At 41.3% G+C, this 142,635-nt stretch overlaps 8 protein-coding genes and 1 long non-coding RNA gene across 14 annotated transcripts; 5 read left to right on the forward strand and 4 right to left on the reverse strand.

Moving 5' to 3' along the window:
• Positions 1-28,175: 28,175 nt before the first annotated feature.
• adra2b (adrenoceptor alpha 2B) lies at positions 28,176-33,768 on the reverse strand. The gene is made up of 2 exons (XM_030738194.1): positions 32,959-33,768; positions 28,176-32,765 (listed from the first exon to the last, which is right to left on the reverse strand). Exon 2 carries the CDS (start codon positions 32,740-32,742, stop codon positions 31,165-31,167), a length of 1,578 nt encoding a protein of 525 aa, XP_030594054.1. The 5' UTR covers positions 32,743-32,765; positions 32,959-33,768; the 3' UTR covers positions 28,176-31,164.
• A 5,785-nt stretch (positions 33,769-39,553) lies between these two features.
• Positions 39,554-42,353, reverse strand: dusp2 (dual specificity phosphatase 2). Of its 2 annotated transcripts, XM_030738448.1 has the most exons (5): positions 42,133-42,146; positions 41,772-41,992; positions 41,347-41,465; positions 41,018-41,237; positions 39,554-40,487 (listed from the first exon to the last, which is right to left on the reverse strand). In XM_030738448.1, exons 2-5 carry the CDS (start codon positions 41,986-41,988, stop codon positions 40,270-40,272), a joined length of 774 nt encoding a protein of 257 aa, XP_030594308.1. In that variant the 5' UTR covers positions 41,989-41,992; positions 42,133-42,146; the 3' UTR covers positions 39,554-40,269. The 2 variants fall into 2 exon arrangements, with proteins under 2 accessions (XP_030594308.1, XP_030594307.1); XM_030738447.1 differs by having other exon boundaries at positions 41,772-42,353.
• Positions 42,354-45,005: 2,652 nt separating this feature from the next.
• Positions 45,006-57,390, reverse strand: izumo1 (izumo sperm-oocyte fusion 1). 4 transcript variants are annotated; one of them, XM_030736986.1, is made up of 12 exons: positions 56,991-57,390; positions 55,830-55,907; positions 55,195-55,280; positions 53,208-53,482; positions 52,949-53,023; positions 52,714-52,797; positions 52,579-52,599; positions 51,148-51,237; positions 50,771-50,898; positions 50,402-50,552; positions 49,241-49,409; positions 45,006-48,803 (listed from the first exon to the last, which is right to left on the reverse strand). In XM_030736986.1, the coding sequence occupies exons 4-12, from the start codon at positions 53,407-53,409 to the stop codon at positions 48,728-48,730; spliced, it is 996 nt and encodes a 331-aa protein (XP_030592846.1). In that variant the 5' UTR covers positions 53,410-53,482; positions 55,195-55,280; positions 55,830-55,907; positions 56,991-57,390; the 3' UTR covers positions 45,006-48,727. The 4 variants fall into 4 exon arrangements, with proteins under 4 accessions (XP_030592846.1, XP_030592847.1, XP_030592845.1 ...); XM_030736987.1 differs by lacking the exon at positions 55,195-55,280 and having other exon boundaries at positions 53,208-53,479; XM_030736985.1 differs by lacking the exon at positions 55,195-55,280.
• Positions 57,391-61,297: 3,907 nt separating this feature from the next.
• LOC115786038 (myogenesis-regulating glycosidase-like) lies at positions 61,298-74,228 on the forward strand. The gene is made up of 7 exons (XM_030738046.1): positions 61,298-61,596; positions 61,796-61,849; positions 62,001-62,279; positions 63,951-64,491; positions 66,876-67,680; positions 67,806-67,915; positions 70,155-74,228. Exons 1-7 carry the CDS (start codon positions 61,496-61,498, stop codon positions 70,500-70,502), a joined length of 2,238 nt encoding a protein of 745 aa, XP_030593906.1. The 5' UTR covers positions 61,298-61,495; the 3' UTR covers positions 70,503-74,228.
• Positions 74,229-74,239: 11 nt separating this feature from the next.
• LOC115786039 (lymphocyte antigen 6G-like) lies at positions 74,240-75,049 on the reverse strand. The gene is made up of 3 exons (XM_030738047.1): positions 74,948-75,049; positions 74,569-74,676; positions 74,240-74,449 (listed from the first exon to the last, which is right to left on the reverse strand). The coding sequence occupies exons 1-3, from the start codon at positions 74,991-74,993 to the stop codon at positions 74,301-74,303; spliced, it is 303 nt and encodes a 100-aa protein (XP_030593907.1). The 5' UTR covers positions 74,994-75,049; the 3' UTR covers positions 74,240-74,300.
• A 2,904-nt stretch (positions 75,050-77,953) lies between these two features.
• On the forward strand, positions 77,954-84,437 carry LOC115786188 (lymphocyte antigen 6G-like). 2 transcript variants are annotated; one of them, XM_030738240.1, is made up of 3 exons: positions 77,954-78,092; positions 78,440-78,547; positions 78,654-78,913. In XM_030738240.1, exons 1-3 carry the CDS (start codon positions 78,044-78,046, stop codon positions 78,806-78,808), a joined length of 312 nt encoding a protein of 103 aa, XP_030594100.1. In that variant the 5' UTR covers positions 77,954-78,043; the 3' UTR covers positions 78,809-78,913. The 2 variants fall into 2 exon arrangements, with proteins under 2 accessions (XP_030594100.1, XP_030594099.1); XM_030738239.1 differs by lacking the exons at positions 78,440-78,547; positions 78,654-78,913 and adding exons at positions 83,728-83,835; positions 83,962-84,437 and having other exon boundaries at positions 77,988-78,092.
• An 8,483-nt stretch (positions 84,438-92,920) lies between these two features.
• On the forward strand, positions 92,921-94,686 carry LOC115786218 (prostate stem cell antigen-like). Its single transcript, XM_030738273.1, has 4 exons — positions 92,921-92,964; positions 93,513-93,582; positions 93,884-93,997; positions 94,107-94,686. The coding sequence occupies exons 2-4, from the start codon at positions 93,534-93,536 to the stop codon at positions 94,259-94,261; spliced, it is 318 nt and encodes a 105-aa protein (XP_030594133.1). The 5' UTR covers positions 92,921-92,964; positions 93,513-93,533; the 3' UTR covers positions 94,262-94,686.
• Positions 94,687-97,961: 3,275 nt separating this feature from the next.
• On the forward strand, positions 97,962-98,867 carry LOC115786220 (uncharacterized). The gene is made up of 3 exons (XR_004020403.1): positions 97,962-98,108; positions 98,429-98,529; positions 98,638-98,867. It is a non-coding gene; the product is annotated as an uncharacterized LOC115786220 (long non-coding RNA).
• Positions 98,868-115,173: 16,306 nt separating this feature from the next.
• Positions 115,174-116,110, forward strand: LOC115786000 (lymphocyte antigen 6G-like). Its single transcript, XM_030737986.1, has 3 exons — positions 115,174-115,313; positions 115,641-115,754; positions 115,868-116,110. The coding sequence occupies exons 1-3, from the start codon at positions 115,265-115,267 to the stop codon at positions 116,020-116,022; spliced, it is 318 nt and encodes a 105-aa protein (XP_030593846.1). The 5' UTR covers positions 115,174-115,264; the 3' UTR covers positions 116,023-116,110.
• The last annotated feature ends 26,525 nt before the right edge of the window (positions 116,111-142,635 follow it).

Here is a 142,635-nt window from a genome sequence, read left to right on the forward strand (position 1 = left end):
CCCTCTGTCTCCTGGCAAGCAAAAGTGTGACACGATGTGCAGTTAAGGGAGAGAATACCAGCTTTGTCTGAGAGCATATGCTTCAGGAGAACACAAAACAAGGACAAAAGTGAGAAGAGATGAACACTATTCAGAGGCTCCCTCAAGCCTGTTCTTGTGGTTAAGCAGCTAATGACATCTTAGGAGAAGGAAGAGAAAGAGAGTATAAGGGTAGTTTATCAGTTGACTGTAGACAAAAATGGACAGAGGTACAATAAGCTCGCTAAGAATATTTAGACTAAGGGTTACTGAGGCTGAAGAGCCAGGGACTCGAGATTTAATCATTTTTAAATAAGAAAAGTTGGGACTTATGTATTACTGCAGAAGCATCCATCCATCCATCCATCTTCTTCTGCTTCTCCAGGGCTGGGTTGCAGGGGCAGCAGCCTAAGCAGAGAAGCCCCAACCTCCCTCTCCCCAGTCACCTCCTCCCACTCACTCGGGGAAACACAGAGGCATTCCCAGGCCAGCCGAGAGATATTATCTCTCTAGCCGAACCAATATGGATCTCAGGGATGTCAGCCAATAATTGTTTGTATGCTGATATGTGATTTCATAAAAAATGAGATAAAAATTCTTAGACCAATAAGGATACTTTTGTAAACAAGAGACCTGTCAGCTTATAGAGCTCCACTGTCAAATGTTTTACTTGTACCATATGTGATACAGCGGAACAGAAAATAATTTGGCTGTAGGTCAACCTTCACTGAGCTGATACTTTTTTTTAAAATTTAAAATAAAAAAATGTGTCTGAAATATTTTGTAAAGCTAAAGCATACGTTGTAATTAGCATTCATTTTAAGCTTGTTCTGTGATGTGTACAACATACCAGTACTGTACAACAGTGTGCAGTATGTGGCGGTATCTTTCTTTCTGTATCTTTCTTCCTGTCATTGTTTGTATTGACAACATATAGGCATATAGGGAATGATATATGGGGAGTTTAAATATCATGAAATAACACAAAACTACTACCTTTTAAGAGGTAATATACAGCTTGGAATTAACTTGTAGATGGTGAAAGGAAGGCTTAGGTCAAAATGAGTTTTCTACATAGACTGGCTGAACTCACCCTTAAGGGCAGGATCTCAGGGGGTGCTCAGCGAACAATCACTGCTCCTTCAAAGGGTCAGCTGAGTTTATACAGGCATTTAATCAGGATGGCTCTTAGGCACATTCATCACAGACCTTTTGGGCCCGCCGCAAATGGAAAGAGGCTCTACGGTACAAACACTAGAAGTTAGACATTTTGGTTGTCTGATGGAGGCTTTAAGGAGTTGGAAAACAATCCTAAGAGGGACATCTGCACTAATTTGCTACTATGACATGCTGCAAAAAGCAGACCAGAATGGATAGATGGGTTGAGTTTCATAGCACTTGTACAAACCAAATGCAAATCAAATAGGCTATATCCTAACCAGGGTGTCCTGTCTTTGTATTGCTCCCGTGCCAGTGATTCAGAGCAGACACAGATATTTAAAAAGTCTCTTCCCAACACCTTCCCCATGTTTATCATTCCGATCATTTACTTTACTTACTCGACATCTTTTTTATGTCCTTGTGTTACAAATGATCAGAGGTGGGAAGTAACGAAGTACAAATACTTCGTTACTGTACTTAAGTAGATTTTTCAGGTATCTGTACTTTACTTAAGTATTTATTTTTCTGACTACTTTTTACTTTTACTCCCTACATTTTTACACAAGTATCTGTACTTTCTACTTCTTACATTTTCAAACAGACTCGTTACTTTTTAACGTCAGAGAGAAGTTTGCATTTCCGGTCAGTGCGCCTTCAAACATAAAACGATCTGAGCCTAAATGGAGGAATAATAAAACATAAGAGACAATCGTACTGCGTATCCTCCATCACCGGGGCTTATCTCGTACAAAGGGATTAAATACGCAAACCCATGTAATTAATGTATCATTTATAGCGCTATAATCGGGCCGGACCGAGTCCGTAAGTTGCGCTGCGGCACATAAACAGCTTAGCTAACGCTACTGAAGAGGAGCGAGCATGAAGGGAGTAACGTGTGGCAGGTAAATGCAACGTTTCTAAATGCTCAACAAATATCAGCAAACACACAAAGTGTGTGCAGTTTGTCACACAGTGTGTCTGCTAGCTAAAAGAAGAGCTGCTGTATTTCAGGGAGAGCAAAGAGAGAGAAGTTCACTCAGAGATGGAGAAAGAGGACAGGAGAGGAAGAAGAGAGGTTAGAATTAAAGGTAAGGACTGGAAAATAAACTGAAGTATGCTGACTTTGTGTAATTCAAAGATTCTATGAAAATGCTGCAATTTAGTGTTTAATAAATAGGTTAGCTTGTTGTACTGTATTTACAGTAAAGCTCTGTGTTGGACTGGAGCACAGTGTGTTCATGGTCAGAGTTACAGGTTACATCAGTGCAGCAGAGATGAGTTTGAATCAAAGCTGCTGATGCTGAGATTCATTCACTGAATCCAACATTTCTGCAGCCTGTATGCTGTCAGTGTAGGGGATGGAGATCAGCTCAGAGAGCTGTGAAATACTGGGTTACATCTTTGTGAGTTCACTTCATCCACACAGAGCAGTAAACCTCAGAGCAGCAGCAGCAGCAGGTCAGCTGATCACAGCCTGCACACCAACATCATTTACTGCAGCTCACAATAGAAAGCTGTGATTCTTCTCCCCATGCAGAGCCACTACAGCTGATCTTAGGGTTCCTCCACCTTCTGAATCCCACTGTAACCCCTGAGTATCCTCATGTTGGTGTTTAGGTGGAGACACAGTCACCCTCTACTATGGAGGACACAGAGAACAGAGCTGTGTTTAAATTCCCTTTAACAGTTTGTGTCCTACATAACAGATTCAAGCTGAGTGCATTCATTAGAATTAAAATTTAGATTGGAATAACATTTGTATTCTCATGTAATATTATTTTATGTTATTACAATAATATATAATGAGGTTCGGTTTGTTTTACACAAAAATAGCAGGTAGAAACGTCCTCCAAAGAATTACTTTTACTTTCTTACTTTGAGTACATTTCAGAGCCTGTACTTTTTTACTTTTACTTAAGTAGAGAAGTTGAACCAGTACTTCGACTTTTACTAAAGTATTTTTTAACATAAGTACTTGTACTTCTACTTAAGTAGAGAATGTCAGTACTTTTGCCACCTCTGCGAATGATTGATCCCAGACTAAACAAACACAGTTTAGCACACTCAGCCACAACACTTCCAAAAATAAAGCATTAAAAATAAAAATATAATAAAAATCCATCCATCAATCTTTTTAACTGCCTATCCAGTTCAGGGTCACGGAGTGGTGTAGTCTATTCTAGAGGCGAAGTACACCCTGGACCGCAAACACTGAAAGACCGACAACCATTCACACACACATTCACACCCATAGGGAAGTTTATTCCCCAATTAAGCTAACATGTATGTGTTTTGACTGTGGGAGGAAGCCAGAGTACCCAGAAAGAACCCACACAGGAACAGGGAGAACATGCAAACTCTACAGAGAAAGGCCCCAGCCAGCTCTTGGATTCGACACCAAGACCTTCTTGCTGAGCAAACCACTGCACCTCTGTAGTGCCCAGAGCATTAAAAACACAAACAGAAATAAAACTTGTAGTTTATATGCTTCACACACACACACAAAGATATATTTTTTTCTCCACATACTCTGTTGTAGCACTGCTGCTATAATAGGAGTAGACAGGAACAGGCTTTGAGATGCAAAAAGAAATTGTGGATGTACCATATTGTTCACCAAGTATGCCTGGCCAATTTTGTTTTGATATAAAATTTGCATGAGCAGTGTGAAAAAGTTGCAAAACTTTCTTTTTACAAAGACAAATTTTTTGCATATGAACTTATTTTTCATCAGAAGACCATCGTTCATTTCAAATTTCTCTCAAATAAAACTACATTCAAACATCAAAGGATGGGTTTTTTTTGCCTCTGATAACAAAAATACTCCTTGTGATGAGAGATGACAGCTTCCTGTTGCTATGGTCCCTTTTAACATGAGAACTAAGTTGCTTATTCAGAACATTTCCTGTGAAATAGTCGCAGATCACTGACCCTAAAGACAGCAGATCCTCCACAGCATCCACTGGAGGTGACTTAAAAACAGTGGACTCACACATGCCAACAGATACATCCATAAATCTATGTTGGCAAAGACAGAGTAAGAGCAGGCTCATTCTGCATTTTGATGTGTACGGTCAGCAGTAAGTAGACACAAGTTTGCCCTACCTTAAGATGAAGCAGCGACGGGGTTTGTCTGATGAAGACTGAAGGATGGATGCTAACCACCGTTTTGAGAGAATCAAAAGATTCATTAGGAGCATTAGGAAAGATGAGTTCAAATTTAAGAAACAACCCAACAAGTATGACAGGGCCTTGGTATTAGCAACATTATTGCTACAAAATAAGTTTTCAGAGGGGCATGAGACAGAAGAAAAAGCTTTAAATTTGCCCATGAATAAGTGACATAAAGACTGAGTTAGTGATGAGATGGAGTTGAAATTAATTTTCTAGAATTAATTACCCTTCTACTTCAGAATACAGGGTTCTAGCCAGTGGTTGATCGCCCGGCTCTGCGCCGGGCTGAGAATTTCACCGGTTTGCTATCAGAACTCTACGTTATCACTGTAATTAGACAGCGGGTGTGCACACCGCTCCGTCGCTGAAACCAGACTGATTTGTTTGCTGCACTATAATATTATTTCACCGCAATTTTCAATCTGCCAGCGGGGACAGCTAGTTTCATTCACAATGTGCATGTGTGATCTCACGATAGCCCTGTTCATGCTTGCGTGGAAGTGAGAGAGAAGAAGTGGAAAAGGGAAACACAAATGACAATTTCGAGCTTCCTATTAAACATTAATTCCCAGGAGCTCAGTGTTGCCAACTTAGCAACTTTGTCGCTAGGTTTAGCGACTTTTCAGACCCCCATAGCGACTCTTTTTCCCCCAAAAAGTGACAAATTTAGCCACTTTTTCCCGGTGTCTTCGGCGGCTTTTGGAGAGAGCTGAATCCTCCGCAGACTCCGTGATTTGTGTACACACAGTGCTCGTACCGTATCCCTTTGTATGCTTCAGCATCGCCCAGACCTTGCTTCGGACAACCCCCTTGCTGATGCTAATTAGCATCAGCAAGCTAATTAGTATTAGCCCCCCCACACACACGCAGTGGGCATATTTTTTTTTTGACTAGAACCCTGGAATATTTTAATTTTTCCATAGAATAGTTGTGCACTGCTGACTAAGACCTTCATGTCAACTCCAAAGACACCCCCAAAACTACCTACACGACTACACACCACACTGCCCTTGCATGCATAAAGAAATCCCTTAACCTCACACTTTAAACACTATATGCATGCACATGCCCATCTGTGTGTAGGAAGGTGTGCAAAGAAGGTCATGCCACACACAGGCTTCTTTTATGGCAGTGTAAACTGAATGTGGCACATTGTCCCTTCCAGTAAGGAATAGTTGTCACCCCAACGATGAAATGAGAGCAAAGGAGAAAGCCTTCAAGGAATAAAAGCGTGACATCTTCAGTGTGATTAGGTATTCACAAACAGACAAGTCAAATCAGTGGTAATAGGAAGACATCAATGCAGCAAGCGATGACAAATGAGGGGAGAGGGATGAGATGTGAGGGGGAGAAAAACCTCTAAGAATTCAATTGATTGCAGTGAACAAACTCTATATTCTTTGTACCACATTACACATTGTCTGCACACTATATGACACTCTTTCTGCAAACCAGTAAAAATGGACATTACTGTTTTAATGAAGTCAATCCAATTCATTGCACAGCCCTATACACATTCAGCAACCCGAAATGTGGATTAGCTCATGTAAGATGACACACATCCAGGCTTCCCTCATGTACAGGTAGTCCCAGTTGGAGGGTGAAATGGCATACCTTTAAAACTGTCACATTTTTTTTACCAGTTGTTAATTTTTACCCCACCCCAATATGCATTAGCAATAAGGCTCCAAGTAGCAGTCTAGTAAAATAAACATATAAAAGATTTTATGCTTATCTGGCTATTCAAGCAGAAATCATTTATCATTTCATTTCTAAATGACTAAATCTATTCAAATGCTCATGATAAACCAGACAGCTACAGATGCATCTGACAGTTCATTTAATAATGTAAAATTATTAAAGATGTTAGATCAAAAGGACTCAGACATTTTATACAAATCAAAATGAATCTGCTGAATAATCCACATTCGATCTAAATGTGCATTTTATAGTTTGTGCTAAAGTATGACATTAAACTGTCCAACTCTGATCACAAATTCCTATGACATCCTATGAGCCAAGCTGCATCCTAACATATTTCTGTTTGTCAATCTGATGTAGACAACTTTTAATGATCATTGACTTTTATTTTTAAAAAGGTACAGTGAGTAATTTGAGGTTATTTAATAGAGAAAAGGATATCGTACTCATAAATATGCATTGATTTGTCTGCAATTACATCTTTCAACAAAGTGACGCATTCTTATAAATTTATAATTAATGCATTAAAAATACATAGGAGGTGGTGCCGGTTTTGTGGAAGCCGCCATGTTCCCGCACCGTATTTCAATGCAGTGGAAGGACAGCTGCCTTCCGACTAATTGCATTTTATGTATCTGGCTAGAGAGAGGCCACATATATAGCATGCCAAAGGCAGAGGAGACTCGGAGGCTTTATGTAGGGACATTTAAATTTATGCCTGCACCTTCAGACTCAAGATATGAAGGATAATACTGATGCTTTATTGTCATGGGGTCCCCTTCTCTAAAGAAGCAAAAACGCAAAGGAAAGAGACAACACCAGCATCTCAATAAAGTGTCATCCTCTTTGTCCTCACCTCAAGCCTCATCTCCTGAACTTAAGGGCTCTAATACACAAAAATGTGCACAAATGGGCTTATCCATTTCCAGTATTGTCACAATTACTTATTGTCACCTGATTAGACATGCGACCCTTCCGTCTCTGGACAGCTGACAACGCGCTGGCTAAACAACAACAGCTGGTTATAAACTAATATTATGCCAGTTAATGTTAGGCTCAAACAACTGAGTGCTACAGAGTTTAAATGATGCATCAAAGCAAAAATTTTGTGGAGGTTTTTTTTTATAATAAAGTTATTATGGAGCTCTTCAGATTTAGATTCTGTCTTCAATGGTGAGTAAAACTGAAGATTTTTATTGAACAAGTCTGGAACAACTGGTACAACTATTACTTATATAACGTAGTGCAAGAGGGATTTTTCTTGTTGTCAGACAACTGGTGGAACTACAAGTTCACATTCACTGATTGCTACTGACATGCTAATATAGTGCTCTCACTACAGTTGTGATATCAATATGTCTGCCCGTTTGTGCTCATCCCACAAAATCTTATTTAAAACCAGAAATAAGATGAATGGTTAGAAAGCTTTCCTGTAAGTATTTTATTTCTGAGGCTAATATTTCGTTAAGTCTGGTAATACCACTGTACCCTGTCATGTGTCAGCATTTTTGAAAAACAATCTCCTTAAAAAAGCAGCAGCACAGGCCATCAGGGAGGAGGCTTATCGCAAGGATTTATGCTCCCAGTAATTCTGCACACACGGAGTAAATGTATATGTACAGATTTATGGGAGTTCTGCAGGACTCTCCTGCCAGAAAGGACTCTCTCTCCACTAAACAAATAAAATGTAAAAAAAATCCATGAAAGAAACTAAATTCTATGTGCTACAAATATAATTTCACATATTATATCATAATTAGAATAATTTTCACTCTTATTTTATGTTAGTAGTAACTACATAAGAGGTACACTGTGTTTCCAGAGCAAGCTATTTTTTTCCTCTTTTTTTTTTTTTTTTTTTTAAAGTATTTTCAAAGCTCTGTACACCCACATATATGTAGGTGTGCTCAGTTACTTTGCTCAACCTCAGCTGGGTCTCAAATGCAAGTACTGCTTTGACTGCCTAGATACCCGACTTGGACAGAGGAGGCTGTGATAGGTCCCTGTATAATGATACTGAATTTAGTCCAGTTTATAATAATTAAGTTGCTCTAGAAGTACAACTAATGTCTGGTATTTATCAGCTGATTGGTGCTCTGATCATTAAACTCCTACTTAACGAGACACCTTAGTCTTTAAGCTTGACCCTGTATTTGTGTGTCCCTCTTAATGAATTTGATCAGTTTTGTGTGCTAGTTTGTTGTTGGAAGTTTAACTAACTGTAAAGTTTGAATCTGCACTGTTTATTCATTGTATGTCTCCATGTGTGTAGTAGTAGTAGGAGTAGTAGTAGTAGTAGATTAGGGAACGAGTCAACATACTGTACACTATATTGCTAAAAGTATTCACCCCTCCAAATAATTGAATTCAGGTGTTCCAATCACTTCCATGGCACAAGCGTACTGTATATAATCAACCACCAAGGCAAGAAGACTGTTTATACAAACGCTTGTGAAAGAATGGGTCGCTCTCAAGAGCTCAGTGAATTCCAGCGCGGTACCGTGATAGGATGCCACCAGTCGTAAACTTTCCTCACTACTAAATATTCCACAGACACCTGGATTATAACAAAGTGGATGTGATTGGGAATGACAGCAACTCGGCCATGAAGTGGTAAGCCACGTAAAATCACCAAGCACAAGCGTCGGCTGCAGCGGCATAAAGCATGCTACCACTGGACTCTAGAAAATAATGACCTGCCAGGAACATCACCGTGTGATCTTTGGGAAGCAGGAAAGGCAATAATGTGGAGCAAAATAATAGCTTACCACTCACATAAGAAAAATAAAGAAAAAACATTTGTGTTAGAATTAAAACAAAAAAATTAAATCTTTAGAAGCTGCTTCACCACAAGAACATATATTAGCAACTGGAGTGACAAAACATGCTTCAATGCCTGGCAATTCGATGGATGATTCTGGGTTTGGTAGTCCCCAGTTGTGCCAATTATAAAGTTTGGTGGAGGAGGGATTATGATGTGGGGTTGTTTTTTAGGAGTTGGGCTCAAACATTTTGGACAATTTCATGCTCCCAACTTTGTGGGAACAGTTTGGGGATGGCCCCTTACTGTTCCAACACGACTGCACACGAGTGCACAAAGCAACGTCCGTAAAGACATGGATGAGCTAACCTGGTGTGAAGAACATGAGTCCTGACCTTAACCTTATGGAACACCTCTGGGATGCAGAGACTGCGGGCCAGGCCTTCTTGTCCAACATCAGTGTCTGACCTCATAAATGCACTTCTGAAAGAATAGCCAAAAAATCCCATAAACACAATCATAAACCTTGTGGAAAGTCTTCATGAGATCATAACTAATTAAAGTTAGAATAATACTCGGCTCAACCAAACTGATTCTTCATGTAGCCTGGCTACAGAGCTGAAAAGAAACCTGGGGTTGTTCCTTTTTCCTCTGGCATCTAGTGCACTGAAAATGTTTGATGACTGAAGGCAACTTAAGTGCACTATAACAGAATTCTTTCCATGGTTAAAAATAAATAAAAAAATCACAATATTTAACCAAGTCTTGGCGGCACAGTAGCATGGTGGTTAGCACTGCTGCCTCACAGCTAGAAGAACAGCTAGAAGGTCTAGGTTTGAATCCACCTTGGCCCGGGCCTTTCCGTGTGGAGTTTGCATGTTCTCCCTGTGTCCGCGTGGGTTTCCTCCCACAGTCCAAAGACGTGCAGTTACTGGGGTTAAGTTAATTGGTGATTCTAAATTGCCCATAGGTGTGAATGTGAGTCTGTCTGTCTCTCTGTGTTGGCCCTGCGACAGGCTGGCGACCTGTACAGGGTGCACCCTGCCTTTCACCCTATGACAGCTGGGATAGGCTCCAGCCTCCCTGCAACCCTGAACAGGATAAGTGGAAGAGAATGAATGGATGGATTTAACCAAGTCAAGGACATTTTTCAAAGAGGTCAAGGTCTACAATTAAGAGACACCTTCATTAGAGACGTAATGATATAAAAGCCACAGTTCGAATAGACCACATGGTTACTGTACCGAAAACTAAAAAAAAAAAAAAAGGGATGTGAGTTCTGACTGTTTTAACCCTGTAACATTAGCTGGCATAATCTCTGGAGCTTGAAAAAGGCGACTGGACTTCTTTTTGTTTCTTGAACACAGACATATAGCTGGCATAATGTTAGCTTATAATCAGCTGTTGTAGATTAGCGAGCTCCTGTCAGCTGTCCTTAAATGGGAGGTCTGCAGGTCTAATCTGCTGAAAAATCAGTGATTTCAACAATACTGGGAATAAATAAGCATGAGGCAATAATAAGGTGATGTGTCATATGTGCAAATGAACCTAATTTCACCAAACTGTGGCTTCTGTACCAGTATGATGGGAAAAGAAACGCATGGAGAAGGAGAGAAACGGCTCATAATTTACATCTTAAAACATCATCTCTCAAACACAGTGGAGGAAATGTTATGGCATGTATGGCTGCCAGTGGAACTGGGCCACTGTTTATTGATGATCTGACTGCTGATAGAAGACACAGGATGATCTGTGAAGTGTACAGGGCTAGACTCTCTGCTCTGATTCAGCCAAATGCTGCAAAACTGATTGGACAGCGAGTCACAGTGCAAATGGAGAATGACCCGAAGCACACTGCAAAAGCAATCCAAGAGTTTCTCAAAGAAAAGAAATGGGAATTTTTCTCAGTGTTGCCAAGTCAGCCACCTGAACTCAAGCCAACAGAGCATGCTTTTCACTGAATACAAAGCTGAATGAGAAAAACCCACAACCAAGCTGCAGCTGAAAGTGGCTGCAGTGAAACACCTTGAAATAAAGTTGAAAATATGCACTTTAATCATATGTTGATTACTTGAATTAAAATCCACTGTAGTGTAAATCAGCAAATGACCACATCTTTGTACAACACATTATGAACATGCTGCAAAAACTATAGATTTTGTCCTGATCCTGGGTTTTTGTAAGGCATTTGTTTTCTTTTGGTCTATCTTCTCCACTCTGTGTTCACCTTTCTCTGTCATTGTGTTCAGTTTTATCTGTTTTTCAGTTAGGGCTTCAGCTCGAAAATATTTTCATTATTGATTAGTAGGTGGTATTGGTTCAATTTAACCTCACAGCCAGAGTCGTTTCCCACCTCTATTGATGGGTGCACTGCCATATTCTGCACATGCTGCGTCTATTTTGACACAAACATTGTTGAATCTGCAAAAACCCTAAAGGCAGTGAATTACAGCAGATAAGCTGCACAACACCTGGGGAAAATCTGGGGTTATCTGATTCAAAAATCACCACCATGTAAAGAGATGTGCAGTTCTTCTCTTCACATCAACAGATGAAAAATTTATATCTTTTATTTTTAAAAAGCATCAAGGACTGAAATTACCGAGCCAGAAATCTTGTACTAAAGCAGCAATTGTGCATTATGTGAAAAGGCCACACAGCTGGTGAAAAGCAGTAAATGGAAATTTTCTGAAGAAATGAACAGAAAGAAAGAAGAAAGAAAGAAGAAAAGAAGAAAGAAAGAAAGAAGAAGAAAGAAGAAGAAGAAAGAAGAAAGAAAGAAAGAAAGAAAGAAAGAAGCAATCTGTGACAAAACAGGCTGAAAGCTGAAGTATCTGTCACACCAACCCTCTGCATGTCCTCCTTCACTATATCCCTGAACTTCCTCTGAGGTCTTCCTCTTTCCCTCCTGCCTGGCAGCTCCACATTAAACATCCTTTGTCCAATATATCCACTATCCCTCCTCTGCACATCCAAACCATCTCAACCTTGCCTCTCTAACTTTGACTTCATACTCCTCAACCTGAGCTATCTCTCTGTACTCACTTCTAATCCTGTTCATCCCGGATCTTAACCAATGAAAATCTTGGCATCTTCAACTTCGCCACCTCCAGCTCAGCCTCCTATTTTTTGTCAGAACCACCGTCTCCATAACATACATCATCACAGGTTTCACTACCATGTTACTGTTGGAGTCTGTATTTCACAATTTTAATGTTAGATTAAATATTATATTTAGTGTCAAATCACACATTTGGGATGGTGAATTGTAAGATTACCAATTTAAATGCTTTTGGATTAAAATAAAAATTAAAGTGGTCTTAAATTGTTAGTTTTCCAATAACAATCATAGCATGCTTACCCCCCCCCCCCGCAAAAACAAACAAACAAACAAACAAACAAACAAACTGTACTGTCAGCAAAAAGCTTAAAACATAAATAAATAAATTTTAAAAAATCACAGTCGGCTTAACCAACAGGTGTAAATATTGCAAAGCAGACGTAAGTTGAGATAGGGCAAAAATGCTTCCCTTTAAAAAAAAAAAAAATTAACATTAATCAAAATGCTATCGCTGGATTTACAACAAAGGGCCTTTCGAAGCTGAGCAGATGTGTTAGCGGTTAGCTAACTTTGCCTTAAGATGGAGCACATTTTCCGAGCCAGCCTTAGCTCCCAACCAAATGCAGCAGCTACTGCAGAATGTGCGGTAGCATTGCCAACTGTTGATACATGACTGGGTTCATGACTCACCATAGGCTGCTAATATTTACCATCCAAAACAAACACAGCATCTGCATCTTTGCAGTTGCAGACCTAACGTGCCAATTAAATGAGCTGCGAACATATATCAAAGGTCCTGTGGGTCAGCTTAGTCCACAGTGGCATTAGAGTTTAGTTCTCCCTCTATGCTACTCTTTAAGTGTTTCCTCCTCATGCACCAAGTATCTCATGTTTAGTCCATTCATGTGTCTGTACTTTGTCCCCATTTATTTATCACACATACTGTTTTACTTTAGAGTTTGTGTTTATTGTGCATTGCTTCTAGTTTTGCTTCCTCTGTCTCATCATTATGATTTCATTCACCTGTTCCTCATTCACCCCAGCTGTCTCTAGTTCCCCTAATTACTCTTCTGTATGTATATATTGTCTCAGTCTCCCATTGTCAAAATATCTGTTTTTGTGCTTTCCTGTGCCCCTGTCTTAGTTAGTTGATGTCAGAGGAGACTGGCCAGACTACTTTTAACTGACAGGAAGGCAACAGTGACTCAATATAACCACTCATTACAACAGAAGGGCATCTCTGAATGCCTTGAAGCAGATGAGCTGCAGCAGAAGACCACACCAGGTTCCACTCCTGTCAGCTAGGAACAGGAAACTGAAGCTACAGGTGTACTAGGCTTGCCAAAATTGGGCATGATTTGAAAAACAATGCCTGGTGTAAACAACATGAAAGCGTGGATCTATATTGCCTTGTATCAGCAGTTCAGGCTGTTGCTGGTGGCGTAATTGTGTGGGGGGATATTTTCCTGGCACAATTTGAGCCCCTTAGTACCAATTTAGAATGGTTTAAATGCCACAGCCTGAGTACTGTTGCTGATCATGTTCATCCCTTTATGACCACAGTGTCCCCATCTTCTGATTGTTGCTTCCAGCAGGATATCGCGCCATGACACAAAGATCAAATCATCTCAGACTGTTTTCTTCAACATGACAGTGAGTTCACTGTACTCAGACGGCCTCCACAGTCACCAGACCTCAATCAAGAGTCTCATCAGCTCCCTGATGTGACACAGTTGTCAAGTCAACATGGACCAACTCCATTTTACCTCCAGTAAAATGGAGTCCAACTTACTACTAACAAGGCGTACCTAATGAAGTGACTGGAAAGTGTATATACCTGTAGGCATGTGAAAGACATTGAGTGTGTCGTCTGATTATAAAAGGTTTTACTATGCCCATTAACCACTGTCACTTTTAATCCTCAAAATATATTAGTCCAACTCCATCTGACTTGTGTTTGAACCTGATGCAATAAGCTACAGTCTTTTTTATTTTATTTTATTTTATTTAGGTTCTACAACCTCTCGTGATCTGGCTGCTTCAAAAAGGCAGGTTATCATTCCAGGGCAGACAGACTGTAGACTCTATAAAAGAGAGGCCAAAAGGAGGAAAGGTCAAGTCAGATAAGAAATTTTTAGTGTTGGCTTATCTCAAGTGGTGTCAAAACTAAGAAGACAAGCCAATACAAAACTAAAGAGCTGCCAATATGAAATGCAATAGACTTGGCTGAATGGTAATCATTGAGATTCTCTGCGAGTGCTGTAGTGTTTTACTGAGCCAGTTATAACAGATGGGGAAATGAAGAGCTGCGCACTTGATTGTGCATGTAACACCAAGCATTTAGTGCATCTCAAACCTCTTTTTGATCCATCTTTTGAGGAAATACAGAGATTTGGGGCAAGAATTTCTCTATTGTAGCTGGGCACAGAAGTAGTGATGAAGGACTGCCATTCTTCCAAGGTAATTTCACTGATTAGTTCACCTCTCCAGGTGAAGCCATGTTAATCAGTGAAATCACCTGGAGTGAGCCCCAAAGGTCCAAAGTCATGCCTATTTTGTATGTGACATGAAAACCAATGCTGGTAATAAAAGAAGAAATGCTCCGAGCTTCTCACAAAGACTCTTTCAGAGGAGGCACAGGTGTTTCCTTGAAGCTTCTCCAGTTTCAAATCAGAAAGCCACAATGGGACAGTACACAACATACCATATCCGTTACAAAACACAATTAAGCAAACACTGACAGAATGGATGCATCAGAGCATAATAAATCACAATATGTGGGATGAGTTTTTTTTTTTTTTTTCACTTAAAGTTTGTTGTTTGGCTCCTTTTTAAGCAGCCTTAATTAATTTTATGTTCTCTTGGGGGCAGCAGAATAACATATGGCACATTGTTATCTTATAAAGAAGTTAGGTGAAATGTGTGTTTACACAGCATTAGCATATATTTGGAGCTATGTCTCTTGTTATTTGATGAATAAAGCTCAATACTCCCATTTCTTTCAGCTTTGTTTTGAGCTCATTGTACTCATTGTACCATTCTTTTTATTAGTGCAGCGCAAGCCGTATCAAATGGACGCAGAGCTTTGTTCAAACCACCTGATTGCTGCTGCTAGAAACAAAGTTGGTGGAAAGAGGCAAGAAAAACAAAACTGAGCTGAAAGAGGTGAAAAACTCCAAGGAGCAGATGCACAATGCAGCGTTTGTCCAGAATTCTCCTTCAGGTTGGTCACTATAACTGAGCCCTTTTGCATTAAAGAGCCATTTGAGCCCTTCTTACATACTCTTAACTGTCACTTTAATAGGTGTACCTTACTAGCACCAGATTTGCCCTCTTTTATTTTTTTTTTGGCCTTCAGAACTGCTTTAATTATTCGTGGCACAGATTCAACAAGTTGCTAGAAACATTCCACAGATATTTTGGTCCATATTGACATGATAACGTCACAAAGGTGCTTCAGATTTGTCAGCTGCACATCCATGATGTAAATATCCTGTTCCACCACATTCCAAAGGTGCTCTGCTGGATTGAGATCTGGTGACTGTGGAATGCCACCATCTCCAAACCATTCATCACAGCAAGTCTCACTACCATCTTGTAAACTTTCCTTTTCAAACTTGATATCATTGTGTCACAAATCACCCCTGACACTCACAATCCACCCACTCTACCCTGCCTGCACTCTCTTATTCACCTCTCTTGTGCACCATCCATTGCTTTGGATGGTTGACCCCAGATATTTCATCTCTCTTCTTCTCCAGAACATACCTCCACCTTTCCATGCTCTCTTCCACCTGCTCCCTACTGCCACTACAGATCAATCCACAGAGACTCCTACCAGACCTCATCTGTCAACCTGTCCATCACCTCTGGAAACAAGAAGGTGTTCAGAGTCGAACCCTGATATAATCCCACCTCCACCTTCAACTCATCTGTCACTCCTACTGCACACCTCACCACTGTCTCACTGTCCTAATATATGTCCTGCACAAGCCACTTCTCTGACACTCCTGACTTCCTGCTGCAGTACCAGAGTTCCTGTCTTGGTGCCCTATCGTATGCTTTTTCTAGATCCACAAAGACACAGGGTGAGCAAACATCTGTGGTGCTCGTTCTTGGCATGAAGCCATACTGCTGCTCACTGATCATCACCTCTCTTCTTAACCTACCTTTAAACGCTCTTTTCCATGTCTACAGTTCTGCACATCACCCTTGTTCTTAAATACTGGTAACTGTATACTTCTCTATTCCTCAGGCATTCACTAACTCTCCAGGATTGAGTTAAACAAGGTGGTCAAAAAGTCCACTGTCCCCTCTCACTGATGTCTTATACCTCCATAACACAGGTACAGTATATCAATCGCCTTTCCACACTTCATCCTCTACACTTCTTGATTTACTAACTTTCCTTCATCTGTCCTCCTCTATTTCTCATTTTTGTCACTAATTACCTCATTAAAATACTCCTTCCACCTTCTCAGCACACTCTCTTCACTTGTTAGCACATTTCTATCTTTAACCTTAATCACCCAAACCTTCTGCACGTCCTTTCCAGCACGGTTTATCTTTCTAGCCAGTCAATACAAGCCCTTTTTTCCTCCATCAGTGTCCAGCCTCATCTTTGCCTTTGCCACCTCTCTTTTTGCCATATGTCCAGCCTCCCAGTACCCCCATCTCCCTGCCTATTCCACATTTTCTTTGCTAACCTCTTCATTTGAATACTTTTCTGTGCTTCCCCAGTCCACCACTAAATCTCATTGTCTTCTCTCCTCTGTCTAGAGGATAGACTAAATACCTTCTTGGCAGTTTCCCTCAGCACACTAGCTGCACTTTCCCAGTCATCTGGTAACTCTCCCCTGCCACCCAGAGCCTGTCTCAACTTCTTCCTCAACATTCTGCAACATTCTTCCTTATTTTATTTTATCATCTTGCTTTTTTTTATGTTACTACAATTCACAAAAATAGTCAATTTAAGGCAGTTTATATTGCAAAATATAGGCTCTACAATATTATTTGGTATCTTATGGTGTAAACATGCATGCTATGACCTCCACCTAACTTTCTCCTGTTTTCCACTAGTTCCTTCTCCTTGTCTTTACTTTGTGGAAGTAGCAATGATGAAAAGTCACCGCTTTTAATGAAACTACCTTCAAGCACAACTTGTCAAACGTATTGTTGCTAGGAATTGATCATTTCTAATAACATCTATAAACAGAAGTTAAGAAACATCCGTATGGTTTTGAGTTATTATATTCCTAATAACATATTCATTGCAGGTGTATAAACTTCTCAAGTCTTTTAAGCCAAGTGTTGTGTCTTTCAAGTATCTCCACATTGGAGACACTTCACCAACAGACTCTGACTCACCATAAATGTTTTGAATATCTTTAATGTGTATCTGTGGGGTGTGGGTGTTCATCTGCATCCCAAACATAGTGTCAATGAAGTATTTAGTGTACTTTCAGCCAGGGAGAATATTGAGATGATTAGGCATCCACCCACATATGGATCCTATTCAGATGGCAGACGTGTGCTATAGCCAGACTGGAACGTGAGGAGATGTTCCAAGACATCTCAGGATAAAGCACTGTGATAATTACTTCTGCCAAATTACACTTTTGCACAATTGTGTCACCGTAACTGATACAAGACTCACATGTGCACACAAATTTACCTTGATGACACATTATTAGACTCGGGCTTGTCTCTAGCTACGTCAAGAACTCAATTGTGAGCTTTGTATTCGCCAAAGCTCAGCTGATTTTGATCACTGCATGCAGCCTAAGGCTCACTGTGAGCTGCTGCTTTTGAAAGAGAACTTGCATAGTTAGTTTAGCCACAATAAAGTACTTAACATTTTTAATGTGACTGTGATTTTTTTTTTTTTTTTCCGTGTCCATGTATGACAGTCGCTAGCACACACAGTCAAGGGTAGATTGTGGGTGTAGAAGATGCTCATAGTGACCAGATTTTAATCAGCAGTAGATGCCAGTTTATGTTAGGCTGGTGTCATGATTCATTATCATTCATTCCAACGCTCACTTGTCGCAATACTTCATATTTTGAATTTTGCTGCTGTCAATCAATGACACCTATGCCAAACAAATTACCCTCTTTTCTCGTAGTTCACTCCAGTCTCTGATCACACAGTGGATTGTGTTTGTGATGTGGCGTACAGTGACATCCACGGGGGGAGATCTGCCTCTAACAATCATTGACTGCAAAACCTCCATCCTGGGAAATGTCTTCAAGGGGATTGTACATAAAAGTATGAGCACACGCATGCCAACTTTTGAATTATTGTGCCAAGTTGAGTATTTGGTTTAGGTTTTGCCTCTCTAAAACTATCAGCTATGCAGTCTGGTGTTATTGTCCTCAAATGGTAGAGAAGTGCAAACTGAAATGGTTTACTTTTTCATTTTTACTTGGATGCCTAGCTGCAAGTTTTAAAGTTCCTCTTTAAATATTTGTAAATCCATGGATTAAAAAAAATAAAAATAATGGCACTTCAGATGTTTTTTTAATGTTTATACGAGCATACTTTTTTTTTTTTTGCACAGTGAAAGTTCTCACATAGTACCCAGAAAATAAATTATTCTATTCCACCAAAAGCTGGGTTTCAAGCACTCTCTATTAACACTGTTACTCACGATTTGCATTAAAAGGCTGGTAGTTTTCCTGGCCTTGCCCGTTTCCTGATTCTCAGTTACTGTAAAGACCATCTGGTGGTTTAAAAATGTCATTTAGACCCAGAAAGGGTTGAATTAGTCACAGAATATCAGTAATTGTTCCTTTTATGATATCATATCAATGGGTACCAGCCATGTCTTTGCAGTGCTTAAAGTTTAGGGATTTTCATAGAGCATGAAGATGTGCTTCTTAGATTAATAATGTGTATCTGACAGGAATTTTCCATAAATCATTGAAATGCTTGGCTGTGTTAGCTCTAAAAATGACATGAAAGCTCCCAGGACTGATTGAGAAATTCCAAATCTCTAGCTATGGAAATATTTTTCATTTTAATATGTTATCTTATGCAAAATATCTCTCTTCCCGCTCAGGTGCAATGCAAACCTCAAGTTTCTTGCTAAAGTTGCTGTTTAGACCAGAACTGAACTCCAAGCGAGTCCTGAACTAGCCTTTCCACTTTCATGCAAAAATAATGCAAAATCTATTTTTATCTACAGGAAAAATCACATCAATGCTTTTCAGATCGGCGTTAACGTTTGACATCAGCATTATCAAATGATTGGCACGGGAACATTGCATGTGTATTTTAACATCCAGAGTGTTATCTACTTGACACAGTGAAGCTTACAGGAAATATTTATCTTAAAAATCTCAGATGAGTTGTCTCAAATTCATCTGCTTGCAATAGAAGGCAAACAATTGCTTTGTCTCTCTTCTTCTCTTTGCCTGAATGTTGTTGACTGACAGATATCAGGAACAAGCATTATATATGTCATAAAATGCTGCTACTGATGCCTAGCTCCTTTATCTTCCCTACATGCCCTAACCTTTCAGGTATAGTAATTGAAAATGTGATAACATAATATCCAGTGCTGTGAGCATGAAAGTACCCACACAAAAATAGGTGAATGTATGCGCCGTTTGAGAGCTTAATGAGTAACGAGACCTTTCAATATCATCAAAAAAGAAGCAAAGCAAAGAAGTATGTTGTGCTAACAGAGCACAGAGTTCTTACTGCCTTTGTCTGCTGGCCTCATTCTTAGTTTTCAAAAATTGACTAAAACATAGTGCTAAAAAAAATAAAATAAAATAAAACCTATACAAAACTCTGAAACCAAAAGCGAGTATTGATACAAAGACCTAAACAAGGACTGAATGTTGAGTTTGTGATAAGAAATAAATGCCTCTTTCTATTTGCTGTGCTGGATACTCTCCTCCTGTTAGTCACATGGAGCTCTTAAACCACACTAATGATGAAAGGCCAACCACTGAAATCAGTCTCTGTATTGGGCTTCAAAGCAGCGGGATGAAACTGTGGGATGATGCCAGGAAGCTAAGGTCAGCAGCTTCATTTAAAAAAAACAAACAAAAAAAACTGTCTTATGGATAAATTTCCTCATGTGTAATTATGTACAACCCCCCCCCCCAGCCAGACAGTTACTAGGCTTATAAAATGTAATTTCAAAAGCTCTACTATAATTATGAAAAGGAAAACAGTCAAGGCTTGGATGAATTAATGAATTTATTTCAGAGTGGGGCAAATAATTAATGTGTTACTGCTGCATACATTATCTGTTACAGAATTAATGATATAACCCAGTTACTTTGTGTTTAAATTAATGATTTGACATTCTGAGGAACATGCTCATTTTCATTTGTGCATAGAGCTAGAAAAAAGGCTCAGTATCAATCTTATAACTATGCAGAAATATGAAAGTATTAGCTGACCCGATGACTGATATAAATTGTAGGTTTGGGAGGGTGACTTTTTTGGCTTCTGAAGAGGGCATAGTGTCTCTTGCACTCTCTGCAGGATGAAGTGCCTCCTCAGACTCAGGAGTTAAAGTTCATGGCTGATTTCCTGCCTCTAGATACTATGAAGCTAATATAAAGGGAGTAAATCTAATCACCATCATTACCTTAAATATAAATTGATATCTACTACCACTGATATAACTCAGTAACACTACTCTAGATGTAACCAGTCCTACATAGTGCATCACTGTAAACTAGGGTTTAATATTTTTCCCGAAAATGACATGGATCAAATCCCGGGAAATGAAGAGCCATTTCCCGGGAATCCCGGGAAAAAGTTTATTTATTTTTTTATTTTAATTAGGCCTTCTGTAGCCTGTGTCGGCCTTAACCTATTGTGATATTGTAGAGGTAGCTTTCCAGCTATGTCCTGTTATGCCCAGTAGGGGGTAACGTCGGCTTGATTAACGCAATAAAACCTACATCTCGACATTCGAGTGCTCGAGCTATGCGGTGTTGTATCGTTCCTCAACACTCCCTTAACAAATATAATTCGAATATTCCTGCATTGTACATGGAATTATACCAAGATATTTTACAACTGCTGGTGCAAAACAATACGGTTCATCTCCACAGCATTGATAAAGGCTCAGCCACTTGCGCTGTCGTGGCGACATCTGTTGGGCTATATCTCCACCAGTGGAACGCTGTAATAGTCATTGAAAAGTTAACTACCGTACTACACTATAATATGGCATAACACAGGGCCTTGAGTAATGCACTACGACTTGGTCATTGCCATTCTGGCAACAGCAAATTTATAACACCGTGTCTGAGGGTTAAAGTAGGTTCGCTGTGAATCGTCTATTGAAAAACTGGCCAATCCTTATAGCCTAAAAAAATATACATTTTACTCAACTCCATTTTAAAAGCGAAATATGTTAAAGCAATCTATTTCATGATAATTTCTTCACACATTAGGCCCGTATCCTAATTCATGATTGTTAGTAAGCGGCTGCAAACGAGGAAAAGAAACACTCGAAGTTAAACAGATATTTCTTTATTGTTCAGGGCAGGCATATTTTATAGGCTATATAATGCAATATAACAATATATAATAATATAAAATTATATAATACAAAATACCTTAGGGTAAACACATTGCCTACGATTTCAACAAATTAAAGAGGAAAAAAGCACAACTGTGTAATACCTCTATTAAAACGCTTGAGATGAAGCTGAAGCCTTAAACGGAGGCTGAACATGCCTGAAATGAAGAGTAATGCTTTTCGCATTAAACGAACCCTTCTCTCAACATTTCCTTAAATTTAACATTCTGAAGCTTTCTTTTCTTTCTGAAAGTCAAATCGACGCGCGCGACTTTTTTCCCGGTTTCCCGTCTAACGTTTCCCGGGAAACGGGAAATGGTTCTGATCGCATTTCCCGGGAATCCCGGATCTCGGGATTAAACCCTACTGTAAACTTTGTCACAATACTGAACTGCCTGGTATTTTCATACAATCTTTGAATAACCACAATTAGTAGACTTCAGTTTATTTGCAAGATGTTTCACAAAAACATAATTCAGCAAAACACCATGTATAGATCCAGTATCTGATTTAAAAGCTCTAAAATAAATGAGGACATTAGTCCTCATGGGTTCAGCTGCCACACCTGTCTCCCGTCATCTCTTTACCGCTGTGGATTTAAGTACCAGGGTGGGGGGATAACTTAGCTTTAGTTTGCAATCCGTACGCCTTCCTGTGCCTCTCTCCTAGTTTCTCTCTGGTATGTGTGGTTACTGGAGTTTCTGGCTGTTTAGAAAAGAAGTCCTGTAGTAAGGATACTCACCTGCCCCTTACCTGTTCCCTCTCAGCTTTCCTGCTTGCCCACTCCCCACCAAAGGCTACTGGATTCAAGTTTGAAATCCTACCAGCTAGCTACATCCTCATCTGCAACAACAAGGACATTTGTCAGAAGGATTGCCATATCCCTCAGTTCTGGAATATAAAAGACAGTCATTTGTGTTACTAACCTGCCAGCCTCTCCTCTGACAACATCTGGAAATTCCTCTGACTGATTCCCCTGTAAATGTACCTGTACTTACCTGCTCCTAGACACATTCCCTGTTGGAGTGTCCCTCTCGAAGACTCCTCAGTCTGTAAAAACAAGATTTAAAATGCTAAGTAGTGCTCCAAGAATCATTCTTTGAGGTTCTTTGTTCTTCATAAAACTGCTAAAATTTGTGACTGTCTCTTAGTCTGTGTGAATCCATCAGCTCTGGTACTTATGACACAGACTGTATATAAAAGATGGATTTAGCAACATAATGTAATCAGTTGGTTTGTGATGCGTGTTCTCAGCATTGCAATCTGGATATGAGTGAGTGGTGCATGTTACTGGGAAACTGAAGGGCAGTGTGTATGGCAGTGACTGTCACAGTTGTCAGTCACAAGCAGGCAGACACGCTCCATTGTAACCTCCATTTCGACTCTTATGGGAGCAATAATTTACAAAAATAAACACCATGATGTATTCAGTAAGACTCAAAACTTTATGATAGAGAGGATGAGTTCATCAGGAAAGTGTTTAATGAGGTCACAGATCAAGCATGCTTAAGGGTCATTTTCCCATGGCCTTCAACATACTGGAGCTAAGTTATCAACCTCCCTGGAACCTCTCTGGAAAGAATGCAAGACTAAAAACACAGCTAGTCTGGCTCTGTGCAGTGGTCAAAAAGTGTCTGTTGATACCTATAACATCACACTATAGCTTATGTGCAACAATTTGGGACTTTATCTGGGTTTTATGGGCAGTCACCGATCCAGGAAGACACTGAATCTGGGTGATACAGACCAGCTCTTAACAGTCACTTAAAAAACAAGATATAAAATTTTAATTAGTGAGCACTGGAGTTGAGCCTGAGACAGAAGTATTTTAATTGTTTCTCTGTTCCCAGTCCTGGCCCTAATGACAACCTAAGTACTCATCTGAGGGCTGTAATCATCCTATTGAAAGGCAAAGTGGTAACTCTGAGCAAGAAGCAAACATGCAAATGTTGAACTGTTCCTTTAAGAAATAACAAACTGTACCATAAAGCACAGGCAGTTTTTTTTTTATCTTTAAATATTGGGATAATAAACGTTCGTTTTGTACACTTCATGAAACACTTTCAACACTTAACTGAAACAAAATGCAAAATTGTAGTTGGACACTGAGTCCCAGCATCAGCAAAAAAAAAAGATGCAACATGATGCTAAACCTAAACAGCTCAACTCCACCAGGTTGTCCCAGTTATTACCATAGGTTTTTAATGGCAGCATAATATACACTCCCCAGGCTACTGTACTTCTGTATATAGATTAGAAAGGACATGACACTATCACATCCAAACAGAACATCCTGTCCTCCTTCCTGTGCCAAAAATGACACACACATACACACATGTGGATTCATACTGTGTCAACAAACATCCTGCCTGTTAAATTCTAAACTTGCTTTCTCTTCTGTTGTTCTTTTAATCAACCACAAACTCAAAAGTGCATAGCCAGGCCACTCTGAAAATATTTAAGTGGAAAGTTCAAGGCAAGGCTGATATTCCACTGATTATTGTGGATCAATAATGAATGAATGAATTATGCAGCAGAGCACAGCTAAAAATGACAGGTCGTCCCAGAAAATCGATCATTTTGGATATATCTGGAAACTGTTTTTTTGCTGTGCATGCACCTGTGTGTGTGTGTGTGTGGGGGGGGGGGGGGGGGGGGGTGTATGTGGGTGTGTGTGTCCAGTATCTGTGTGTGCAGTTAAGTGTTAGTCACCTGTTTCTCTATTTTAGGCTTCAGTTTGTTTCTCTTTTGGTGTAATGTATGTGCGCATTTGTTGTTGTGAAACATGTGTGTGCATGTGTATGGGTATGTGCATGCATATCTGTGTTTCAAAATGAACTTTGTGACCTTTCCATAATGGCCGGGCTAAATAAAGACACAGCCTTCTTTCTCTACTCTTCATATTCGGCAACCTTGTGTGTGGAAGTCTCACGAAACCTTCACATGTCATCGCTTTTATTGTGTTCTTCCAACAAATCAACTGTGGGTTTTAAGGTCATTTCATGGTTTGTGCATGTACGTTTCAATTAAATGATTCAGTTCTGACTTGGATTCTCATTAGGGCTTTGTCAAGGCTTCAATTTTTTCAGAGAAACAAGCAGGATAGATTCATTACGGTGGAGCTTGATGGTGTACATGAAAAACATGAGAATAACAGCATTCAAAGCTGGGAAATCTTTATTTTCCTCAATGTGTCACACTTCCAACTCTCACTGCACAGCTAAAAAGTATTATTAGTATCTGTATTACTGGAGGGTCCTTACCTTACAATATAAAGCACCTTGAGACAACTGATGTTGTGATTTGGAGCTATATAAATGAACTGAACTGAACTTTCTCAGTTTTTTCTCATCCTCTGCCCCTGGTTTTTATGGTATCCCTCAGGGGTCCACGCTGGGACCAGTCCTCTTTTGTTTATATCTGCTTCCACTTGGTAATATTATTAGGAGATATAACATCTTGTATTTCCATGCTGATGTTTTACAGCTAAATCCTCTACTAAAATCTCAGCATTCCCTACAGCTTCAGCTATACTGTCCTGAAAATACTAAAGATTGAATGAATATTGACTTCATCCAATTAAACAGTGACAAAACTGACATTTTCATCTTTGGTCCCTCCAAATCTAAAAGCCCTTTTGCTGGCAATTTAGGTCACCTTTGTTATGGTCCTGGCAGAGTAGCATTTAGGTCTCCTTTTTTCCCCTTATCTTTTTCTCTTTAAGTCACAGGTGGAGTTGCTGGGATGGCTCTTCCTTACCGTCCTTCCCGTGGGTGCAGTCTTCTTGTTTTAACTGTTCTTTCCCCACCTGTTTCATACTGTGTAATCAAGCTCCTGCATTTAACAGCTGGATAGTGCACCTGTTCTGTGCTGGATAGTCCTTGTCATTTTCAGGCCCTCTTTGTTAGCTGCTAGTGCTTTTGCCTTTTGTTCTATAACCTTGTATGTCCATCTCCTTCCCAGTTCTCTGCTTGGAGCCCAACCATTCCATATCCTTTCAAAACCTGCCTGTCAATAAACCTTTTAAAACTGCCGAATGTTGTTTGAGTCTGCTCTTTGAGTCCGCTTTAAGCAAAAACATGACGATCTCACCCCGTATTTAAAGTCTCATGCTGGATGTTAACTTGGACTTGGAGCTTTACTTTAACAAGCAAATTTGATATTTTGTCAAAAATAGCTATAACAAGTTCATGATCTGCAAACTGTCCATGCCTTCATTATGCCTTCATGTGTGGATCACTGTAACTTCCTATACCTGAGGCTCTACATGTCTCTTTTTGACAGCTAAGATTCTCATGAAGTTACTGAAGCTGACCGTCCAGCAGCAGTGTTGGAAATTTAGCTCACTTAAGAGTAAACAGTAAAGAGTGTTGTTATCCTCCAAGTGAATACTTTGACACTATCTGTTATGTAATGGATAAAAATACATCCAGTCTTAATCATGTGCTTAACTTTAACTTAAGCCATAATGCAGTTTTTGTACTTGCTCAGACTTATTTGATTTAGTAGTTAAATAAGAAGCAAAATGAAAACAGTTTCTTTGAAAAAAAAAAGTTTTAACACACCACTTCAGTGTTAAAACAAAGAGGAAAAGCAGTGGCTTATTTTTGTGCTGACTATTAAAAAAATGTTAAAATGTAACCAGGCTTGCTCAACCTTAGGGTTAAGTTGTGTGTTTGGATTGTTTTCTTTGAGTTTAGGGGAACAGCATCATGTTGTGTATCAGTTAAGCCTTTCTCTTGGTACAATAAGAGCTGTTGTTGCCAAATTCAAGGGTGACTTTCCAAATGTGACAATTTATGTGGTCTCTGATTAGTTCCTTCCTGTTCTATTCTGCAGTTCTTGGTTTCCTCAGACTCTCGTCAGTGTCACTTTTTTGCCTTTGTAGTTTTCCCACAAGTTTTCTTCACGGCTGTTCCCAGTCAGTTACTCCTCTTAACACCTCCTGTGCAGCACTTACCATCATCCAGGTTGTAGTTTTTAGACAATCATTCCAGGGTTTCATTGTTTTCCCAACAGTCTTCCCTTCTCTTGCAGACTTGTTGTAATTCCCATCCATTGTTTGATTTTTCATAGTAGGAACGCTTAACAAACCTCACCTTTTTTACTTGTCTTGTCATCTATGTTGACGCCCACCCAGACAGACAATACATAAAAATAAGACATGTCTATTCTTGATCCCTGCCCTTTCCTTCTTCTGAGAAGTGTAAGAGTGCACACTCAAACAAACCCCTGTCAAGTACCACTCTGTTAAACAGTCACAGACTCCTTGAGTGATTTTAGTCATAATTGCCCATGCCCCCTAAAAATGACATTTTTTATCACGGGCTTCACGAAGCGAAAGCATTTTAATATCGCCACCTTCGATGGGTAGAGAGCTTGCCTCTGTTCTGTCTCTCATTTTTCATCCTGCCTCTTGGGTGTTTTCAACAGCCAAATTAGAGGGGGAAGAAATGTATCTGGCATTATATTGCGGATGAGATTGGAAAAGGAAAATTGTCAGAGCTAGAATGCCCTGTAAACACATACATATTCATACAGAGGAATGCTACATCCGTCATACATGTGTAAATTAATCTTAATGTGCACATGTGTTTCAGTATGGCTGGTGTGTATCCTTGCATGTTTCAGCTTTCCTTGTGTAGGAGTTTGTGTGCTGTCTTTTGTGAGTAAGAAGCTAATGTGTTGAGTGTCATGGTAGTTGGACTCTTTCCATTTTTGCTCTGGAGAGTCCACTGCTCCACTCAGGCCTGCTTTATATTCTACCTGAGGCCAGAGAATAAGTGACTTAGAGATACTGTGTTTGTGTGAATATACAGCATTGTAAACATACAACTCACTGCTCCCTGTGCTTGGCTGTGATACGTTATCTGTTCACATACAGTGTTGAAAAAGGAGATGAAACTGTGTGGAGCAAAAAATGGCCATCACTTTGGTGTTCTTTGAGTGGATGTGTGTGTGCGTGTGTGTGTGTGTGTGTGTGTGTGTGTGTGTGTGTGTGTGTGTGTGTGTGTGTTGTGTGTGTGTGTGTGTGTGTGAGAGAGAGAGAGAAGAAGAGAAGGCAAAGCAGGACAGAGAGACTCGATTCAGTGCAGGGAAATGGCCAAACAGCCGCCCATCAGCATAAATCAATTACAATTCACCATAGGCCCGATGACCTCAAATATAACAAGCTGTCACAACAAGTGTGTGCGCGTGCGTGTCCAACTCTGTGTGTGGACTGAACATGACTTTCATGACTTGAATACGTTATGAAACAGCTGACAAATTCATAGTGTGTGTGTGTGTGTGTGTGTGTGTGTGTGTGTGTGTGTGTGTGTGTGTGTGTGTGTGTGTGTGTGTGTGTGTGATATTTGGAAACATGTTTTAATTCCTCATAGACTTCCTCTGAGATCGCTGGCAGTAGGTGACATTATACTGTCTCTGCTACGGCCTACTTCTCATGTCCCACTGTGATAGGAGATTTTCCAGTGACATCTTGAACAGCCACAGTGTTATGGACTATTTCCCCAAGTTGTGTTGCCATTCAAGGCTATTTCATAATGGCTGGAAATTGCTTTGCATTGCACTTTGGTTCGACATGTATGCCAGGAAAGCATCACAGATTTGTGTAACAACTTATTGCTAATTTTCTGTCTGGAAATGATTTTTTTTCTTCTTCTTTGTATCATGTGAAGACATATAAAACAAACGAACCGGGGAATGACTTGTGCTTTTTCAAGCAGCTTTATTTCCAAACTGGAGGGAGATGATGACAGATGGGAGATAGAAGATTGCAAAGCTCAGACCAGGCAGTTTGGTCCAAACACAGTTGGGGAAGAGACAATTCAGGCGGTTTCTGGGAAAAGGATGGTGATCAACAGGCAGAATACTGCATCTGTCACCTTTCAGCTATAATTCTTACTTTTTAAAACAAACAAAGCAGCAGTCTCACCACATAAAGCCATGGATGGCAAGTTTGAGCAGCAATGCAACTCATATTTATTGGAAGCAGCCACGAATCCATGACCTCTGTGGCTATTTTTGTCATAATTGACTTGCTATAGCTGTTTGTATTACTGGAGAGAAAATAATCATTTTAAATGAGGACAGGGAACAGTTGTATAAGTGCACAGAGCGCTTGCTTGCAACCATTTGGTTTCATCAGTTATTCAAATCTCCCAGCAGCTTCGTGTGATATGGATTGTAGCATGAATGCACTGCAAATCATCCAAATGAAACTGGCTGTGGTTGCTATTGACATTTTCACTTTGGATTACTTTTTCAGGAGATGTCTGACAGCAGTAGCACTGGTGAGGAGACATTTTTTTCTGTTGCGGTATAGATTGTACATCAATGAATGTGCTTGTATCTCTGATTGAACATTTCACTGTACTATAACTAGATGAAACGATGATGATAAATGTCGCATTGTATGCATTTAACTCAAAGTTCACGTTCCTCTCAGTTCAACACAAATGCGTCCCCTCCCGAGCTTAAATATAACTCAGTCTGACAAAACAAGAGCTTGACGAGCAGAAGTCAATGTTGCTCTTATTCAAGATATTAAAACTCTGTACAGTCTTTTCAGTCTTTGATCGCTTCCAATTTGATTGATTTTTCAGAATAAAAGCACAGCAACTGAGCAATAAATAGGTAACAGAAAACACAAACAGGTTTGAAATAAATAATACAGTGTTTTCAATCTTTGCCTCCTGTCACATACACCAAATATAAACTGATATTTCATTACAGAAACATGGGGCCAGATATCACTGAGTCAGGCTGGTGTCCTGTGAGGCTCTTTGGTCCCTTGAGGGTGATCTTTAAAAAGCCGTGTACTTGATATCACAGATAAACACTCACTCTTAGTTCATTAAGACTGTCTCAGTGTGGCGACATACTACTGATCCATCCACCAAAATTCATCAGTAACATTACAGACAACCATGTGATGCCTGTGACAGGAAATCTGGTCTCTGTCATAATTACAGTAGATCTGTAGTACATAGCAGCCAGAGGAGGCACTGACACTTTTTATGGAAAAACAATAAAGTCAAACACACATGCACGCTCGCACACTCACTCACTCACATACACACACACATTCACACAAGTCAGCAGAATTAGACAATTACTAAATTGATGTGTTGCTGCTGACAGCCCTTGTCCCATTGAGTCAATAAGCATGTGTGCTGTTCACAGTTACAGACACGTTTTCTTTTTTTTTTTCTTCTTCTTCTTTTTTTTTTTTTTTGTCCAGGAAACTGACAAAGCTTTACTGTCTTGGTGAGAAAAATGAATGTACCATTCATCCTCTCTTGCCTCTCAGCAACGAGCCAAATGTGCCATGTAGAGGTCCACTGCAGAAGATGATGTGCCAGAGGCGTTGGTAAGGAGTGACTCAGACAAACAGTTCTCAGTATAACCCCTGCAAGCATAATTAGGGGTAACATCACACGTCCATAATGGCATTGTTCATCTCAGTGTTACAGTCAGTGTAAATGTTTACCTGGTAAATACTGCTGCGCCGAGCAGAGTTTGATTCTGGGCAATAATGTTTGCAAGTAAAATGATAAGAATCTGGTGTTTTTTTATTTTTAGTAGATGCACCTCCCATCTGATTCTGTGGAAACCCACTGAAGGAGTTTCAAAGTGCTCTAAATAGTTTTGATTTTAACTCGAATGTCCCAATATTGAGGCAGTTCACCAGAAGAGAAACTCAGGTGAGTCCATTCAAGTGATCGCACGGGTTAAGAAAAAAGAAAGAAAACTAAGCTTAGAATATGAGATGGGGTACATCATCATCACCTTCCTTCTATATCATTCATGGGGCTTTATATCAAGTCCATAAATCCACCACAGTTAATTTTATCCTGTATTCCATGAAAGGTGAAAGCCAAGAGTGTCATTATAAACAACCTGAGTGTCCACTATGACCAGTGAAGCCAAAATCAAGGTGCCACGGCTTCACATGAAGGCTTTCTGCACAAAATTCTGAGTTAAGTCTGAAAGGCTGTTCTTGTTTGTGCTATCACTTTTAAGACCATCAGCAACCTTCTCTTGTTGTTGCATTTTTAGATAAAAATCAAGGAACACATGTTTGCCCCGCAGCTTTGCAATTTGAGGATGCAGACGTAGGAAATCACCACTAATCTTGTGTGCTCCTTGTGCTGTCTATTGATAAATAAAGGGCCCTAGGCTCACAGGAATCTAAGGCCACTTGTCCTTCTTTGTACCTGTCTTCTTTAGTCCTAAAGTCTTTGATAACTACAAAATATGCATATAAAAAATAGCCTGTATTAATTCACAGAGTTAATTCCCATGTGTTTTCTGTTTTCTTAGAGACCTCCTATAGGTTTTATAGAGTGTATTTACATTTCTTCTGTCATGCTGCATCACTCTCTCTCTCAGCATTATCCATAATTCATTGTCATCTGAAGATAAAACTTTAGATTCAAAATCTTATCAGAAATACGAAAGTACTAAGCAGTATAATATTGTTCAGCCTCTTTTTCAGGCCCTGTTTCTCCACTCTGTAAAATTCTGTGTATGCCAGCTGCAAACTGAGATTTCACAGTCCAAGTTTTGTGTTTACACGCTGTGGCTGTAAAAGTGGCTCTCAATTTTACAGTTATACAAATTACATTTTTTTTTTTTTAAACAGCCCTTTAAGTGTTCTGGAAAGTGATTGTATTTTTATGCCTCAGAAATAGCAATTTTCATTTCTGCCTTCTACACAACAATTTTATGTGCTAAAAGAAAGTACCCTTGGTGCTTCTGCACAATATCTTTTTGAAGGCCTTTCTGAAGTCTTTGTTAAAGATGGTGTATATGACTGGGTTGAGTGATGAGTTGCAGTAACCAATCCAGAAGAAAAATGTAAAGAGCGGACCAGGGATGGTGCAGGTCTCTGGGCACACTGCCTGTAGCGAGTAGGAGAAGAAGAAGGGGAACCAACACACCACAAAGACACCGATGACCACTGCCAGGACGAAGGTGAAACGTTTCTCTCTGTTGACCATGGCTTTGCGCCTCGCTGCTCCAGGGTTGTTATCTGTTTTTGACTTTCTCCCTGGCACCAGGCGAGCCCCCTTTGAAGTGGCAATCATGTCGCGGTAGCGCTTGACTGATGCTGGGGAGTGGATCCCCCCTCCAGCAGGAGACCCTGGCATGCTGGTGCTGCCTCGACCTCCTCCGTGGCTGTGCTCCATATCGCTCTCTGTGCTTGAGCTGTCAGCATTGTTATTGTCAGCCTTTTTCCTTTGCAGGCGCTTGCCCTTCTTCCCCTCCGCTTTAGTCTTGGTGGCAGACTGAGGTGCAGAGGAGGGGGCGGAGGGGACTTGAGAAGCGGTATCAACCTCTGTGGCCGTGGACATGGCTGGAGAAGTGGGTGGAGGCTGCAGGAGATTATTGGGTGTGGGATTTGGTGAGGTTTGAGACTCTGCTGGGGTTGGAGAAGGTGTAATAGCAAGAGTGGGGGGTCTGGCATTAGAGGTTTTGTTGGATGAAGGAGGTGTGCTTTCTTCTTCATTCTTCCCGTTTGCTTGTACATGCCGCGGAGGTTGACTTGGTGTTGCACAGCCAGCCCCATCCTTCCTGGGCTCCCCTGGTGGGCAACGTGTTCTCTGCTTGGCTATTTGGTAAATTCTTATGTAGACCAGGATCATGATGAGACATGGAGCAAAGAAGGAACCAATGGTGGAGTAAAGGATGTACCAGCGCTCATCATTCAGCTGGCACTGAGGTCCTCTCTCAGTCCCCTGGTCGCCTACCTCACTCTTGTTCAAAGAGAGCAGGGGAGGGAAGGAGATAATGGCAGAGATGAGCCACACCACCACAATAGCGGCTTTGATGCGTCTGGGAGTCCGCTGACGTCCGTAAGTAACCCTGGAGATTGACAGGTAGCGGTCCAGTGAGATGGCGCACAGGTGCACAATGGAGGAGGTGCAGAACAGCACATCCAGCGCCAGGTAGATTTCACACCACAGAGACTTGAAGTACCAGTAGCCAAGTAGTTCGTTGGCCAGAGAAAAGGGGATGATGAGTGTAGCCACTAAAATGTCCGCAGCAGCCAGTGACACCAAGAACAGATTCTGTGGACCTCGGAGTGATCGGCTGGTCAGGACAGCGATGATCACCATGATGTTCCCGACGATGGTGAAGATGACCATTAAGGTTATGGCGGTGGCAAAGGCCGCCGTTGCTTCCGGGGAGTAGGGAGCAGGCTTGAGGACACTCTGGTTGCACGGCACGGAGGATCCGGAGCTGCTCACACTGCTGTTCCAGCCACTCAGCTCCATGGAGCAGCCGCTGTCCTGAACCGAGGCCATGCTGGGATTGTTTTTCCAGGAGTCTTTAGATGAAAAACAAACAAACAAACATGCAAAATCGTTTAACAAATGTATTCAGCTGTTAACCGTTTCATAACACTACAGTTAGATTATCATGCATTGTTTGCTCTCAATAAAAACAAAAAAACCCAAAAACACTATATATACATGAAAAATGTATTTTGTAATAAACTGATAATTCTGTGACATATTTACCGCAGCCGTTCTAGATTTGTCACTGTGTTGTTTGCAAATGATCACTCCCTTGCACCCTCCACGGCAGGTCTTCCAAATCCATTTTATGCACAACAAACAGTCCTGGGAAACGCGTCAAGACGCAGATCTTTTCAATCAAAACGCACAACCACTTTCTAAAACCGATCTTTCTCCACAAAAAATAAAAAATTAAACAAAAAAACAAAAAACTGCTGGGCGTCAGCCCGGACACAGCCCGAAGAACTAAAACTTGATCTTTTGCACAGATTGATCCTTTCTCTCAGTGGATCAGTTACTGTCTTGGAAACGGAAAGATTTAATTTACAGCAATCTAATTTGGGGGCATTTACAACAAGGCGTCATTGAATATCAAAGATCAGATGAGAGTAAATTGGTTTAATTTCCGTGCGTCCTCGTTTGGAGACGCGCACATACTCGACAATCTCATCCTAATACTGAAAGCAAAAAAGAAAAAGATTTAGACAGAGCGAAATAAAACCAATATAATGGGATATTTACAATGACTGCCTTTTGAAAGATTATGACTCTGTCTCTGCGAGGAATGTCAGCGTTTCCAATCAAGAGAGAACACAAAAAATAACCTCAAGCTCTCCAGCCCCGCGCACACTGCCACATACGCTGTCAAAACGCCTTCAGTAGTAAAAAGATCCCCGCAGAGGAGCTTAAGTCTGTGCGTCTCAGGAGTTGTTTTCTGGTCCCCGGCGCTTCAGAAGTTTACCGGGATGCCATGATTCAGCTGCTCCGCTGACGCGCCTCGCAGAAATCCTCACAGAGGGGCAGCAGCATCTTCACTTGTGAACAGGACCTTACAACGAAACCCAGTAAATGGGGTGCCTCCCATCTCCCTCTTCTTTTAGACCCGGTGATGTCACTGTGAAGCCAAGCGTCATGGGATGCTTGCTTCCTCCATCCCTGTACGCCCCCCCTTCCCCTCCCAATTTATATCTGTGCCCAAGCGTCCCAGCCAACGCTGTTATATTAGAAATGGCTTATTGGGTGGCACTGCTCCGGTCAATTAACTCCGCAGGACGCTGTGGTGTCCAGCTGGGAGTGCAGAGATGATGCCATCTGCTTTACTGAAAACATTTGTTTCGTTCCAAGGACTCCAGGGTAAACAGCACTGTCATCATCATCACTATCACCATTTTTTCTTCAATATGTGGTGATTTTACATTTATGTTTTTCAAGCAAAAAGCCTGCGTGACCTTTGTATCCTTTTTTTTTTTTTTTTTTTGCTTTTTACGCGATTTTTCATTCGATCCTCAATAACTCATTCAGTGCTGGAGGTCTAGATAAAGGCACAGTACAATATTAAAGAGGAACGGCACCCACGTTTTAGCCGTCCAGTCTGGTTAAAAGCTTTTTCTCATATTTTTTAATGAGATTAGGTAAGGTAAGCTCAGCGTCTAAGATTGCACAGAGTGAATAACACCTTAATATTTGAGGCAGCGTTTATGTGCACAGTGCAACGTGTATTGTGAGTGTCCAAATCAATACAGATTGCCAGCTCATAACCATAAAGGCAGGCTCAGTTTTACTTGCGAGAAAGTAGTCACACCTTTATAATGCAGTAAACCCACAAAAGTCCAAGAATTCTAATAAAACAAATCCCTCATTTTGAAAGATGAACCCCTTTGGAGATTTAAATTATTGATGCATTAGGGAGTGATTGGTCCACCCTCTGGATTGGTGTTCTGAAGCAATAAATCATACATTTTATGTAGTTACAGATTTTGCATATAAAACCCAGTTCATGGGAAATGACAACCATCATTTAAACGGTGCAGTAAAAGTGAATTATGTCCTTATGAAATCTGAAATCTCTCCCCTCCCTGGATAAATGCACCAGGTTACCTTCCACCTCTGCTCATTGCGCGAGGCGCAGGGTGAGAGAGTAAAGCACTCATTGTAATGTTCTGTGCTCATGCATTTACATCACTTGACTTGTATTTGAATCCCTCTGCAGTTATGCACCATGCAACACTTCCTATCCCTAGAAGAAGAGACATCCATCATCCCTCTGATTTGTTGCCTACCTGAGATCAAGGGCCCGAGCGTTCAATTACCCACTGAAACCTGCGTCATGCTGGCTGTTTAACTTGGCCATAAAACAAACAGCAGCAGAGTTTATCCTGTGCTGTTTGAAAGTAGGTAGGTGGCCTCTATGAAATAAAGGCGCACAAACAAACAATACACACATTTACCAGTCATACACACATGATCTTATGAATGGTGTGTGGGTAGAGGTCCTGTTTGCTTGTTTTTGTAGTGCGTCCCCCACACATTGCTGCTCTAATGAGGAAGAAGCCCAGCTAGCCACCCATGGAATTACAATTGGGTGGCCTGCTCTCTGATTCTGTGACCAGAAGCAGCAGTCAATAATGGTTGTACATTTCTCACTCCACGCTACAGAATCTAAATATAAAGGGAGAGAGAATAAAGCTTTTAGCAGGAGAGTGCACTCCAATCAAGTGTCTCTGTTTCCGTGGGTGAACCATGCTTTGTAACACGCTGAAAATGCATTCTGGGGGTGAGGGGTATGTCGGTGATGCTGAGGTTATAGAGTGAGCAGCACACAACATTCAGTGGTACAGTACACCGCTTTTGAAGTGCCTGTTGTGTAAGAGCATGTGATATACAAGCGTGTACACGCACTGGCAAATACAGTTCACAAGCCTGGAGGGAACTCTGCTGCCATGGATCACCCAAGTGGATAAGCAGTTTTTCTTTGATATCCACACACACTTGGTCTGGAAAGGACTCTCACTCTTAAAAATAAAAATAAAAAATAAAACCCAAAACAAAGAAACCTCTAGGTGTGTTCAAAAGAACTTCAAATTTCTTTTTTTTTTTTAATTCCTGAAGTCTTTAACAGTGTACTGGCTGGAAAAAATGAGATTACTGCAGGTCAGAATAATGCAGCACTAAGCTCAGGTGGGAGTCTGTGCACATTATGGTTTAGGTCCAAATCAATTATAGCAAAATACCTGCTCTTTGGAAGCTTTCAATTTGGACCGTTTTGAGTTATTGGCTCAAAAGGGCTTCCTGTTTTCTGTGTGTGGGTGTGCTCGCTTAGGTACTTATACCGTTATGAGTGTGAGTTTTCTAAACTTGAGAGAGAGCGTATGTGGGGATCAAGAAAACTTTGGCCAGGAAAGGTCGTTAAAGTTAAACTTTGGCTTAGGGTCAGTGAGCTTAGTCGTACTTTCACATGCAAGAAACCCCAAAAGAGAGTGATGTTCTCACCTCTTCGTCCTGTTTGCTTGAAATTTTTCAGAGGCCTCAGAAGGTAAACTGTTGCACTAAACACACAGTTTGTAGTAAATATCCATACATAGCAGAATATGTTATTATCTCTCTAATGTTGTTTCAGTTTCTATGACTGGAAAGAGGAACATGTTGTCCATTAGTCATGAGGTACAAATATGTTTATGTGTGTGTCTGTGTGCATGTGCGTGCATGTGTGTGTGTGTTTGTATGTGTGTGAGCCCAACCTGCAAACAATTACAGAGAGTGCTCCCAAACGGCCATGCAGTCATTTTCTCAAATAACTACAGCTCTGTGTGTATATGTGTGTGTGCACCCAGGCCAGTGTGTGTGTGTGTGTGTGTGTGTGTGTGTGTTATATGAACACATTGTAATTCTCCAGCTTACAGTATCAGTATCATATTCCTCGTCTATTAGTGGTTTGAGTGACACAGTCTTCAGCTGTGGATAACAAACACTGTGTAATGCCATGTCCAAAGGAAGTGTGATCCTCTCTGGTAATCCATAATCTCTCACACTCTTCCTTTTGTACATACAGTATGCTACACATGTACACCATTACGTGTTTCCAGAGCCTTATGTAATATGATTGGCCTAGTTTAATCTGGACACAGATGGGGCCTGCAGTTTGAGTCCGTTTTATTAAGGAGGCAGACTGACTGAGCAGGAACTGAATGCAACAAAGTTGCTGAGACCCACGTTCAAATAGAGGGGACACAATACAGCCTGTTTCCTGTATTAGTATTTAAAGCCAGATAAAATGTCTCCAGCAGTGATTTCAGTGTTTAAAATGCATGTAGGAAGTGTGTGTGTCTGTGTGTGTGAGTGTGAGAAAGGGAGATTTGTGCCTCTTGATTTTCTGCGCTATCTTTCCAAAACAAAGGGTTCCAGGGCTAATAAACAGTCTGCTGGCATCATCTGCTGGATACTTTTGAATCATTATTAATTTGAGGTCATTCCAACAATGGCCACGAGAGGGCACTGTTTCACTACGAACATGTCCAACGCTCTGTTTTGAAGATGACACAGGAAGCAACTTGTGCTATTTCCTTTTTTATCTGAAATCACCTGCAGCAGTGAAAGAAGCAGAAATGTAGTTGCTTAACTAAATATGGCAGCATGACAGTGTACAAATACCCCCGTTCCAAGTAAAAGCCTGCTTAATGTAGAAGTATTATCATTAAATTACTTCAAGTAGGTTATTAACAGTACTTGCACTGAAATGGTTTTGTGGCTGTTATGTTATTGTATATTACATCATTAGTTTATTCATTCTGATACATGAACATGTAAGTGGTATTTTGGAGCTGTATGTAGTTTATGTGTATAACACATCTTTTTAAATGGCATTAATCTCGCTTTACAAACTTAAATCTGGCTGCAGACCCCAAAGATCACATTTCGTTCTAGATTTTTAAACTTGTGTTTTTCTGATTTTTTTTTTAAGGTAAGTTTGTTGACAGTCATTTGATGAGTTTTGAGGGGAAATCTCTCTTAGGCAGAGCTAACACTGGTTTAATCATTAACAGCGAGTTCTAATTTATAGGTTAAACATCCATCCCTGGAGCCATAGGGCGAGAGGCAGGGTACACCCTGTACAGGTCGCCAGCCTGTCGCAGGGCTAACACAGAGAGACAAACAACCATTCACACTCACATTCACACCTATTTAGAATCACCAGTTAACCTAACCCCAGTAAGTGCATGTCTTTGGACTGTGGGAGGAAACCGGAGTACCTGGAGAAAACCCACACAAACAGGGGGAGAACATGCAAACTCTACACTGGAAGGTCCCAGCCAAGGTCCAGAAATAAATATAAAAATATAAAATGAATTTAAAATCTTAACTGGTAGCCACAGCAGTAGCAGTGGAGGAAAAAACAAAACGCACCGTATTGGAATAAAGTATCATAAAATGCAGAGATTCAGAGCTGTGGATGAGTATATGTACTCAGTTACTTCTTACTAATATTTGTACAGTTTTGACATGCTCCAAAAATCAACCTAATATTTGTTTATCTTCTGTTCTTTTTTCCTGTTTTCATTGAACTCATTCATCTAAAATGATTTACAAAGAAGGAGGATGGAAAAACAGGTCACCCTTTGACACTTTTAGAAGAGTGGAGAGTGTTTATTTTGGCCTGCGGTATAAAAATGAATATTGAACAGACTAGAAAATAAGGATGTTTATTTAAAATTAAATCTGAGCTCCAACCCCATCAACAAAAAAAGGAAAGATAAAAAAAAAAAACTACTTAAGCTTGATGAAAACATAAATAAAAATATTTTAGCTCATATGTGTGTACTTAAGATTATGTAAACTGAATTAACATTTAAATGGACTCACACTAGAATAAATGTAATTATTTTAGGGGTTTTTTATTTGAGGTGATCTCTCAGTTTTAACTACAGCCTGAAAACTCTGAGGGGCATTTCTCTGCCCTCTGCATGGAAATCTGTGGCTAATGGAAGGAAGAAGTCAAGCAGAACAGTTACGCTTGCTTACGTGTTCAGTAATGGATATTTGCACATGAGAGGAAGTGTGCTACTTTAGCAGTGGCCAATAGAGAAGTGTGGGTGGCTTAATTAGCATCAGGAGATGAGGCAATGGTGGTAGTGGTAGGTGGTCTTTTAGCAGTGATAGTAATAGTTTATTTAATTTGAACTGGCCGAGTATAGAACTGACTGTTTAATAAGGGGTAGAAATGTGACTTCTGCTGTGACACATAATACTGAAGCTGAAACAATAAAACAGCAATTTTGAAAAGTACGAAAAAACAAAACCATAAGCAATAAATTATATATCTGTGCCCATTTTAAACCGCTTTCATCAGATTAAAATGCTACAAACACAAATCAGTGTTATGGACTTTCCAAACTTCCCAGTTAAAAATAAAAGCCTTTTTCTCAAGTGTAAATTTTTGCCAAACTTCCCGTCATGCATCCGAAGCGTTTCGTGTTACTTGAATGAGTGGATATGAAATTCCTGTCAGTGGCTGTTGCGGTCAAAAGGGACTTCAGAATGTAAAACCCACTCGCCACAGGATAATCCACAAAAACACTCAACAGCACAATGGTTTTTAATGCTGTCTGATTCAGCAAGAGCAGCCCAAGTGCAGCAAGGTCAGCGTGTGAAATTATGTATCTGTAATGCGCTGTGAAAACACAGCAATATATTTGGCACTCGGTGGCCTAATTGGTTTTGTCTGCCTGGTGAGCCAGTACTTCCTCTATTGACTGCATCACAGAGTATGAGAAGTGGAGTGTGTTAGATGTAGATGTAAAACAGTTTAGACACACAGGCTCAATATGTTCCAGCATGTTTAATTTCAGTGGAAAAAAAACAGCAGAAATAAGCCAAAACTTGTAGGTATAAAGTGCAATAAGAGTTATTAATGTCAGTGACACTGTCATAAGAAATGTTGAAATAAATAAAATATTTACACGATTAAAAACAGCTCCTTCCAGTTTGAGTGTAGCAAGTGAGCGCCATCTCAGGATATAGAATGATACCAGCTGTGGTAAGTGCATTTCTAACCTTCTAAACATGAGATTAACTAAGTATTGCTATAAGTTAACACAGTGTTTCCTTATGAAATGAATCATGTCACGTCACAGTGGTTCTAATTGTATGAAAATAATTCAGCCCTTCCGAACAACCAGGCACAGAAGTCAAATGACACACACACACGCACGCACACACACACACAACTCCACGCAAGCATAACGTCAAGGAAATTATCTCATAGCTGCTCCAACTTGCTGGCTCAGAATCACAGTGGTTCATAATGTTGCCATGACACTTGTTTACATTGCCAAAATATGACATTGTCAAAGTACGACTCCAACCATGTGATGCCAGCAGCAGCACATTTAGCTTTTCTCTGAATGGACCAAATGAACCTTTCAATAGTCCCAACAATAAGTTTATGCATATGGTTTGAGTCCTGGTAGTGCTCCAAGTCCAACGCAATAAGCCAAGAGGCAGGAGAGTCAGTTAAATTTCACAGATGCATTTGTGCCTTCAGCCCTGACAGAGAACATCAGTCTCAAACTGCAGCAGCTGTCCCATAAAAGCCAGGTTGGGTGAGATGACGTGGCGCCGCTGCTTGACGAAGTCGAAGGCTTCGTCCAACCGGACACGCTGCGTGTGCATGAGGTAGGCCAGACAGATGGTGGCTGAGCGGGATATACCTGCCTGACAGTGCACCAGCACCCTTCCACCGCTCTGCTTCACCGAGTCTGTGTGGAAACGGAAGAGAGACAAAAACAGGAAGAGCAATCAGAACATTGTGCTTCACTTCACATCGGCGTTAATGGTTTACAAACAGAAAGCAGAGAAAGTTTGGCTGAACAAGCTGACACTCGGAAAATGAGCGCGCAGCCACTGATCACAGCTGTAATGGAAGTTCTTATAAATTAAAATTCCATCTTCCCCTGAACTGAACTCTACGAGGCAAGTTGGTCAAAATAAGCATATGAAAACAATAAAATGTTAAACTTTCCTCCAGCCTGAGCAGCATAATCCAGTTGTTTTGTAACCAGATCATTAATGATTACACTGTTGGTCCCCACTGAAAATGGATTATGGTGGTTAAGGTGCTTACATTTTTGTAGGTTTTAATAAAAACTACCAAAGCTGGCTTATTTAATATGATTTCATTTTGCCTAGTCTTCCATCTTTGGAGTTTGGACTGACATTTCAGTGAGCAAACACTGGCTGGACTTTCTTTAATAAAGGTTACACAAACACACAGTTTGGAGAGACTCACCAATGAAGGCGATGGCAGCAGAAAAGCATGCTCTGATGTCCGCAGCCAGTGTGTCCTCCACAGTGAGTCGCAGGTACTGAAACTCCCCTTCATAGAAGTTAGGACAGGTAGAGGACACGTTGAGCACAGCGGTGATGCCGGCTGCTGCCAGCGTCTCTCTGCGGGACGAGTGGATGGCACTGCCTAAAAACAAGAAGGGCAGCAGCTCCACGGGACCATCCTGCAATTTGATAACAAAAACAATCACTAAACTGTTTCCATCTCCAAAAGTGCTCTTTAAAAATTGCAGTATTCTGCCATTAAGTCTTGTTAAATAAATTTGAACTCACCTGATCATATGCGGGTGTCCTCCTGCCTGTCACTACTGGCTCTGGTTCCACTGCAGAGTGATTGCTGGTAGAAGTGTAACAAAGCTCTGGATAGGCCTCTGAAAACGCCACAAATCCACCTAAATGGAGGTCACATAGTATTAGGTAAGCTGTAAGCTTTCACCATGCCAGTAAACAGTAATGCTGGTGTAAACATGAATTATATTAAAAAACATAGAGAATGGATGGTTGATTTATTGTTTTAGGCATTGTTATGGGGACCATAACGATTAAAATAATTCATAATTGCATGAATGATAGTTAATACGAAAGTATTTCAAGAAAAAAAATTGAAAAAAACTTGGAAAAAAAAAAAAAAGTAATCGTCTTCAACAATAAATATTGGCGCATGTAGGTAGATTTAAATCGTGCTTGGGCATGTTTACCTTGCAGAAAGCAGATCTGCGTGTGAACTTCGCTTTGCAGGGCGGTGAGTAGCATCCGGGCCACGCTCTCCGCCTTCAGCTCGCTCAGGTAGCTGCTTCTCTCATCCACCACCACCACCGGGGAGAACTCCCCGCTCTGGAGCCGAGCCCTGAGCGTCTTGTCCGGAATGAGCCATTCCAGAGCCACCACTGAACTCTTGGATCTACGACGCATCATGGCGTTCCAGTTCACGTTTCGGGACTCACAGATGTGCGCCAAGGAAAAGTCGAGAAACGGTCTGCAGTCCAGCACCACACACCCGGCAGAGGTGTACTCATCCCGGGGGGTCCTGAGTATGTGAACCAGCTCGTTGCCAGTTATTTCCAAAGGCTCGTTGCTTGAAATCATGGTTGAAAAGTAGTTTAAAGTTAACTTAAAAATAATAAATGATAAAAATACTTATTTAGTATAGGTTAAAATTTTTTTTTAAATATGTTGTGTCAATTTTAGATGCAAAAAATATTTGCAAAGTAAATTAAAAAATTTCTTTAGAGAGTACTTGTACTCTCCTGCAGGCCGGTTAAAATCGGCTTTAGATTCATACTTTCACTTGTTCATTGATAACAGCTGCGAAGTGGGCGGGGCTAGCGCCGCCCCTCCTAATTTCCACAGAAAGAACAACGTCAGGGGGCGGAACGACCATATTTGGCATGGCCGACAGTCCTCATATGGACACTGACGTCAAGCCTGATTTTCCTACCGCGCACGTGGTCGGGGTGCGGGGTTATCCCGTGTTTTTGTGTTGAATGACGTTACTCTCAGAGTTAAAACCCTGCCCTCACTGCCCGGTCTCGAAACGGCTGCCTTCAGCGGAAAGAGTGAAGGCTGAGTGTTTTTATTTGGCTTACATTAATCCCTCAGTGTTTTCTGTTGTAGGCCTATGCTCCAAATAAAATGTCAGAACAGATTTTGTTTCTATTCTGCTGGTAAATGTAAAGCTGCACTATATATATATATATATATATATATATATATATATATATATATATATATATATATATATATATATATATATATATATATATATATATATATATATATAAACACAGACACAGCTGTTGTTTCATTTTAAGATTCAGGCATGTGCCAGTTAAAAATTACATTTCATAGATTTAATTTTGTAAGAGGGCAATGTGAAAATTAGGTTACACTTCTGAATACTGTGATATGCAGTGTGATTTACTTCAAGTATGAAACAAGAAGTAAATGTTTTTGAGCAATTCACAACTGCATTTTTAAAGGTCATGTAGTTTCCTCAAACTGAACATTTGCTGTAGATTATTTTTAGCTGTGGCTGTGGTGTGCTGCGAGGAGTATGTGGGGCTGACTCTAAATAAGCAGTAACTTTTTCATCATAAAATGGCTCAATGATGTATTTTTAATAGCTCCTGAATAATATATGTTCTTCTGAATATATATATATATGTAATATGTTAGACTTTAGCTACATTTTTTTTTTTTAACCAGGAAAATAGAAAATAGAAAATATGGTACCCTTATTCTTTATATTTTGCTTCCAGGGAGCCACAATTTCTTGTAATTTTTCAAAATGCTGTCTTGAGCAATAATTCTCCTGGCTTTCTGTAGGTATTTTAATTTTTTTTCTTTGGACTTTGGCTACTTTTTCACTCATTTTCCATCCAGTCTGTGTACCTGACCATTTTCAGCTGATTTTTTTGTTTGTTCAACAACTTAACACTGACCTATGAACCACTCAAACATAAAAGGCACTAAACTCAAGGGATGAACCAGTGTTGTGTCCAGACATAACAGAAACCTTAGCAATGAACCAATTTTAAATTGTATCTTTAGGAGCTTTTTTCTAGAAAATTTTGATTCATAATGTTGTCAGTACACTAAAACTTCTGCTTTCACATGACATCCCATTCCTAATCTATAGTGTTTAATGTTGGCCCACCCATTCTTCCAAAAGCACATTTGTGAGGTCAGACACTGATGTTGGATGAGAAGGCCTGGCTCAGAGTCTGCACACTCATTCAACCCAAAGGTGTTCTGTCAGGTTGAGGTCAGGACTCTGTGCAGGCCAGTCAAGTTCTTACACACCAAACTCGCTCATTCATGTCTTTATGGACCTTGTTTTGTGCACTGGTGTGCAGTCATGTTGGAACAGGAAGGGGGAATCCCCAAACTGTTTCCACAATGTTGGGAGTATGAAATTGTCCAAAATGTTCCTTTCACTGGAGCCAAGGGGCCGAGCCCAACTCCTGAAAAACAACCCCACACCATAATCCCCCCCCTCCACCAAACTTTACACTTGGCTAAATGCAGTCAGAGAAGTATCGTTCTCCTGGCAACCACCAAACCCAGTCTCATCCATCGAATTACCAGATTTACCAGATGGAGAAGTGTGATTTGTCCCACCAGAGAACACGTCTCCATTGCGACACACACCAGCGGCGACATGCTTTACCCCACTGCATCCAATGCTTTGCATTGTGATCGGCGATTTAAAGCTTGGATGCAGCTGCTGGGCCATGGAAACCCATTCCATGAAGCTCTTTATGCACTGTTCTTGAGTTAATCTGAAGGCCATGTTAAGTTTGGACGTTTGTGGCGATTAACTGCCGAAAATTGGTGACGTCTGCATACTATACGCCTGCATACATACTATACGCCTGGTTGAGCCTGGTCTGCCATTTTACATGGTCTACCACTGTGTGGCTGAGTTTCTGTCATTCCTAATCACTTCCACTTTGTTATAATACCACTAACAGCTGACTGTGGAAGCGAGAAAATTTCACAACTGGACTTGTTGCACAGGTGGCATCCTATCATGGTACCACACTGGAATTCACTGAGCTCCTGAGAGCGACCCATTCTTTCACAAATGTTTGTAGAAACAGTCTGCATGCCTAGGTGCTTGGTTTAAAACACCTGTGGCCATGGAAGGGATTGGAACACCTGAATTCAGTGATTTGGATGGATGAGTGAATACTTTTGGCAATACAGTGTATGTACGGATGAGGTCAGAGAGGGACTGGAGAACAGTGAGTATAAGCCATCTATCTGTGAAACACAGTAAAGAAGCCTGGAGAACTATTCCTGAAGACTACTTAAAGAAATTACAAACACAAAGAGTTCAGGGTGTGTTGAAGAATAAAGGTGTTCATAACAAATATTGACTTTTAAGCTTATTATAATGGTACAAACTCTGATTTTGCCTCATGAGCCATTCTATAATTGCAGGACATTTTCTGGTGTACCCAAGAATTTGAAAATCATCCATGCACAAAACATACATAAAACAAAATATATACATTTGTTGTGTAAATTACATCCGTCTTTCAAGAAAATGTAAACCTAGTTGTTAAAAAAAGCTGTTCCAATATATTGTTCAAAATTGAGAAACACCCCCAAAAGACATTTTTCTCTTGTCCCAACATCTTCATAACCAAATCGCATATCAAATATAACCATTAAAATACATTTAGAACCCATTTTGTTTGTTTATACATCTCTAATTCATTTAATCTCAGCATATTTCAAAGACCAATAATTACACACTGCAAATTGTGTCCCATAACATATGTGTAACCCTGTTACTGAAACCTATTTAGCCTGGCAGAGAAAGAGACCAGTGAGTGACATGACAAAAGGGAAGTAGCACGATCGATTCCTGCGCTAACAACGCGGGCAGACCAAAGTTCAGTCCTCTTTGACACATTCTGTACTTTTCCAGCCCTTTTCTGGCTGGACTGAGTGTGTCACTCTAACCAATACAACCCTGTTACCCATATCACCAAAAGAAGGCAAATGAAGTTTCCTTCCTTTATTTACAGAACTACATTTACCTTTGACTTTCACAGTCCAGTACATTCTACAGCTGCCATCTTTTTCTGAGAAAACACTAATGCTAGCACCAATTTGCAACCGTGTTGCTGTACATTATAAAAACAAACACTCCAAGCATATGCTAAAAACATACAGTATTATTAAAGAACATTTCTATGGTTTATTTATTTGTCACGTGTGTGTCACAGTCTACAAATAAAAGTAACATAATCATTTAACCCTGTTATCTCTGTTATCGTTCCTGATAAAATAATCAGAATCTGCTGCCTTTGAATTATTATAAGCATAGTTTATTTGCACAAAAATTTGAAAATAAACACTAAAATTACTAAAAAAACACAAGTTACCACTGAAAAGTTGGGCGAAGTAGATTTTAAAAGTTGCTTAAATATAAATTAAGCCTTATCTGAAATTGAGTGAATATTTAGTATGAAGGTAACTATATTTAACTTATTGCTGGCTTAATTGTGGCTGTGGCTCTGGTGGTACAGTGGTACAGGGGATTGACCTCTGACTCCTCCAGCCCACATGTCAAACTATTTTTGGGTAAGCTACTGAACTCCGAGTTTCACCCAACACATCAACGCATCAGTGAGCGTGCGTGTCTGAATGTTAGAAAATTGCTCAGGCATAGTTAAAAGTGCTGTGTGAATGAAAGTTGTAGTAAGAAAGCACTTCAAGTGCTCAACTGAGTAGAAGGGCATTGCAGAAGGACAGAACATGCACAGTACTGTATCTTTAAAAAAATATGACGTACTTTCAGACTAACAGTATCTTAAAAGCACAGTCCTCAACAAGAAAAGCCACAGATTAGATGGAAGTCAGGCTAGTGAAGAAAAAAAATGCCACGGCCCACTTTTAAATTTAACACAGTTAATTTTACCTTTTCATTAAATTTCAAAGATCAGTAATGAGCAGGAGATGGATGGCATGCATGCTCATTGGTTATAGTCAGGACACCATGTTGGTATTTCTCGGTGACCTCCAGGGATCTTTCCAGATGAGTGTTGGGGGACCTACGTGAACTTTGGAGTTTGTGTTAACAATTTCTGTATTTTCCTGTCATTATCTCAGCAGCTTGAAGTAGTTCAGGGGGCTCAGTGGTATGACTGGTAAGTGAATGTGTTAGCCACTATCAGTCAGATCTGATCACACCATACAAACACATTTGTTTCACGAGTGTTAATCTCTTAATGAACAATAGCTAGCTTATTATTCTAAGTATTTTACCTATTTAGTTGTGAATATTGAATTACTGACAAATACCTGAGCTCTAAAATCAACTTTTAGAGGCTCAAAGGTGGTCTTCTTAATGCTCTTATTCAAGTAGCTTTCAATAAAAGTTGTTATGGCAGTGAAGACAGCAGTCTGGAGGTCCTTCCCCTACTACACCACTCATGTGAAAATATATTGTGTGTAGTGTGGGTAGGTTTTCATCATGAGGCGTAATCTGACGTCTTTGTCCTCGTTTCCTCATGCCCCACATTAAAATAAGCCTGGCCTCCCACAGATCTCTCCCACTCAAACCTCTGACTCCACTTTCTTCTTGTTCTCACTTCCCTTCTCACCCTCCCCTTGCTCCTGCTGCCTGCTGTTCCTCCAGTAGTGCTCCCACTTTGTCATTCCCTCTCCCTGCTGAGGCTGCAATTTCAGTCCACAGCAGCAGGCACACACCAACACTCACACAACACAGTTCATCACGGCTGTCAGTGAAGTCGCTGAGCACGCATTTATACTAGCCTCAACCTGCACTTTAGGTTTAACACACGCGCGCGCGCACACACACACACACACACACACAAACCCGCAGAGTTGTAAGACTCTGACATGAGTGCATGAGGGTGTCTTATAGATTTTTGTTTTTTTCAGCATTCGCCCCCATGTCAGCGAGCCAGACAGGAAACAGCACCACACATACATCCTGTCACCATCCATGCAGACCACAGCCTCTCAGCCTCCACACACACACACACACACACACACACACCCTCACGCTGTCGCAACCTTTCTTACATATGTCTTTGCTCATAACCCAAACTAACATCCAAAGATAAAAAACCCACTCATCAGAAATCACCCTGAAAACCTGAGCAACGATTCACCGGTGACTTCCAAGTGGCGGTGACTCATTCATTATCAACTGTTTTCATTTTCTTTTTCAACGTTTCTTTATCTTTGTTAGCAGGTCATTACCCTCTTTGAATCTGTTTATGTTGGCGATGATTCCTTACCGCCTTTTCACAGGAAATTTGGCTTCACACTAACATCCCTCAGCATGCTGCTAGCACACACACAAAACAGAAACACAGCCATAAATAGATAAATGATACATGATAGACTTGCAGAATTGCCGTTGAGATCGTGACAAAACTTGCGTGAAGAGTAAACAGACTGTATTTAAATCCAAAGCAGCTGATATCATCAAGTCTGGCGATGGTGTTTTAAGAAAACAGAATGACTGAAACATGAGTAATAATGCAAAAAAAGAAAAAAAAAAAGCCCTTACTTTGTCTTTCTGAATGAATATATGAGTAACTAAACATTAGTAGAACCTTTGATGAAAACATCTGCTGCCTACTTTGACCCCCCCCCCCCCCCCACAAGGGGATTATCCAGGATTAATTGGATGTCTGAGGTTATTAATCTCTAAAAAACACTGTAATCCTGGAGATTTACCTCATCCCTGACTTCTCTCATAAACGCCCACGTGATAATGGCATCACTTCATTCAAGGGGGGGGCTTGCCGAGACAGATCAGTGTCTTCTAGTGAATTGCTGCTTAATGTTGAAGGGTTTCTGGGGAATTTTTGCATTTTGGCGTTCAGCTGGGAGTTTGTCTTGCACAGTCTGGTCTTATTACACCGTGAACATTTTGTTTTGTGACCGAGATCTCAGACATAAACAGCACACCTGTGCGATGTTTTGCCTCACTGACTCTTATTTGCATGTTGCCAAAATGTGTTCTCACTTCCATGTAATTTCTAGAAATGACACGGCACTTTCTGCTGGGAAATTCATTTCACCGCAAAACAAAACACAAAACGTGAAGTGAGGAAAAACCTTCCTGTTATAAAGCATGTTTTTACTGTACTGAGTTCAGTTATCACGCCGTGTTTTCTGTGCCGTTTCCCTTCTTGCTCCTCAGCTCTGTTGCTGCTCTCTGCCGAGTCATCATCATTCTACAAAAAAAAAAAAAAAAAGATCACACACACAAAACAATTCAACTTTTTTATTGTTGCTTTTTAAATTTTGTAAACACAAAATTAACCTTAACTGTGACTGAGGGCATGCTGTGGAAATCTAAGTTATCACCTGCTGCTAAGGAGCTGGCACCACTTCCTGGAAGAAGTGACGATGCTTTCAAAGAAAACAACTTATCGCCATAATTCGCTTCAACTGTAAACAATGACCTTATTTACATCTACATATCGCATATAGGTCAGCCTTACAAATTACAACTCAATCCTCAAACTGCACATGAGCGTGGCCAGTCCCTTTATCTGTCATTGTTCAGTTTGTTGTGCTCTGACTGTTCTGCGTTACCTCTTTCACCTCCACCCTTCCTTTAAACCTCTTGTCCCCTCTTTCTCCCCTCCACCCACTTGCTATGTCTCACCTCAGGACAACCGTGAGGCCTACGCTTGCTGTCAGACTGAGAGCAGTAACCACAGCAATGAGTGGCACGAGCAGGTCCTCTGTAGGCTGAAAAAGTGAGTAGCTGTCTCCATGAGACAGGGAGGGCAGACTGACTAAAGGCCGGGGAGTCTGGCGAGGCAAAGGTATGACTGTGAAGAAGGAAAAAAAGAAACACTGTGAGAAATTTCCCTGTGAAATTACAGTAAAGACAGCTGGATTTGCCAGCCTTTGACTGTTACTTTATGTGCCTAATATAATTTACACGAACAGCTTTACAGTGAAATACTTCAAGGTGTTTAATTGTTATAGGGTTTTTTAGAGTACTTAAACATTTACATCGCTGAGAGTCGTTACACTGCTGTATTATACTGTAATTACAGAATTCAAGTATATTCACAAATGGCGTTAAATTACTGTACCAATCATCCTGTGTTTTCATAAAAATTTGCTGTAGTGTATCAGAGGAAAACTTAAATTCTGTAAAGGTGCATAAAGAAGCATTTATGCAGTTTTTAAATTTCTCTCAGGAATATCTGAAGATTTGTTAGGTTAACATTTTGGAAGTACTGACATTAGGTACTGGTACTGAGATCAAAAACCACTTTTTTGAAGTAGTTTTTAGACAACCAGTCATGATTATCTAATATCTACAATATATACAGTAGTACATTTCAACAAAGGTAAATTCCCCATGTTTTTACAAAAATCCACAAGCAGAGACAAGGAAACAAGGAAGCAGTAAACTAAATATAAGTAAGTCCACAGATAACAAAGCCTAACAAAACTGATATTTTCAGTATCATTTTGAACATGCAGTAAATCCATTTCTTTCATAATTCACTTTCATATTTGTTGTCTTAAATTACCTTTAAGCTCATATTTATCAGCCCTCACATCAGAATTTAAAAAAAAAAAGGTTAAGGTATTTAGGTTAGTGTTGGCAGCCAACAACATTCTGTGTAAGTTATTAGGAGTTGATCTACTGTACATTCATTTAAGTGTGGCAACTCAGAATGTAATTAATGGTCAACCTTATTTAAGATGGTATGTCTGAATGCTGGGATAGGCTCCAGCAACCCCTGTGACCCTGAACTGGATAAGTGAAAGAAAATGGATGGATGGATGGACGGATGGATTGTACCAGTGAGTGGGAAAATGGCTTGATAGAAGATGGTTCCAATTTGGTCCTGCAGAGAGCAGCGATATGTTCCTTCTTCATCCAAACGCAGCTGATTCAAGACAACATGTGAGTCGTCTGTCACTACCAAGACCTTGAAGTCACTTTCATCCATCTGCGTGTAAAATTTAGGGAGTGACAGTTGCAAGTTAAGGGGTGTAAACCTGGCAGACAGTAAATATGTATAATACTGTACAGCTAAATATGGAAAAAAAAACCTAATACAGAGACAGTAGAAGAATGCAGATACCTCAAAATGTATATTTCTTTTGAGGTATTTAGGTTTATTTTAATATTTGTGATTTCATTTGTCATCAGCGATTGCAAAGAGACCTTTTCAGTTCCTGATGGTCCTGGCACCCAGGAGTAGTGGTACTCTGGTGTACCCAATAGAAGAGTGTGCCACGGAAGAAAACAGTTCAACACAGCCTGGCCTCCTTCCTCAGCCAGCACCGGATACTCTGGAGAAAGGTTGGGAGGAGGGAGAAAGCAGGATTCTCCCTTTGTCTGAATCAGGATTACTTGAATAATCTTTTTCATTAGCCTTGCACATGGACAGGCAGCAGCAGTCACTTACTTAAGAACACATTTACACACTCGTGACAACATATATCCATGCACTCTAAAGAACGGCGCACCACCAGCACATACGAATAACTCCCCCTAATCCACTCACCCACCCACAGGAGAACAAATAAATTAAAATATACCACCACAGTCCTGCTGGTCAGTCGGAGAAGGACAGACGTATACCTTGTAGCGGCAAGAGAGGCAATCCATTACTCTTCTCTGTAGAAGCCCTGAAAATGATACATAAACATGCACAGTCACACTCTAAAATAAATACTGTGCATTTAAAATGATGTACAGCAACACAAACAGAAGACGCACACAAGTTAACTGCTAGCAGTAATCAAAAGGGGCATTATAAATTACTTTACAACCAACACAATACACATAACATCAATAAAACTAAAGTGGATGATTTAAAACAGTAAATAAAAACAACAAAGATCAAATATAAAGTTTAAATACAGCCATGGAAGACTGAAGTTTAACATCAAGAATAAAATGCGAAGTTAAGAATAAAATAACCTCAAAATGAAAAGTAATTTTGTATAGCAACACAATCTATTAAAAAAAAAAAAGTATTTTAAATTGATTTAAAACAACATGTAGCAAATCAGAGTTCTACAACCAAGGAGAGCGAACAGCAGACACTCAGGTGAAGTTAGTCTGTGGACGGTCACAGACTGTCCATCCAGCTGCAGAGAGTGCCTTCTGTTGATGGGGGCAGCGTCAAAAATATGTGGTACTACCGGTCTGTGGGCCACTCTTTGCTTGTGCTGTTGCTGCTCCAACAACCAGCCGAGGAGAAGTGCGAAGTTATAACATACAAAGAGCTGAGGTGAAACTGAGTGTTAAAAACAATGAAGTGCCCATTGCAACCACTGTCTGTACTTCTCCCGCTTCTGATGAACTCTGCTGTCATTCCCTTCCTTACGCCTGAATTATGCTTCTAACCCTAAACCTAACCCTTTGCAGGGCATATGTACATAACTGGAAATCCCCTCTGAACCCTACGTGGTACCCTGATGTGCACCACTCGAGAAATGTAATTAGATGTTGGGTTGATTCAGTCCACAAGGATTGTGGGGTCAGAGGGGATTTACGGTTACGTACGTAGGCCTCGTAAAGACCTGACGCAGAAGCATAATTCAAGCCTTATTCTGTTCTACTTTTCAACCACTCGAAATGAATCCATCCATCCATCCATCCATCATCCATCCATCCATCTTCTTCCGCTTATCCAGTTGAGGCTCACGGGGATGGCTGGAGTCTATCCCAGCTGTCATGGGGAGGTACATCCTGGACAGAAACTGAGGACTTTCAGGAGACCACCTGAGTCTATATACTGAAAACTAAATTGGTCCTGGTATTGATCTATATGGGACTACACATCATTCTTAAAAGTAAGGAGATAAAAACACCCCCAAAAAAATCACTGGTTTGTCAAATGAGAGCAAAAGCACTTTAGAGTTGGCTCACGGCTCTCAATCAAAATTTTGTGGTCCACTGTGACTGGAACAGTCTGGATGAGTCACTATTAAAAGATCATTTGTCACAGTCTCAGTACTCACCACAGATGTTGGGGCATAATTCTGTGGGAGAAAAGATAATAAATGATCTGAAACGAATGCATGTTTTTCATAGCAGCAACTTACAAAAATGTGTTGCTTCACACTGTGAAGAACCCTGACTGTTATGCAAATTACCATTGGGGATAAAGGCATCCAGATGTTTCGCTAATATCTTCCTGCCTTTCTCCATGATCTGAATAGCTTCAAATGTTATAGATCCTTAAAAAAAAGGATTTAATATGTTAATACTTTTAGTGATGATCTAACCGAAAAATTAAAATGATCTTTTACTTCCTGGAGTTGCTACATTTACAACTGTCTTTTTCTTTATAGAAATAATAAGAATAACAGATTGTTTTTTGTTTCTCACCAGTGTGCTTGGCCTTCAGGAATCGATCAAATTCACTCTGGTACTCAGTTTTGGCTCTGTACAGTGTAGTGGGATCTGAGCAAAGGACAGTGTTATGTTGCTTATTTTGCTATTTTACCATTTGTGGATTACACTTCTGCTTTTAGCCAAAAGCTATAATAGTAAAGTTTCATTTGTGAGATCATAAAAAAAATAACTCTTTTTTGGCCTAACATTATTAGAAGAAAAGAGCTACGAGATAAATGTTTCTCGATCTCACCAATGACCCCCTTTCGTTCCTGACTGGTCTCTATGTAGGTCACATAGGCTTGATCGCAAATTTTTTTCAAGTCGATCTGGTCTTGCACAGTGGAAGCAGACAGTATGAAGTCCTCGTGCATCATCCTGATGCTGCGGTCACACTGCAGACAGGCCTTGGCTGCAGTGACACAGCAGAGCAGGGACACCAGCATCAGCAGCATCTCCCCTCTGCACCAGAGATTTCCTGCAGCAGAATGAGTCACTTTGGCTCTCGTGATTGACTCAGTGCAGCTTCTGAAACAGAGTTGCTAAATATCATTATCGCTGTCATCAAGTTGCTTTTATAGAAAACGGTACTTTTCAAATTACTGCTCTTGTCATGGTGTTACTCCTATCATGGTTTCTACTGTTACCATTTGACCACAATTTAGCATTGTGTTTTTGCCAGTCTGGTTATTTCTTTTACACAAAAATACAGAAAATGAAAAACAACCTTCAATATTGATCACCCAGTCAATTAAACACTAAGTAAAACTGTGAAAAAGCAACTTCAAACTTTTCTAAAGTCTAGGTGATATCTTCAGTTTGCCTTATTACCCTGACTAACAATCAAAGCCAAAGACATTCAGCATAATGTCATACACTAAGACATAGAAAATCACCATCTTCATGCAGCCATGTGAAAAAGAACATTTTCACAGGACTACATTGAGTCTGTGAAAACTCAATCTGGGTGAGGTGAGGTGTTCCGGGCATGTCCCACCGGGAGGAGGCCCCGTGGTAGACCCAGGACACGCTGGAGAGATTGTGTATCTCGGCTGGCCTGGGAACGCCTTGGGGTCCCTCCGGATGGGCTGGAGGAGGTGGCTGGGGAGAGGGAAGCTTGGGCTTCTCTGCTTAGGCTTCTGCCCCCGCGACCCGGCCCCGGATAAGCGGAAGAAAATGGATGGATGGATGGATACATTGAGTCTTGTGAAAAACTAAGTAAACTCCACGATTCAGTAGATTGTAGAACCACCTTTAGCAGCAATAACTTGAAGTAACTGTTTTCTGTGTGGCTTTTTCAGTCTCTCGCGTCATTGTAGAAGAATTTTGGCCCACTCTTCTTTACAAGGTTGCTTCAGTTCATTGAGGTTTGCAAGCATTTGTTTACACACAGCTCTCTTGAGGTCCCGCCTCAGCAGTTCAGTCGGGTTGAGGTCTGGACTTTGACGGGATCATTGCAACACCTTGATTCATTTCAGCCATTCTGTTGGATATTTGCTGCTGTGCTTGGGATCATTGTCCTGTTGTATGACCCAGTTCTGGCCAAGCTTTACCTGTTGGACAGATTTAATTCTAGAATACTTTGGTATACAGAGGAGTTCATTGCCCTTGGCACCTTGAATGACTTCAAGATGTTGATATGCTATATTTGGGTTTCACCAAATGTAGTGCTGTGTGCTTTATGGCCAAATGTCTCCATTTTGGTTGCATCCATCCAAAGAACACTGTTCCTGATGTCTTGTGGTTTATTCGGATGCAACTTTGCCAACCTAAACTGTGCTGACACGCTCTTTTTAGAGACAAGAGGCTTTCTCCTGGTAACCCTTCCAAACAAGCCATACTTGTTCAGTCTTTTTCTAACTGTACTGTCATGAACTTTAACATTTCACATACTATCCGAGGCCTGTAGAGTCTGAAACGTAGCTCTTGGGTTTTTTTTACTGTTTCTCTGAGCATTACTATCATGGTCCCTCTGTCCTCCTGTGCTGGTTCACCACTCTCTCTGTCTCTCATTGCTCTTTGTCTCCCTCTTCTCTATCTGTGTGAATGTGTTTTGTGTGATTCAGTTAACCTCACCCTTGTGTTTCAAGCATCCCGACCTTCAGTTCCTCTCACTTGGAGGTAATGAGCTTCTCCTGCTACTACGTAAAGTGGGGGAATGCCTTTAGTCTTCGCTGGATTGTTGAACTCACTACAATTAGTGAAGCTGGCTCCCTTGCTTTTTGTATTGCTGTGCTTACCTTCCATGAGTTACTTAACTTGTTGTCCCTTCTGCGCAGATTTTCTGGTGCTCAGAGAGAAGGAGACTTTTGCTTGTAGAGAGATTCTGTGAGGAAAAGGAACAGAAACCTTCACCTGAACTGTTGTCACCTTGCTGGCCCTACAAATACACTTCTTGAATCTTTTGTTGGAGTCCTGAGTTTGAGTCCAACCTGCCTGAGCGGCCCTAACAATTGCACAGTCTGACGTTTGGGTGAATTTGCTGAGATGTCCACTCCTGGGAAGATTGTGGTCTTGTGTTAACACACACCCGAATGCTCCAGACCAGCAAACTGCCCCGTCTTCTGCTTTTATAGAGGTCATCACACTTGCGGCTGATCAATTGAGCGCATTTGATTAGCAGTACTTGGCTGCTATTTACCCTCTTAATTCATATATAAGCAGTAAGGTTGCACTTAGTTTTTTCACAGGCATGCCTAGAGTCCTGTGACAAACTTTCTTTTTCACATGACTGTATAGCGTAAAATATACATTAAAGAATCAGTTGTAAAATAAATCATTTTACTTCTAATCACATCAGCTTGACCATAGCCTTACTAAAGTGTACATTGAAGTAGAAGCCACTTTTGAAGTCACTTTACTGCTAACCACCTACTGTAGGAAACAGGCTCCCGTTTAGAGTCTGTGGGCTGTTTTGAAGGTCATGCACTGGGATGACTCTCTCTGACTGGGTCTGGGGGAGCAGCAGAGGATACAAATTCATTATAAATAGACTGAAGAGAGCTGAGCACAGTCACCACAGACAATCATATGTACACCTGTCGAGTCCATGTCTTGGCCTAGCTTTTGAAAATAAAGCATGAAATTTTTATAAGAATATGAAATTGTGAAATAGACAAAGAAATCTTCATCATGAAAGCATATCTGAGCTGTTTTAATGCCTTTATCTTTGAACACTTGGCCAACTGATGTAACACAAGAGATAAATATCACCATTGCCACAGGTGAATCCTGACACATTTATTCATACAGGTGCATCTGTCCTTTAGATTTTTACAGCTTCTCCAGGGAATATCCAGGACATAAGGAATCGCTGATAGCATGCTGTAGAGTTAACAATTCTCCTACAAAACTTTAGTTACATAGAAAAAACAAAACAAAACAAAAAACAAAACAAAACAAAAACAAACAAACAAAAAAAATGCACACAGAAACTAATTATGCTTGGTTTGAGATATTTGATGGCTATTTTCCCCAAGTCATTTACTGTAATACTTTGTAATTTATGGGTCTCTACAGTGTTGTCATTTTTAACTTATTTGTGACTGTCTGCCTTCTTGTATTTTACCTGTACTTGCCAGATTGTTGTTCCTCTTTGAGCTCTTAGTAGTCAAACTTTCCAGTATTCAGTTATTCCCTTGTGTAAGAGCTTTATTCTGATTTTTGTGCCCCGCCTGCATAATTTTGACCTTGCTAAGTCATCACTGTCTGTGTCAATATGACCTCTGCCTGGAAATAAAGTTCTGGAGTGTCAGTTACAATTGGCACTTGGGGTGCTCCTTATAGTTTGAATTTCAGAGACAGATGTACACAGATGTACACGCAATTGAATGAGACAAATATTTTACTTTACAGTAGCTTACTAGTCTAATGACTCGTTAACTGAACATGAACATCTAAGACCCCAGGGATTTTAAAAATAAGACCGCGTCATGTCATTCAGCTGCTCTCCTGTTCATAGCTTGTTGCTGTCACCCAGTGGCAGAAAACCTGTTACAGTCACAATAACATTATTATTTGCTCTGGATGATCTCACCTCTATGCTCTGTTTTCGGGGAAGTTGAGCAATCAGTGTTGCTCCAGAGCCGAAGACGGTAAAGTGTTGTTATGCACGACCCACATGAAACCTGCCTGTTCGCGCTTGAGCCGTCTAACATCTGTCGCAGCGTTAAAATAAAAATCCGCACACATTCACTAACAGTTGAATGCAACGTTTTGAACTCTGCGAACTTGATATTTGAATCGTTTCCACGCGCTACGCTAGCGCCAAGGATTTGGTAAGGAAAAGGGTGATAATTTTATAAAATAACGTTAATAATAGTCAGCAATAGTTAATCCATTTTGTCTCATTTCTGTGAGTTTTGTAGCAAGAAACAAGCTCTTGTAGGTTCTCCTTTTGGGTCTTTGTTTTTTTTTTTTTTTTCTAAAGACGTTATAATAATACATTTCCCAGAATCCCAATCGCACACAAGAGAACATGAGTGACAGATCCATGGTCGAATCAGCTTTGCATTCGCTCCATTTTGGGCGGGACCAACGGCTCTGCGCTGCATAGTAGGCTGCTGCCAGTGTTGCCAAGTCCGCTTATTATAAGCAACTTTGGGCTTGTTTTTTTCTAAAGTCGCTTGCAAATCTCGTGAGTCGCGGGTTGCGGTTTTTTGGGCTTGTTTTTGAACGTGGAGTTGCTTATTTGGGCTTGAATTTCTCCAGTCGCATTTTCTGTATCTAACAGCTGTGCATATGAAATGATCAGTAACAGAGGAACGGCGCTGATTTGGCACCCCTGTGCTCCTTCACCTCCCCTCCTCCTGCCCCCCCCCCCCCCCCAAAAAAAAATATGTGTCCGCATACACCTCTGAAAGTAGCTGCGATCCTAATTGGAGACGTACCAAAGGCATTCCCCAGATTTTGCAAGTGTGAAATATGTGCTCAACATGCTGATTTAGTTCAACATGCTAATACAGAGAAGCGCACACACACACACACACACACACACACACACACACACACACACACACACACACACACACACACACACACACACACACACAAAACAAACTGTGCACCCTTCTCTTCTATGAGGCTAAGAAACATGGGTTTTACTGCTCCAAAACACAATGAGACAAAACAAAGAAGTGAGCTATACTACTACAGAGCTATACTGTTTAAAAGCGGCCTCAGTTCTTACACAATGTTGTGGGTTGCCAGTTGGGCTTCTTTTGGGCTTGTTTTCATAGAGCTGGTTGCTTGTTACTGTCGCGAGATCTGGCAACACTGGCTGCTGCGCGCTCACAGGCGTTGACCCTTGAGTGTGGTCCGACGTGGAGGTAAGGTGTATATGAGGTTTTATGGTCGCAGTATTGTTCGAGGCAGTTTAAATATTTTGTATACGGCATACAACTTATCTGCGTGTTATTGTCATGGCGAGCATTTTTTTTTTTTTAAATTGTGAGCACGGTGTTCAGAAACACAGTTCGTGAATACTGGTAGAGCCGGGGACTGTCACGGCAATATCCCGACTCGGCTTCAGCGGCCGAGTCGAAGAGTGAGTGTTTTTTGGGGGCATTCGGATTTTGTATCAGGTATTATAAATGTTTGATCAGTTGGTTATATACCAATTTGACACGGGTGTGGGAAATAACATGACCATACGCGTACTAAAGCACCGTTTGTGATCATTTCAGGAAAGCCAGCTGACGGCGTTTTTAATGTTTGTAGTAATTTACGTGTTTGACTTGAACAATTTGTAGTCACTGTGTAGGAAATGTGCATGTGTTTATGAGTTCACGCATAACCTGCAGTATGCAGCCTGCTGTACTGCACCGAGCCAAGTGGCCCATTTATATTGTTATACATTTAATCCCGAAAACCATTAAAATTGAAATGATTTCTGGCCACAGTTTGGAGAGTAATTGATATTGATTTGTGACAGGTGTCTTCAAAAGCATTGAGTGATTATCTCTAACATTTTAAGATATGACAACCTGATCTGTTAAGACAATTGTTTTCTGTGCCTTAACATAATAAACTGACATAAACTATAACAGGAGGGCTGCAGTATAGTTAAGATTAGCTTTAGAAATAAAATAATAAATATAGTTAAATGTGATCAGTTGTCTACAAGCTGATATAAAGAGGGAAATGTTTGCCTGTGTCTGCAATTCTTGCAAGATTTCACTTCCTCCCTGCTGCACAGGCATTAACTTGCATCATAATAAGAGTATGATATGGTGCTGGAGAATAGTAATAACCTGTGGGGAAGTTAAACACGGTTCTGCTGGTAATGACTGCATTGTGATCAATCTGAAAACTGTGGGCTTGCTGCACTACAGCTATTTGAAGGCTATTATTTACTCATCCCGAAGGTGCTCTTACCTGAGATAAATGTAATTGAATTCTGCTGACTTGGTGTCTGCGCTTTCTCCCATCACTGACTGTTTTTACAGTTTTACTGGCCCTCTTACCATTGGTGCCTGTGTGGATGCAGGGCCTGGATACCTGCCATTTACCTGATTAAAAGTCCTGTGCTCGTGCTTTCTCTGCTGGATGCTGCTGAGCTATGCTGCAATAATAAAAAGCAAGAGTACAGACAGTATGGCGACATGTAACACCCAGAATGCCACAGAAAAACAGTAGTCAGTGACAGACAAATTAAAGGTAAAACAGAAAATTTGTCATCTTCAGCCCAAACTTTCTCTGTGATCACCTTTATCCCTTTGAGAAAAATCTGATGGGAGTGTTTTTTTGTTTTTGTTTTTTTTTTCTGTGACGACAGTGTCCTCATCCACAGGACAAGATCGGGTCACTTCAAGCATTTTTAAGTGAACATGGAATGTGGGAAAAGTTTCAGTCAGGTTTTAGAATGCGTCACAGCACAGAGACGGCTCTTTTAAGAGTTTTTAACGATCTGCTTTTAACTGTGGACTCTGGTAGTCCTGCAGTTTTAGTACTTCTAGATCTGTCAGCTGCCTTTGACACTGTGGACCACGAGATCCTTCTATCCCGCCTAGAACATGAAATTGGCATTAAAGGCACGGTTCTGACTTGGTTCAGATCTTATCTTACTGATAGAAGTTTCTCTGTCCATCTAGGAAACTGTTTTTCTACCACAGCAAAGCTTTCTTGTGGAGTGCCTCAGGGGTCCATTCTGGGCCCAATTCTTTTCTCATTGTATATGTTGCCTCTAGGGTCGATTTTTAGGAAACATAATATTTGTTTCCACTGTTTTGCTGATGACATCCAGGTGTATATGCCCATCAAACTGAACAGCAGAGATCCATGGGAACCCCTGCTGAACTGTCTAAGTGACATCAAGTCCTGGATGAGAAACAATTTCCTAAATCTTAATGAAAGCAAAACCGAGGTCATATGCTTTGGTAAATTTGACCCCTCAAGCTACTCCTCTGGCACTCCGAGTCATTTGGCTCCTCACTGTCGTGATGCTGTGAAAAATCTGGGTGTCATTTTAGATAGTAGTTTTAAAATGGAGAAGCAAGTAAGTGCTGTTACCAAAATCAGTTTTTACCAACTCAGAGTCATTGCCAAGGTAAAACCTTATCTCCCGCAGCAGGACCTGGAAAAAGTTATTCATGCTTTTATTACTTCCCGCCTGGACTACTGTAATTCTCTGTACTTTGGCATAGATCAACCATCTGTGCGCCGCCTGCAGGTAGTCCAGAATGCGGCAGCTCGTCTTTTAACCGGTTTAAAAAAGCATGAACACATTACCCCAGTCCTGTCATCCCTTCACTGGCTCCCTGTCCGTTTTAGAATCGATTTTAAGATTTTATTGCTTACTTTTAAAGCCTTAAATGGACTGGCACCTTTGTATCTGTCTGAGCTGCTTCACTGTCACACCCCTGTAAGAGCTCTGAGGTCATCGAACCAGCTGCTCTTACAGAGGCCTAAAACTAGACTAAAACAGAGAGGTGATCGAGCTTTTGCAGCAGCAGCACCAAAGCTATGGAACGATCTACCTCTCCATATCCGCACAGCTCAGACGATACACACATTTAAATCTCTATTAAAAACACATTTCTTTTCCTTGGCATTTGGCTGCAGTGCTACCTCCTTTTAGATGATTGTTTTATGGTATTTTATGGTACTTGTTTTAAACGTTTTAATTTTTAATTTTCTTATGTTATTTATTGTTCTTAATGTTTTTATTTATTTATTTTTATTTTATTATTTTATTTATTTATTTATTTATTTATATATTTTTATTTTTATTTAGTATAGTCCTTGGGGTTACAGATCTTGTACAGCACTTTGGTCAACGTCGTTGTTTTAAATGTGCTTTATAAATAAACTTGACTTGACTTGACTAAGATGGTTTGATTGGTGTGAAAATTATCCCTTTCCAGTCACCAGATCTCATCCCACCTGAGCCTCCATTTTGGACTGACATGTTGGACATAATTAAAATACCATGAAGAAATATTTTTGAAGAACACATCATTAAGGCCCCTTTTTTTGGTTGTTTTTCCTATATTTTGTCACCTGTTTATATATCACCACCTGTATGTGCAGTCTTTAATCAGGATGGTGTGCTGTCTAAGCTATTTCTATTTCATGGAACCACAAGTAGTGACTTGTAACTGCATTGTCAGTGTGATGGGGTGTACAATAGACTGGATGAATATGTATGTCCTGTACCAATCATTTAACTTTTATTATTTTGGTGCTTTAACTTGAATTTCTTGTCATTATTTGATGTTTTGGTTGATTTGAGCATAAAATCTTGGTTGCATGATGATGGTAACTGTGGTGGTTTATTTCTTTTTCTTGACTCCTCCTGTGGTTTAAACTGAATGCTGACATCTCTCTGTGTCTGTCTCACAGGGTTGGATATATCAGCCCTTACTCAGAAATGGAGACATTCCTAAAGATTGGCAGGTAGACCTCAGTTTTCCCTTCACCCCCACTGCTGCCAGTACACAGATATATATTCCTGTTTCAAAAGCTCTGACAGCGAGTTAAGTATAGCTGTCCATTCCTGCCACTCTTTCTTCCAACCCTCCCTACACACCTCTCTGCACGTCTTCAGCATGTATCAGATTGTGCCGGTGGCTCCTGGGGAGCAACAGATGGCTGGGGGACCCGGAGGCTCTCCACTTAAGAAGAAACTTTCTCATGAGGGTCGGCCACTGGTGATGGCATCTCTGCTGGGCTGTGTGCTGGTCCTGGCTGCAGTGGTCGCCTGGTGCTACTACTCAGTGTCCCTCCGTAAAGCCCAGCTGTTCAAGACAGGGTTGTTAGACCTGAACAAGGATGGATTTATTATTCACAACCAAGCCGGGGTTGTTATCTTCACTATGGCCTTTAGGTGGGTTCATATTTTATTTGTATATTATGTTTAATTATTAATTCTTAATTTGGTGATTTTCCCTCCTTTTCTGTTCCACACAATAAATTGATATTAATAGTTTAATGATTTTAATTGCCCAATTGCCTTTAATTGCTCTAATAGACATGGTTATTTTAGTTAAATAAAACTAAAACTAGATGTGAAAAGCAGTTTTGTTAAATAATAGAAAAATGAAAAGCAGACTTTTGTAAAAATAAACAAACACCTCAAATGACTTTATGAACTTGTAAAACTAAAATAAAAATATTCTTAGTTTAGGTATTTTAGTTTGGTAAAATTTGTTATTACAGCTCTCCTGATGAGTCTCTGGTGGACATATTTATTGAGACTCTAGATGTCTACAAGACTGTGAGTCAACCGCTTTCAAATACTTCTGTTTTTATTATAATATCTGCACTGATTTTCCTAAATCTTTCTTCTGGCACATGCCGTCCGTGCAATAATAAGTAAAAAGACTGAAACTAATAAAAATAATTTGTTTGCAAATCTTCTGTAAACACTACCTTGATTGTTATTGTAAAGTAGCAATGTTTGTAAACAGTTATAAATACCATGTTGCACAGCTTACCTGATTGGCTGTTATTGTTGAACTGATGTTTATAAAAAATGAATAATAAATGCTTTCTAAAGCATACATAAAATAATTTGAGTGACTTTTATAAAGTTGTAACAGACATTTTCAAAAGATAGTTATTGGTTATTATTAAACATTATTACACCATTGAATAAATGTTTTATAGGTGATCAAGAGAAGAATAATTGCACAGCTTCACTTTCTGAAATGATTGAAAATCACAAGCCTGGACACTGGTTCGTGTCCTGCGTGAGGGCTTTGGTTTTTCACTTTGCTGTGCCTTGTTTAACTCAGTTTAGTTCACTTTATTGCTATTATACAAGCAATGTCAGTACAATGATATTTGCAGAATCAGTCAGGGCCCACGTCAAAGGTCACAAAACGATAATGATAAAATTTGATAATTATTAACAAGTAGTAATGTAGTACATAACATGTTGTGTGTGCCTGTGGCATCAGGATATAATTATCATCTCAGCTGTGATAGAGGACATAATGGTACAATGTATGATTCATAAAATTATTATTTCATATTGATCAAACTAATATAAATAAGACCAATTATTATTTCATTGTACAGCTGAGATAAGCTCCAAAGGGATGTCTGTGCAATCCAAATCGAGATGCTCCGTAAACACTTCCCTTGTGAAACTAATTTCCAGCAAATCTTGGCTTTTAGTAACTCTCTGCTTATAGCATATATAACTTTTTTTGGTCTCAACAGAATTGCTCCTCTTTGTATCTCCATTAAGTCTGCCTGTCTGCAGTCGATGGATGGATGACGGAAAATCAGACGAGACTGACGCATGATTACACCCTTAGGGAGGACTGATATAGACGTGTCCTTTGCCTGCAGAGTTCATACTGACAGAAATAGCTATAGAACAATCCCTGCACAGACGAGTAGAACAATTGAAGAGCTTACAACATTTTCATTGTTGTAAATTTCTTCTGTTTTGCACAACTACTAATTTGTTTTAAAACAGCAGTGATATCAGCTGTGTTTAACTGGTCCCTTTGTGTTCTCTTTTCCTTTTGTAAACACATCATCATAGATCTGGCACTCTGGATCTGGACTCCTGCTCAAAGGAGGGAGATATTCTGAGCTGCACTCAATCAGATTCTGGCAAGCTCAACTTTTTTATCCAAACAGTTCGACCAGAGATAACACATCACACAGTGATGTGTTATCGGGTTCGCTGGGAGGAGCTGGAGAGTAAGCACTTGGTAGAGCACGTCATGGCCTATAATGACTCCCATTGGTATGGAGGAGCAGAGACAGCAACACAGTACTGGCCTATCAGATTTCAAGGAGAAGAGGAACCACGGCCTTTCATCACCAGTGACGTCTATTCCAATCGAAACGCTTTTGGGGGAATCCTGGAGCGCTATTGGCTGTCATCAAACGCGACCGCCATCAAGATTAATGACTCGGTACCGTTTCATTTGGGCTGGTCAGAGAGGAACAGGACACTGAGGTTCCAGGCCCGGTACCAGGACTCTCCCTTCAGACCACCAGAGGGACAGCAAGCCTTTCCTGAACTCAGCTATAGAGTCTGTGTGGGGTCAGATGTCACCTCTATTCACAAATACATGGTGAGTGAAGTTATGCTGGATATTTTACATATATTTAACTACTTGAATATGTTAAAAGCAGCTAATTTAAAGTGTAAATGATACAGTGCCATAAATAAGTATTTGCCCCTTCCTGATTTCTTAGTTTGTTGCATATTTGTCACACTTAAATGTTTCAGATCATCAAACAAATTTTAATATTAGACAAAAATAACCTGAGTAAATACTAAAATACTGTTTTGAAAAGATTATATATATTTATTGAGTTAAAAAGCTGTTGTCTCCCTTTGTTAAATCATGAATTAACTGTGATTAACCACGTTTTTTGGAAAGCTGAGTTCAATTTCACCAGCCACACCTAGGCTCGATTACTACCAGACCTGCTGAATCAAGAATCACTTACGGTATATAGAACGTGTCTAACGAAGGGAAGTAGGATAAAATATCTCAAAACGTAACACATCATGCCACAATCTAAAGAAACAGCTGAGAAACAAAGTCACTGAGATCTATCAGTCTGGAAAGGGTTACAAATCCATTTCAAAGTCTTTGAGACTCCAGTGAACCACAGTAAGAGTCATTTATCCACAAAATGGAGAAAATGTGGAACAGTGGTGAACCTTCCCAGGAGTGGCCAGCTGACCAAAATTACACCAAGAGCTCATCAGTGACTCATCCAGGAGGTTACAAAGAACCCAGAACAACATTTAAAGACCAGCAGGCCTCACCTCAGTTAACCCTTTAACAGCGGTGATCGCTGCTGATTCACCTGTTACCTGCCCTTACTTGCCGTGAACAGCTGGTTAACACCGAGCGTATCACCGCTGAGACGTCAGATCAAACGTACTTTGAATTACCATAATTATGCAACCGTTTGTCCTTTCGGAAAAATTAAAACGGTTTCTGAATGCTGAGAAATTGCGCTTCACAACCAACATATGGTTATTGTGGTAATTGTTGCTGGAAGTGCGCGAATGGTACCTCCTGTCGCTGATGACAGTTTCAGTATTAAAGGGTTAAGTTCAGTGTTTGTGATTCAATGATAAGAAAGAAACTGGGCAAAAAAAGCATCCATGGGGGAGTTCTAAGGTGAAAACCACTGCTCACCAAAAAGAACACAAAGGCTCGTCTCACATTTGCCAAAAAAAACATATCGATGACCTCCAAGACTTTTGGGAAAATAATCTGTACACTGACGAGACAAACACTGAAGTTTTTGGAAGGTTTGAGTCCTGTTACATCTGGTGTAAAACTAACACAGTATTACACAGTATTAAAAAGCCATACCAACAGGTAAACGTGGTGGTAGTGTGATGGTCCGAGACATGGACAACTTGCTTTACTTGATGGAACCATGAATTCTGCTCTCTACCAGAAAATCCTGAAGGAAATGTGCGGCCATCATTTCATACCCTGAAGCTCAAACGCATTTGGGTTATGCAGCGGGACAGTAATCTGAAACACCAGTTTTGGAGCGGCCTAGTCAAAGTCTCGACTTAAATCCAATTGAGATGCTTTGGCATGAACGGAAACAGCTGTTCATATTTGAAAACCCTCCAGCGTGGCTGAATTAAAACGATTCTGCAAAGAAGTGGGCTAAAATCCCCCCACAGTGATGTGAAAGACTCATTGCCAGTTACTGCAAATGAGTGATTGCAGTTCTTGCTTCCAAGGGTGACGCAGGCAGTTTTTAGATATAGGGACAATTACTTTTTCACACAGGGCCAGGCCGGTTTGGATAGCTTTTTTTCCCTTTAATAAATGAAATCATCATTTAATAACTGCATTTTGTTTGCATCAAATTTGATGGTCTGAAACATTTAAGTGTGACAAATATGCAAAAAGCTAAGAAATCAGGAAGAGGGGCAAATGCTTTTTGGCACTGTGTATACTCAGACGCAAAACAAGTGACTGGACTAGGACCACTTGTTACATCCTGGCAAAGTACTGTGCATATGCTGCATGTGCATTTTAATTTAACACTACTGCCAGAAATCTTCTGTTCTTCTGCAGAGTAGTGTTTAATGTTTAACATTCTGGAAAAGATACTTAAATGCCTTTTTTCTAAACCTATCAACACCATTAATTTATTTATCTGTGCATAGATAAGTTATAATCTTACAGTTTGTTTGTAAAATCTTTAGAAAACAAATTTAAAAAAATTGGTTTATGTGCTGGACTATTTCTTGGCAGGGAAAGGTGAAATTCTCAAGCTGGAGGGGACCAAGCAAGCCCTCAGCTAATTTATCTGTTTATTGTAAGGAAGCCAATAGGCATGTTTCCCAAAATGTAAAACTAAAGCAAATTATTCAACCACAAAGTCTGTGCAGGTTTGAATGAAACAAAGACAAAAACACTACATTTAAAAACGTCACTAGTCACTCAGTTCTTGTGCTTTTTCTCAGGTGCGCCGCTATTTCCCAAAGCCCATCAAAGTCCCATCTGCTGAATTGTTCAAACAACCAGTGTGGTCCACGTGGGCTCTCCACAAGACGGCTGTAACTCAAGAGAAGCTGCTGCGTTATGCCTCTGACATCACCAAGCATGGCTTTAGTTGCTCCCATCTGGAGCTGGATGACCGCTACACTGCTGATTACGGAGAGTTTGACTTTGACCCGCAGAAGTTCCCCAATGCAAGCGGCATGTTTGACAAACTCAGAAAGGATGGCTTTCGGGTTACACTCTGGACACACCCTTTTATCAACTATGACTCCATTAATTTTGGTGCTGCTGTGGAGAAAGGGCTATTTGTCCGTGAGCCGAGCGGTGAGCTGCCTGCTCTGGTTCGCTGGTGGAACGGGATCGGAGGAATCTTGGACTTCACAAATCCAGATGCCCGTGAATGGTATTCCTCACATCTGCGCATGCTCAAAAGCCGCTATGGGGTGACCTCCTTCAAGTTTGACGCAGGAGAGACGAGCTACCTCCCCCGTCAGTTTAGCACCCTAGACCCACTGTCGGACCCTTCCACCTTCACCCGCCGCTACACAGAGATGGCCGTACCATTTATGGAGCATGCCGAGCTAAGGGTGGGTTACCAAAGTCAGAACATCTCCTGCTTCTTCAGGATCATTGACAGAGACTCAGTGTGGGGTTACGAGCTTGGGCTCAAGTCCATCATCCCGACTGTTCTGACTATAGGCATTCTGGGTTACCAGTTTGTCTTACCTGATATGATAGGAGGGAATGCATACCCCAACCGCACTGCAGGTATGGCATGCCCTAACATACACAAATGTGTTACAGAGAGTTTAAGAGAGTTGGCTCTGTCAAAAACACAGATTTATCTTTGATTTGGTTTTATTTGACAGTCTGTCATCTGTGTTGTATTTAAGGTGGGTTAAATGGTCTGCCAGACAGAGAACTGTACATCAGATGGTTGGAGCTGTCTGCTTTCATGCCTGCCATGCAGTTCTCTATACCTCCATGGGCCTATGACAATGAGGTAAGCCAAATAAAGCACAGATTATATTTTATAGATGGAGGAAAGTTGTTGTTGTTTTTTTGTTTTGTTTTGTTTTGTTTTGTTTTTTAACACAATGTAGCCTTTCAGTTTTTCCTGCATTTAATTTTAGTAAGTAGTACAGTGCGGCATGCTAATAGAGAATTTTACAAATGCAAGAAATATGAAAATATGATTAAAAGTTGAAACATGAGAAATGAAATGGCAGTAACAGACAATCAGCTTTGAAAAGCAGATTTAGAGTTAAATGTCAGATTGTGTTTTTGCTTGTAGGGATATGATTGAATCTCTGTTGCTTCATATTCTTTTTTTGGTGTGTTTTTGAAACTACCACTGGAGGGCACCAAAGTTTAAACCTTCAAGATCTGCACGTAACTGTTACAGGGAAACTGAGGGTATGAAAATCAGTTAAATCAAATGTGCTTACATACAGTGCGTAACAAATTTATTAGACCACTTGTTATAAGAACAAGGAAACACAACAAATATTTTAGGAATCTGTCAAAAATGTGTTTAAATCTGAAAATTACATTGTTATTTATTAGGCAAATTACAAACTGAAATGACTAAATAGTTCTTATTCATACATAATAACTTAATTGGCCTCCTTTAATAACAGCCTTTTTATTTTTATGTATTTTCAACTGTCTCTTTTGTCATTAACTCTTTATTTACCACGGGCCTGCCGACCGGCAACAATTACCAAGTTTTTCTGAAAGGACAAATATTCAGAGTAATTCAGAGTGTGTTTTGATCAGACGTCTCAGCAGTGATACGCTTGGTGTTAACCAGCTGTTCACTGCAAGTAAGGGCAGGGAACAGGTGTATCGGCGGCGATTGCCCGCTGTTAAAGGGTTAAGTTCCAAATAGTTTCTGGCTGTTCACAGAGACTTCCTGTGGATCAAACTGTTGTGCAATCTGGCTTTGAAAACACAAAATCTGTTCAATAGGATTCAAGTCCGGACTTTGACTTGGCCAGTCCATCAGTTCCACACCAGATTCCTTTTTCTTGGTCAAATAGCCTCCACACAGCTTTGAAGCATGCTTGGGGGTCATTGTCTTGTTGGTAAATGGATGCATAGCCAATCAGAGTCAGTCCAGAAGGGATTCCATGATGCACCAAGATGTTGCAATAGACGTTCTTGTTAATGATACTGTTGATTTTTACTAATTTCCCCACACCGTTCTTAGAAATGGGACCCCATACCATATTGAATCTCCATCATGTTTCAGTGTGGGTGCAATGCATCTACCATCAAAATGTTCTCCAGCTTTTCTGCTGACATAAAGACAGCAATGCTGACCGAAGAGTTCAAACTTGGACTCGTCCATCCAGAGTGCCTTCTTCCTGCCATCAGTCCAGTGTTTGTGCTCTTTGGCAAATCTGAGGCATTTCTTGATGTTTGCAGGCCTCAGTAACGGCTTCTTAGCAGATATTCTTCCTAGGTAAGCCTTGTTCATTCAGTCATCTGCTTGTGCCTCTGGAGTCCTCAGACTCCAATCTAGAAGCATTTAGCTCTGCTTGTTCAGCAGTGGTCGTCCTTCTGTCTCCAGCACTTAGTCTTGAGGTGCCTGACATTTCCTTCAGTCAGCTTTTGTTTTCTGCCTCTTTCTTGAGGTCTCAGCAGTCGACTCCAGAGCATACTTAACCACACTATGAGAGCACTTTATGTCTTGACCTGTTTGTCTCAAAGGCCATCCAGCGTCATGAAGTGCTTTAATGCGGACTCTTTCCTTTTCAATGAGCTCTCGACAGGAGTGAGGAATTTTAAACTGAATTCACGTTTTTATACACAAGTTTTAGCCGGCACACTGGACTTCTCTGAGAAGTCAGAAATTAATCAAGCATAACATTCAACCACTAACAGTAAGTTCAGGAATGCAAGTAAATAATTTTGTATCTTAATCCAAAAATAATAATGTGCTTAGTATTTTTTTCTTCTTTTTTTTGTAAAACAGTAAATTTGAAAGGTTATGGATAACATCAATGATTAGATTTTAGCATTAAAAATATAAGTTTGATGAAAAAGCTTGTGCATACTGGTGGATTAACCATTAAAGAAACATAATTAATTATGTAATTAATTAGTGCTCGTTCTGCATGCTTTGATGCCAAAAGTGAAGTAGGACGTATTGAGGGTTTTAAATTGCTCGGCTGTCTGTTAGGTGGCATCTGCTCCACTGTCATGCTAACCAAGTGTCTCTGTGCATTAATCTGCAGGTGGTACAGATAGCGCAGAAGTTCACAGAGCTCCATGAAACTCTGGTGGCTCCAAGGGTTCTTGAACTGGCTCATGTGGTTCTCGATACGGGAGACCCAATCATAAGGCCCCTCTGGTGGCTCGCCAATGATGACGAGGCAGCCTATAAGATCGACTCCCAGTTCCTGATTGGGGATGATCTCATGGTGGCTCCAGTGTTGGAGCCAGGAAAGCAAGAGAGGGACATCTATGTGCCTGCAGGACGATGGAAAAGCTACAAGGGGGAACATTATAATAAAGGTCCAATGTACCTCACTGATTACCCCGTGGACCTGGATGAGATCGCTTTCTTCACGAGGGTTCTCTGAGGGCATCAAGGAATTGAGGATGGACTTGGACACACATACAGAAACACACATGCACATTCTTTTGAGCACACATGCCAAGTAAAAGCAGGGAAAACTTGTTTTTCAAATGTAATTCACCACTAGGAGTTTGCTTTGAGAGCAGAGTGAGATTTTAATGAAGATTAACCTCATGTCTCTTCCATCCTGCTCTTTGTCAGGACCTCTGCCCGCACATTAAAACCCTCCGCCCAAAGAATTAGAATTACCTTCTAATTCTCATTTTGCATCCTTAAGCTATTCCTCATCCTCATGTGCCTTTCACAGCTAATAGAAAATCCGATCTGTGATTGTATCATCAATGTTCTCAGCCTCAATGGCCATCCAATAATGCGGTTGTTTCTCAAAGCCCAAATCCTACAGCTAGCATGGTGCTGGTTTTGGGTTAATATTATTTAGATTAGATAACTGTGCCACATAGGGTGTCTTTCTGGGGGTGACTGGGCTGGGCAATAAAAAAAAAGCACTCTAGCCATGCTTAATCTTATGTTTTTAACTACCTTTATTTAAGCTAACCTGCATTAATTTGCATTGCACTGACATCACATATAATTTTTTTTTAAATCAGTTTCTCTTTTTATTTATTAACTTCTGTTTGTGGATACTGTCAGATATTTTTAAATATGCGCAATTGTGGGGATTAATAAGGGGTACTCATAAACAAGAAACTGCAAATATTATTATGTCAGTGAGTCCCATGACCTGTAGTGCCATTATATTATTTTAGTGCCAAAATCTACTGCTTTATGCTTTTTAACTAAAAAAGTCTGCACAAGTCAAATTAACTGCTCAGGGTACATTTACAAAAGTATTTATTATTGATCCACAGTAATATATTTGTTATACAGTACTGTGCAAAAGTCTTGAGCCAGTCTTCATTTCTTTATGTTTTGCTTCTGAGACAGATTTTCTTGTAATGTTTTAAAATGGCCTTCAGCAATAGTTCTCCAGGATTTCTGAAGGTCTTTCCAATTTCTTTTAGACATTGATTGCTTTTTCACTCATTTTCAGTCTAGTCCCTGTACCTGATCATTTTCACGGGAATATATGTTTTTGTTTGTTACACCTCTTAACTGACCTAGGAATCACTCAAGCATAAAACTGACCCCTAACACAAGGGATGAACCAATTTTAAATTGTAATTTTAGGCACTATGTTACTAGCAGCCCGTCACAAGAGCACATCATTTGTTCCCATTGTTTTTAGTTGACTCAACAGTTGAAAAAATGGGACAGGCATAAAACAATAATTTTGCGATTAGCTGAAAACTTGGCATATCTTGGCATGGTGTGCAGTCTGCCTTTAAAAAATGTTAAGTAAACTGGACAAGTGGAGGACAAAAGAAGTTGCAGGCCTAAAACCTATCAACAGTATCTGAAAGTCATCTCCTTAAGTAATAGGCCCTTCAAAAGATCCATCTACTGTTCACTGAAGCCTCATCGCAAATGGTCTCAGTGGAAGTGTGGCTGTCCAGAAGCCATTTTTAAGGAAGGAAGATTTGGGGAAAAAAGGCTGAGGTGTGCCAAATTACACAAGAACTGGGATGAAAATCAGTGGCGACAGGTCTCATGGAGCGATGAATCCAAAATTTTTGTTTTTGTTCAAATGATCATCCGTATGTATGGAGGAGGTCAGAGAGGTACAACAGTGTCTACAGCCATCTGTAGAGCACAGTGGAGGCTCTGTCATAGTTTGGGGCTACATATCAGCCAGTGGTGTTGAGGATCTTGTCAAAATTGAATTATGAATGCAGAAAAATATCAGGTTTCATCCAGCATGTAATAATCATATGGAAAACATCCGATTGGCAACAACTTCATTTTTCAGCATGACAATGATCTCAAACACACTGCCAATGCAGTAAAAGCATACCTGGATAGAAGCACACACAATGGAAGACTATCTGTCATAGACCGACCTCCCCCAAGTCCAGACCTCAACATTATTGAAGCAGTGTGGGGTCATCTTGACAGAGAACAGAACAAAAGGCAGCCAACATCCAAAGAAGAGCTTTGGAGAAGCCTGGAGAACTATTCCTGAAAACTACTTAAATAACAAGAAAGCTGCCCTGAAAGGGTTCAGGCTGTGTTGAAGAATAAAGGTGGTCACACCAAATATCGACTTTCAAGCTCGTTAGAATTTCACAAAGTCAGTTTTTGCCTTATATACTGCATTTACATGTATGTTTGCACATTCAAATAAATTGCTGCACGCATTTGCCATTTTCCTAACATAAAGAAATGAGGGGTGGCTCAAGACTTTTGCACGATTACAACTAGTTTACCTTATAAAACAGGTGTTGTTCATACAGATGCCATATATAAGTGTGCCATCCGTGTCTGCCTTGTGGCCTCATTTGCCTTTTTAAGCTAATCTAAGGTTTGCCAGAGAACCAGAGCGATAAAACACACGTTCCTCCACACACTGATGGGTTCGATGCAGTGACATTGCAAAGCGCACAAGGAGTTTTATTCTGCCACCTCAGTATGTTCGTCTGCTCTTCCATTGTGATTGCTAGCATGAGAGTAAAGCACACTGAGTAATTTGAATGCCCTGCTTGAAAACAGTTATAAAACAGAGCTATTATTATGTATGAATTTCTCTTAGAATCACAGCATCTTACAAATGCTTTTAAAAAATCTTCTGGCTGTCATTAGTTATCTATTTATTTTGCATTCTTGATCCTACCACAAGAAATTTTTGAATTTTATACAGAGTGGCTTTTACTGACACAGTACACAGCAGCATTTCTACAAATGAATAAATACATGCATGCATACATAATTTCACACTTGTTCAGGATAACCTTACTGCATCATCTTGGTTGCAGACAACTAGAGAAACCAGAAAAACAGATGTGATAAAGGATTTTAAGGTTAGATTGCAAGATGCAAAATATTAGGTGTGTGAAGTTAAACGTTATTTGAAGGGTTTTAAAAGGACATTTTGTTAAAACAGAATAAATGGCTTGGGCAATAGTGTACTCTGATTGTGAAGTCCTTCAACATACTTTCAGAATGACACACCAGAGTTGTGACTAAAGGGAAAGTTTGCTGTGTTAAAATGTTTCTTTTCTTTTTCCTGTGTGAATGAATGGATGGCACTTTGAGAAAGTAGACTGCCAAAGAACAAATGTGTAATTTTCTTACTATTTTTTTTTTTTTTTTTTTGGGTGACACCCAGAGAAGTACAGCATGAATTGTTATGAGTAATTTGCTGGTATTTAAGAGCCTGTGAACAAAGTAGGCGAGAGTAAGAAGTTACCACATTGCTTATTTGCATTGATGGTGACCTTTTAAGGGTTATTCACTTTTAAACAGAGTTTTTTTTGCAGTACCAAATATCGTATATGCCTGATACGGTCTGTTATGAAAGATAAAAGAGTATTTTTGGCAGGTGCAGATGCAGATTAACCTCATTTCAGTCACAGAAGGAGTGCATCAAATCATTTGCGAATGAGAATGTTTGACGTGGTGGGAAAATGGACATCTGCACTTATGGAAATAAATGGAAAAGTAACTAAATGAGTAACTGGAGGAGTATTCGTCAGAAAGCCATACAAACTGTTGATCTGTTCATACTAACTCATATTTTTCTGTCCTGTTTTGTTGCTCGTCTTTCTATTTAGAGCTCATCATAAATCTGTTTTTGCTGTAGTGATGTGAAATACAGAACCCAAGGAATTAAACAATTCAGTGGTTGATACATTTTTGTGTTTTAATTGAAAAAAAAATATCCAAGATTATTAATTGTGCCAGAGCTTCAGAGGAAGATGGTAATTATGGCTGAAGATACCATCAGGAGTATGACACTGGGACCAGTTGGTATAACGCTGTTGCACAAATTCCCTTCACAGCAAGTGAAAGGCTTGACACAGGAGCCGCTGTAGTGGCAGCCCTTAGAGACGGTGCCTGTAAGACATGATGGGAAAACCTCAGTTTGAGTGACAACAGTAAGAAATGTCACCAGGCATTTAGCATTATGTCTGATTTGCATCTTTAAACACTTGTGGTGTTTGAGAACAACTTACCGCTCACGTAGAAGGTGTAACATCGGTCGAGGGGGTCAGAACAAGTTGTGGTCTGGGTGCAGGAGCGAGGGTCAGAGGCTAAACACGAGTAGCATCTTAATCCACATGCTGTAGAGAAACAAAGAAGTTATTTACTTGCATTCTGACCTCTCAAAGAAGTCCAGTGTGCCGGCTCAAATTTGGGTATAAAAATGTGAATTTGGGTCATTAAATTAAGGAATTTTTAGTTTTAAAAAAGTCTTTGACAGATTTCTAAAATATTTGTGTTTTCTTCCTTTTATGATAGGTGGTCTAATAAATTCATTAAGCACTGTATATAATAAATAAATAAATAAAGAGCCCTGTCAGATGAGACAAATGAATCATACGCAGTTCTTACCTGTGGACAGAGTCAAAAACACGATCATTGCTCCGAGAGGTTTCATCGTGAGAATTAAGAAGGAAATACAAAACACGAGAGGAAGACTAGAGTGATGCAAGAGGTTTTGTTCTGTTTTTCAGTTTCTCAGAGTAGGCTAGTATTAATATCCCCATAAATGGCACACCCTCTTCAGAAGGTGAGGTCACAACTGGGTGGGCGCAAAATAACTCTCACTTATGTGCACAAAAGAGGTGATCGCAGTGATATGATCACTGGTATTAAGATGCACAGCAGGAGGCCATTTAAGTACGGTGAACTCAATGTCATGTTCAAGGAACCATGTACTATGAGATTATCTGAGCTTTGTGACATGGTATCCTGCTGGAGTCCTAAAAGGATGGACATGATCAGCAGCAGTACTCAGGTAGGCTGTTTTAGCCAACAGGGGCTAACTGTTTAATTCTCCAACAGCCTGTCAGGAAAGATGACCTTAAAAAGAATAAAATGTTTCATGATGATAAGAATATTATGATAAAGTGTGCTTATCATATGTGCTTTTTATCATAAGGATAAAATGATGAAATGATATAATTAAAAAAAAATCCAATTGCATTTGAGTAAATTTGGGGGGAAAATATTATAAAAATATTATAATATTTATATCTCATAATGAAAATAATTCAATTCAATTTTATTTATATAGCACCAAATCACAACAAACAGTTTTATATTTTAGGTAAAGACCCTACAATAATACAGAGAAAACCCAACAGTCACAACGACCCCCTATGAGCAGCACTTGGGGACAGTGGGAAGGAAAAACTCCCTTTTAACAGGAAGAAACCTCCAGCAGAACCAGGCTCAGGGAGGGGGGGTCATCTGCTGCGACCGGTTGGGGCTGAGGGGAGAGAAAGACATGCTGTGGAAGAGAGCCAGAGATGAATAATAACTAATGATTAAATACAGAGTGAAGTAAAAACAGAGTAAAAAGAGGTGAATAAAAAGAAACAGTGCATCATGGGAACCCCCCAGCAGCCTAGGCCTATGGCAGCATAACTAAGGGGTGGTTCAGGGTCACCTGATCCAGCCCTAACTATAAGCTTGATCAAAAAGGAAAGGTTTAAACCTAATCTTAAAAATAGAGAGGGTGTCTGTCTCCCGATTCCAAGCTGGGAGCTGGTTCCACAGAAGAGGGGCAGAAAATAAGAACATTTGGACTCACTTTTTCTATTTATGTTTACACAGATTTTAGAAGGATATTTTGTTAAAACACAGAATAAATGGATTGGCCAATAGCGAACTTTTGGAGGTTTAATGGTGAAATAATTTTTAGTGTGACAAAACACAGTTGTGACTACTAAAGGGAAAGTTTTCTGTGTTGAAATATGCAGCTTTTTCTTTTTCCTGTGTGGATGAATGCTTGGTACATTGTGAAGGCACGCTACCAAAGAAAAGAATGTCTAATTTTATATGTTTGTTTTTTTGAGTGAACAACAACAGTGAACAGCTGTGTAAAGAAGTACTTTATGTATTGTTATTGTTATGAATGTCAGATACTATTAAACAGAAGCTGCTAACATTAATGGTGTTTTTTTTGTTTTTTTTCATCTATAAAGACATTGTTCCAATGTGACATATATATTCCTGATACTTTTACAAGAGAAAAGAACATTTTTTTAGCAAGTTTGGTCCAATTTCACATGAGTTGCAGTTAGTGCATCAAATCATTTGTGAATGAGAATGTTTGAATTGGTGGGAAAATCTGATCTGCACTTGTGGAAGTACAGTTAGGTCCATAATTTGTTGAATAAAGACACTGTTACTGAATCTGCGCAGAGAGCATAGGCCTGTACACTTCTATTCGTGGTCACATCATGAATAAACACTAGTGACCTGGATCCACTGGTCGCCATATGTGACTATACCATAACATTGCCTCCACCGTGTTTGACACATGATGTAATATGTTTTGGATTATGAGCTGTTTTTTTTTTCTCAATACTTTTCTCTTCCCTTCATTCAGATATAAGTTCATTTTGGTTTCATCTGCTCAAAGATTTGTCAGAGTCGTGCATACTAAACCTCCATCACTGCTACCCCCAGATGAATACTTATCTTCACTGCTGCAGGCTCATTGCCACCACCACATCCAGCTCCTCATAAAAGGAAGCGTGGACCCCGACGACAGAATCAGCAGCCCTCAACTCAACCTACACCTCTGCCTGCACCAGCTGCCATCAAGCCCCAGTCAAAGTCTCCGTTGCTGCCTTCATCTTCTGACACCGGGCTTCTTGAGACTTACCTCACTGCTCCAGAAATTGTTTATCGTGCTCCGGTGCAAGCTTCCTCAGAGACTGTTTACATTTCAAAAGATGCACCCCAGAGACTGTCTACATTTTGCAGCCTGTACTCCTTGAGACTACTTGTGTGTATATGCAGACCTCTCCAGAGACCGCAGAGCCACTTGGGGCACTCCCAGCCTGCATTCCCAGAGACTGAGCACCCTGCACCCATCCTTGCTTCTCTTATTTCCCCAATTCAGACCTGCACCAGAATCAATAAGGTAGATTTCTATTATAAATGAACCCAAACCATGATCATTTCCTAAACCCAGCAAAACAGCAACAGGGAAAAGATATCAGAAAGTCTAAAAATATGATTCTTCCTTGTGAGAAGTCTTGTGATTAATGGCACAATACTGGTGTCAGGACGATGTTAAACTATGTAAAGAAGCTCTTTGGTTTCACTTCTTTTCTTTGGATTTGTCTCATCAGAAAAAAAAATCTGATAAATCAAACTGTATTTGAGTAAACAGACTTTGGGCACAGTTAATAATGAAATTTATATTTTAAAAACATTTGAACTCAAGTTTTCTTTGGTTTGCTATTTATTTTTACACAAGTTAAAAAAAAAGTTCTTAGGTCTTCATTTCCAAAAATGGAGAGTCTGGCAGTGAGGTCACTTTCGGGACACTGTTATTCAGGTCACTCGGTAGGAGGCTTTGTGAAGAAATGCAAATGCTCAGGTCCTGAAAGCAGACTGGGAAGTTGAACTGGAAAAGAGAGACTCAGCACCAGTTTTTTCTCTCACAAGACTGATCGGCAATCTGAGTTCATGATGCAGCTTTATGGAGCTCTGATCCTGTGTGTGACTCTGTCTGCAGGTAAGAAAATGTTTCATGTTGGTCCTGTGTGCTCTGACATATAAAGAAATGTACTAAAGAAATGTTTAAAGTCTGGAAGGAAAGGACAGTGACAGTGTAACGTTCAGTAACGAGTTATATAACCAGCTTGTGAGGAAACAGCAGTTAAACCTTTTAATATCTTATTATTTCTTTATTCAGACATTAAGTGTAAAAACAATTGTTTCTGGCTTTGTGGATGTTTGTTATGTGCCAGACTTTAAAACAGTGATTTCCTGGTTGATTTTATTTGTTTTACTTCCCATTTTCTGCCAAAGCACTGAATCCCCCCCAATTACAAATGTGTGTGAAATTGTTTCTTTTTATAGCATGTGGATTAAGATGCTACACATGCACAGCCACTGATCCTAAATCCTGCATAGACACCAAATCTTGTCCCGTCATCTTTAATCGTTGTTTCTCTCTCAGAGTAGACGGTGAGTTGTTTTCTCCTGTTAGACGCGCTGATACTGAGAATTCCAAACATGCACAATAATGCTGTTTTGTAAAGTGGTTTCTGAGAGTTTCCCTCCTCTCTTGTAGGTTATAACTTGGTTGCAAAGGGCTGCCAAACCAGTGCATTGTGTGTTGGTGCTGTGTCTTGCTGTCAGGGGGACCTGTGTAACAGCACTATTCCGACTGGCCCCAGTGCCATCCTGCTCCTGGTGTCCTCAGCCATCCTCAGGTTCCTTTTTTGAGACTGTGGACCCTGATGTTCTGATTCCATTTTGTACAACTAAGGAGGAAATAAACAAATCTGAAGTGTGATGATATTAAATAAAATTGCCCTTGACATTTTGATCTGTCATTTAAAGTAATTTAGGGCTTATCCTATTCAAATCCATTATTGCTTCAATTGTAAAGTTTTCCTAAAGCAAATAAAAATGCAAACAAAAAATATATTTGTTTTTTTTTTTTGCAGTTTTAACTTCGATACCTGAATTTTTCTTGCATGTTGTTTAATAGGGCAGCATGGTGGTTAGCACTGTTGCCTCACAGCAAGAAGGCCCTGGGTTCTAATCCACTTTGGCTGTTTGTATGGGTACTCTACTTTTTGCTCTTGAGACTGTGCTGGGAGACACAGCAAACCTTCTAACAATGGCACATATTGATGTTATATATGCTAATGTCAATGGCCTCCACCTGTAAAACCATTTCTGTGTTGGAGGTTGTCTCATTTTTGCCCCTCTAGTGCACCTGTTGTTAATTTCATTAACACCAAAGTAGCTGAAACTGATTAAAACCCCCTCTCTGATACTTAACTGACCAGTTTCCCAGAAGTTTAATTGACTTGATGCTATACTCTGATCAGAAAGTGTTCCTTTAATTTTTTGAGCAGCATATTTATATTTGAACTATCCCAGGTCTCCTTTGGATGGCTTCCTAGATAGCTGCTGTGTTGTTGCAGTGAAAGACCACCTGAGGGCACTCAAGGACATTGTAGTGCTAAAGCTAAATATAATATGTCCTCGCTTCAGTGGCGGCTCCAGAAATATTTTTCTACAGGTGCTAAGGGGGGGGCTAAGCGTTTTACTGAGGGTGCTATGAACAGTGGCGGTCCTAGCCTGTTTGGTGCCCTGAGCGAGTACCCCCCATAGTGACTGCCGCAGCAGCGCCTACCACACTACTCCACTTGGGAGGTAATGAGTGCCCTCTGCCTGCTGTGTGGTGCATGTAGCTTTCTGCCATGGTCTGACAGACAGGTTTTAACAGAAGGACCCCCCCCCCCCCCCTCCCCACCACCACCACCACCATCACAGGCACAATCAGAATTTCTTTTAAAATTTTATTTAAAATACCTGGAAGAAACTGAAATATTACTATAAACCCACATAACAAAAAACAAACTGTAATACTGGGTAATTCAAATTCAAATTCAAAAAACTTTATTCATCCCCGAGAGGCAAATTATGGCACATAGAGCACAATAAAATTAGTATAATAATAGTATAATAATATATATACACATATACATACGCATATGCATACACATATACCTGCATACACACTCATATACACTCATATATATATCTACATACACATACACACACACACATATACATACTTACATATACACATATATATACATATATAATACATACATACACATACACATACACATACGTACATATATACATATACACCTACATACATATACACACATACATATACACACACACACACATATATATATATATATATATATATATATATATATATATATATATATATATATATATATATATATATATATATATATATATATATATATATATATATATATATATATATATATATACTATATATACATACATACATATATATATATATATATACATACATACATATACATTCATATATACATACAAACATACATACACACACACACACACACACACACACACACACACACACACACACACACACACACACACACACACACACACACACACACACAAGCAGGTATACCAATAACAATAAAATCCTGCTTAATAATTACTGCAATAATAATAAATAATACTTAACAACTCAGTAAATCCAACATTTCCAGCTAATATTAATACTAATAAATAATTAATTCCTTCAGCCTAGGACTGCATCTGACTACATGTTAAGAAGCTGAACAGCTCTGGGCACAAAGGTCATCCTCCTTCTTTGTGTCTTACATGCCGGGCAACGTAACCTACGACCTGAGGGAAGCCATTCGAACACTGAATTAAGAACATGAGAAGGATCCTGGATGATCCGATGTGCTAGTCTACGTGTTAAATGTTCGTATACTGATAACAGATTCCTGAGTGGCAGTCCGATAATTTTCCCACAGATTGTGATATTCCTCTGCAAGTAAGTTAAAAGTATAACAACCAACTAAAAAAAAAAAAGTAGAATCTGGCCCAATTGGGCAACACTGCGCCATCCACCAACAGATTCATATTTGTGTTATTTTTTCATCAGGATTCAGGTTCACACAAATACTGTGAATTAATGACCATATTTACAGTATTATAAATAGGGATGGGAATTGATAAGAATTTAGTGATTCCCATTCCATTATCAATATCACTTATCAATTTGATTCCTTATCGATTCTCATTGGGTCAGTGAATAAAATATACCACAAATGGGTTGGTTTGCATTAACTCTTTTAAATGTAAAGAGGAAAAAAATTAAAACTGGTATAAAAAAACAAAACAAAACAAGAATTCCTCTTTCAAAATTAATACTAATAATATTTTAACATAAAATACAACTGCAAAGTGTGTGAGAACAGCCTCTGAGCCAGCCAGACTGGCAGTCCTCACCAACTAAATGTTACATGAGATGGAGATTAATCATACAGTACAGTGAAAGCAGTACAGCCAAAAAAGGTTGCAACTATCAATTATTCCATTGACTGAGTGATCGGATTAGAAATACTTTTCTCGTATTAACAATTCATCTGTATTTTTTTAATTCCATACTGCAGTTTTTTTGCTGTGTGAAACAAACAGGGTGGATGGAGCAGCTACAAAGTTCTCTTTTCTTCATGTTACTGATCAGGTGGTTGATGAAGTACCTCCAGCTGTTTCATAGGTTCATAGTTCATAGGCTGACCACGATGCAGTGGTCAAACTCGAGCAAATGTTGTATTTTTTGACATAGTCTCCCCTGCACACTTCTTTCATCGGTGTTGCAACACTTGGATTCCCATGATATAGAAGTTCTCATCCTGACCCCTAAAAAAGTCTTCATCAGCAGAGATGACCTCATCATTGGTCCGATACTGCTTCCCAGCCAAGTGTTTTTTCATGTTAGGGAACAGCAAATTGTCAGATGGTGTCAAATCAGGAGACTATGGAGGTTGATCAACCAGCTCAAAGCCACAGTTGCCCACAGTAGCCATTGCAACTACAGACTTGTGTGCGGGAGCGTTGTCCTGGTGAAACAGGACCCTCTTTGTCAGTTTTCCAGACCGTTTTGACTTGATTGCCTTTCGCAGCTGCCTCAGCAAGTTGGCATGGTATTCATCGAGCGGACACCTTTGACACACCAAGATTATACAGAATGTTCTCACAATGTTCTTTTCTTTTCTTCTCAACATTAGCTATCTGATTAACAGCTAAACTTCTGTCACCCATCACCATGTGGTGAACATGGTCAATGTTTTCTTGGGTGGTGGCTGTGGCAGGACATCTGGACCTTGGGTCATCTTCAAGGCTCTCCTTAACCCTCGTGAATTCAGCTGCCCACTTTTGGACAGTTGATAAAACTGGAGCATCATCCCCTAATGTAGCAATCACGTTAGCATGAATGTCCTTTGGGGCTAACCCCTTTTTCTGCAGATATTTGATAACACCACAGTGCCAAATTTTATCCATTTTCACAAAATATCTTCAGTACCACTTTTCCAAGTCCTCAATTTGGTATCCAGTGTGGGTTTATCTGGAAAGAAAGCATGCAGTTGGCATCAGTAAAGGTTGAATGTTTTTAAAATGGCAGGAAAATTCAAAAGCATCATTTCTAACAGCTCAACAACTATCAGAAAACACACAAACTGTTTGTGTGCAGTTTGTCACACGGTGTGTCTGCTAGCTAAAGGCCCAGCTGCTGTATTTCCAGGCAGAGAAAAGCATGAGAGATAACTTCACTTAAAGATGGAGAAAGAAGCAACAAAGAGGAGAGGAGAGGAACAAGAGAGGTTATATTTAAAGGTGAGGACGGCTTAGTGGCATTTGAGAACCTGAAAGTTTAAAGCTTAAATGTAATGTTCTCATTTTTAAATCAGACACTGGATCTGTAGATGATGTGAAGTGATGTTTTTAATATCGTGAAATGTCCTGCAAAGGAAACTGAAGTACAATAACTTTGTGTTAATTAAGTGCAGGATAAACAGGTTAGCTTGCTACTGTGGTCAGAATTGGGTTTGATCAAGTGTAGCAGAGATGAATTTGAATTTAAGCTGTGATGCTTAGATCCATTCACTGAATTAGAGCTTTATGCCTACTGTATACTGTCTAATATACTTTTCATACAGTTCTTATTTGATATGATAGTATGAAGCTCTTAGTTCTTGTCTTCATTTTCAAAAATGGTGAGTCTGTACAGTGAGGTCACATAGGGGGCATGGTTATTCAGGTCATGTGGTACGAGGCTTTTTGCAGAGATACAAATGCTCAGGTTCTGAAAGCAGACTGGGAAGTTGAACTGGAAAAGAGAGACTCAGCACCAGTTTTTTTCTCTCACAAGACTGATCAGCAATCTGAGTTCATGATGCAGCTCTATGGAGCGCTGATCCTGTGTGTGACTGTCTGCAGGTAAGAATATATTTCATGTTGGTCCTGTGTGCTCTGACACAAAGAAATGTATTGAAGTTTAAAGATGATCATAAAGCGTGGAAGGAAAGTGAAAGTTAAAGACAGTAACAATTCTGAAATAATTTGTACAACCAGCTTGTGAGGCTTAGAAACAAATACTTATTTATGGTCAGTAGGGGAAGTATTTTCCAGATTGAGAGAACTTCTTATTACTCATTTCCTTTGTATGTCCCCATTTTTGGTCAACTGTATATCATAGGGCATAAAAAAAACTCCCAATAACTGCAGATGTGTCTGAAACTGTATTCTGTTTCTTCCTATAGCATGTGGATTAATGTGCTACTCATGCACAGCAGCTGATCCTAAATCCTGCACAGACACCACATCTTGTGCTGTCGCCTTCAACCATTGTTACTCTCTCAGAGTAGACGGTGAGTTGTTTTCTCACATGAGAAGCTGTAGCTAAAACTGAGCACAAATGCTGAATATCTGCCTGCTGCAAGTCACAACATGTTTTGTAAAGTAGTTTCTGAGAATTTTCTCATCATGTCTTGCAGGTATTAATGCTGTTACCAAGGGCTGCCTAACCAGTTTAGCCTGTGTCAGTCCTGTATCTTGCTGTGAAGGGGACCTGTGTAACAGCGCTATTCCAACTGGTCCCAGTGTCATCCTGCTGCTGGTGTCCTCAGCCATCCCCAAATTCCTTTTCTGAGGCTGTGGAATGATGCTGTTTCCATGCTGTGTTTTTTCTCATTTGTGCAAATAAGAAAAAAAAAAAAAAGCAACTCTTAAGTTGATATTAAATGAAAATTTCATTTGTATTTTTTTTTTTTTTATCATATGATCATTTGATGTCATTTGGGATCGTCCTATTCAAATGTTGTATAGCTTGAATGCGAACTTTCCCTAAAGCAAAGTGCTTCAGGTTCTGTGGGTGTTTAGTATCACACGTTAAAGGTGCTATTTCTTGGTTGATTTAAGTGCCTTCACATTTTCTGTCAACTGTCACATAGAGGAATAAAATGCAAAAATAAACTCCAAATAATTACAAATCTGTGTGAAATTGTGTTCTGTTTCTTGGATGTGCAGCAGCTGATCCTAAATCCTGCATCAGGCTTCAAATGCTGTGCATCTTCAACTGCTGTTTCTTGAATCATATCGAAATTCTGATGATGAGTTCTGCATATTTATCCGCTGCAAATCACAACACGTTTTAGAAACTGGTTTCTGAACCCCCCCCCCGACACACACACACACACACACACAGACACACACACCATTTCCTAATGGTTATAATGTGATAAAATTAAAACCAAACTCAGCAGATGTTTTAGATTTGAAAGTTGCTTGTCTTACAAACATGTCACCCTCCAAACACTGAATCATAGGTAACACATAGGCCTTGCTGTCCATGCCCATACTTTCCCAAGGTTTAAAAAGTTAAACTAAGTTAAACTTTGTGTATCTGGATCATATTCTAATCAAATGGTACACAGACAATAACGCTTCTTATTGCAATAAAGGAGGATAAAGTATCTTTTTTTCAGCCAAGATCTGAACAAAAAATGCTTCAAATACTATTACGACTTTTTTCCTCTAAATTTTGACTTCATTCTCAAAATGTACAATTAATTTTTTTCTCAATGTGGACCTAATACTCCGTCGAAAGTACAATCATGTGACAGAAGATTGTCACTCACATTTTGATCTGTCACTAAAAGTAGTTTGGGGTCTATTCTATTCTATTCTATTCTATTCTATTCTATTCTATTCTATTCTATTCAAATACCTCAATAATTCGTGTGCCATCCTGGAGGAGCTGGACTACCTCTGTAGGGTCCAGGTATGGCCTCATGCTACCAGTGGAGACACTGACCCTAATCAAATGCAAAACTAGTGAAAAACAGAAAAGATGAGGAGGGAAAAAACATGTGATTGGCCTCCACCTGTAAAACCATTCCTGTGTTGGAGGTTGTCTCATTGTTGCCACTCTAATGTACCTGTTGTTAATTTCATGAACACCAAAGCAGCTGAAACTGATTAACAACCCCCTCTGATACTTAACTGACCAGTTTCCCAGAAGTTTAATTGACTTGATGCTATGCTCTGATCAGAAAGTGTTCCTTTAATTTTTTTGAGCAGCATATTTTTTTTTTTTTCATTTTTGGCCACAGCGGCTTTTTGTAACAGTGGAGAGAGACAGGAAATTGTGGAAAGATACAGGGGAATACACGCAGACAAATCGGCGCCGGGCCGGGACGCGAACCCGTATATTTATATTTGATAGCTGCTGTGTTGTTGCAATGAAAGGCCACCTGAGGGCGCTTAAGGACATTGTAGTGCTGAACCCAGAAGGAAAATGAAGAGAATATAATTAGAAAGCAGATATTAATCTAAAAATAAAACATTCTGTCTTCTCGTTATTTGTTACGTGTTTCTGAAATTTAGAGTTTTTAAAAATGTTACTTTATGTCTCAAAGATATCTGTGAAACATAAGAAAATCTCCAGACTCTGTCCATTACTTTCAGACTCTGCAGCTAAAAGCTCATTCATGCCTCATTTAGATCGTTCAGTGCCGCTGACCCCACTCTGTGGAACATGCTTCCCTCTGAGATTCACAAAGTGGTTCAAATGTCACAGATTTCCATGCTGCATTTTTTTTTTGTTTGTTTGGTTTTTTTGCATTGATTCTATTTTGTACAACTAATAAATAAAGAAATACATAACTTTGAAGTGCCAAGATATGAAATAAAATTGTCCTTGACATTTTGATCTGTCACTCAATGTAGTTCAGGGTCTGTCTTATTCGAATACTGTACTGCTTCAATGTAAAATTTCCCTAAAGCAAATAAAAATGCAAACAAAAAATATATTTGCATATTCTTTTGAATTGTTTTAACTTCAGTTGGGCAGATGCCTGAATTTTAAAAAAAGTATTTCATGTTACTACAGCCAAACAGTGATCAGAGCAAAGGGTTGTAACAAAAGGGGAAACACTAAATTAAGAAGTATTTCTTTGTATACTTTAAAATGAAATCAAAATTGGGAAGTCACCACTAAAACATGTCCTAAACACCAGAGAGTCAAATAACAGTTCTTAGCTGTATGTGTGTTACGTTAAATTTAAACTTTGATTTGTTGTCAAATAACACATTTGGCACATTTTTGTTGTGTTCATCTGATACAAACAGAAGATTTTTAGTTTCCTTGTTTAGAATTGTATTAATTCATTTGAAGCCTACAAACTGAAATGTTACTCTACTTGCCAATTACAGTTAACATAATATAATGAACAGTGGCATGGTGGTTAGCACTGTTGCCTCACAGCTAGAAGGTCTGGGTTTAAATCCACCTTGGCGCGGGCCTTTCTGTGTGGAGTTTCCATGTTCTCCCCGTGTTTGCGTGGGTACTCTGGTTTCCTCACACAGTCCAAAGACATGCAGTTTGTGGGGTTAGGTTAACTGATGACTCTAAATTGCCCATAGGTGTGAGTGTGAGTGTGTAGGGTGGGAGTGGGAGTCTTCTCTGGCCCTTGCCCCTCGGCTGGAGGGGCTCCATCTGGGACTTCCCTCCCCCGTCTGCTGGGGTGGGCATGTAGTTGTTGTTCGAATGTGTGGCCGCAGGTCTTCAATGCTCTTGACGGGCTGCGGGTAGCCCGGCTTTCCTGGGTCTTTCTCTGTCTGCCTCTGGCTTCTGGTCAGTGGAGCTGCAGCTTTCTGCCCCCATTAGAAAGTACATTTCATTACATAGATACAGACATTCACCCTTACTCACACAAACACAACACAACAAAATTGTTGGTTTGTGCAGCCATGCTTTGTTTCTGTTTTTGTTTCACATAAATGTATTTTTACAAGTATTGTTTGTGTTTTTTGTGTATTTTTTCTTATTTCACAGGTGCAGCAATTGGTGAACCATTATAGTTTATTTACTTCTGCTCTAACTCTGGCATTACAAGGACACATATTTAAAAATGTGAAAACTAACACAAATAAATAAAATAAAAGGACAAACATTAGAGAATCTAAAGAGCTCATCTTGGAAGAACAACAGTTAATGCAGTGCATAATAATGGAATATTAACAGTGCAGATACCAACTCTGCTTGCAAAATCTGGCAGACATGACAGGCTTAAAAAAAGCCTATCCCAGCTGTCATAGGACGAGGGGCAGGGTACACAATGTGCAGGTCACTAGCCTGTCACAGGGCTAACACAGAGAGACAGAGGCAAATTTATATTTTATTATTAAAATAGGAACTCCTGACCTCAAGTTTTCCTTTCTATTTCTACAGTTCTTATTGTATATGATAGTTTATTCAATTACAATCCCATTGGCTTTAAGGCCTTAGTTCATAGGTCTTCATTTCCTAATAAATGGTGAGTCTGTACAGTGAGGTCACTTAAGGGGGCATGATTATTCAGGTCACATGGTACAAAGCTTTTTGAAGAGATACAATGCTCAGGTCCTGAAAGCAGACTGGGAAGTTGAACTGGAGAGAGGCTCAGCACCAGTTTTTTTCTCTCACAAGACTGATCAGCAATCTGAGATCATGATGCAGCTTTATGGAGTTGTGATCCTGTGTGTTACTTTGTTTGCAGGTAAGAAAGAATTTCATGTTGGTCCTGTGTGCTTTGACAGATAAATAATTTTAAGTTTACAGGTTATCATAAAGGGTGGAAGGAAGGTGAAAGACATAGGAACAATTCAGTAATAAGTTATTTGGTAAATGGACTGGTTCTGATATAGTGCTTTTCAACTCAAAGCACTCAAAACGCTTCATACAACATGCATCATTCACCCATTCATACACACACTTCTACACTAAAATGCTTTCCATCTAACACCCACACACACATACTCCTACGGTTGCATTGGAGAGCAACTCAGGGTGCTATCTTGCCCACTTTATATTGTTTTTGTTTAATCATTCAAACTTTAAATGTAAAAACAATTGTTCATGGTTTTATGGATGTTAAGTATATGTCAGACTTCAAAACAGAAAAAAAAATAAAAAACATGTTTTGTAAAGTATTTTCTGAGACTTTTCTTTTCACTTCTTACAGTTTATATGGTAGTGAAGAGCTACCAAAACACTGCCCGGTGCATCAATTCTGCATCTTGGAACCAGTGTAACGGCGCTATTCCAGCTGGACCCAGTGCCATCCTGCTGCTGGTGTCCTCAGCCATCCTCAATTTTTTTTTCTGAGGCTGTGGAATGATGTTTTTTTCCATGCTGCATTTTTTCTGATTCTATTTTGTACAACTAAGAAATAAATAAATGCCATGACATGAAATAAAATTACATTTTGATTTGTCACTCAAAGTAGTTCAGGGCTTGACCTATTCAAATACGGTGTTGCTTCTATGGAAAGATTTCCTAAAGCAAATAAATGCAAACAGAAAATATATTTGCATATTTTTTTTTTTTAAATTGCTTTAACTTCAGTTGGGAAGATGCCTGATTTTTTTTTAAATTTTATGTTACTACAGCCAAAAGAGCAATGAGAGCAACGGGTTTTAACTTTGTTTGTTGCAAGTTTATGTTTAAACAAAAGGGGATAAATGTGTTTCCTTTATAAGGAGCTCAACATGGGGAAGTCACCACCAAAACATGTCCTAAACACCAGAGATTCAGGTAACAATTTTTAGCTGTATGTGTGTAATCTTAATTATGGTGGAAGTATTTTGAGTAAAAAGTAACTTTCGGCTATTTTACATGAAGGGGAACATTGTTGCACCTTCTTTGCACAGTTATCACACTTAAATCTTTCAGATTAAATAAAGTATATTAGACAATGATAACGCAAGCAAATTAGATTACATTAGATTCAACTCATTGCACACAAGGCACACAATGAAATGATCGTTCCAGATCACTCATCCAGAGACAAGCATCTGCGGTCATGCAACCAGAAACCGGTGCTACCATTAGGCAATGTGGTTTAAGTGTCTTGCCCAAGGACAAAACGTAGCGCAGGGATTCGAACCGGCAACCCTCCAGCTGCAAGGCGAGCACCTAGCCACTGCGCTTCTGCCACTAAATACAAAATACAGTTTTAAGTGATTTTTTTTTATAAGGAAAAAAAAGCTATCCAAACCCACCTGACCCTGTGTGAAAAAGTAATTACCCTTGAACCCAATGAGTGGTTGTGCCACACTTGGCAGCAAGAATTGCAATAAAGCATTTGGAAAAACTGGGAATGAGTCTCAGCATTGCTGTGGAGATTTTTTTTCATTCAGCTCCATTGCAGGATTTTCAAGCATGAATGTCTTGTTTAAGATCACGCCAAAGCATCTCAATCAGTGCTTTTTTGTGCTGCCACCGCTTATTCTAAGGTGGTGAGTTATATCAAGAACTCTGACTTTGAGCCTTTCACACATGCACAACAATTCTGCATGTGTGCTGGCTACAAGTCACAGAATGTAAAGTAAATTCTGAGAGTTCTTCCTTGTCATTGAATCTGTCATTCAAGGTTGTTTGGGATCTGTCCCATTCAAATACTGTATCATTTGAATGCATACGTTTCCTAGAGTGGGTCAGGCAGGTTGTTTGAGGCAGACATTTCCATGAGGTTTCCTGGGTTGAAGGAGGAGGCCTAGTCTTGGACAAGTCATGCCTACCCATCCTGTGGTCTGTCATGGTTGACATCATCAGCTCCTCCTTAGAAACTGGCCCGGTACTGTTGGGTCGTGATTTTAGGGTCCCCATGCTCCTTTTGGCCGAAAATTCAAACTCAATTAAAAACAAAGTTTCCAAAAAAATCACTGGGAGGAGCAGGCTCTGGTGCAGGCTGTTTATTAGACATCTTGGTTACACAAAACACAGACAGTAACAAAATTAAGACTAGAATACACACACACACACACACACACACACACACACACACACACACACACACACACACACACACACACACACACACAGAGGGAGAAATGTTGATTTTTTTTTTTTTTACATCTAAGGAAGAAATCAAGATTTTTTTACATAAAACTGTCACTCATGTTTTGATTTGTCACTAAAGGTAGTTTGGGATCTATTCTATTCAAATATCTCCATAAAAATGTGTCTGTATACACTTGAGAAAGTATACAGCTGCGCTCCTGATTTGAACTATCCTACAGTAGGTCTCCTTTGGATGGTTTCTTAGATAACTGCTGTGTTGTTGCAGTGAAAGACCACCCGAGGGCGCTCAAGGACATTGTAGTACTGAACCCAGAAGGAAACTGAAGACAATATAATTAGGAAGCATGTGTTAAGCTAAAAATAATATATCCTCTCTTCTGTTTATTTGTTGCATGTTTTATTTTATTTTTTTTTTAAATGTTACTTTACATCTTAAAGATATCTGTGGAACATATGAATGTCCCAAGAAAATTGTAGAAAAATTGAATATTCAAAAAAGAAGAAGAAGAAGAAGAAACAGCCTTTATTGTCCCACAGAGGGGAAATTTGGGTGTAACAGCAGCCGCAGTTATTATAAATATAAGTAAAAATATAATAATTCACACTATTAAGAAAAGAATATAAATATATATAAAATCAACAAACAAGATTAACCTTAATACTACTAATAATAACACTATATACAATGTACATGATGTGCCTGTGTGTTGAACCTTAACAGGCCGGACTATTTACAGTATATTATATATTATCCTACATTGTGTAGGTTATTGTGGTTTTTGTTGGGAGCAGTGATGATTATAAAGTCTTACAGCTGCTGGGAGGAAGGATCTGCGGTAACGCTCCTTTGTGCATTTAGGATGCAGCAGTCTGTCACTGAAGGAGCTCTCCAGCTCAGCAACAGTTTCATGCATGGGATGGGAGACCTTGTCCATCAGTGATGTTATTTTGGTCAGAGTCCTTCTGTCTCCCACCACCTGCACTGAGTCGAGAGGACATCCTAGGACAGAGCTGGCTTTCCTGATGAGCTTGTCTATCCTCTTCCTCTCAGCTGTAGACAAGCTGCTGCTCCAACATACTGCTGCATAGAAGATGGCTGATGCCACCACAGAGTCATAGAAGGTCTTCAGGAGTGTCCCCTGCACTCCAAAAGACCTCAGCCTTCTCAGCAGGTAGAGTCTGCTCTGACCCTTCCTGTAGAGCGCATCAGTGTTATGAGTCCAGTCCAGTTGTGGGATAAACTGTGGGATAATTAAGATTCCTCTCTCAGCACTGCCTCTCCTTTTTCTCTCCACTGGACATTTGTCAGGTTACTGAGCTGCTGGTCAAAGCTTAGGGTTCTACCTGCCCTCTGGACCCCATGCCAAAAAACTTGGTCACATCATGATATCTTGACATTATCAACAACTCCTTAGAAACTGACCTTGTTCACTCAGTTCTCAAAACAGCTGCTGCCTCCCCCATTCTCAAAACACCTGGTTTTGACCCTTTTGACCTCACCAACTACCACCCAGTTTTAAACTTTCCATTCATCAGCAAATCCTGGAAAGAGCAGTTGCTGCCCAACACCAGCAAAACGTCTCTCCAATCTGGTTTCAGAGCACACCTGTCATCAGGATGAAAAATGACCTCATGACTGCAAACTCTGGCTACATCAGCATCCTCATTCTCCTGGACCTTTCAGCAGCTTTTGTCACAAACTAACTTTTCATCCTCCTTGACCATCAGCTAGCTATGTTGGTCTCACTGTTGTAGTGCTGCCGTGTTTTCAGCCTGATTGTAAACCTGACATTCTCATCACATATCAAATCCATCTATAAACCTGTCTTCTCCCATCTCCAGACGCTGTCCTACTTTCAGACTCTGCATCTGAAACCTCATCCATACCTCATTCATTCAGAGCATTCAGTGCTGCTGAGCCCACTCTGTGGAACATGCTTCCCTCTGAGATCCACAAAGCTGTCTCTGAACATTTTCACAAAGTCGTTCAAATGTCAGATTCACTGAACCTTTGACTCTTTAAAAAAAAAAAAAAAAAAAAAGAAAAGTAAAGCAATCTTTGTCACGGTCTTTGGACCCCATGTTTTGGTTTTTGCTTAATCTTTTTGCTTAATCTTGTCTGTTTTGTTCTGGGTTTCTTTTGGTTGTGGGGTTTATTTGGTTATTTCTAGTTCCTTGTGTTCTCCCAGTATTCTGTGTCGGGTGTGCGTCTCTGTTCCCTTGTATTACTTCCTGTTTTATTTTGATAGTCGTCCGCTCTCTGTCTGTTGTGTTCAGTTTTGCTTCCCCTGGTCTTCTCATTGTAATTAGCGTCACCTGTGTTCCCAGCTGTTCCCACTCCCCTTGTTATCCTCTTGTGTATTTAAGTCCAGTGTTTTCTCTGCCTGTTGTTGCGTTGTTGTAGATTTCCTGCTGTGTGTATGTATCCTGTTTTTTTGTTTTTTTGCGTCTTGTCTCTGGAGCTCTTGTCTTGTTTGTTTTTGTTCTGAGCTTTTGCCAGTGATCCCGTCCAGTCCAGCTTTTTGTTTGCCCTTCAGCCAATAAATCTGAGTTTAAAGTTTTACCTCTGCTTGTTGTATCCTGCATTGGGGTCCTCCTTCTTGCCTGCCACACAGCCAATTCATCAACAGACAATCTTGGGTTCCTTGAAAAGGTGAATGTGGATTAAATTTTTTATTACTGTTATTACACTGTAAAGTGCTCTGTTTCATCCTACTTTCTCCTTCCTTTGGTTGTGTCTCATCAGCATGATAAAAAGACCCTTTAGCCTAGCTGCTAAAGCTAACAGGAGCTGTGTAACCTTAAGATGACCTTATGAAACACGTTTCTTTACAAAGCACCATAAAGTACCAAAAAAATCTGATAAAATCAAATTGTATTTGAATAAATGTAATGAAATTAAACAGACTTTGGGAATTTTATACTTATTAAGAACCCTTAACCTCTATTTCTTTTCAGAGTTCTTTTATTTGATATTATAGTTTATTAAGTAACAATCCTATGGGCTATAAGGTCTTAGCACTTACCTTCATTTACAAAATTGGTGAGTCTGTGCAGTAAGGTCGCTTAAAGGGGCATGGTTATTCAGGTCACATGGTAGGAAGCTTTTTGTAGAGATATAAGGCTCAGGTCCTGAAAGCAGACTAGGAAATTGAACTGAGAAAGAGCGGCTTAGCACCAGTTTTTTCTCTCTCTCACAAGACTGATCAGCAATCTGAGTTCATGATGCAGCTTTATGGAGCTCTGATCCTGTGTGTGACTCTGTCTGCAGGTAAGAAAATGTTTCATGTTGGTCCTGTGTGCTCCAACACATAAAGAAATTGGACATTTAGGTGATCTAGAAAATGAAAGTTAAAGACACAATAACAATTTAGTAATGAGTTATATAACCAGATTGTGAGGAAACAGCAATAAACACTTTATAATTTTTTGGTTTAATCATTCAGACTTTAAAAAACAACTGTTTATGGTGTTAAGTATACAACAGACTTCAAAACAAAGAAAAGCAAAAAATAAAATAAAACTCCCAGTAATTGCATGTGTGTTTGAAATTGTGTTGTTTCCTTTTATAGCATGTGGATTAAAGTGCTACACATGCACAGGCACTGATCCTAAATCCTGCACAAACACTGAATCTTGTCCTGCCTTAGCTGACCGTTGTTACTCTGTCACTCTCGAAGCAAACGGTGAGTTGTTTTCTCATGTTAGAAGCTCCAGCTAATGCTGAATATCTGCCTGCTGCAAGTCACAACATGTTTTGAGATGTTCTGAGAATTTTCTCATCATGTCTTGCAGGTGTGACAATGGTTTCCAAGGGCTGCCTAACCAGTGCACTATGTGTCAGTCCTGTGTCTTGCTGTGAAGGGGACCTGTGTAACAGCGCTATTCCAGCTGGTCCCAGTGCCATCCTGCTGCTGGTGTCCTCAGCCATCCTCAAACTTCTTTTCTGAGGCTGTGGAATGATGTTATTTCCATGCTGCATTTTTTTCTGATTCTATTTTGTAAAACTAAGGAAGAAATAAACAATTCTGGAGTGCCATGATATGAAAATTGTCCTTGGCATTTTGATCTTTCACTCAAACGAGTTCAGTAGTTTCCAGCCAAGATTAACAGTTAATGTTACTACAGTCAGGGGTTTAAAGTGGGAACATGGCAGGTGGGGGAACTCTAAGATCATTTGTAGTGGCTCACAGTGTCACAATACGAAAAAACATAACTTCTCGTCATATACAGACCAATTATCTGATTTTTAAAAAATGAGGATGTTACATGTAGGCTTTAAATTTATAGTTTATCAAATGTTACTGAGCATTAAATCCAGTGTTAGGGATTTATTTTTATTTGCTGAATAAAATGACAAATGTTTAAAAGTAAACTCCAGTAAATTAGTTAAACAGTGGATCAACCAAGTAATAAACAATTAAATAATACATTAGGCAGAGAGCAACAGATAGAAAGTGCCAGACTAACTTTTCAGTCTCAGTGCATCTTATCTTGGAGGTTCAGTCACAGTACTGTACGTACAATTAAAATATCACCAACATTACTACTCAAATGGAAGACAGCTCAACCCCCCCCCCCCCCCCCCCCCCCTTTTTTTAAAATTTTTTTATACTGGCTTAGTGAAATTATTTTCTTAATTTGAAAAAATTAGGATGACACTACATGGCTCTTCTGAACAATTTACACTCATTTGGTCTCCACTGCAAGTGCTGGCTGTACCGGATTAGCTGCCATTATTATTATTTATTTACCCTTTTATCTCTCTTAATTTTAATTTTATTTTCCCCTGGAGTTCCCCTCTCCTTCCCTTTTCTCCTTACACACATAGATACATAACTAATGCAATGGAAATGGCAATACTGACATGCTTAATTTGTAGAAGTGGTGGTTATTTTATCTTATTTACTTATTAATTTTACTTAATAACCTGTTGTGAGTGGAGGCGGCTCGTCTTGTTTATGCCTTTATGTTATAAAGAAAGTTGTGCAGTCTGCTTTGGGTGTACAATGTAACAAGAGTCATATGGCTGTACAACTTGCCTAAAATCCAATAAACAAAGTTTGAAAAAAAAAAAAAACATCACCAACATCACCATGTTCTGTTATTAATCTGGACAAGATAGCTCTGTATGGCTAACTAAAACATCAGGAGAGAGGATTTGCTTTATGTTTTTATCGCTGATGAGAGGAATCTGGGTCATGAAAAACCAGCTTGCACAAGACCAATGATGAAGGCCAGCTCGGAGCACACAGACTGTTTACATGTATCTAGTGGCAGTATAAAGATGTTATGGTTAGACAAGAACACGGGCTCAGAGAGGGAGACAGACAGAGCACACACAGGCATGTCTCTTCCTGAACCCTGGGTCCCACATGCGCATCTGTGTTATATCTTCTGATTCTTTAATATATTAAATGTCCTACTTTTTAAAATTAAAGTGTTTCAGGTGTCCTAATTCACAAACAAATCATGCAACCTGTTACCAGCCTCTCTGCTTACTCTTTCTTCCATCTCTGAGTGAACTTCTCTCTCATTCTGTGACAAACTGCACACAAACAGTTTGTGTGTTTGCTGATATTTGTTGAGTTGATGGAAACGTTGCATTTGAAATTAGTTGCCACAATACGTTGCTGCAGAACCAGCATCGCAGCAAGGTGACTACCATCATGGACTGTTTTGACTGAAAATAGAACTGCTGGCTAGTTAACACACCACAAGCAGGATAATTCACTGATAACTGTTTATTGAAACGGTCCACACCACTGTGTGACACAAACAAATACAAACACACAATCTTGAAAAGTTGTATTTGACCATTGAGTCCTTCAAATAGTTCAGTTTGTTTTTGTTAAACATTCGCTGTGTTCTGCTGTTATACACCACATGCGAGGTATTGTTTATCTGCTGCGCTGGAGCTCAAGTTTATTGGGAGATTATTGGATTTTAGAGTTTATGTTTTTCTTTATATTGCTCCCTGTTGATAACTAATGATGTTCATGTGTGTCCTTACTATTACACACACTTAGCACATAATGCTGCTATCTGGTTGCTGGGTACAATTTTTTAAATGGTATCTTTTGTTGAATTCTTAATACACAACAGTTAGTTTTGCACCTTGAATCTTGCACTTGACAAATTACAAAAAAACTAATGTAAAATCCAAACTATGTACATGCCTAAATGTAGTGAGGTGTTACCATGTGATTGGCTGATTAGATACATTTGTATTAATGAGCAGCTGAAAAGATGGGGTTTACATTTTAATAAACCCATCCTCTGGGCTGCTTTTACAGGCTACACTATACATTCAAGAATAAGAAATCTCTTTTAAATCATGTTTCAAACTGGTTGCATTATTAGCATCATAAATTAGGTGAAATTTAGCCAAACTTACCAACGTGCAAACAAAAGTGCCTTAATAATGGCATTTTCTCTTTAGGGTATTAAAGGCCTCAGCATAGCCTGGGACAGCTGGAGTCACTGAGTGTGAAGTGTTGAATCCAAATCAGCACACTTCTATTTATTTTGTAATTTTTGATTGATGAAGAACTGCTTTTTAGCTCCAAAGAGGTGTGAGGAAAATTTTCCAAAGTCTGACCTGCACCAGAATCAATAAGGTAGATTTCCATTAGCTGCTAAGCTGCAGTGCTGGTCAGTGTCCTGAGTCATACTTCAGGTTCATAACTGTGGATTACTATTAACAGAATCATTACAGTGTATCACAAAAGTGAGTACACCCCTCACATTTCTGCAGATATTTAAGTGTATCTTTTCATGGGACAACACTGACAAAATGACACTTTGACACAATGAAAAGTAGTCTGTGTGCATCTTATATAACAGTGTAAATTTATTCTTCCCTCAAAACAACTCAATATACAGCCATTAATGTCTAAACCAGCGGCAACAAAAGTGAGTACACCCCTAAGAGACTACACCTGTAAATGTCCAAATTGAGCACTGCTTGTCATTTCCCCTCCAAAATGTCATGTGTCATGTGTGTGGGGGAACTCCACCTGCCATGTTCCCTTGTTTAAAAAATTCATACTGCATTCTGTTTACTTGCTGCATGTTGTTGAAACTCTGCATCTCACGTTTACCTGTGAAACTGAAACGCTCCGTAGAAAACTGTAGGAAAGTAAAGTAGTCATCAAAGAATAAAAGGTGGTTGTAGATGAAAGAATTCATTTTGCCTTTTGAAATGAACCCAAACCACGATCATTTTTCTAAACCCAACAAAACAGCAACAGGGAAAAGATATCAAAAATTATAAAAATATGAATGCGACTCAAACTCTTCCTTCCTTGTGAGAAGTCTTGTGATTAAAGACACAATACTGGAGTCAGAACAATGTGTAAACTATATGATGAAGCTCTTTGGTTTCACTTCCTTCTTTTCATCTCATCATCGTCTCATCATGGAAAAAAATCTGATAAATCAAACTGTATTTAAATAAACTATAACTTTAAATAAGACTTTTGGCACAGATTATTTTGAAATTTATATTTTACTACAAAAACAAAATCATTTGAGCTCAAGTTTTCTTTGGTTTGCTATTTACTTTTACACAAGTACAGTACTGTACAGTGAGAGCACTTTCGGTTATTCAGGTCATGTGATACATCACTTTTTGTAGAGATACAAATCGTCAAGTTCTGAAATTAGACTAGCGAGCTGAACTGGAAAAGAAAGGCTTAGCACCAGTTTTTTCTCTCTCTCACAAGACTGATCAGCAATCTGAGTTCATGATGCAGCTTTATGGAGCTCTGATCCTGTGTGTGACTCTGTCTGCAGGTAAGAAAATGTTTCATGTTGGTCCTGTGTGCGCTGACACATAAAGAAATGTAATAAACTTTAAAGGTGATCTTAAAGGCTGGAAGGAATAGAAAAGTTAAAGACACAGTAACAATTCAGTAATGAGTTATATAACCAGCTTGTGAGGAAGCAGCAACAAACACTTTATATCTTTTTGTTTAATCATTCAAACTTTAAATGTAAAAACAACTGTTTATGGTTTTATGGTGTTAAGTATATGCTGGACTTTTAAACAACAACAAAAAATTCCCACGTATTACAAACGTGTATGAAATTGTGTTCTGATTCCTTCTATACAGTAGCATGTGGATTAAGATGCTACACATACACAGCTGCTGATCCTAAATTCTGCACAGACACCAAATCATCTTTAATCGTTGTTTTTCTCTCAGAGTAGACGGTGAGTTGTTTCCTCGTGTTAGAAGCTCCAGATAATGCTGAATATCTGCCTGCTGTAAATCATACTATGTAAAGTAGTTTCTGAGAGTTGTCTCATCATGTCTTACAGGTTATGACTTGGTTACAAAGGGCTGCCAAACCAGTGTATTTTGTGCCAGTGCTGTGTCTTGCTGTGAAGGGGACCTGTGTAACAGCACTATTCCAGCTAGTCCCAGTGCCATCCTGCTGCTGGTGTCCTCAGGCATCCTCACACTTCTTTTCTGAGGCTGTGGAATGATGTTATTTCCATGCTGATTTTATTTTTTACAACTAAGGAAGAAATAAATAACTTTGAAGTGCCACGATATGGAATAAATTTGTCCTTGACATTTTGATCTTTCACTCAAAGTAGTTTGTCCTATTCAAATACTGTACTGCTACTGCTACTGTACTTTTCTGCAAACAAAATATATATTTGCATATTTTTGAACAGTTTTAACTTCAGTTGGGAAGATGCCTGAATTGTTTTATTTCCTGTTACTACAACCAAAGTGATCAGAACAAAGGGTTATAACCTTTTTTTTTTTAAACAAATGTGAATTTATAAAGTATTTCTTTGCATACTTTAAAAGGAACTCAAAAAGGGGAAGTCACCACTCAAACATTTCCTCCTGAACACCAGAGATTCTAATAACAGTTTTAGCTGTATTTGTTATGTCAATTTAAACTTTGATTTGTTGTCAAATAAAACATTTTGGCATGTTGGCCCTATTCCAGGAAGCATGTTCAACTCTGAGTTTAAAAACAGACTCTGAGTTTCCCGTTCCTGAACAGCTGATCAGAGTTGGTTCAGTCAGCTCTCAGTATGATCCCCCTGAGTAAGCGCGTGCGTGAGTAAGGAAAGAAAGCCATCACCAATGGAGCTCTGACACCAGGATTCACCATGGCAACGTGTAAATAAAGAGCGATCGAGTGTGTGTTAGTTAGAGAGAAAAATTCATAAATGATCTTGATGTATCTGATCAGGGGAAAAGAATAATGTGTAACCCATGTTAAAATCTGACATAAAAAAGAATAAACAGTTGATTAAAAGTCTGCAGACAGAAAATAACGTCACTGCCCCTTTAAGGAACTAGCGTTACAGACGCAGCACCTGAGTGACGCTGCAGTACACAGACCGGAGGGAGAGAGCAGAGGAGGAGTCGGAGAGAAGAGCGGTGATTAATTAACAGGAAAAAGTTAATATTATGGTGAAAAAAACATAATCTACCTGGTCGGGAACTGACAGGGATTTTATGAGAACTAAGCTACATCGGGTTTGGTGAGTTTTATGTTTATTTTCCTGCATTTTCACCGTGTCGTACTTTTTCTTTTGGCGGAGGGCTAATGCTAAAAAAATGTAGCCGTTACAAAGAAATGCTCTGTCATAAACTGTTACCTGATTAATATATTGGGTTTATGAAGAAGAGTTTATTTGTATAATTTGAGGATTTAAAAAGAGTTTTATTGTGTTTGTGACCTGTTACACAGGTCAGGTTTTTTGCTTGGTTGGAAGCTCGGTCGGAGCAAGGATTGGTTTGCCGTGTGCGGCGTGCACATTCACAGACGGGATTCAAGATGGCGAGCCAGACCCAGACCTTCAATTCATCTTCTCCATCGCATTAGGGAGGGATTCTCCTGCGTGTGGTAATTCGCTGCCGGAGCGGTAGGAATATCAGGAACTAGTTCGAACTGAACTGACCAGAACTGAGAACTGATTGAATTATTATCCTTTTTGGACTGAGTCAAACTGAAGCTTTTCACTGAACTGAGTTTTTGACTAGAACTTGAATTTAAAGTGCCATACTTTGATTTTCATATGTTTATGTGTCTGAATGTGATTTGAATAGTTGTGGTCCACTTTGATTTAATTGTGTTTGAAGGTATTTTTCTTACCTCTAAAAGAAAGGAGATTGAGTTAACTCAGGAAGAAAAATAGGAATCTTAAAATAGATGCAACCTAGGAAAAAAAGACTGGTTTAACTAACTCAAATTAGTCTTATTAAAATAAGCTAGGTAAACTAAAGAGCAAAAAGAAAGAGTGACATACTCTTTATTTTTTTTCCTTTTCAATTATATTTGCCTCCTTATTAAGAACCTGCAGGGTAATTTTTGTTTCATGTATTGTATTTTATGTGTGTGTTTTTGCATTCAGTAAATTGCCGGCCTGTTCCACTTAAAGCAGCGATCTCTGGTGTTGTTATTCTTGCTCCCCACTCCTTAGAGCCTAGAACTGGTCCAGTGGCGCAGTTAGCGGTGTGACACCGGTGCTACAAACGTGGCGAGCCAGCCAGGAGTGGCTTAAAGCATTTAAACTAGAAACCAGAGACCGTATAATATTGTTATCAGAAAAAAAAAAAAAAGAAAAAATGGATGTCGTTCAAACCAGTAGTGTAAAAATCCCTAACTCAGTCATAGTTAGCGGCATGACCGATACAGAAACTGATGACGAACTAAGTGACTTCCTGAAACAATATGGTTCCGTTCAAAGAGTAATCCCAGTTGATCTCACTGAACCAGATTCAGCCAAACAGGTTATCGTAGAGTATGTGTATGGTACAGCTGTGCAATCTCTCTTACCTTCATTGCCATACAGGCTTAACAGTAAGACTAAGACTGACGTCACCTACCACATCAGAGCCCTAGCTAATGTTTACACACCTGTAGCTAGCAAGACAGCTACACAGACTTACCTTTCAGAGTTAAAGGACATTGCAAAACAGACTGGTAAAGACTTTGCAGCTGTCCTCAGAGAGGAGCTCTCCCTCATCAGTGAGACTGTCGATCTAGATCACTCACCTGATACCCCAGAGCAACATGCTCCTGAAAATGCTGCGCAGGTAAGCTCCCTGCCCAGTATGACCCCACAGCAGCATGTTCAACATCATTGGTCCCCACCGTCGACATCATCTAAGGAAAAGACACTGCCTGCTCTGAAACTTTCTGACGTCAATCCACCTGACATACAAAAAGTAGTTGTTGAGCACATAGTGAGAAATGAAGACTCTGCTCTGCAGGTGCACACTTCCTTGAGACTCAGACCCTTCTCTGGGCGTGTCCCACGTCCCAACAGTGAAGTGGATTATGAGACATGGCGCTCCAATGTGGAACTTCTTCTTAAAGACACAACACAGTCTGATATTTACAAGTCACGAAAGCTTCTTGAAAGTCTCTTATCACCCGCCATTGATATTGTGAAGCACCTGACACCTGATTCTCCTCTTAGTGTGTACTTAGAGATCTTAGACTCTGCTTTCAGCACAGTCGAAGATGGAGACGACCTCTTTGCAAAGTATCTCAACACGATGCAGGATAATGGTGAGAAACCCTCAGCTTATCTACAACGGCTGCAGGTGATGCTGAGCACCACCCTCAGAAGGGGAGGTGTAACTGCAAGCGACCTTGACCGGCATCTTCTTAAGCAGTTTGTCAGGGGCTGCTGGGATAACATCTTGATAGCTGAACTCCAGCTAGAACAGAAGAAGCAGGATCCACCTACCTTTGCTGAACTTCTCCTGTTACTCCGCACAGCAGAAGATAAACGTTCTTCCAAAGCTTCACGCATGAAACAGCACTTCAATGTTTCAAAGCCAAGAGTGTCTTCTCATTATCAAGGTGTTTATGTGCAGGGTGAAGAAGACTGCAGCTCATCTCAGCCAGCTCCTGATCACAGGTCTGAAATCCAAGACTTAAAGAAACAAATAGCTGATCTACAGTCTCAGCTCACACGTATCACACAGAAAGACAGTAGAAAAGCTAAATCAGCTACCAGACCACTAGCTCCCCCAACAGCTAACACACATTCCCCACCTATCACTCACACATCTCAAAGGCTGCAGCCCCACAGCCGAGATGCAAACAACAGCACAAGCAATAGACCAAGGCCCTGGTATTGCTTTAGATGTGGAGAGGATGGGCACATTAAGCCTCAGTGTGAAAGTGAGCCAAACCCATCTCTTGTGGCTGAGAAGAGGAAGCTGCTAAAAGAAAAGCAGTTAGCATGGGACAGTCAACATGGCACTTCAAAGCCTGATCCTTTAAACTAGACCCAGTTCCGGTTGTGGGACAAACGGGGACTGGAGCACAGGCAAAGTGTCCCAGAAAGGAGTTTTACAGAGCCCATGTGTACTCTCACACACAAAGACAGTCAGTGACTTTGCCAAAAGGTCTGATTGGAGCCAAGTGCACCGCACAAGTGACCATAGCTGACAAAGACTGTAGTTGCTTGTTGGATTCAGGATCCCAAGTAACAACGATCCCCAACTCTTTCTATCTAGAGAACCTGTCTCACTTGCCTCTCAATTCCTTGAACGACTTGCTTGAAGTGGAAGGAGCCAACGGTCAAAGCGTCCCTTACCTTGGCTATGTTGAGGCCACCATCAGATTCCCAAAGAGCTTGCTTGGAGTCGACATCGAGGTACCTACGCTGGTCTTGGTTGTACCTGACATGCGCTCCACATTGTCATCAGTGCTTATAGGCACAAATACTTTGGATGTTCTCTATGAAAAGTATGCAGAGATCGCACCTCAGAACTTTGAGTCTCTTCCTTATGGCTACAAAGTCGTCTTAAAGACCCTTGAAATCCGGAAAAAACAGTCTGTTGATTCCAGCCTGGGAGTGGTGAGGCTTCATAGTAGGGACCTCGAGACCATTTCAGCTGGACAGACTAAGGTCCTTCAAGGATCAGTGAGCTGCACAACATCTGGTGTTGGAAAGTGGGTGATGGTGGAGTCACCAAAGTCATCGTCCCTACCTGGTGGCATCCTGGTGACAGATAGCCTGGTAAGTCTACCACCAAAGCCATCACGCTGCATACCAGTCATACTCAGAAACGAGTCACAGCATGACGTCACCCTGCCCCCAAAAGCTGTGATAGCAGAGATACACGCTGTCAAGAGTGTTCAACCTGTCAAGACCCCTGACTCAGACTCTCCTACAAAATCTGACAAAAAACCAAATCTCGACTTTGACTTTACTGATTCTCCTGTACCCAACGAGTGGAAGGAGAGGATAAAAGAGAAGTTGAATTCCATGCCAGAGGTGTTTGCAATGCACGAGCTTGACTTTGGCCGCACTGACAAAACCAAACACCATATAACTCTCGGTGATGAGACACCATTCAAACACAGGCCAAGACCTATACATCCGCAGGACATAGAAGCTGTGCGTACCCATCTCCAGCAACTCCTCGATGCAGAAGTCATCCGTGAATCAGAGTCACCTTTCTCCTCGCCGATCGTAGTCGTCAGGAAAAGGAATGGCGATGTCAGACTCTGCATAGATTACAGAAAATTGAATGCACAAACGGTAAAGGATTCATATGCCTTACCCAATCTGGAAGAGTCCTTCTCAGCATTGACCGGGTCCAGGTGGTTCTCGGTGCTCGATCTCAAATCGGGCTTCTATCAAATAGAGATGGAGGAGGCAGACAAACACAAAACCGCATTCGTCTGCCCTCTAGGATTCTTCGAGTTCAACAGAATGCCTCAGGGGATAACCAATGCCCCTAGCACGTTCCAGAGACTCATGGAGCGTTGTATGGGAGAGTTGAACTTGAAGCAAGTCGTAGTTTTTCTGGATGACCTCATCGTCTTCTCCTCTACATTGGAGGAGCACGAGGAGAGGTTGATGCACGTGCTCAACCGATTGAAAGAGTTTGGCTTGAAACTGTCACCAGGGAAATGCAAGTTCTACCAAACTTCTGTAAAGTACCTCGGGCACATTGTGTCTCAAAAGGGCATTGAGACCGATCCTGACAAATTAGCAGCACTAAAAACCTGGCCAAAACCAAACAACTTGAAGGAGCTAAGAATCTTCCTGGGTTTCTGCGGTTACTACCGCCGGTTCATTAAAGACTATTCTAAGATCGTGAAGCCACTTAACGAGCTCACTGCTGGCTATCCACCACTAAGAAAGCACGCTAAAACCACAGTGAACCCTGAGAAGTATTTCAATCCAAAGGACGTCTTTGGTGACAGATGGACACCTGCTTGCCAAACAGCGTTCGACACTATAATCGAAAAGCTGACAACCGCACCTATTCTCGGGTTTGCTGACCCTAAGCTCTCCTACATTTTACATACAGATGCAAGCACGTCGGGCCTCGGTGCTGCTCTCTACCAGGAGCAACAGGGACAGAAGCGCGTCATTGCTTATGCGAGCCGAGGTCTGTCGAGGTGTGAGTCCAGGTATCCCGCTCACAAATTAGAATTTCTCGCCCTTAAATGGGCAGTAACAGAGAAATTCCAGGATTACCTGTACGGAAACACATTCCTTGCTGTCACAGATAGCAATCCATTAACATACATTCTTACCTCAGCTAAGCTCGACGCCACGAGCTACAGATGGTTGGCCGCTCTGTCAACGTTCGATTTCCAGCTACAGTACAGAGCCGGTAAGCAGAACCAGGACGCGGACGGACTGTCCAGACGTCCTCACGGCAGAGTACCTGATGACACATCATCACAAAAAGAGTTGGAGAGAATACAACAATTCACAAAAAGACACTTGTCAGAGGCTGATTATGCACACCTGAATGAAAGCACCATCAAAGCCATCTGTGAGAAGCATTTGGTCCATGAAGTAATCAACAATCACCCTGGGGAAACATCACCCAGCACCACCTTGGTTGTGTCACTTGCCCACCACCCAAAGGCTCTCCCTCAAAGCTTTGAAGAGGAGGATCAGCTTGGTGGCTTACCTGTCATTCCACCATTAGCACCAGCTGAACTAAGAGACAAACAAAATGCTGATCCCTGCATTGGTGAAGTCATCAGGCAAGTGGAGTCAGGAGAGAAACCTCCACCCTCCTTGAGGAAAGAACTTCCTGAGCTTGGTCTCTTATTGAGGGAGTGGAACAAACTGGAGGTCTCAAATGGTGTTTTGTATCGCAGGCGACAAGAGGGTGCTCAGACTCACTACCAGCTTGTACTCCCTGAAGCCCTGAGATCCGTAGTCCTCGAGAGCCTCCACGACGACATGGGCCATATGGGCACAGAGCGCATGCTAGATCTTGTCCGGAAGCGATTCTATTGGCCCAAAATGTCAACTGAGGTGGAAAATAAAGTCAGAAACTGCAACCGTTGCATACGACGTAAGACCATGCCCGAGAAAGCGGCACCACTCATCAACATCGTGGCTACAAGACCACTTGAACTCGTGTGCATGGATTTTCTCAGTGTGGAGCCGGACTCAAGTAACACAAAAGACATTTTGGTCATTACCGACCATTTTACGAAATATGCAGTGGCAGTCCCCACCCCAAATCAGAAAGCCAGGACAGTGGCCAAGACCCTGTGGGACCACTTTTTCGTTCATTATGGCATTCCTGAAAGACTCCACAGTGACCAAGGTCCTGACTTTGAGTCTCAAACAATAAAAGAACTGTGTGAGCTCATTGGCACTCAAAAGATAAGAACCACGCCTTACCATCCGAGAGGGAACCCTGTAGAACGCTTCAACAGGACCCTGCTCAACATGTTGGGCACCCTTGAAAACCAGAAGAAGAGTCACTGGCGTGAGTATGTCAGGCCGTTAGTACACGCTTATAATTGTACTAAGAGCGAGACAACCGGCTTTACCCCCTACGAGTTAATGTTCGGGCGTCAGCCGAGACTGCCAGTTGACCTAGCCTTTGGCCTACCAGTCAATCATCAGCCAGGCTCTCACTCGCAATATGTCCGCAACCTGAAATCTCAACTTGAAGACAGTTACAGAGTAGCAACTGAGAATGCTAAAAAGACAGCTAATCGCAACAAAGCAAGGTTTGACAAGCATGTTGTTGACTCCACCTTGAAAGAAGGCGACAGAGTCTTGGTTCGAAATGTCCGTCTCAGAGGCAAGCACAAGTTAGCTGACAGGTGGGAGTCCGACGTGTATGTTGTCCTGAGACAGTCCGGAGACATCCCAGTGTATGTTGTGAAACCTGAGACAAGAGATGGTCCACAAAGAACTCTTCATCGTGACCTCCTGCTGCCATGTGGTTTCCTTCCTGCGACCCCGGTCGAAAGCGAAACTAACCCACCAAAAGCAGTAAGGCGACCAAGAACTCGACAACATTCTAAAAATGACACATCAAATGGAGCTGATGGGGATGAATCCCAATCTGATTCTGAGGGATATCACTATCGCAGAAACCTAAGAGTGGAAACACTAGGTTTCAACCTGACTTCAGAACCTACGGAATACTTACCTGAAAGGAATGAACCAGAACCTGACTTGACTGCTGTTGAGCAAGATCCTTCAGACGTAGCCAAAGCTTTCCCTGAAGATCCTCCAGTAGAAACTTATGATTTAGGCTTACCTGATACTGAAGAGAAAGACCTACCTGATCCTGAAGAGAGGAACTCAATCGCTGAACAGGAAATTGGAAGCCTACCTGAGAAAGACCTGGATAATGTCCATCCTTCTACTCAACCTGCTCAGGAGAGCAAGGAAAACACAAGTGATCTGGGTCAAACGGACAACCAAAATGAAAGTGACTGTTCGGGAAGACCTGTCAGAGACAGAAAACCGACTAAAAGACTGACTTATCCTGAGCTAGGAAACCCGTTGGTTACAATAGTTCAGTCCTTATTTCAAACCTTGAGTGATGTGTTTACAGATTCTCTTGAAGAACCTAGCTTTCCAAAAACTCCTAGAGTTATGACAGTATAAATTCAAAATGCACAGGGACGTGCATTAGGTAAAGAGGGGAGGATGTAACCCATGTTAAAATCTGACATAAAAAAGAATAAACAGTTGATTAAAAGTCTGCAGACAGAAAATAACGTCACTGCCCCTTTAAGGAACTAGCGTTACAGACGCAGCACCTGAGTGACGCTGCAGTACACAGACCGGAGGGAGAGAGCAGAGGAGGAGTCGGAGAGAAGAGCGGTGATTAATTAACAGGAAAAAGTTAATATTATGGTGAAAAAAACATAATCTACCTGGTCGGGAACTGACAGGGATTTTATGAGAACTAAGCTACATCGGGTTTGGTGAGTTTTATGTTTATTTTCCTGCATTTTCACCGTGTCGTACTTTTTCTTTTGGCGGAGGGCTAATGCTAAAAAAATGTAGCCGTTACAAAGAAATGCTCTGTCATAAACTGTTACCTGATTAATATATTGGGTTTATGAAGAAGAGTTTATTTGTATAATTTGAGGATTTAAAAAGAGTTTTATTGTGTTTGTGACCTGTTACACAGGTCAGGTTTTTTGCTTGGTTGGAAGCTCGGTCGGAGCAAGGATTGGTTTGCCGTGTGCGGCGTGCACATTCACAGACGGGATTCAAGATGGCGAGCCAGACCCAGACCTTCAATTCATCTTCTCCATCGCATTAGGGAGGGATTCTCCTGCGTGTGGTAATTCGCTGCCGGAGCGGTAGGAATATCAGGAACTAGTTCGAACTGAACTGACCAGAACTGAGAACTGATTGAATTATTATCCTTTTTGGACTGAGTCAAACTGAAGCTTTTCACTGAACTGAGTTTTTGACTAGAACTTGAATTTAAAGTGCCATACTTTGATTTTCATATGTTTATGTGTCTGAATGTGATTTGAATAGTTGTGGTCCACTTTGATTTAATTGTGTTTGAAGGTATTTTTCTTACCTCTAAAAGAAAGGAGATTGAGTTAACTCAGGAAGAAAAATAGGAATCTTAAAATAGATGCAACCTAGGAAAAAAAGACTGGTTTAACTAACTCAAATTAGTCTTATTAAAATAAGCTAGGTAAACTAAAGAGCAAAAAGAAAGAGTGACATACTCTTTATTTTTTTTTCCTTTTCAATTATATTTGCCTCCTTATTAAGAACCTGCAGGGTAATTTTTGTTTCATGTATTGTATTTTATGTGTGTGTTTTTGCATTCAGTAAATTGCCGGCCTGTTCCACTTAAAGCAGCGATCTCTGGTGTTGTTATTCTTGCTCCCCACTCCTTAGAGCCTAGAACTGGTCCAGTGGCGCAGTTAGCGGTGTGACACCGGTGCTACAAATGCCCTCTGGAAAGTGGGACCTCTCTTAAACAGAGTAAACCCAGACTGTTTCAATCTGCTGAGACCACAGAAGCCCTGTGTAGATGATTCCCTTCGGAGGTCGGTCTTACTGCAGTTGTGCCAGGGAAACCAAATCCTTCAGAGGCCTACCTTACAGAGTACTTGTTATCATTTTGCCCCAGCTCAGGCTCCTCAACAGCTGGTATGTTGTCCTCTGAGATTTCAACATCCTGCTCTACTGTGTTCCCACACTCACTATACCGTACCTCTCCTTTCTCTTTCAATTGTTAATGTGGAACATAAAAACTGGAAATCATTGCTCACATCCACCAAGAGTGTGGTTACTTCAAACAGTACACAGGTAGCCAGGTTTCTGAAACAAATTTCAGTGCCTGCAAACTTCAGACATTTGCTCATGTCTGAAGGCGGCCTGGTATGTCGTCCTCTGAGATTTCAACTTCCTGCTTTACTGTGTTTTCCCTCTCCACCTCATCTACTTGAGTCCTGCTGTACTGTCAAAAGGGCATCCTGTGCTTTCTAATGACTGAAATCACACACAGACACAGATGTAGAGTACATAATCAGCCAAAAAGGTTGATTTCAGAAACTATTTAGTTCAATGATTTATACCATTAGTAACTTATTTGCAAAAAGTGCATTATACTTCTCTTTTACTTTCTCTTTCAATTCTTAATGTGCAACATAAAAGCAGGACATCTGCCCACATCCACCAAGTGTGTGGTTACATCAAACAGTACACAGGCAGCCAGGTTTCTGAAACAAAAGTCAGTGCCTGCAAACTTCAGACATTTGCTCATGTCTGAAAGCAGCCTTAAAACTGAAAGCACTCTGGAGCTGAAAAAAGTTCTTTAGCATATCAGTGTTCATGACATGACTTGGATACTCAGTTCTAGTTAGAGCCAATTCAATAAGTTGAGACAGATTCTTCAAGATTTGAGAGTCCATCAAATAAATGATTGTGATGTCTCTGATCAGGGGGAAAGAATAATGCCCTCTGGAAACTGAGACCTCTCAAACAGAGTGAACCCAGGCTGCCTCCGTCTGCCGAGACCACAGAAGGACTCTGTAGCTGAGCAGATGATTTTCTTTGAGGTGACTAATAGATGTGCAGAATGAAGTTTAATGAAAAGCTTGACTATGAGAAGTTAAAACAATGTTTTAGTGTTTACAGGTGCTGGTCATAAAATTTGAATATCATGAAAAACTGGATTTATTTCAGTAATTCCATTCAAAAAGTGAAACTTGTATATTATATTCATTCATTACACACAGACTGATATATTTCAAATGTTTATTTCTTTTAATTTTGATGATTATAACTGACAACTAATGAAAACCCCAAATTCAGTATCTCAGAAAATTAGAATATTGTGACACCTGGTGTCACACTCTAATCAGCTAATTAACTCCAAACTCCTGCAAAGGCCTTTAAATGGTCTCTCAGTCTAGTTCTGTAGGCTACACAATCTTGGGGAAGACTGCTGACTTGACACCTTGCACAAAGTGGGCAAGACACAAAAGGTCATTGCTGTTCACAGAGCTCTGTGTCCAAGCACATTAATAGAGAGGTGAAGGGAAGGAAAAGATGTGGTAGAAAAAAGTGTACAAGCAATAGGGATAACCACATCCTGGAGAGGATTGTGAAACAAACCCATTCAAAAATGTGGGGGAGATTCACAAAGAGTGGACTGCAGCTGGAGTCGATGCTTCAAGAACACCACGCACAGACGTATGCAGACATGGGTTTCAGCTGTTGCAGTCCTTATGTCGAGCCACTCTTGAACAAGAGACGGCGTCAGAAGCGTCTCGCCTGGGCTAAAGACAGAAAGGACTGGACTGCTGCTGAGTGCTCCAAAGTTATGTTCTCTGATCAAAGTCAATTTTGTATTTCCTTTGGAAATCAAGGTCCCAGAGTCTGGAGGAAGAGAGGAGAGGCACAGAGTCCACGTTGCTTGAGGTCCAGTGTAAAGTTTCCACAGTCAGTGATGGTTTGGGGTGCCATGTCATCTGCTGCTGTTGGTCCACTGTGTTTTCTGAGGTCCAAGGTCAACGCAGCCGTCTACCAGTTTAGGGCTTCCTGCTGCTGACCAACTTTAGGAGATGCAGATTTCATTTTCCAACAGGACTTAGAACCTGCACACAGTGTCAAAGCTACCAGTACCTGCTTTAAGGACCATGGTATCCCTGTTCTTAATTGGCCAGCAAACTCGCCTGACCTTTAACCCCATAGAAAATCTATGGGCTATTGTGAACAGGAAGATGTGATACGCCAGACCCAACAATTCAGAAGAGCTGAAGGCCACTATCAGAGCAACCTGGGCTCTCATAACACCTGAGCAGTGCCACAGACTGATCGACTCCATGCCACGCCGCATTGCTGCAGTAATCCAGGCAAAAGGAGCCCCAACTAAGTACTGAGTGCTGAACATGCTCATACTTTTCATGTTCATACTTTTCAGTTGGCCAACAGTTCTAAAAATCCTTTTTTTGTATTGGTCCTAAGTAATATTCTAATTTTCTGAGATACTGAATTTGGGGTTTTCATTAGTTGTCAGTTATAATCATCAAAATTAAAAGAAACAAACATTTGAAATATATCAGTCTGTGTGTAATGAATGAATATAATATACAAGTTTCACTTTTTGAATGGAATTAGTGAAATAAATCAACTTTTTCATGATATTCAAATTTTATGACCAGGACCTGTACACACACACACACACACACACACAGAGGGAGAGAGAAAAAAGAAGAGGAGAAAAGGGAAGAAACAAAGATGGAGAAAGATGCAGAGACAGGAAGAGAAGAAGAAGAGGAAGAGGACAGCAAGAGGAAGAACAAAGGTAAGTGAGAGACAAAGAGCAAGCGCATCATTTTGTAACTTTAGAGATGGTAACTGCTCACTTGCCTTTAACTCCTCTCAATTTAAATAAAGTCTCAACCCCCTGAAACTTGAACCCCAACCAACCACCCTTTGAGGCTCTGCTAACTTTGGTCCCACGTGTACCCAATGGTTTACACAGCTCTGGCAGATGTCACAATGTTGGATCTTCTCCCAATTTAAACCTCTTAGACAATCCCCACTTAGTTATAATTTATCCACTCACTAATTTATGTTATACAAACACAGGTGGGTCTGCAGAACTCAATTTCCAGGGGGCCCACTTGTCATAATTGAAATTCAACATGAAGTGACAAAGTCACGTGAACCAAAGATGTTCCTGAATCCCACCAATCACATAAATGAGAAATGGATATAGATTATTATAATCTAAAGCATGCAGTGTTCATTAATCCAGTGTGTGTGACTAATATATTTTAAGTTAAGATGTAAATATAGTGACAGTAAATATCAATATCAAAGTAATAAAACTCTGCGTTCCTGAGCAAAGAATTTAATTTCTAAGTTTGATCCAGCCAGTAATAAGACTGCTTCTATTGCAGAGTAGGCCAGTTCTTGGACTGTCCTAGAGACTGTGTGCTCTGCTCCTGTGCTGGCTTCTCTTGAGACAGTTGTTAATTCTACACCAACATTCTCAGCGTTTGCTAATCTGTTATCCTGAGTAGGATAACTTAACAACATTTTCCAATTTGTGGAGAAAGAAACAGTTTGCTGTGAGCCAGTCTTCCTTATACCTGTTTATGAACTGGCCCTTCCTTTGATTGTTCTGTTACTCTGCCTACTTGCTTTGTTCTGCCTAAAAGTATAAGGACTTTTCTGCCTCCAAGACTGTACTGTTCATCTGTGCAGCCCACCTCAGAGACTGCTGCTCCACCTGAAGCTTCTGCTGTGCCTGAGCACCCTGCACCCAAACTCGGTTCTCGGTGGGGGTGGGTAGAGCTCAGACCGTCCCAGCACCCATATGTGCTGTTTGAGTGGTGGCATCCAAGAAAAACCAAGTGGAGATATCTGGAAGAAAGCATTTCTTTTGTGTGAAAACCTTTCCCAGCTTGGGTAGCTTACCTTTTACTGTTGCGTTCACATTTTTGTCTTCGTCTGGACGAAGCAACTTTACCCAGAAAACATTAAGCAAGAAAAGTAAAGGAGAAAGAGAAAATTTGGTAAGTTGCTCTTTTTTCCCCCATCACTTAACAATTTTGTTTCAGATGTGCTTCAAGATGGTCTCCCCACAGTTATCCTACAATTACCTTTGTACCAGTTATGGTTTTGTAATAATAACAATATGAATTAAAAGTAACAGTGATCATCTTGTAGTGATAAAATCTTGTTAGTTGCACAAATCAGTTATTACTATTCTTGACAGTCTTGATATTTTGTGGGTTAATCTATACATTTTATACAGAAAAATGAGCCCTGTCAGACAAGGCATATGAATCATAAGCTGTTCTTGCCTGTAGAGAGGCTCAAAATGAGATCAGAGCTCCCATCCTCTTCAGAAGGTGAGGTCACAATTTGGTGGATGCAAAATTACTCTTATGTGCACAGTTGCACTTCCACACTATTGATATTTGAGATTATCTGAGCTTTGTGACATGGTGTGGTATCCTGCTGGAAGCAGCCACCAGAAGATGGGTACACTGTGGTCATAAAGGGATGGACATGGTCACTAATACTAAGTTAGGTTGTGGCATTTAAACCATTAAATTAGTACAAAGGGGATCAAAGTGTGCCAAACAAATATGCCCCCACCATTACACCACCACCTAAACTGCTGATAAACAACATGTTTTCCTGTTTACACCATCTGAATGTTACTTAATCAGAAATTGAGACTCCTCTGACAGGAAACTTTTTTCCGGTCTTCTATTGTCCAGTTTTTGTGAGCCCATTCAAACTGAATCCTTAATATCCTGTTCTTAGCTGACAGACCCAGTGTGGTCTTCTGCTGCAGCAGCACATCTGCTTCAACACTGAACGTGTACATTCAAAGAGTGTCTTCTGCTTGAAGCAGTGTGGCCATTCTCCTCTTACTTCTGACATCAATGAGACATTTGTGCCCAGAGAACTGCTGCTTACTGGATATTTTCTCCTTTTTTTTGGATCATTCTCAGTAAACCCCAGAGATGGTTGTGTGAGAAAGTTTTCTCATATCAGACACTCTGATACTGAGAATTCCAAGCATGCACAATAATGCTGAATAAAACAATAATGTTGTTTTTTTAAAGTGGTTTCTGAGCGTTTTTTGGTTGGATGTCATTTTACTAGAGCCAAAGATGGATCAGATGGATCATCATGCACAGGCTGCTCTGCAACTGTTCTTCAGTCTATTATCTATTCTAACTGGTCCCAGTCTCATCCTGCTGCTGCGTCCTCCCTTTTTGAGACTGTGGCATGATGTTGTTTTCCATGTTGATTTTTTTTTTTTACACCTAAGGAAGAAATCAAGATTTTTTTAAGTACATTGATATGACATGAAATTGTCACTCACGTTTTGATTTGTCACTAAAATAGTTTGGGGTCTATTCTATTCAAATATCTCCATAAAAATGTGTCTGCATACGCCTGAGAAAGTATACAGCTGCGCTCCTGATTTGAACTATCCTAGATCTCCTTTGGATAGTTTCCTAGATAACTGCTGTGTTGTTGCAGTGAAAGACCACCCGAGGGCGCTCAAGGACATTGTAGTGCTGAACCCAGAAGGAAACTGAAGACAATATAATTAGGAAGCATGTGTTATGCTAAAGATAATACATCCTCTTTTCTGTTTATTTGTTGCATGTCTTTTTTTTTTTTTTTTTTTTTAATGTTACTTTACATCTTAAAGATATCTGTGGAACATATGAATGTCCCAAGAAAATTGTAGGAAAATTGAATATTCAAAAAAGAAAACTGTGGGATAATTAAGATCAGCATCCTCATTCTCCTGGACCTTTCAGCAGCTTTTGTCACAAACTAACTTTTCATCAGCTAGCTATGTTGGCCTCACTGGTGTAGTGCTGCCGTGTTTTCAGGCTGATTGTAAACCTGACATTCTCATCACATATCAAATCCATCTATAAACCTGTCTTCTCCCATCTCCAGACTCTGTCCATTACTTTCAGACTCTGCATCTGAAACCTCATTCATGCCTCGTTCATTCAGAGCATTCAGTGCTGCTGAGCCCACTCTGTGGAACATGCTTCCCTCTGAGATCCACAAAGCTGTCTTTGAACAGTAAAGCAATCTTGGGTTCCTTGAAAAGGTGCTATGTGAATTTAAATTTTTATTACTGTTATTAAACTGTAAAGCACTCTGTTTCATCCTGCTTTCTCCTTCTTTTGGTTGTGTCTCATCAGCATCAGACTGCTGCTTGATAAAAAGACCCTTTCGCCTAGCAGCTAAAGCTAACGGGAGCTGTCTAACTCCCCAACAGACTGTCATAAAAGATGACCTTATGAAACATGTTTCTTTACAAAGCACCAAAAAGCACCAAAAACAATCTGATCAAAATAAAATTGTTTAATTTTACTACCTTTATTCAAATACAGACTTTGGGAATTTTATACTTATTAAGAACCCTTAACGTCTATTTCTTTTCAGAGTTCTTTTATTTGATATGATATTTTATTAAGCAACAATCCTATGGGCTGTAAGCTCTTAGCACTTATCTTGCAGTGCAGTGAGGTCACTTAGGGGGCATGGTTATTCAGGTCACATGGTATGAAGCTTTTTGTAGAGATATAAGGCTCAGTTCCTGAAAGCAGACTAGGAAATTGAACTGAGAAAGAGCGGCTAAGCACCAGTTTTTTTCTCTCACAAGACTGATCAGCAATCTGAGTTCATGATGCAGCTTTATGGAGCTCTGATCCTGTGTGTGACTCTGTCTGCAGGTAAGAAAATATTTCCTGTTGGTCCTGTGTGCTCTGACAGATAAAGAAATTGAAGTATAAAATGATTTTAAAGGCTGGAAGGAAAATAAAAGTTAAAGACACAGTAACAATTCAAAAATGAGTTATATAACCAGCTTATAAGAAAACAGCAATAAGCACTCCATATCGTGTTTGTTAAATTATTCAAACATTAAATGTTTATGGTTTTATGGTGTTAATTATTCGACAGACTTCAAAACAAATAAAAGCAAAAAATAAAATAAAATAAAACTCCCAATTAATACAAGTGTGTGTATGTGTGTGAAATTGTTTTGTTTCCTTCTATAGCATGTGGATTAAAGTGCTACACATGCGCAGGCACTGATCCTAAATCCTGCACAAACACTGAATCTTGTCCTGCCTTAGCTGACCGTTGTTCCTCTGTCACTGTCGAAGCAAACGGTGAGTTGTTTTCTTATGTTAGAAGCTCCAGCTAATGCTGAATATCTGCCTGCTGCAAGTCACAACATGATTTGTAAAGTCATTTCTGAGAATTTTCTCATCATGTCTTGCAGGTGTGACAATGGTTTCCAAGGGCTGCCTAACCAGTGCACTATGTGTCAGTCCTGTGTCTTGCTGTGAAGGGGACCTGTGTAACAGCGCTATTCCAACTGGTCCCAGTGCCATCCTGCTGCTGGTGTCCTCAGCCATCCTCAAACTTCTTTTCTGAGGCTGTGGAATGATGTTATTTCCATGCTGCATTTTTTTTTCTTATTCTATTTCATAAAACTAAGGATGAAATAAACAACTTTGAAATACCATGATGTGAAATAAAAGTGTCCTTGACATTTTGATCTTTCACTCAAAGTAGTTCAGGGTCTGTTCTATTCAAATACTGTACTGCTTCAATGTAAAGTTTTCCTAAATCAAATAAAAATGCAAACAAATGTAACCAGGTGAAAAATGGGTACCTGTAAAATATGTTTTGTAAACCCCGTTTTGCTTTTATTTCATGTACTGGTTGTAATTCTTGCTTTTGTCAGTAAGTGGTGCTATTGTAACAGAGGTCAAAAAGTACGGGAAGTTGGAAAAAACCTCTTAGTTACATACCCTGGCGTGGTAACTGAGAAAAACAGAAGAGGAGGACATTTTGTTTTGAGCCAAAACTGGTTGAAGAAGACGACTTTATGGCCACTTGAGTGAAGAATCCAGATCTTTGGTAATTAATGTCTGAACTGTATTATTTTTATGTACAAAGCTGAAATGATGTTGCTGACATCATGGTTTTCTGTTTGTCTTCTTTTAGAAGTGCCACCGCCGTTTGTTATGTACTGTTTTTTTAGTGTTTTAGTTGCGTTGCAACAACTCTGTTGAGTGCTAACAGTGCGATCTATGCGCCATTTTGTGGAAGCAGTTACTTCTCGGGAGTTTTATACTAGTATTATACGACCATTCACAGTATAGGAGACTATTTTTGCTCCATATCTTGAACTGTTTTCTTTTATTTTTCACTCCAGAGAAAATCACCCTTTTTGAGAATAAAGAATCCCTTTTATTTGAAGTTCTGTGTGCTCTATTAATCCCGGCTTCAAATATTGGTACCAGGAGTGGGGTCTCTTTTTTTCTCTGTTAGAGTACCTGTATGGCGCGCAGCATTAGTGTTTTTTTTTCGGCGGTGGTGAAGAAGTGGCCTAAACCTGATTGGACCTGGGTGGCGAGTCTGTGTGGCGGCATCTGTTTGGAGATCGGTGGAGGACGGTGCTGGAGAGTCTGTGCTGGTGTGGCTGTGAGGGATTTCAGCCGAGGTGATCGTCAGAGCAGAGCGCGTTCCAGGCGGGGGAGAGAGCATTGCCTAGCAGCGGTCTTGGAGCAGCCCAGGAGCTTCCGGTGGACTCAGGAATTAAACCAATTTATCCTTTCCTGAACAAATTTCTATTGACTCTTAAGTGAACTGAGTAATAACCAGAACATGTCTGACCATGACGAAAATGTTGAAATGGATGAGCAACAGTTAGCATTGAATAATAATGAACAGGAACAGGGTGATGGACAGGATAATGAACTAAATGATGACATTGAACAAGCTGGGGTGTTACAACAACTAAGAGAGTTAGCTAGAAAACAACAAGAAGTCATGGCCGTCATATCATCACTAAATACTGAGCCAACCAGATCTTATGTCTATGTACCGAGAGAAAGGCACATTTCACCATTTAGTGGTGACATTGACAAAGACGGGAGGAGTGTGGATGAGTTTATTGAGGAAGTAGAAAGGGTCATTTCTGCTAGAAACTGGTCTGCCCCTGAACAGTTCGGTTTTGTGCTGTCACTATTAAGAGGCTCAGCTCTGGATGAGGTGCGCTTACGCAAAGCCGACAGTGATGTTGTGAAAGACCTGTTTGTTTACCTGAAAGAAGCTTTTGGAGATAAACGTAGTGTTTCCCAACTTTTACAAAACTTTTACAACTGTAAACAAAAAGAGGGGGAAGACATACGTGAATTTTCACATTCATTATCTCAGGCCTTTAGTTTTGTACGGAAACAGCATCCTAATTCCGTGGGTAATGAGACAACAGTGGTGAGAGATCAGTTCATTGAGGGCGTCAGAGACCTGTCATTAAGACGAGAACTGCGAAAGTATGTAAGAGGAAAACCTGCATCATCTTTTATAGAGGTGCGTGAGGAAGCTTACTTGTGGTCCTTAGAAGACCAAGTCCCTGGCACAAAAGTGTTTAGGAGTAAAGGGAAGACGTGCAGTAATGTTACAGCCGAAGCACAGTGCTGTGCAGTTAAAGAGACAGGAAATCAAAGGTATCTAGAGAATGTGTTGGAAACTCCCAAAGAACAAGACCAAGTCACTAATGGGACTAGACTAGATGACGTTCTAAAAGTGCTTGCTGAGCAAGGAAAAGTGATAACTGAACTCAGTAAAGCTGTGAAAGAGTTGACTACTCAGAGCAAAAACCCTAGTAGCCAGACACCAAATAAGACCAGAACTGGTCCAAGATTTACCCCAGACGGTAAGCCGATATGCTTTAAATGCCAAACTGCTGGTCATGTTGCCAAACAATGCCCCCAGAAAAAACACAAAAATTCTGATGATTCCTCTGTTTCCAGTCAGTTGGGAAACGAGAAACCCTGGTTGCAGTGAGTCGGGTAATGCAGGGTCATGTCATAGACTCACCTGAACTGGAGATCACACGTGAACAAATCCTTGAGCGTGCTATTGGAAAATGTCCAGTGGTCGATCTAAAACTTAATGGCAGATCAGCTCATTGTTTACTGGACACTGGCAGCCAAGTCAGTACAATAACAGATGAGTTTTTCAGAAAATATATTGGTGGTGATGAGAGCATGCTAGCTACTAATAGTTGGCTCAAAATAACTGCTGCGAATGGACTTGACATCCCTTACCAGGGATATATTGAACTGGAAGTTGAGACGATGAGTTTAAAGATCCCAAACTGTGGTTTCTTGGTTCTGAAACCTTCAGTGAATCCGATTGTTTCTGAAGAATGCATAATTGGTATGAATGTCATTCACAGATGCAGACAACTGGTGACAGCAGAGTTTGACAACACTTTGGGTGGATCCTTAGACTCTGGGTGGAGGACAGCTTTCCAACAGATACAGGTCTGTTGTATTGAGAGAAAAGCGACAGCTCGGGTTGCAGGCAGAAACAAAGTACGTATCCCTGCATCCTCTGTGTCCACTGTATTTGTAAAAGGTCACACTAAAACCTCAGATACAGCCTCTCAGTTGATCATTGAACCAGTGACCACTCCACTACCACCCGGTTTAGCAGTTATTCCAACACTTGTCATGAGCACCAGCCATATTCTTCCTCTCCAGGTTGTTAATTTCTCCGCTGAGGACGTGTGGTTGGGCCCCAGAACACGGCTAGGCGTGATCTCAGAGGTTGATCCTGTTGAGAGTGAGCAGACATGCCAAGTTACGTTTCAGCGCATCTCTGCTGATGTTGAACAGGTTTCAGTTGATTCCCACACAGAACAAACTGACAGTAAGATGCAAACCATTTTGGAAAAACTTGACATAGGAGGCACTGAGGAAGAGCGTGTCGCTCTCTGTGCATTGCTTTCCCGTTACCTTGATGTTTTTGCAGATGATGATGAAAATCTGGGACACACAGATAAGGTGAAACATGAGCTCAAGCTGGTTGATGACGTACCTGTCACCCAACCATATCGACGTATACCTCCTAACCAATACCAGGAAGTACAAGAACATATCTCTAAACTTTTGAAAAAAGGAATCATACAGGAAAGTGAAAGCGCTTATGCCTCACCAGTTGTGGTAGTCCGCAAAAGTGACGGCAGTATACGCTTGTGTGTCGACTATCGAAAACTGAATCTCAAAACCAAGAAAGACGCATTCCCATTGCCTCGAATCGATGAGAGTTTTGACGCCTTAAAAGGTGCCAAATACTTCTCCACAGTTGACCTTGCCAGTGGGTATCACCAAGTGGCGATGGATGATCGAGACAGACATAAGACTGCTTTCACCACGCCTTTTGGGCTGTTTGAGTATGTGCGCATGCCCATGGGGGTCTGTAATGGGCCTGCGACATTTCAAAGGTTGATGCAAGCGACTATGAGCGATTTGATATTTGACATCATGTTAGTCTATCTCGATGACATTTTGGTGTACTCGCCAAGCTTTGAGTCCCATTTGGAACGGCTGGACATAGTTCTTAGACGTTTGAGAGACACAGGATTGAAGGTGAAGTGGAAAAAATGTCACTTTTTGCAGGAGGAAGTAAAATTCCTTGGACACCAGATTTCTGCCGAGGGTATTGCAACTGATCCCTCCAAGGTAGCAGCAGTCAAGGAGTGGCCGGTGCCTGGCACCGTTAAGGAGCTCCAATCATTCCTAGGCCTATGTAGCTACTACAGAAGGTATGTTGAGGGCTTTTCAAAGATCGCAGCCCCACTGCATGACCTTGTGAATCAATGTCGAGGAGCTGCCAGTACAGCCAAAGCTAGTCAAAAACTAAATGCATTGTGGGATACCAACAGTCAGATCGCATTTGATACATTGAAAGAAAAGCTTGTGACTGCACCTGTTCTCGGTTATGCAGATTTCACTTGTCCCTTCATTTTGGAGACTGACGCTAGTGGTCAGGGTTTAGGAGCTGTCTTGTGTCAGCAGCAAGGTGACAAAAAACGGGTCATTGCATATGCAAGTAGACGGCTAAGAAATGCAGAGTGAAATGATAAAAACTACAGCAGTATGAAACTTGAGCTGCTTGCACTTAAATGGGCAATAGTGGAAAAGTTTCGGGGTTACTTGCTGGGCTCTAAATTCACTGTTATATCAGACAATAATCCCTTGTGTCATCTAAAAAGTGCAAAACTTGGAGCTATTGAGCAGAGATGGGTAGCGCAGTTAGCTGCTTTCGACTTTGACGTGCAGTACCGGCCAGGTCGGTGCAACCCAGTAGCTGATGCACTGTCACGACACCCATTAGCAGGGGAGCCAGAACCAACTGATGATGAGGAATTTGATGATTGTATTGCAATTTGCAATGTGATTTGTAAAGGCACTGCTCTTGAGCCAGAACTTGTTACAGCTGGGCTCAAATGCTGTCAGCTGAACCAGATCAGGGCTGTGGAAAATGGAAAGTGTGAGTCACATGCTAAAGAGGCTACACCAACTCTTCCAGGCTATTCCAAGGAAGAGCTGCAAACATTTCAATGTCAAGACCCAGTGATTAGTGTTCTAAAACAGTTTTTGGATCGAGACAGCCCACCAAGTTCACAAGAAAGGAAGAACCTTTCTGTCGCAGTCAAGTCATTGTTGAAACAATGGAAACACATTAAGATGCGTGATGGATTGGTGTATCGAGTGGTGAATGATGATCATTTTGGGGAGTGCTTTCAGTTGCTTGTTCCAGGTTGTTTACAAACTGCTGTTATGAAGAGTGTCCATGACTCTATGGGACATCAGGGGATAGAGAGGACATTACAGTTGTTGAGACAGAGAGCATTTTGGGTAGGGATGCACAAAGACGTTGAACACTGGGTCAAAAATTGTCAGCGTTGTGTTCTCACAAAAATGCCCAATCCAAAGATTCACCCTCCAATGAAATCATTTTTGGCAACACGACCTTTAGAAGTTGTGGCAGTAGATTTTACTCTCCTTGAACCAGCTTCAGACGGTCGTGAGAACGTTTTAGTCATCACTGATGTGTTTACCAAGTTTACTCAGGCGTTTCCCACACGTGACCAAAAAGCAGAGACCACAGCCAAAGTCCTCTTAAAGGAGTGGTTTATGAAGTACGGTGTACCTGAACGTCTCCATTCAGATCAGGGCCGTAACTTTGAATCAGAAGTTATCGCTGAGCTTTGTAAAATGTATGGTGTGAAAAAAACACGTACAACGCCCCATCATCCGACAGGAAATGCACAGTGTGAGCGTTTTAACTGCACGCTGCATGAACTGTTGCGCACACTTCCACCTGACAAAAAGAAACGTTGGCCTGAACATTTACCTGAGCTGATTTATGCGTATAATGTTACTCCACACGCGACTACAGGATATTCCCCTTATTTCTTGCTCTATGGGGTAGATCCACATCTTCCTGTTGATGCATTGCTCGCAAATGGCAGTCACAAGGATAATAATCTGGATTGGCTTGCTGTGCACCAGCAAAGACTCCAAGAGGCACATGCAAAAGCAAAAGAATATGCAGAGCAGAAAGCAGCAAAACGCATTGCTCAGCATGATCACAGAGTATACTGTCCTTCAGTTGAAGTTGGAGAGTATGTTTACCTGAGACACAGACCAGCTGGTCGTAACAAAATTCAGGATGCATGGAGTCCAGTTGTTTACCAACTTATAGACATAGTAGGTACGACTTGCACAGTACAACCCGTAGAGGGAGGATCTATTAAGAGAGTAAATAGGGCTGACCTTAGGTCATGTGTTAATCCTCCAGATTTGACGCAGAAACACATTGAAAAGACTGTGACCAACCAGACAGAGACTGCAGAACCAACCACTGACTCATGTGATGAGTATGAGGGGGATATAATCATTGAAGAGGTTTCTTTTAACCTGACCCCGTGTGCAGATGTAGAACTGTGTTCTGTTGGTGAGAGTGTTCAGAAGAAAGCGGACTCTCAGCTGATTTCAGCAGGTGAACCTCCCGTGATTGAACAGGTAGAGACTGACCATGTTGACACTGAACTATGCACTACTGACCAACTGTGTGAGGTACGAGTGTCTCCTCCTTGTGTTAGACAGGCTCCCATACCTGCTCCCCGCAGGAGTAAAAGGGTGAATGCAGGGAAACACACAAATCCACATCACGAACCCAGGTCAGTGTTGGAACCGGAACTAAGCTCATCAATGGTTTCACAGATTATTGCCAGCTTAGGTTCTGTGTTTTTCAGAGAAGCTTTAAAAGAAGTGAAAAGCAGTTACTTCGTCACCGAGGACGTTGACGGTTAAGCAGGGGAGAATGTAACCAGGTGAAAAATGGGTACCTGTAAAATATGTTTTGTAAACCCCGTTTTGCTTTTATTTCATGTACTGGTTGTAATTCTTGCTTTTGTCAGTAAGTGGTGCTATTGTAACAGAGGTCAAAAAGTACGGGAAGTTGGAAAAAACCTCTTAGTTACATACCCTGGCGTGGTAACTGAGAAAAACAGAAGAGGAGGACATTTTGTTTTGAGCCAAAACTGGTTGAAGAAGACGACTTTATGGCCACTTGAGTGAAGAATCCAGATCTTTGGTAATTAATGTCTGAACTGTATTATTTTTATGTACAAAGCTGAAATGATGTTGCTGACATCATGGTTTTCTGTTTGTCTTCTTTTAGAAGTGCCACCGCCGTTTGTTATGTACTGTTTTTTTAGTGTTTTAGTTGCGTTGCAACAACTCTGTTGAGTGCTAACAGTGCGATCTATGCGCCATTTTGTGGAAGCAGTTACTTCTCGGGAGTTTTATACTAGTATTATACGACCATTCACAGTATAGGAGACTATTTTTGCTCCATATCTTGAACTGTTTTCTTTTATTTTTCACTCCAGAGAAAATCACCCTTTTTGAGAATAAAGAATCCCTTTTATTTGAAGTTCTGTGTGCTCTATTAATCCCGGCTTCACAAAAATACATTTGCATATTTTTTTTAAAATAGTTTTAACTTCAGTTGGGAAGATGCCTGAATTTTTATTTATTTCAAGTTACCACAGCCAAACAGTGATCAGAGCAAAGGGTTATAACTTTATTTTTTAGACAAAAGGGGAAACACTAAATGCCAATTTATAAAGTATTTTTTGTATTGTCATGGTCCTGGGCCGTCTGCCCAGCATTTTGTGTTTAGTTCTGTCTTCCCTGAGTTTTGTTGTTTTTCAGTTGTTTTGATACGTTTGTTCCCCTCGTCCCTGTCTCCCCTGCTCCATGTTCTTGTCATGATGTCTTGTCCCTGACCTCCTGTGTTTTCATGTTGAGTTTATTCCTAGTGTTGTGACTAGTCTGTGTCTCTGCCCCGTGTCTGTGTGCCAGTCCCCCGTATGTAGTCTGCGTGCGCCTTGGTTAGTCACTTCCTGTATTATTTTGACAGTCGTATGTTCCCGGTGCTTTGTGTTTAGTTTTGCTTCCCATGTTAGTTTCATTTGCTTCACCTGTTGTTCCCTGCTGTTTCCTCTTGCCCTGATTACCCAGTGTGTACTTAAGCCCTCAGTTTTGTTTTGTTCTCTGTCGCGTCGTCTTCAGTGTTCCCTCGCTGTGTGTCTCCCTGCTCCTCCTCAGGTTTTTGTTTAGTTCCTTCCCAGTATAGGTTTGTTTTGTATTTTTCCAATAAATCCTGTTTTTTTGAGTCTGCATCCTGGGGTCCAATTCTGCCTGCCACACACACACGCCATGACAGAACGACGCGACCATTTCAAAGACCCCGCGGACTCAGACCTGTGTGAACGGCAGCTAGCTGTGCAAGCTCACCTGCAGGAAGTGGTGAGGAGGAAGCCGTGGCTGGCTCCCGAGTATGAGGGACAGCTCCGCCGCTCTCACCGCGCTTGGGGAGACTCCAGCTGGGTTAAAGGGTCTCCGCGTCAGAGCTTGCCGCTCTCTCCACCTCCGCCGCCACAGCCCTGTTCATCAGCCGCACTGCAGCAACCGCCCGATACCACTGCCCCACCTCTGCCCCAGCCTTTAGGGATTAAGCTGGGCGGGTTCTCCCTGGCATCAGATTCGCCTCCACCGGCCTCGTCATGCCCCAGCACACCTCCTTCACGACCCGCTACGCCGGCACGTAAGCGGAATTCCCGGCGCCATAAAAGCCGAACGGAGCCAGCAGCCAGGGATAAAATGACAATGGACTCTCTGCAGTTTTCAACCACTTCCGACTCCACCACTGAATCTGTCCCTCCTTTCCCCGGCTCGTCAGACATGATTAACCACACTGCTCCACCGTCCTTGACAGCCAGATCAGACATTTGCAACAAGGCATCCAAGCTCTGTATCCTGTGGTTCCGGCTACCCAGTGAGGAGCTGGGGAATACCATCGCCCACAGGATACATGACATGTTGACAGAAAACACCTGGCTTATGGATTCCTTGCCCCGGCTAACCCAGTGTTATGCGGAACAAATACTTCATTCCGCAGCCCTCACTTTCCCCTCCGTGTCTCCCAAGGTGACTGTTTCCAATAAACCGGCTAAAGAAAAGACTGTGTGTTTCACACCTGGACTCAACCCTGACGCTCCATCCTCTGTGCCTCATGCTCCTGCACCCGCTTCTGTACCGCGGGTGGGAGCACCAGCGCCTCAGTCACCAACGCCGCTTGTAACAGTCACCCCTCAGCCACTTCAGTCAGCAGCAGCTCCAGCAGCTCTCCCTCAGTCTGCTCCCACGCAGCCAGCCCTCCCTCAGTCTGCTCCCACGCTGCCAGCTCGTTCTCATTTTCCCCAGTCAGCTGTGACGCCAGCTCATCTCCAGGAGCCCCAGGTTCTGCCAGCCTCTGTAGCTCTCCTGGGCTCAGCTTCCCCGGTGCTAGCTCTTCCCACCTCAGCACCTCAGCCTCAGCCACCCACGCCGCCTGCAGCAGCTCCTCCCCAGTTACTCCCGTCTCATTCGGCTGTAGCTCCAGCTCCTCCCCAGTTACTCCCGTCTCATTCAGCTATAGCTCCAGCTCCTCCCCAGTTACTCCCGTCTCAGTCAGCTGTAGCTCCAGCCACCTCCCAGTCTCAGTTAGCTGTAGTTCCGGCCTCCGCTCAGTCTCAGTCAGCCTCTGCAGCTCTCCCCGCTTCAGCTCCCTCAGCTTCAGCCCCTGTTCAGTCCCAGCCAGCTCTCGCAGCTCGCCCAGTGTCAGCTTCCCCAGTGCCAGCGCCCCCGGTCCCTGCAGTCAGTTCAGTCTCCTCAGTCCCCTCATCTTCAGTCTCCTCAGTCCCCTCATCCTCAGTCTCCTCAGTCCCCTCATCCTCAGTCTCCTCAGTCCCCTCATCCTCAGTCTCCTCAGTCCCCTCATCCTCAGTCTCCTCAGTCCCCTCATCCTCAGTCTCCTCAGTCCCCTCATCTTCAGTTCTAGTCGCAGTCTCCTCGGTTTCCTCCGTGCCCTCTGTCCCCGTAGTCCCTCAGGTCCCCGTAGTCCCTCAGGTCCCCGTAGTCCCTTACTCTACTTCCACTTCTGGTCCCTCAGTCCCTCAGTTCCCAGTAGTCCCTTCAGCTCTCCCTAGCGCCCGGCCTGCTTCCACGCAGCCGGCTCTCCCTAGCGCCCGGCCTGCTTCCACGCAGCCGGCTCTCCCTAGCGCCCGGCCTGCTTCCACGCAGCCGGCTCTCCCTAGCGCCCGGCCTGCTTCCACGCAGCCGGCTCTCCCTAGCGCCCGGCCTGCTTCCACGCAGCCGGCTCTCCCTAGCGCCCGGCCTGCTTCCACGCAGCCAGTCGTCTCCCGGCCTGCTTCCACGCAGCCAGTCGTCTCCCGGCCTGCTTCCACGCAGCCAGTCGTCTCCCGGCCTGCTTCCACGCAGCCAGTCGTCTCCCGGCCTGCTTCCACGCGGCCCCTAGTGCCAGTTCCCTTAGCTTCAGTCCCGTCAGTTTTGGTCCCTTTTGTTCCCTCCTCTGGTCCCTCAGCTCCTTTCGTTGTGGTTCCCCCTGCAGCCTCAGTCCCAGTCTCCTCTGTTCCTGCTCCCCCGACTCCAGTTTCCCCGCAGTTAGCTTCGGTCCCCTCACCTCTCCCGCAGTCAGCTTCCCCAGTGTCAGCTTCCCCGTCCTCAGCTTCCACACTCCTAGCTCCCTCCGTGTCAGCTCCCTCAGTGTCAGCCTTAGTTCCCTCAGCTCCCTTAGTCTCTCAGGTCCCCTTAGTCTCCTTAGTTCCCTCCTGTACTTCCATTCCTGGTCCCTCGGTCCCCCTAGGTCCCTCAGCCTCCCTGCAGTCACAGTCCATAGCGTCAGCTCCCTCGCCCTCCATAGCGTCAGCTCCCTCGCCCTCCATAGCGTCAGCTCCCTCGCCCTCCATAGCGTCAGCTCCCTCGCCCTCCATAGCGTCAGCTCCCTCGCCCTCCATAGTGTTAGCTTCCACGCACCCACCATCACTTGCACCTGGTCCATCCCCCAAGCAGCCCCAGCTGCTCAGTGAAGTAGCTGTGTGCCCTACACCGCAGACCCAGCCTGCACATTCGGAGCCTCACCTTGTAGGCCCCGTTCAGCCCAAGGGTCCGGCTCAGTCGGAGCCGTGTTTGAAGCCCAAGGGTTACGCTCAGTTGGAGCGTCGGGCTCGGTTCGAGCCTCCTGCCTCGTCTTGCCGCCGCCGCTTGGAGCGCGGTCGGCCCTCAGTCTCGTCTCGCCGCCGCCGCCGCCTGGAGCGCGGTCGGCCCTCAGCCTCGTCTCGCCGCCGCCGCCGCCTGGAGCGCGGTCGGCCCTCAGCCTCGTCTCGCCGCCGCCGCCGCCTGGAGCGCGGTCGGCCCTCAGCCTCGTCTCGCCGCCGCCGCCGCCTGGAGCGCGGTCGGCCCCCAGTCTCGTCTCCTCGCCGCCGCCGCTGGAGCCGCGGTCGGCCCCCAGTCTCGTCTCCTCGCCGCCGCCGCTGGAGCCGCGGTCGGCCCCCTGCCTCGACTCCTCGCCGCCGCCGCTGGAGCCGCGGTCGGCCCCCTGCCTCGACTCCTCGCCGCCGCCGCTGGTGCCGCGGTCGGCCCCCTGCCTCGACTCCTCGCCGCCGCCGCTGGTGCCGCGGTCGGCCCCCTGCCACGACTCCTCGTCGCCGCCGCTGGTGCCGCGGTCGGCCCCCTGCCACGACTCCTCGTCGCCGCCGCTGGAGCCGCGGTCGCCCGCCTGAGAGGTTTGGACTCTGCTTTTTGGCCCCTTGGCCTGGACGGCCCCCTGAACTATGGACTGTTTGTTCCCCCTGGCCGTTGCTCTTTTTGTTTCTGTTTTTGTCATAGCTCCTGAACTGTTCCTTGTTTTGACCCCCTGTTTTGGACATTGGAGCTCTCCGGCCTTGTGCCGTCGCTTTTTGTTTCATCCAGTTGTTTTTTTTATCATTCCTGTGTTTTGTCCCTGTTTTTGGACTTTGTCCCGGCCTTGTGCCCCTGCTGTTTTTGTTCTGACATTGTGATTTTTGATGTTTTGCTCCCTGCCTTTGTTGCTCCCTGCCTGGTTTTGTTTTTGTTCCGGTCCCTCCGTCCTGGTCCCCCGCCTCCCTCCCTGGTCTGGTTTTGTTTCCTGTTTTGGCCGTCGGGTGCCGGCCTTTGAGGGGGGGGTGCTGTCATGGTCCTGGGCCGTCTGCCCAGCATTTTGTGTTTAGTTCTGTCTTCCCTGAGTTTTGTTGTTTTTCAGTTGTTTTGATACGTTTGTTCCCCTCGTCCCTGTCTCCCCTGCTCCATGTTCTTGTCATGATGTCTTGTCCCTGACCTCCTGTGTTTTCATGTTGAGTTTATTCCTAGTGTTGTGACTAGTCTGTGTCTCTGCCCCGTGTCTGTGTGCCAGTCCCCCGTATGTAGTCTGCGTGCGCCTTGGTTAGTCACTTCCTGTATTATTTTGACAGTCGTATGTTCCCGGTGCTTTGTGTTTAGTTTTGCTTCCCATGTTAGTTTCATTTGCTTCACCTGTTGTTCCCTGCTGTTTCCTCTTGCCCTGATTACCCAGTGTGTACTTAAGCCCTCAGTTTTGTTTTGTTCTCTGTCGCGTCGTCTTCAGTGTTCCCTCGCTGTGTGTCTCCCTGCTCCTCCTCAGGTTTTTGTTTAGTTCCTTCCCAGTATAGGTTTGTTTTGTATTTTTCCAATAAATCCTGTTTTTTTGAGTCTGCATCCTGGGGTCCAATTCTGCCTGCCACACACACACGCCATGACATGTATACTTTAAAAGGAACTCAAAAATGGGAGTCACCACTTTAATATGTCCTAAACACCAGAGATTCAAAGGACAGTTTTTAGCTGTATATTTGTTATCTCAGTTTAAACTTTGATTTCTTGCCAAACAGCATATTTTGGCATGTTATGTTCATTTGATGCTCATAAGCTGAACATTCTTGATTCCCTGTTTTGAAATTTATCAATTAATTTGAATCATACAAACTCAAATTTTTGACAATTACAGTTAACATAATATAATGAAAGCTCCTGAAAAATTATAATAAATGCACTTAAATAGCACAGTATTATGAAAATTTTAGCTTTAGGGTTGATTAGTTTTCATAATAGGTTGTGGTGTAATTTTCCAACATTAACCATATAATTCTTCTGAGTTTAGGGTGTAATTTTCAGTATCTACATACTTAAAACATAATGCACCTACAGTAACAACCAACAATTGTAAGAGATAAGATTAACAGAATTTAGTGTTTGTTTAGTGAATTGTTTTGAGATATTTTGAATCCTTTCTTCACAAAATATTGCATGAATTACCCTGGAAGTAATAAGTAATAAGTAATTTTTATGTATTTTACATAAAAGGAAACATTGTTTCCCCTTCCTACATTGTAATATAGCTGTGTAATTTACTCAGTAAATTTAGGGTGATGGTTTGTATTATAGAACATCCCAAGCTGAATCCAATTACTGGTTGTGCCACCCTTGGCAGCAAGAACTGCAAAAAGCATTTGCAGTAACTAGGAATGAGTCGTAGAGTAGAGGAATTTTGACGCCCTCATCTTTGCAGAATTGTTTTAATTCGGCTACACTAATGGGTTTTCAAACATGAACGGCTTGTTTAAGGTCATGCCAAAGCATCTCAACTAGATTTAAGCCCAGACATAGACTACGCCACTCCAAAACATTCATTTTGTGTTTTTTTTTTAGCCATTCAGAGATGGAGTGTGTGTTTTGAAATATTGTCTTACTACATAACCTAAGTGTGTGCTTGTTGTGCTGCCACCACTTATTCTCAGAATAGATGGTGAGTTATATCAAGAACTCTGACTTTGAGAATTTCACACATGTACAATAATTCTGCATGTGTACTGGATGCAAGTCACAGAGTATTTTGTAAAGTGATTTCTGAGAGTTTTTCCTTGTCACTGAATCTGTCATTAAAAGGGAGTTTGAGATCTGTCCTATTCAAATACTGTATCACATACTGTATCATTGTCTATGTCATGGAATGCCTGTGTGGCAGGCAGGAAGAGGATCCAAGTGCAGGATATGCCAGGCAGAGGTAAATTATTAAACTCAGCTTTATTAGCTTGAGTGCAAAACAAAAACAGGACTGGATGGGACCAGTGGCAAAAACTATGAACAAAAATAAACTAGACTTAATTCCAGATACCAGGCAAACAAACAGGAAGCACACAGCTGGATATCAACGACGAGGACGCAACAACAACAGCAAAGACAACACAGGACTTAAATAAACAAGAGGGCTGATGAGGGCAGTGGAAACAGCTGGGAACACTGGTGAACCAAATTACATTGACGAGACAAGGGGAAGCAAAACTGAACACAACAGACAGGGACCAGATGACTATCAAAATAAAACAGGAAGTCACATGGGGAACAAAGATGCAGACATGACACAGAACACTGGGAAAAACACAAGGAACTAGAAAAAACAAACTAAACCCCACAACCAAAAGGAACCCAGAACAGACAATATGAAGCAAAAACAAAACACACAGGGTCAAAAGGACCCCGGACCATGACAGTTTATTTATGTCCCTTCTCTGTTGTACTCTTGTTTTCCTTGTGCACTCTGTCAGTTAAAGGCGTTCCCAGGCCAGCAGAGAGATATAATCTCCCCAGCGTGTCCTGGGTCTACTATGGGGGCTCCTCCCGGTGGGACATGGCCAGAACACCTCACCCAAGAGGCGGCCAGGAGGCATCCTAATCAGATGCCCAAGCCACCTCAACTGGCTCCTTTCAATGTGGAGAAGCAGCAGCTCTACTCTGAGCCCCTCCCGGATGGTCACACTCCTCACCTTATCTCTAAGGGAGAGGCCAGCCACCCTTCAAAGGAAACTCATTTCTGCTGCTTGTATTCGCGATCTTATTCTTTCAATCACTATCCAAAGCTCGTGACCATAGGTGAGGGTAGGAACGTAGATCGACAGGTAAATCGACAGCTTTGCTTTTACACTGAGCTCCCTCTTCACCATGACAGACCGGTGCAGCGTCCGCATTACTGCAGAAGCAGCCCCGATCCGTCTGTCAATCTCCCGCTCCCTTCTCCCGTCACTCGTGAGCAAGACCCCGAGATACTTGAACTCCTCCACTTGGGGCAAGAACTCGTCCCTGAGCCGGAGAGGGCACTCCACCCTTTACCGGCTGAGGACCATGGCCTCAGACTTAGAGGTGCTGATTCTCATGCCAGCTCCTTCACACTCGGCTGCAAACCATTCCACTGTGAGCTGGAGGCCACCCCCCTCATGAAGCCAACAGGATTGCATCATCTGCAAAGAGCAGAAACGAGACTCTGAGGCCATCAAGGAAGAAGCCTTCCGCCACCTGGCTACACCTAGAAATTCTGTCCATAAAAATTATGAACAGAATCGGTGACAAAGGGCAGCCCTGACGGAGTCCAACACCCACAGAAAATGAATCCGACTTATTACCGGCTATACAGACCAAGCTCTCACTGCGGTTGTACAGAGACTGACACCCCATACTCCCACAGGACCTCCCACAGGATACCCCGAGGGACACAGTCAAATGCCTTCTTCAAATCCACAAAGCACATATAGACTGGTTGGGCAAACTCCCACGGACACTTGAATATCCTTGAGAGGATAAAGAGCTGGTCTAGCTTTCCACGACAGGACGAAAAAACCACATTGTTCCTCCTGGATCCGAGGTTCGACTAACAGGCGGACCCTTCTTTCCAGCACCCTGGCATAGACCTTACCAGGGAGGCTGAGGAGTGTGATCCCCTGGAAGTTGGAGCACACCTTCCGATCTCCCTTCTTAAAGATAGGGACCACCACCCCGGTCTGCCAATCCAATGGCACTGCCCCAGATCTCCACGCGATGTTGCAAAGGCGTGTCAACCAAGACAACCCTACAACATCCAGAGCCTTCAGGAACTCAGGGCGAATCTCGTCCACCCCAGGGGCCCGGCCACCAAGGAGTTGTTTAACCACCTCAGTGACCTCACCCCCGGTAATGGACAAGTCATCCCCCTCGTCCCCAGACTCTGCTTCCACTACAGAAGGCGTGTCAGTGGGATTCAGGAGGTCCTCGAAGTATTCCTTCCACCGTCTGACTATAGCCTCAGTTGAAGTCAGCAGCACCCCAAACCATGTGAGTGGAGCACCACTTTCCCCTCCTGAGTCGCCTAACGGTTTGCCAGAATTGCTTCGATGGCGTCCGAAAGTCTTTTTCCATAGCCTCACCGAACTCCTCCCACACCCGAGTTTTTGCTTTGGCCACTGCCCGAGCTGCATTCCGCTTGGCCTGCCGATACCTGTCAGCTGCCTCTGGAGTCCCACAGGCTAACCAAGCCCGATAGGACTCCTCCTCCTTCTTCAGCTTGATGGCTCCCTTCACCTCCGGTGACCACCATCTGGTTCAGGGGTTACCACCACAACAGGCACCAACCACCTTGCACCCACAGCTCTGAGCAGCAGCCTCAACAATGGAGGTGCGGAACATGGTCCATTCGGACTCAATGTCCTGAGCCTCCTGACAGGTAAACAGGTTGTTTATGAAGGAAGACACCTGAAACACTTTAATTAAAAAAGTAAAACTTTTATTTTATTAAAGAATCAGAAAAACGGCCACAGATCTGATGATACGATTAAAAAAACGATCATCGACCTGCGACCTAGGGTGTCCTGGTGCCATGTGCACTTATGGACATCCTTATGTCCGAACATGGTGTTCGTTATGGACAAATTGTGGTTTGCACAGAAGTCCAATAACAAAACACCATTCGGGTTCAGATCGGGCAGGCCGTTCCTCCCAGTCACGCCCCTCCAGGTCTCACTGTCATTGCCCACGTGAGCGTTGAAGTCTCCCAGCAAGACTATGGAGTCACCAGATGGAGCACTCTCCAGCACCCCACCCAGCGACTCCGAAAAGGGTGGGTACTCTGAACTGTCATTCGGCGCATAAGCGCAAACAACAGTCAGGACCCGTTCCCCGGCCTGAAGGCACAGGGAAACTACCCTCTCGTCCACCAGTGAAAACTCAGACGTGCAGGCAGCAAGCCGGGGGGATACAAGAATACCCACCCAAGCTCGCCGCCTCTCACCGAGGGGCAATTCTGGACTGGAACAGAGTCCAGCCCCTCTCCAGGAGACTGGTTCCAGAGCCCAGGCCATGCATTGAGGTGAGCCCAACTATATCTAGCTGGTATTGCTCAACCTCACGTACAAGCTCAGACTCCTTCCCCACCAGAGAGGTGACATTCCACGTTCCAGTAGCCAGTCTCGATAGCCGGGGATTTGTCCGCCAGGGCCTCCACCCTTGGCCACACACAATAAATGTTCACTTTTTGTTTATGTCTGTCTGCCTGCAGCATCTACATTTGTGTCCTTTCTGCAGGACAGAATGATGCAACCACAACATGGACCTAGCAGATATCGCCATTCTTCTAGATGAAAAGTTAGTGGAGGAATTTACAAGGTTGTCTAATCATCTGCTTCAGTCCCCAACTATTCTGGACATGTTTTTCCTCAATAATCCATCCAGGACAGTTGAAGAAACTCAAATTAGTTAAACAGACTCAGATCAAAACCTCCCTATTCCACTGACTCCACACACCCACCTGAACCTTCACTGAATATGTCGATGCAGCAGCAAGCCAGCTGCTCTTCGCTGCTATTGTGGACCTGCTTCTCCTCTTTTCAGCAGCCAGTCAGACAGCTTGTCTTCATCAATGTTGCTGCAGCCAACCAGCTCATTGTTGGCCCCCATAATAAGAGGTGAGATTTCCCAGTGGCAGAATTGTGGTTGTCAGCCAGTAACTTTGATCACCTCTGACCAACTGGCATCATCCCTGCTGAAAGTGGCTGAACCTAGCCTTGCAGGCTTGATGCTGTAGCTGTGGCAGTCCTGCCTGACATTACTGTAAGCTCCACCAGTGGCCTTGTTATTGGCTGGATTATGAGAAGATGATGTGGAGCCAGCTGCCTTTGTGCTTCCATCTCCCTTTTCGAAAAGTAAGCAGGGCTCTTGTCATCTTTACTCCTTGCCATGGTTCAGTTCTGCTTCCCCACCTAGACGCTGCTGCCCGGCCCCAGCCAGAACCTGTATCCTGGTCCTCATTTGCAAACATCAGGCCCCAGTATAAGCCTTCCTCCACCACAGCATCAGAGAATGTATCACTGGAGGCCTCCCAGGAGACTCAACTCTGACCACCCTTTGCTCGTTAACTCAGAGTGTGGCTCAGAGTGTGGCTCCCAGCTGTTTACTAGCTGGTTGTCTTGGTTTACACGTGCTCAGTTGCAGTGATGTCAGTAACACGTTACTTAGTAACGCGTTACTCTAATCTGACTACTTTTTTCGGCAACGAGTAATCTTACGCGTTACTATTTACAGTCCAGTAATCAGATTAAAGTTACTTATCCATGTGATTGCGTTACTATTTTTGTCATTTTCCTCAGTGCAAAGATATATTTTTGCTTTCTTCTTGCGTTTCAGGGACTGACGTCTGGCCGCTGCGACAATTGCATCCCGTTTTCAGCGTGAGGACAATAACAGCACACAGCAACACAAACGTAAACAATGGAGGGAGGAGAGAGATGTGTGTTTTCTAGCTGAAATACAGACACTATTTTGAGTTTGTATCAGCTAAAGATGACAATATCAAGGTTAGCTGTGTACTCTGTGCTGGCGACAAAGTGCTATCTAGCTTCAAAAACACTACGTCAGATTTGAAGAAACATCTGGAGTCATGGCGCAGTCACACTTACAGAGCGAGTCCCACCAGGTGGTGAAGCAGAGCTGTGGCTAATGCAGGAGGCCCCCCAGCACCCAAACAACAAAATCTGGACTTCGGCACAAAACCAGTAAGTGGAGGAGAGCTGAAGAAGTTGGTCAGACAGTGTGTAGTAGAGGAAATGCTGCCCTTAAACATGGCTGACTTGCCCTCGTTTTATGGTTGACATTTTTCTGTTGAGGCAGCGGGGGTGCTGCCGGTGTTGTGACAAAAAGTGATTTTTCCGTATTTGCCATAAAGTGATGAGTTTATTTAAATGGCTGTAAATGATTTGTTGACCTATAATCTGTGAAACATGTCTCTCATGAATGATAATATCAGATCATTTTGAGTGAGAAAGAGCATTTCTATCACAAGGTAGAAGCTGCACTCAGTTTTTGGCAAAGTAACTTTTATATATTTGTTTTTTTTATCAAGGTAAAAACTGTCATTGATGTTAAAAATGTCTTTTTAAACAGAAATCTGGCTCAGAAGGCTGCAGAAATCACAACAAATATAACATCACAGTTATATAAAGATATTTTAAGTGGCCAAAAAGCACTGGATTGATTATAATGTAGGTACAATAAACAGACTCCTAAAGATTGTTGAAAACAGGTTATTTCTCCATTTTATATATAAGCCCTTCATAAATCATGCTGACTGTACTCTTTTCATCAATATAAGCAAAGATATTACACATAAAAGCACACAGAAACATCGGGATCACTTTATGGCAGACGATCACTTTTTGGGACAACACCGGCAGCTGTTGAAAGTAACTAATAAAGTAACTTGTAATCTAACTTAGTTACTTCTAAAATTAAGTAATCAGTAAAGTAACTAAGTTACTTTTTAAAGGAGTAGTCTGTAATCAGTAATCGGATTACTTTTTCAAGGTAACTATACCATCACTGCTCAGTTGTTATTGTGTTCCAAAAAATCAGCTTGACATCAAGGTCACTTGGTAAGAGGTAAGCAACCCTTTATTCCGCCAGTGTCACACAGTCCACAGTCTTGACTTTGAAAACAAAAACACAAAAACAGAACAGGAAGAAAACCATGTGTCTCCCCAGCTAGTCTCGGCTCTCTCTGCTCACTCCACTCACAGGCCCCGTCTGCTGCTTCTGCAGCTGCTTCTTGTACCCCAAATTATAAAACTCAATGGAATAACCTGTTTTAGGCAGAAAAGAATAACAGACAACAAATTCAGTAAAACACACATATATCAATTAGGCCATTACCGGTACTTAAATTTCAATACCCAAAACTATACTACAAGATGAACATGTCAGGATAAAATAAGTGAGATAAAAGAAAATTAGCAAGCTTAATCCTGCCTCTGTGTGCCAAAGCCTGGCCCGCAGCTGTCAGATCCTGAGCCAGCAGACTCAGAGGCCAACCTATCCTGTCACCCCACAGCTCATTCAGCAGAGGGACTCTACCTCCTCCTCTGACATTAGCCACCTTAGGAATCTCACCTTCTCCTCCATTGCCAGTCTGTAGCCTCCACTGACACCAGCCTCCAGCCAAGCCACTGGAGGGTCTCTGTTGCTGGCCACTCCCCAAACAGCTCTGTCTCCGGCCTCCAGAAGTGCCATTCCTGTTCTGTGGACTCTTCTGCTCCCTGTTTGTTTTTGTTTCAGAGAAACTGAACAACATTGTTTCTTTGGAGAAACTCAGAGATTTTTCTCTGAGCACAACATCCTGGAGTACTACAAACCCAGTAACACCCTCAGACAAAAAATAGCTCATCCCAAACACCAACTAAACAATATGTTGTATGCTGTGCAATTTGGATCAAGAAAGTTGGGCATCGTTAACATGTTACTTTACATCTCATGGATAACTCTGAAACACAAATGTTCCAAAGAAACTAAAAACTGAAAAATAGAAAATTCTTTTTTTTTTTTTTTCAGTCTGTCATGTCTGACAGTTTTCGCAATCAGAATGATGATTCGAATGCACTGTTCTACCAAACATATTTGGTTTTACAAGAAGAGCTCTATAAATCCTCTAGTGTACGGTGTTGTAGTCCCTCAGTGTGTCTGCTTCCCTGTGTTGTATCAAGTCAGCATTTGTTTCCATGTCTACTTCCTGTTTTACTCTGGCAGTCCTTTGTATCATTGCATTCAGTTTTACTCCCCTTGTCTTGTTCCACTGTGCTACCTGGTGTGTCCTATCTCCCTGATTACCTCGTGTGTGTATTATCTGTGTCCTCCTGTTCTTTGTCATATCATCTCACTTAGATAGTGTGTTTCCTGGTTCAGAGTTTCCCTGAGTACTCCTAGTTGTTGACTTATTAGGTCCAGTTAAGCTTTCATAATTTCCTGTGTTTGGGTCCTTATCCTGCCTGCCACACTGCAGAATCATGACATGTATGTCAGGGTTGTTTAATATTTACAAGGTTCAGTACATGGGACATGCTAGCTTGGCAGCTCTTGGCTTTATTCATGCATGCATGTTCAGACCTAACTGTGGTGGTGGTGGTTTTTAGCTGACTGGTTTACTCACTGTTCCTGTGGTGACAATGTTTTGTTGTTCTCACACTGTGGTCAGGTTGCATGCATAGACTATTGGACCTCACTTTTATGCCTCATTTGTGCTCTTGGGGTGCCACCACACCATTTTGTGGTATAGCAGCGTAATAACATATTTACAGCACTCCTTGTAGCACTGGGCAAAATTGCTGACCATTTGTGTTTGATATTATTCTATTGATGCTCAACAATTCTGTATGCTGAATAATTATTATTTATATGATTACAAATGGTTAATTTACTAGTCTGTAATTAGGTGCATTTGCATAGTTATGCAAAAATATACATATTTTAGATGAAAACAGCATGTCCAACATGTCCAAAAACAGGTCAAACACCCTAAATCAGATATTTCCTAAAAAAAAACCTATGCCCTGCTTAGGGCCCCTTCAAAGCTTGGGCTGGCTCTGCTAATGTGGGTCAGTCTACCAGCAGCTACTGACAACTCCCTCCCACTGATCCAGTCCTCAGAATGACTTCCTGCCTGCTCCATTCCTGACTCAGCGCTGCTTCTCCTCTCCACTGATTCTCTTCAAGTCACTGAGCTGGTAATCAAAGCTAAGACTTTCACATGTCCTCTGGACCCCATACCAAAAACCTGGAGCTCTGAAGTATTTTGACATTACAATGTGTAGAAGGAAAATAAGAGCCTTTTCAGTTGAAGTTACACACAGACACAAATGTAGAGTACATAATCAGTTAAAAGGTTGGTTTCTGAAATGAATCTATTTGCTAAAATTGCATTAAACTATACATCTCCTGTCTTTGTTAATTCTAGTTTCAAGCCTATGGGAACTAGGTTCAAACTGTTTAAACACAGAACATGAAAACAGGAAAGTGCTGCCCACAGTGACCAAGAGTGTGTGTGGGGGTGGATGTGTGATTACTTTAAACAGTCAACAGGAAACCAAGTTCGTGAAAAATGTATCAATGCTCACAAACCAGAGGTATTTACTCATCTCTGAAGGCAGCCTGAAAACTGAAAGCATTCTTCAGCATATGAGTGTTCATGACATGACTCGGATGCTCTAGGGTCCAGATATACAGGTGCTGGTCATAAAATTAGAATATCATGAAAAAGTTGATTTATTTCAGTAATTCCATTCAAAAGTGAAACTTATATATTATATCCATTCATTACACACAGACTGATATATTTCAAATGTTTGTTAGCTGATTAGCTGATTAGAGTGTGGCACCAGGTGTCTTCAATATTGAACTTTTCACAATAACTGACAACTATTGAAAACCCCAAATTCAGTATCTCAGAAAATTTGAATATTGTGAAAAGTTCAATATTGAAGACACCTGGTGCCACACTCTAATCAGCTAATCAGCTAACAAACATTTGAAATATATCAGTCTGTGTATAATGAATGAATATAATATGCAGGTTTCACCTTTTGAATGGAATTACTGAAATAAATCAACTTTTGCATGATATTCAAATTTTATGACCAGCACCAGTACTTGGTCCTAGTTAGAGCCAGTTCAATAAGTTAAGACAGATTCAGTCCTAAGACAGTCCAAAGTAATAAATGACCTTGATATATCTGATCAGGGGAAAAAGAATAATGCCCTCTGGAAAGTGAGACCTCTCTTAAACAGAGTAGACCCAGGCTGGCTCAATCTGCCGAGACCACAGAGGCCCTGTGTAGATGATTCCCTTTGGAGGCCAGTCTTACTGCAGTTGTGTCAGGGAAACCAAATCCCACAACTTCAGAGCCCTACCTTACAGAGTACTTGTTATCATTTTGCCCCACCTCAGGCTTCTCAACAGCTGGCATGTCGTCCTCAGAGGTTTCACCTTCCTGCTCTACTGTGTTTTCCCTCTCCACCTCATCTACTTGAGTCCTGTTGTACTGTCAAGAGAACATCCTATGCTTTCTAATGATTCCACATTTTTGGGGGGGTTGACTAAAACAAAACAGACTTTGTTCGGTGTTCTGTTAACTGTAATTTCCCCATTGTGGGACTAATAAAGGTATTCGTATTCGTACTTTCTTTTCAAAATTAAGAGCATTGCAGCTTCCAAATTTTAGGACAACAAGGGAGGTTACGTGAGTCTTTTTTTGTAGCTATTGTGTTTCTATGGCTAAAAGTCCAGTTGTTTCTTGAAGATGAGATTCTTAACTTCAATTTAGTAGGATTTCAGAAATGTGCATTCATTTTAATCTTTTTAAAAGAAAACGTTTTTTGGCGGGACAGAACGGACTTATTACCTCCAGTTTTCAACCCATGTCCATACTTCAGGAAACAAAGGGTGGAGTGATGCATAAAGGAAGGCTCAGAGGAGGACATATCAGCTTTTGAGGAGCCCAGCATGATGGCACCCACCATCTATTATGGATTAGACTGTGTAAACTGGAGTTCTGAAATACTTTGGTATTAAAATGTGTAGAAGGGAAATAAGAGCCTTCTCAGTTGAAGCCATACACAGGCACAAATGTAGAGTACATAATCAGCCAAAAAGGTGATATCTGAAGCTATTTACTTTGTTCATATAATTGAAAACATATTTGCTAGAAGTGCATTATACTGTACCTCTCTTTTCTTTGTCAGTCCAGTTTCAAACCTATTGAAATTAGCTTGAGACTGTTGTTAACATGGAACCGGAAAACATGAACTCATTGCCCACATCCACCAAGACTGTGGGGGCTGTGGTTGCTTCAAACAGCACATAGGCAGCCAGGTTTCAGAAACAAATGTCAGTGCAGAGCAGCTGCCTAAACTCTACTCCCAGTGAGGTTGATTATCTCGTCAATAGTTTACATCCTCACTACGTACTACTTTGGATACTGTGGCTCCTCTGAAAAGGAAAGCCTCAAATCAGAAGTGCCTGACTCCATGGTATAACTCAGAAATGCTCAGCTTAAAGCAGATAACCCATAAGCCGGAGAGGAAATGATGTCTCACTAATTTAGAAGATGCTCATTTAGCCTGGATATAAGAGTTTGTTGCTCTATAAAAAAGCCCTCCGTAAAGCTAGGACATATTCATCATTAATTGAAGAAAATAAGAACAACCCCAGGTTTCTTTTCAGTACTGTAGCCAGGCTGACAAAGAGTCAGAGCTCTGCTGAGCTGAGTATTCCTTTCACTTTAACTAGTAATGACTTTATGATTTTCTTCACAAATAAAATTTTAGACATTAGAGAAAAAATTATTCATAACCATCTCAAAGACATATCTTCATGTTCGACTGCTTTCAGCACTGCTGGTATTTGTTTAGACTCTTGATCTTTCTAAGTTAACTTCGGTAGTTACTTCCTCCAAACCATCAACAGGGTCATCAACAGGGTCCGCCTGTTAGTCGAACCTTGGATCCGGCCTCAGAGTCTCGTCTCTGCTCTTTGCAGATGATGCAGTCCTGCTGGCTTCATCAGGGGGGTGGCCTCCAGCTTGCAGTGGAATAGTTTGCAGCCGAGTGTGAAGCGGCTGGCATGAGAATCAGCACCTCTAAGTCTGAGGCCATGGTCCTCAGCCAGAAAAGGGTGGAGTGCCCTCTCCGGCTCAGGGACGAGTTCCTGCCTCAAGTGGAGGAGTCCAAGTATCTCAGGGTCTTGCTCATGAATGACGGGAGAAGGGAGCAGGAGATCGACAGACGGATCGGGGCTGCTTCTGCAGTGATGCGGACGGTGCACTGGTCTGCCGTGGTGAAGAGGGAGCTCAGTGTAAAAGCGAAGCTGTCGATTTACCGGTCGATCTACGTTCCTACCCTCACCTATGGTCACGAGCTTTGGGTAGTGATCGAAAGAATAAGATCGCGAATACAAGCGGAAGAAATGAGTTTCCTTCGAAGGGTGGCTGGCCTCTCCCTTAGAGATAAGGTGAGGAGTGTGGCCATCCGGGAGGGGCTCAGAGTAGAGCTGCTGCTTCTCCACATCGAAAGGAGCCAGTTGAGGTGGCTTGGGCATCTGATTAGGATGCCTCCTGGCCGTCTCTTGGGTGAGGTGTTCTGGGCATGTCCCACCGGGAGGAGGCCCCGTGGTAGACCCAGGACACGCTGGGGAGATTATATCTCTCGACTGGCCTGGGAATGCCTTGGGGTCCCTCCAGAGGAGCTGCAGGAGGTGGCTGGGGAAAGGGAAGCCTGGGCTTCTCTGTTTAGTCTCCTGCCCCCGCGACCCGGCCTCGGATAAACGGAAGAGAATGGAGGGATGAATGGATTTTTTTCTCTACTTCAGCTCCCAGAACGGATCGCTATAACCCCAATTTGCTAGTGAGCGCCACGATTAGCACTAGCGATCTTTCCGTACCAGAAGGACCCCTTCCCCATCAAAATATTTTTTATATTTTAATCCCTGATTAGTGACTAAATATAGACCTGCAGTAGAAACATATTTGGGAGAATGCTTGCAAATACAAAGCATTACAAGTTTACACCCACGCAGTTCCCAGTTTTTCAACAGTGTTAACAGGTTAACACTGATAACACAACAGCAGCAGAGAGATGTTTTCGGTGCAGTCTGTTTGCACAAGCACAAAGAGGCAGAGCCATTATAGAGATGGTGAGCTCAGATGGAGCCCAAAAGAAGCCCCCCCAGTAACTACGTTTAAACCTTTACTGGGAAACAACTGGAGGTCTTTCATCAACCACCTGATCATCAAGTAAAGAAAAGAGATCTTTGTAGCTGCAGAGAGCCACTCTGTTTGTTTCACACAGGGAAAAACTGCAGTACGGAAGTTAAAATATGCAAATGAACTGTTGCAACATGCCATAAGCCAATGCATCACCTTCTCACGTAGGAGCAACAGAATTAAGGTGACTTATGTAAAATGCATCCAAGCATTTAAAAACAATTGTTTTTTAAAAAAGATTGGATTTGTATCGTATCGGCAGATATCCAAATGTAAAATATCGGTATTGTATTGGACATAAAAAAGGGGTATTGTGCCATCCCTATGGTAGACATGCATCAAATGTCATGTAGGTGAAAGTCACTTAGTCTTGCTCTCAAGTGGTTCTTGGTTAAGTTCAGAAGACAGAAAGTCTGCACACACAAATATGTGGAGCCAGAAAGTGATAATTTGCCAAAAAGTGATTTCCAATGTTTTTGTGTTTTTAACGTATAATGTCTTGGCTTATATTGGTAAATAGACTGTAGTCAACAGGATTTATGAAGGGCTTATATATAAAGTCAAGAAATTGCCTGTTTTTCTATATGATAATCAACCTGGTCCTTGTTGGCCACTTCAGATATCTTTATAGAACTGTGGTGTTATATTTTTTGCAACTTCTGCTGCCCTCTTGGCCAGATCTCTCTGAAAAATTGAGATTTTACCCTGATAAAGAATGTATAAAAGTCACTTCGCCAAAAAAGTGATTGCAGCTTCTATTTGTGACAGGAGTGTTCTTTCTCACTCAAAATGAATTGAGATCATTCATGAGAGATATGCTTGACAGATTATAGGCCAAAAAGTTATTTACGAGAGTTTAAAAACAGCAAATAATTTTTTGGGCAAATACCAAAGATCACTTTTTGGCACCACACTAGCAG

Source organism: Archocentrus centrarchus, chromosome 9, assembly GCF_007364275.1.
Source record: "Archocentrus centrarchus isolate MPI-CPG fArcCen1 chromosome 9, fArcCen1, whole genome shotgun sequence".
NCBI classification, from domain to species: domain Eukaryota; kingdom Metazoa; phylum Chordata; class Actinopteri; order Cichliformes; family Cichlidae; genus Archocentrus; species Archocentrus centrarchus.

What these genes read in the sequence shown, in the direction of transcription:
- adra2b (XM_030738194.1), bottom strand. Translation starts at nt 32,742, where the DNA reads ATGGCCTCGGTTCAGGACAGCGGCTGCTCCATGGAGCTGAGTGGCTGG.
- dusp2 (XM_030738447.1), bottom strand. Translation starts at nt 42,159, where the DNA reads ATGATTTCAAGCAACGAGCCTTTGGAAATAACTGGCAACGAGCTGGTT. An exon ending in GGACACCCGCATATGATCAG is followed by an intron (nt 41,238 to 41,346) that starts GTGAGTTCAAAT and finishes ATCAAATTGCAG; the next exon opens with GATGGTCCCGTGGAGCTGCT. An exon ending in TGCTGCCATCGCCTTCATTG is followed by an intron (nt 40,488 to 41,017) that starts GTGAGTCTCTCC and finishes GTTTCCACACAG; the next exon opens with ACTCGGTGAAGCAGAGCGGT.
- izumo1 (XM_030736987.1), bottom strand. Translation starts at nt 53,409, where the DNA reads ATGCTGCTGATGCTGGTGTCCCTGCTCTGCTGTGTCACTGCAGCCAAG. An exon ending in GGATGCCTTTATCCCCAATG is followed by an intron (nt 52,600 to 52,713) that starts GTAATTTGCATA and finishes TTTCTCCCACAG; the next exon opens with AATTATGCCCCAACATCTGT. An exon ending in GGCCTCACGGTTGTCCTGAG is followed by an intron (nt 48,804 to 49,240) that starts GTGAGACATAGC and finishes TTTTTTTTGTAG; the next exon opens with AATGATGATGACTCGGCAGA.
- LOC115786038 (XM_030738046.1), top strand. Translation starts at nt 61,496, where the DNA reads ATGGTGTGCTGTCTAAGCTATTTCTATTTCATGGAACCACAAGTAGTG. An exon ending in ACAATAGACTGGATGAATAT is followed by an intron (nt 61,597 to 61,795) that starts GTATGTCCTGTA and finishes TCTGTCTCACAG; the next exon opens with GGTTGGATATATCAGCCCTT. An exon ending in CCTCTATTCACAAATACATG is followed by an intron (nt 64,492 to 66,875) that starts GTGAGTGAAGTT and finishes GCTTTTTCTCAG; the next exon opens with GTGCGCCGCTATTTCCCAAA.
- LOC115786039 (XM_030738047.1), bottom strand. Translation starts at nt 74,993, where the DNA reads ATGAAACCTCTCGGAGCAATGATCGTGTTTTTGACTCTGTCCACAG. An exon ending in GTTTTTGACTCTGTCCACAG is followed by an intron (nt 74,677 to 74,947) that starts GTAAGAACTGCG and finishes GTTTCTCTACAG; the next exon opens with CATGTGGATTAAGATGCTAC. An exon ending in TTACACCTTCTACGTGAGCG is followed by an intron (nt 74,450 to 74,568) that starts GTAAGTTGTTCT and finishes CATGTCTTACAG; the next exon opens with GCACCGTCTCTAAGGGCTGC.
- LOC115786188 (XM_030738240.1), top strand. Translation starts at nt 78,044, where the DNA reads ATGATGCAGCTTTATGGAGCTCTGATCCTGTGTGTGACTCTGTCTGCA. An exon ending in GTGTGTGACTCTGTCTGCAG is followed by an intron (nt 78,093 to 78,439) that starts GTAAGAAAATGT and finishes TTCTTTTTATAG; the next exon opens with CATGTGGATTAAGATGCTAC. An exon ending in TTTCTCTCTCAGAGTAGACG is followed by an intron (nt 78,548 to 78,653) that starts GTGAGTTGTTTT and finishes CCTCTCTTGTAG; the next exon opens with GTTATAACTTGGTTGCAAAG.
- LOC115786218 (XM_030738273.1), top strand. Translation starts at nt 93,534, where the DNA reads ATGATGCAGCTTTATGGAGCTCTGATCCTGTGTGTGACTCTGTCTGCA. An exon ending in GTGTGTGACTCTGTCTGCAG is followed by an intron (nt 93,583 to 93,883) that starts GTAAGAAAATGT and finishes TTCCTTTTATAG; the next exon opens with CATGTGGATTAAAGTGCTAC. An exon ending in TGTCACTCTCGAAGCAAACG is followed by an intron (nt 93,998 to 94,106) that starts GTGAGTTGTTTT and finishes CATGTCTTGCAG; the next exon opens with GTGTGACAATGGTTTCCAAG.
- LOC115786000 (XM_030737986.1), top strand. Translation starts at nt 115,265, where the DNA reads ATGATGCAGCTTTATGGAGCTCTGATCCTGTGTGTGACTCTGTCTGCA. An exon ending in GTGTGTGACTCTGTCTGCAG is followed by an intron (nt 115,314 to 115,640) that starts GTAAGAAAATAT and finishes TTCCTTCTATAG; the next exon opens with CATGTGGATTAAAGTGCTAC. An exon ending in TGTCACTGTCGAAGCAAACG is followed by an intron (nt 115,755 to 115,867) that starts GTGAGTTGTTTT and finishes CATGTCTTGCAG; the next exon opens with GTGTGACAATGGTTTCCAAG.